The 121,896-nt window shown below is 46.8% G+C and overlaps 1 protein-coding gene and 1 long non-coding RNA gene across 2 annotated transcripts; one reads left to right on the forward strand and one right to left on the reverse strand.

Moving 5' to 3' along the window:
* Positions 1–28,485: 28,485 nt before the first annotated feature.
* Positions 28,486–104,277, reverse strand: MAP3K9 (mitogen-activated protein kinase kinase kinase 9). The gene is made up of 12 exons (XM_019451377.2): positions 103,521–104,277; positions 96,074–96,487; positions 56,088–56,268; positions 45,198–45,346; positions 44,148–44,323; positions 39,793–40,033; positions 37,962–38,084; positions 36,435–36,588; positions 34,375–34,443; positions 32,841–32,953; positions 31,054–31,857; positions 28,486–29,740 (listed from the first exon to the last, which is right to left on the reverse strand). The coding sequence occupies exons 1-12, from the start codon at positions 103,918–103,920 to the stop codon at positions 29,256–29,258; spliced, it is 3,309 nt and encodes a 1,102-aa protein (XP_019306922.1). The 5' UTR covers positions 103,921–104,277; the 3' UTR covers positions 28,486–29,255.
* A 271-nt stretch (positions 104,278–104,548) lies between these two features.
* On the forward strand, positions 104,549–116,712 carry LOC109268228 (uncharacterized). Its single transcript, XR_002080526.2, has 4 exons — positions 104,549–104,679; positions 105,604–105,659; positions 114,888–114,966; positions 116,394–116,712. It is a non-coding gene; the product is annotated as an uncharacterized LOC109268228 (long non-coding RNA).
* The last annotated feature ends 5,184 nt before the right edge of the window (positions 116,713–121,896 follow it).

Here is a 121,896-nt window from a genome sequence, read left to right on the forward strand (position 1 = left end):
TTTCCTTCCTCCTCTGGCATGTCAGAAATTCCCTCAGGGCATCTTTCAGGAGCCATGTGTCTGTCCTTACAACAATCCTAGACACTGGTCAAATTTTTTAATCCTCCCTGCAAACAGGAAATGGTGAAGGAAGCAAGACTGAAAAGACACGTCAGAATCTGTTGCTGTCACTGCAGGAGCTTGCCGGTTCTTGTCAAGGGGAGAAGCTGAGGAAACACAGATCTTTCCGCATTGCACTGGATAGGGGGAGCTTAGACCCACGGCTTAGAACTGGGCTTCAGAGGAAAACAGAGTACACCCGTAGAGAAAGGGGTTAGTAGGAAGGAAGGTGGAGAGAAGCAGAGGCAGACAGGGGCGGAGACTGCAGGGAAAAGAGAGGAAGAGGGTGAGATGGGTAAGGAAGCAGGAGACGGGGAGGGGAGGGTGTGGGGAGAGGGAAAGAGATGGGGAGAAATGGAATCATCCGTTGACTAGTCTGTCTTCACTTCTCCCTGACTCTTCCATTCTCTAGATACTCCCGGTCAACAAGTTCTTGCCCTGACACTTCAATTCTCTTCCCTTTGTTGGCCACCCTCCCCCCCATCCCAGCCCCTCAAGCCCTCCCTCTCATCTGGATCATGTCAGTGGTGTCCATTCGTCTCTTAGCTTCAGTTTCTCCCATCTCAGGTGTTCTCAGTTTTTCCAACTCTTTTTACCACTCTAGGTTTACATCCCCAAAACAATGTTTTCATGACATGCTTCATAAACCCCTCTTCAACCTCCCCTCCCCTCCCCGCCTCCCCAGTTTGGTGTAATGGAAGGAATGTGAGCCTTTGTAGAATAGACCTCTGGGGTTCTCAAACTCAGCACTATCAACATTTGAGGCAGATAATTCTTTATTTGGGGGGGGGGGGGACCTGTCCTGTGCGTTGTTGGATATTTAGCAGCATTCCTGCTACCCAGTGTCACATCCCTACCCGCCCTCCTCCACCACTTGTGACAATCAAACATTTCTGCAGCCAAATGTCTCCTGAGGGACAAAATTGCCTCTGGTTAAGAACCACTGACCCAGATTCAAATCCTGACTCTGTCACTTACTGTGTTCCCTTGGGTCAGTGATGTAGCTTCTCTGAAACTTAATTTCCTTGACATTTAAGAGAGGGCTAATAGGGGCCCTGGGTGGCTCAGTCGGTTAAACGTCTGACTTTGGCTCAGGTCATGATCTCACAGTTTGTGGGTTTGAGCCCCGCGTCGGGCTCTGTGCTATCGGTTCAGAGCCTGGAGCCTGCTTTGGATTCTGTGTCTCCTTCTCTCTACACCCTTCCCCACTCACACTCTGTCTCTCAAAAAATAAATAAACGATAAAAAAATGTAAGAGAAGGCCAATAATACTACCTTAAAGAGCCATTATAAGAATCAGAAAATAATTCTAACACAGAACGTATACTTAACACAATACCTAGTGCATGAAAAGCACTCAGCAAATATTTGCTCCTTTCACTAATCTCTATTTTTGCATCCAAGGGACTTTGGTAATTATCATTACATATAGTACAAACCGGAGGTGCCACCACCATTTAGCACTATCTTGTTTGCATTAGTTAGATTATCTGTTTGTCAGTATAAGAGATAAAATAACAGTGGGTTAAACAAGATGGGAACATCTCCCAAATAACAGGCCAAATAAAAGCGGCCCAGTGTTGAGGCAGTGGCCATGTGTTGTCGATGTCCAGGAGAGAAGGAAAGAAGGGTGACAGGGGAGACATGCCTTTTTCCTTACATGGGAACAACTGAAAGTCATCCACGTCACTTCCACTCACATTCTACTGGCCAGAACCTACCCACACGACCACACCTGGAGAGCGAAGGAAACATCTTTGGGCAGGTGGCCAAGTGGTCAGCTGAACCTGTTATTCCCCTGGATGAGAGAACAGACATCAGGACATACAGGAGTGCTGGTCTTTGCATGCCTCTCCATCTTCCATAATTCCACTCAAGTCACCCTGCCAATCCCAATCTTTAAGCTTTCAAAGCTGAGCTCAATCCCACCTCCTCCTCAAGACCTTTCCTGATTGCCTCCAGCCCAGAGCAACGTGCTTGCTTCTTCAACCTCATACAGTATTTATTAACAATCGAATTGCCCAACCCGGAGGGTTATACAGGCTAGAATGGCCAGTCACTAATCTACGTGCTTCTTTTTTTTTCCTAAAAAAAATTGCTAACTTCCTTGAGGGCCCTAGCCCATGTTGTTTGCTTTTTCAAATGCCTACCTAAAAGATAATGTAGCCCTACATTAGTTGCTAGGGATGCCATAAAGAAGAACCACAGAGTGGGTGGCTTACACACAAGAAATCTATTTTCCTATAATTCTGGAGGCTGGAAGTCTGCCAAGAAGGTGTCAGCAGGGTGGATTCCTCTGGAGGCCTCTCTCCTTGGTTTGTAGATGGCTGTCTTCCCCCCATGTCTCCATATAGTCTGCTCTCTGTGTGTCTCAATCTCCTCTTCCTTTTTTTTTTTAATGTTTATTTATTTCTGAGACAGAGAATAGATGGGGGAGGGGCAAAGAGAGAGGGAGAGAGAGAGAGAGCGCTAAGCAGTCTCCACACTGTCAGCATGCACCCCAATGTGGGCTCGAACACACAAATGGTGAGATCATCATCTGAGCCGAAACCAAGAGTCAGACGCTTAACCGACTGAGCCAGCCAGGCGCCCCTCAATCTCCTCTTCTTATAAGGGCACCAGTTATATTGGATTAGAGCCTATACTTATGATCTCATTTGAATTTAATTACCCCTTTAAATGCCCCATCTCCAAATACAGTCACATTCTGAGGTACTAGGGGTTAGGACTGTAACATGTCTTTTGGGGGGACACGATTCAGCCCACAGCAACCACACTGTAGATGCTCAGGAAGTTAACTCCTGTGCCTAGGACCTTTCTTTTTTTTTTTTTTTTTCAAACTTTTAAATTTTTTTTTTTTTCAACGTTTTTTATTTATTTTTGGGACAGAGAGAGACAGAGCATGAACGGGGGAGGGGCAGAGAGAGAGGGAAACACAGAATCGGAAACAGGCTCCAGGCTCCGAGCCATCAGCCCAGAGCCTGACGCGGGGCTCGAACTCACGCACCGCGAGATCATGACCTGGCTGAAGTCGGACGCTTAACCGACTGCGCCACCCAGGCACCCCAACCTAGGACCTTTCTGCAGTGTTTGACGATTGCTTTTCCTCGTGTCCCTCTTAGAAGTCAATACAGTTTTCTCCTCTTATCCGTGGTTTCACTTTCTAGGGTTTCAGTTATCTGAGATCAACTGTGGTCCAGACGCGATGATCCTCCTTCTGACCTGTCATCAGAAGGTCAGTAGTAGCCTAACACTGTGTCACAATGCCTACTGCCATTCACCTCACTTCATCTCATCACATAGGCTTCTTTTTAATTTTTGTTAACGTTCATTCATTTTTTGAGATACAGAGCACTGGCAGGGGAGGGGCAGAGAGAGAGGGAGACACAGAAGCAGGTTCCAGTCTCCAGGCTGTTAGCACAGAACCTGATGCGGGGCTTGAACCCATGAACCATGAGATCATGACCTGAGCCAAAGTAGGACACTCAACTGAGGGAGCCACCCAGGTGCCCCATATCACATAGGCTTTTTATCATCTCCCATCATCACAAGAAGAAGAATGAGTATAGCACAAAAAGATATTTTGATAGATCACATTTACATAACTTTTATTACAGTATATTATTATAATTGTTCTATAGTGTTATTGTTGTTAATCTCTTACTGTGCCCAATTTATAAATTACATTTTATCATAGATGTGTGTACATAGAAAACATAGTAGGGGCACCTGGGTGACTCGGTGGGTTAGGTGGCTGACTCTTGATTTTGACTCAGGTCGTGATCTCACAGTTTGTGGGTGTGAGCCCCGAGTTGGGCTTTGTGCTGATGGCACAGAGCCTGCTTGGGATTCTACCTCTTCCCTTCTCTCTGCCTCTCCCCCACTCAAGCTTGCCCTCTCTCTCTCTCTCAAAGTGAATACATAAACTTAAAAAAAATTTATATATAGGGTTCAGAACTATCCATGGTTTCAGGCATCCACTGGGGGTCTGGGAGCATATCTATCACACATAAGGGGGAACTTCTGTATTCTCTTTGGCTTCTATGACTGCACTCAATCAGTTCTCCTCCCTTTCAGGCTGCTCCTTCTCCACTCCTTAGTGAGTTCCTCTACCTCCACTACCCTTCAAAAAGTCTGTGTTTCCCAAAAAACAAATAATCCGGTGACAAAATGGGCAAAAGACATGAATAGACGTTTCTCCAAAGAAGACATCCAGATGGCTAAGAGCCATGTGAAAAGATGCTCAACATCACTCATCATCAGGGAAACACAAATCAAAACCACACTGAGATACCACTTCACAACAGTCAGAGTGGCTAAAATTAACTCAGGAAATAACAGATGTTGGCGAGGATGTGGAAAAGGAGGAACCCTCTTGCATTGTTGGTGGGGATGCAAATTGGTGCAGCCACTCTGGAAAAGAGCATGGAAGTTCCTCAACAAATTAAAAATAGGGCACCTGGATGGCTCAGTCAGGTAAGTGGCAGACTTCAGCTCAGGTCATGATCTCACAGTTTGTGAGTTTAAGTCCCGCATCAGGCTCTGTGCTGACTGCTCAGAGCCTGGAGCCTGCTTCAGATTCTCTGTTTCCCTCTCTCTCTGCCCCTCTCCTGCTCACAGTCTCTCTCTGTCTCCCCAAAAATGAATAAAAACGTTAAAAAAAGTAAAAAAAATTAAAAATAGAATTACCTTATGACCCAGCACTACTAGAAATTTATCCAGAGGATACAGGAGTGCTGACCCAAAGGGGCACATACACTCCAATGTTTATAGCAGCACTATCAACAATAGCCATAATATGGAAGGAACCCAAATATCCGTCAACAGATGAATGGATAAAGAAGATGCAGTATATATACACAACAGAATACTACTTAGTGATGAAAAAGAATGAAATCTTGCCATTTGCAACAACATGGATGGAACTGGAGGGTTATTATGCTAAGCGAAATAAGTCAGTCAGAGAAAGACAGATATCATGATTTCACTTATATGTGGAATTTGAGAAACTTAACAGATGACCATAGGAAAAGGGACGGAAACATAAAATACAAACAGACTGGGAGGCAAACCATAAGAGACTCTTAAATACAGAGAACAAACTGAGGGTTGATGGCGTTGGGGAATATGGGTGATGGGCATTGAGGAGGGCACTTGTTGGGATGAGCACTGGATGATGTATGTAAGTGATGAAGCGTGGGAATCTACTCCTGAAGCCAAGACTACACTGCGTGTTAGCTAACTGGACAATAAATTTTTTTAAAATAATAATCTGCTTCAGAATTAATTAATAAACTATAATGCTTAATCTTCTTCATTAAAGAAAAAAAAAAGTCTGTGTTTGTCAGCATTCTTTTCTCCTTGCTCCAAGCTCTTCCCATGGTGATCTCATGTGCTCCATTGCGGCCATCATCAATTGCATTCTGGTGGTTCTCAAATCTGTAGCTTCCACCAAGACCTCTTCTGGACAATTTATTCAAAGCACCAAGAATTCTATTTGGACATCCTACTGGGCCATCACCTCAATGTGCCCCAACTAGACTATCAATCCCCTCCATCTTTTTCATCATGGTACACTTTCCTCCCCTACACACACACACACACACACACACACACACACACACACACATTCTTCCTTCTCTAAAGATCTTTATCTCAGTGAACTATGTCACTATATCTCCAGGACTAAACTCTCTCTCCTCTATCCAACCCCTAAATCCCACCAGGATTTCCCTTCTTGAGAGTTTGTTTGGAGGTTCTAGCAGGGGAGCACAGCTACTCGTATACCCTTGACTGAAGAACGGTCCTCCTCTATCAGGGAAGGTCGTCCTTTGGGATGCACATGGAGTGGTGAGGGAAGAAGGGGACACCCGCCTAGCCAGCCAGATCAGCCGAATCAACCCTGGCGATCAATGGGGTGACTGATGTAGCCAGATCACCCTCACATGCCAGGATTTCCCTTCTTAATACTTCTTTCCTTCTGCCCTTCTACCAGTTGGCTTTGGGGCACTATAACCTCATGTAAACTACAGAAACAACTTTCTTTCTAATCCCCCTACCTTTAATGCACTCTCATCTCTTCAACCAAAGTGATTTTCTAAGACAGAGACAATGACGTCACCCCCCTGATTAAAACCTTTTAAGGCCTTAGACAAAATCCCAAATTCCTTCATCTAGCAAAAGGATTCTTCACACTCTGTGCTCTGCTGTATTCAGCTTCACCCGCCACCTGTCCTCCTATACACTATTATGTTACATTGCTTTATTCTATCATGTTACTTACAGTTTTCCAAGGAGTCCTACACTCTCTTTCAGTCTTTGGCTTTCATGCCTGTGTTTCACTCTGCCTAGACTCCTTTACTTCCTCCTCTTCTCCTGGCTAATTCTTATTCACATTTCAAGTCTCATTTTAGACATTACTTCCTCTGAGAAGCCTGATCTGCGTTTGAGATACAATTCCCCTGCACTTCCTTCCCAGGAACCAATTTCCTCCCCCAATCTACAAACACATTAACACTTTCTCTGGCAGAGATCATTTCCTATTTCCTAAACCCTGAACTCCTCTTGCACTTTGTTCATATCTTTACTAAAGCGTTTATCATGCTGTAACCTACTTTTGCACTCCTATTCACCCCCGACCCTACCCCCGCTAGTATGGAAGCTCCTTGAGGACTCAGGCTGTGTCTGATTTCTGTGCTAGAAATCTGTTTGTCCTCTGCCCTACTATGAGCCCCCAAGAGGCTGGGCCATCCCAACTACATCAGTGGAGTTCAATAGGGAGAAAAGAGGAAGGTCAAGGTGTTCATTCACAAGCTAGATGAGTTCCTCAACCAAAGGTCTGTGTGACCTTTGGCTCCTGCCAAATGGCCCTATCTACATGCTCTCTCCTGCATTCTGGGAATTTTCTCTCTTATCCTTGCAGCCTAGATCTGATCATCTCTTTCTGATGTTACCAGCTCCAGGGTACCACACTATCCCTCGTTTTCCTGTACTCTGTCCTCACTGTTGAAAACAGTCTCTTCACTAAGCTCTCCTCAAATTACCAATTACCCAATTTAAGTGTGCCACAACCTGACTAATTTACTCTTCGAATCCCTGGCAAACAGTCTAGCACCTAAATGTTGAATGACACGAGGAAAATGACCTAAGACATGGGCTAGTTCAGCTTACTCCATTTCACCTCCATTTCACAAGAAAGGGGAAAATCCCTAGTTCAGAAGTCAGAAGTGAAGTGAGGCAGTGTCAGGGTTGGCAAATAAGGGGATTGTGGGGATTCCTTTGCCAGGACATGTGATGGGGAATTGGAAGGGGCTGTTGGGCAGATGCCCTCTTACATAAGCAGCCCCCAAGCCCTTCTGCAGAGCTTCCAGAGAACTGAGCAGATGCCCCCTGTGATCATCCCCACAAGGGAAGTCCATTTACTACAGTGACTCTGTCCCTGGTTGGATGGGAAAGCTCTCAAATCTTTCTTTTCTTCCTCTTGGTCTTGACCCTAGAGAAGTACTTAGAAAAATAATTGGAAATGCTGCGTCTTCCATCCTCACACCCAAATCCAGCAGCCTGAAACTCAAGCTCAAGAGGTGTAGGAGGGGCAAGGCCCACAATTATCAAAGCTGGGTAGACTGCATTATTGAGCAGAATGAGGTCAAGGCCACAGCCTGGCAGCAGGATCCTGAGATGATTCATGTACCACACAACCCTGTGGGATCTTCCCACCGTCCAGGGCTGCTACAGCTGAGAGAGACCTCAGTGTCACCACAACAGTAGAAACTGGTCACCAGGAAGAAGGAGATCTTGGTCACCAAGATGACACAGTAAGTTAATGCAAAGGAGGTGCCAGAATGTATGTCCCCTAGTGAGCAAACCTACTGTCTCATTGTAAATACACCACATTGCCTTTTTTTTGTTTCACGTTTTTATTTAACTTCCAGGTAAACATACAGTGTAATATTAGTTCAGATATAGAATTTAGTGATTCATCACTTATATGTAACACCCAACGCTCATCACAAATGCCCTCCTTAATATCTATCCCTATTCAACCCATCCCCTGCCCACCTTTCTTCCAGCAACCCTCAGTATGTTCTCTATAGTATGGTTTGCCTCTCATTCCCCTCCCCCACGTTCATTTGTTTTGTTTCTTAAATTCCACATATGAGTGAAATCATATGGTCTTTGTCTTTCTCTGATTGACTTATTTCACTTAGTATTATACTCTCTAGCTCCATCAACATCATTGCAAATGGAAAGATTTCATTCTTTTTTATGGCTGAGTAATATTCCAATACACACACACACACACACACACACACACACACACACACACACACCATCTTTATCCAGTCATCAGTCAATGGACATTTGGGCTCTTTCCATAATTTGGCTATTGTTGATAATGCTGCTATCCTTTCAAATCAGTATTTTTGTATCCTTTGGGTAAATACCTTGTTGTGCAATTGCTGGGTCATAGAGTAGTTCTATTTTTAACTTTTTGAGGCACCTCCATACAGTTTTCCAGAGTGGCTGTACCAGTTTGCATTCTCACCAACAGTGTAAGAAGGCTCCTCTTTCTCCGTATCCTTGCCAACATCTGTTTCCTGTGTTGTTAATTTTAGCCATTCTGACAGGTATGAGGTGGTATCTCAATGTGGTTTTGATTTGTATTTCCCTGGTGATGAGTGATGTTGAGCATTTTTTCATGTGGCTGTTAGCCATTTGGATGTCTTCTTTGGAAAATATCTATTCATGTCTTCTGCCCATTTTTAAACTGGATTGTTTGTATTTTGGGTGTTGAGTTTAGTAAGTTCTTTATATATTTTGGATACTAACCCATTATCAGATATGTCATTTTCAAATATCTTCTCCCATTCCAAAGGCCGCCTTTTAGTTTTGTTGAGTGTTTCCTTCGCTGTACAGAGGCTTTTTATCTTGATGAGCTCATTTTTGCTTTTGTTTCCCTTGACTCAGGAGATGTATCTAGTAAGAAAATTGCATGGCCGATGTCAAAGAGGTTACTGCCTGTGTTCTCTCGGATTTTGATGATTTCCTATCTTACATTTAGATCTTTCATCCATTTTGAATTTATTTTTGTGTATGGTGTAAAAAAAGTGGTCCAGTTTCATTCTTCTGCATGTTGCTGTTCAGTTTTCCCAACACCATTTTTTTCCCATTGAATCTTCTTTCCTACTTTGCCAAAGTTTAGTTGGCAATATGGTTGTGGGTCCATTTCTGGGTTTTCTATTTTGTTCCATTGATCTATGTGTCTGTTTTTGTGCCAGCACCATACTGTCTTGATCATTACAGCTCTGATTATCTTGAAGTTTGGAATTTTGATGTCTCCAGGGTTGTTTTTCTTTTTCAAGATTGCTTTGGCTATTCAGGGTCTTTTGTGGTTCCATACAAATTTTAGGATCATTTGTTCTAGCTCTGCGAAAAGCACTGGTGGTATTTTGATAGGAATTGCATTAAGTGCATAGATTACTTTGGGTAATATAGATGTTTTAACAATATTTGTTTTTCCAATCCATGAACATGGAATGTTTTTCCATTTCTCTGTCTCATCTTCAATTTCTTTCATAAGTGTTCTATAGCTTTCAGAATGCAGATCTTTTACCTCCTTGGTTAGGTTTGTTTGTAGGTATCTTACGGTTTTTGGTGCAATTGTAAATGGGATTGATTCATTGATTTCTTTCTGCTGCTTCATTAGTGGTGTATAGAAATACCACAGATTTCTGTATGTCAATTTTGTATCCTGTGACTACTTAATTCATGCATCAGTTCTAGCAATTCTGGCGGGGGGGGGGTCTTTCAGGTTTTCTACATAGAGTATCATGTCATCTGCGAATAGTGAAAGTTTGACTTCCTCCTTGCTGGTTTGGATACCTTTTATTCCTTTTTATTGTCTGATTGCTGAGGCTAGGACTTCCAGTACTGTGTTAAATGGCAGTGCCACATTACCTTCTGAGAACAGGGGGGTTCTTCCAAGATGTTAGGCTTTAGTGGGAGGGGTAGATTCACACACACACACACACACACACACACGGGACAGACAGACTACAAGTGTCTCCCACTGAGTGATTTGGAGAAGAGAATTAACACTGGTTGAGCCATGGCTACATACCGGGCCCTGTGCACTATATTGGCAAGGTTAAGAGTCCTGGCTTGGGGCTCAGACAAATATGGACCAGAGTTTTATGTGACCCTGGATAGGTGACACAGCTCCTCCAAGCCTCAGGTTCCTCTTCTGTAAAATGAAGATAAACAGAATGCCTCACAGGCTTGGGGTGAAGATTAAATAAAATAATCCATGTACAGTAATAAGCATTTGGAACATTTGAAAACTGGCACTGAATAAGACACAATACATTTTTTTAAGTTTATTTATTTATTTTGAGAGAGAGAAAGAACGAGATGGCGAGAGGCAGAGAGAAAGAGGTACAAAGGATCCAAAGTGGGCTCTGTGCTGACAGCAGAGAGCCCGATGAGGGGCTTGAACTCAGGAACCATGAGATCATGACCTAAGCTGAAGTTGGATGTTTAACTGACTGAGCCACCCAGGCGCCCCTGTTGGCTGTTATTTTTATCTACAGCAATTGTCTTCTTTAATACTCACAACTTATTTTTAAGAGAGGGAGGACATAGGCTCAGAGAGGTAGGTTACTTGCTCGGATTCATGTATTCTTGCAAATGTGTTAAGCTCCCGTCAAGAACCAGACACTGTTCCAGACACTGGACATATTGCAGTGAACAAAGCAGATGAAAATCCCTGTCCTCATGGGGCTTCCATTGTAGCTGGGGAAGACAGACAATAAACTAAAGTCTAAGTGAACTGTATGCTATGCTGGGGGTGGGGGTGGGGGTGTTATAAGTGCCCTGGAGAAAAAAAGCAAGGAAGGAGATGGGGTGAGGGCACGGAGGATTGCAATTTTAGAGACTGGTCGTGGAAGGCCTTCACTTGATGACATTGACCAAAGGCTTGAAGAAGGCAGGGGTATAGGCATGTGGATCTCTGGTGGAAGAATTCCAGAGCAAGGGAAGCACACGTGCAAAGGCCCCGAGGCAGGCACCAAGTATTAGAGGGCCCACACGGGGTAGTGCTCAGAAACAGGGGTGCGGGGAGGAGCAGTAGGAGATGAAGTTAGAAAACGTTGTAAATCATGGTGCTGGAAGCTGGGATTTGAACCCAGAACTGATTTCCAAACCCATGCTCACACACACACCCTGCCTTGCTCAGCCGCATCATAGGCTCCCTAGATGATGGGCCGGTATGGTTAGGCAAGTAGCGGGGGGTTGATTCTGGTCTTTCCAGAGAGGGCTTTGTGTGGTTCAAAGTCAGACACCAGGAAGGGGGGTGAAGAATTCCATTAAGTGTAATGAAGAATTCCAAGTAAGTGTATTATTTCTATATTCAGAACCAAAAATCAGAATCTAAGTTTCAGTCCGTACATGAATTTATAAAGAAGGTCGTGATGAGGGAGCATAAGGCAAGCTGAGAGCAAAGCACAGACTAACACCCCCCATCCCCCAACCCAGGTAGGATATGTGTGACAATCCCCAGGCACTCCTGGGTGCCCAAGAACAAAGGAAAGGAAAGAAAACAAATGGTCAACTGATAGAGATCACAATCTTACAGGACATGAGTCTCCATCAGTTTACAAATACCTCAGTAAATTACAAGAAAAAGGCAATCTTATCAATAGCCTAATCTCCAGACACCTATAGTCTCAGTTTCCTGGAGCCCCAACATCACCCTCCCCTCCATAGTGATGTGGGGAACAAAGGCAAGAAGGAAATGGCAAGTAAAATTAAATTTCTTTATAACCAGCAGCCCATTGACAAATACTTGAAGTAAATATTGAGTATGGGAACCCCCTACAGTCTTAATGTTAATGCTCTACTAGAGAGAAAGCAACCTTAGCTTCACAATAGCACTGCCCCTGGCATCTTAGGAGTCTCCTTTAGCACATCAAAGTCCTTCTGGAAACCTCCCTTTTGCCTTTACCTCCCCCAACTCCATAGTATGTAACCGGGCACCTTTCACAATCCCAGCTGCAGCTCTTTCTGCCTTTGGGTCCCCTCCTGCGTTTTTGACGAAATCACCCCTTTTGCACCAGAGACATCTTCAAGAATTCTTCCTTGGCTCTCAGCTCCAAACCCCCTTCACTCCAAAAACAGAATATTTGAAATCAGGGCACCCAAGACATCCAGAATGTGGTCACCTTAAACAAACACAAATGCTCTTCAATCCCAAAGATCCTCAGCTGCTTTAGCTTTAGCCCCCTCCAGGCAGGAGCACTGGAGAGCGCCCCCTTCACTGGCCCTGGGAAAGGAGACCTGGGACTCCTTAAATGCCTCCATGTGCTATAGCAGCAGCAAGGTCCAAATGGACAGGCAGAAGGCAGGAGGGCAGCGGGGAGGCCTGGAGACCGGGTCCTGACTTCCAGGCACTCCCAGGAGTACCTTCCTCATCCTTCCATAGGAAGAGGACCTCCACCCACACCCCTCCCCCGCCCCCAGGGAATTGCTAAGAAAGATCAAAGAGAACCTCTTGAAAGGGCTGGCTCCCATTCTGAGTAATTGCCAGGTAAGCATACTGTGTCTTTACTTTGCCATGGGCCTGTGCTGGCAGAGCTGGATAGAGGAAATTGCTCACCTTGGGGAGGGGCAGGAACTCTTCTGGGCCATCATGGTCCACTGGGTAGGTTGCCTTGGTCAAGGTGAGATGGTTCCCCGTGACTGGAAGAGTGAACTATCTTCTACTCACAAAGCGTTTCAGTTATCTGACTGGTACATTCCTCTTCTTTCTCGTCAGACCTCTGAAGCAGTCACCACACCTCCGCGCAGACTGAGAAAACAGGAAGTGTGTCGGAGAGGGTGGGAATTCACGTGGCAGGAGACAAGATTGCTCTATGGTTACGGGAGGAGGCCGTAGGGCTACCTCCGGAGAGGATCCTGTGCTGGTTCCCATCCTGGTCATTCTCTGATAGCACCCACCAGCTGAGCAACCTTGAGCAAATCAGCTTTCCACTCTGGCCCTCAGATTTCTCGTATGTAAAACGAGAAGATAAGGGCTAAGTTCACGTTGGGCTCTAAAATTCTGTGATTTTAAGCCGAATAAGAGATTGCATGGGAGCACTTGTAACGAGTGGGATGGCTCATGATCGCACTGAGATGATCCACCTGTTTCAGATCCAGAAACCCCTCCAGCTGAACGTCGTTGCCACAGGCCAGACTGAGCCCTCCGATGGGAATGTTCTTAGGATGAGCAAAACCAAAACCAAAAAACAAAAACATTAAAGGGGCTCGTCCTTTTTGCTTGGAGCTTGGAGGCCCCAAGGAAAAACATGCAAATAGAGCTAAGGACACACACATACACACACAGCCCCTGAATTTTAGTATCACAAGATTGCTCTCAGAAGCTGCATCAACAACTTGGCCCCCCAGTTGGTGCCAGCTAAGCCCTCTCACTTAATTACACGCCTAGGGCACTGCAATTTACAATCCGGGCAACCACATTCTATGCAATTACAAATGGAAAAAACAGGTCCCTAATATTTTGTTAGAATTTGTCCCTGCCTTTCTCCCCCCTTCCCTGGTAATACTAATGTTCCTCACTTACAGTCCCCTGTTCCCAGTGCCTGTCCATGACTCTCCAATGTCAGCCAAGAGGCCCACTGTTGGGTGCCACTCACATCAACAGTTTTGCTCACTCCCAATCTGACCTTCCAGGTCACTGTGCTTCCATTTTTTTCCCAACTAAGAAACACAAGATTCCTGGACTGAGTGGGGACGCTGAGTGGATTTTGCACCATCATTGGCTTCGAAAGTGAGATTTCAGATTCCAGCCTGGATTCCTTTTCATTTATGAATCAGCTCTGCTTTTTCTGCCTTTCCGGGTTTCTGAGCAAAGCTTGGTGCCTAAGAGACACGACCAGCCAGAATCACAGGGGACAGGGAACCCTGAACCCAGTGCGTTCACTTTTGTACATCATCTCAACCAAACGTTACCCCAACTACACACTCTTATGAGAGATGTGAGCAGCTGTGTGGTCTGGCTTGAATGTTCCTCCCTCCCCTCCTGCCCCCCCCCACCCCCCCCCCCCCGCAAATGCTACCGCATCAGCAAGCCCAGCTTCCTTTGACAGTTGTGACCTTTCCATTCCTCCTGTCAATCCATTCTCCACTCCGCAGCCCGAACGATCTCTTCAAAGTTCAAAGTAGATTATGTCACCCATGATGGAAAACGTTGACTTCTTTCAACTTGGAATAAAATCCAAACTCTTCACTATGGTCTGAAAGTCCTCCAGTGCAGTCCTCTCTCGACAGGCTCTGCATCTTTTGGGTCTCAGCTTAAATCAATGGTTCTCAACAAGGAGAAATTTTGGCCCCCGAGGGACTTCTGACAATATCTAGAGACATTCCTGGCTGCCACAAATGGGAAGGAGGGTGCTGCTAGCATCCAGGAGGCAGAGCCAGGTGCGCTGCTCAACATTCTGCAACACACAGGGTAGTTACCACAACAAGGAACTGTCTGGCCCAAAACGTCAGTAGTGCCGAGGGTGAGAAATCTTGGCTCAAGTTTCCTTCTGCAGGGAGACCTTCTATGACTACCCATATCTAAAGTGGTTCCCTGAGCTCCTGGGTGGCTCAGTTGGTGAAGCATGTGACTTCTATTCAGGTCCTGATCTCACGGCTCAGGGGTTCGAGGCCCACATTGGGCTCTGTACGAAGGCACAGACCCTGCTTTGGATCCTCTGGCCCCTGTCTCTCTGCCCCTCTCCTGCTCATGCTTTCTCTCTCTCTCTCTCTCTCGAAAATAAATAAATACATTAAAAAATAAATAAAATGGCACCCATTCCCCTTGCCTTTCTCATCACTAACAACAATCTGTCAGTGTGTTCTTGTTGTTTACACACTTGTTGTGTGCTCCAGCAGGCTGGAGACCAAGTAGGTCTTGTTTAGCTTGGTGGCCTCGGTGCCTACCATATAGTAGGTGCTCAATAAATATTTGTGGCATGAAGGGCAGGAAGGAAAGGAAGATGGGAAGGGGAAGGGGCAATCGAGGTTAAATATAACTCTTTATTTTTCTGAGAAGTATAATGCCCACCTCCACCTTTATGTAGAAAACCTGCCATTCAGCTTGGCTGCCTGCACTGATAGTGTTTCTAGAGAATAAGCCGAGTGGACTTTGAAACGTTCTAAAAAGTCTGTGGCCGATGGTGGCACCAAGCTGTCAAGATATCCTTTGATATTGACTTTTTTTTCCCAACAAGTCCACCTGAGGGTAGGAACTGTGTCTAATTCAGTCTTTATTGTAGACCCAGCTCCTTGCATACTGCTTAGGACCCAGAGAGCAGATTAAACAATGCATACGTGAGTCAATGAATGAACGAATGAACGGCCAACAGAGGACACATGTAAATCGCCAGCCTAGAGGCGAAGAAGAGCTGATACCCCGTTTCACCCACTTCTCTAGCAGCTGATGAACCCAGTCAGAGAGCCAGCCCCCAATTTAGGCTCTAGCTCCTTTTGCTGGTGACCCTTAAAAGAGCATTGCCATGAAAAACGTCACCTCTGGATGAGACCTCTACCCTCTGTCAGCTGTTTCACACTGCCCTTGGAAGGAAAATAAATTTGGCTTCAAGTTTCCCCAATGCCCATTTATAGTTCCTCACACAAAGCCCAGACATTTATACTATTTGGTCACCAAAGGCCCGCTAAGTCTCTCAGAGGTGACCTTTTCTCCACCCCCGCCCCCAGCCCCCCAACTACCCCCTCAGGGCTTCCAAGAGCCAATGGGAAGGAGCTGCAGGCTGTGAGGTTTCCAGAATGCACTCCTTGCTGGAATGAATCTGCCTAAATTTCACTCTTAAACCCCAGAGATTAATGTTATCTTATTAGCAACACAAAATGGAAAAGACTGAGCTCTTTCAGTTTAATCTGCTTAGTTTCCCAGGGCTGCAGGGAGCTGCTCCAAGGAATGTGGCTTGGCTTTTGTTACAGGACGTTTTTAAAAAAAAAAAAAAAAGTCCAACATATTATTTGGCATAAATCTACCTATCTAATTTAAATTTTGAAAACCCACTGATTAAGTCCTGGGCCTTTCACTTTTTTTCCTATGGAGTCTACAAATATCATTGCTATTAGGAAATCTCATACTATGAAACTCGCTGCTGCAAATCTTGCTTTTATTCTCTCCCTCCCTCCCCACCCACCGCCCTTCCTCACGCTCTCAAATCTTCTCTATTCTCATTAGCACCATCTGGTGGTGATTCACATCTTCTACTACTTTTAGACCCCAAAGAATGTATGTGTATATATATGCGTTATCTCTACTATATTTATCTATCTTATTCGAAAATAAAAACCAAGAAAAAAGTTTTAATTTGTTGATTCATTTTAAAAGGAAAATAATCAGGGGCACCTGGGTAGCTCAGTTAAGCGTCTGACTCTTAATTTTGGCTCAGGTCATGATCTCATGGTTCTCGGGAGTGAGTTCAAGCCCGGCATGAGGCTCTGGGCTGGCAGTGCTGAGCCTGCTTGGGACTCTCTCTCCCTCTCTCCCTGCCCCTCTCTCACTTGCTCTCTCGCTCTCAAAAAGAAATAAACTTAAAATAAAAATAATAATCTTATTAAATGTTTCACATAAATAACGTTTTAATGAAAAAATAACCATATTTTCCAAAACGCAAAAATTTTACGAACAGAATGTCAATATTTCACATTTTTTGCACCGCTCTTTAATGTCTGGCTTAATAAAAGACGGCCAAATTCTATATCTGCTTCTGCATTCAACCTGTTGTAATATCTTGTTTTTGCTGAAACACATAAAGAAAATCTGGGGGCCCCCAGGTGTCTCAGTCGGTTAAGCGTCCGACTTCGGCTCAGGTCATGATCTTGCAGTCTGTGAGTTCGAGCCCCACGTCGGGCTCTGTACTGACAGCTCAGAGCCTGGAGCCTGCTTCAGATTCTGTGTCTCCCTCTCTCTCTGACCCTCCCCTGTTCATGCTCTGTCTCTCTCTGTCTCAAATAAATAAATAAATAAATAAACATTAAAAAAAAATTTAAAAAAAAAGACTTACATTTAAAAAAAAAGAAAGAAAGAAAATCTGGCCTCAGATAGACATGTAGTTGGAAAAAGGAGTGTTTTGATAACTTTTTCAGATAATTATGGGCATTCTTTTTTGACACTATACCAAACCTCAACAAGTTATGGCTTTTTAAAGCTTAGTTGGAATGTGGAATCTGAAATAATATCCATGGACTTTGTGTACTGTGCTGTATTCATATCCATTGGTCTATCTTGGACTTTGAATAGAGTTCTGATGCATGATTTTGTAACTTCATTCATTGTCATATGAAAAATGTTAGTTTATGAGTTATGGAGAACTTCTAAATGTTGGCACATTTCACGATATGACATCGAAAAAAATCACAGTCGTAAACATCGCTGCCAATCTCATCAGAAAAGGCGTTAAGTGTCAGGAAGCCGTCAAGCTCATGACAGACTTGAGTTTTTCCAAAATCCTAATTTTCACTTGAAAGCTTGAATTTTGTCATTGGGAACAAATAGTGTCAGCTGTCTGAAGTAACAGTCTCACTTCATTCATTTTTGGGAAAATATCTGCCAAGTCGTCAAGCCCGAATAACCACAGTCTGCCTGACAATCATTCTTTCGAGTAACAACAGTGTCGGATGAAGAAACGGCAGCTCGTGCAGCTGGCGACTCAGTCACACGCGTGTTTTCCCTCCGAACAGCCCTTGGATTTCCATTTGCCGCAGGAGGGCTTTGTGTGAACTTTGCCTTGCACCGCATGGAACGTTAAAAAGGTGTACTCACAAAACCAAGATGCAATTACATTAAGAACGCTACCTGTTTTGTCAAGGACATTCTTCAGCGAGACTGGCATTTCCGTTACCATGAGTGCGTGGCGGTGAAGGGTGCAAACGCTGTCCTGTTTGGTGTCGCTGCCACGACATGTGCCAAAGTGCCAGGAGTTTGCCGCACCACTCTTTTGCACCCCTGGTGCAGATACGAACACAGTGGAAAGGTAAACAATAGTTTAATGTCATTGGGAAAATAGCGTTGACCTTGACGACCTCCAGGGGTCTATGGAACAGACTTTGAAGGTCTTTCCTCTACCTCCCAACATGGGCTGCCAGGGGCTGTTATAGTCTGTCATCAATATCATTTGCTGAGAGAGGGGGTCAAGACAAAGATGCCCTGTGCCCCAAACCCTTCACTCCATATGTTACTTTCCGTTGCCTGCCCCTTTTTTGATTCTCTGGAGCAAGTCTCCTTAGAGACTCTTTAGAGACTCTCCCCCTCACTCCAGGGCAGACTAAATAGCGCAAGGGGGAACCCAGCTGGAAGTACCCACACCTCCTCCCACCTGTGCTAAAATTTATCTTTTCTTTTTCTCGCCCAGTTATCACCTAAGCCTAACACTTACATAAAGAAAAGGCTACAGGAATGAAGTGCCCTGTGAGGTGTGGATAAGATAAGCGATCTGGCAGGAGGATTAAAAAGCCCTAAGGGTGGCTCAAACAATCCTTGGAATCCAGAGACTACTTCAATCTTACTCATCTTTCAGGCCTCAACTTACATATCGCCTTCCACCTCTTCCCCGCCCCCCATGTTCCAGTGCCTTCCTTGTGGCCTTACCGGATTTTCCCCACTACACAGTAAATTCCTAAAAGGCTTTTTTGTCTTGTTCACTCTCAGGAAGTTTAAAACACAGAGGGGATGTGTTTATGCACTCCTTTTTTTTCCTTTTTAATGTTTATTTATTTTAAGAGAGAGAGAGAGGCGCAGAGAGGTGGGGTGGGAGAGAGAGAATCCCAAGCAGTTTCCACCCTGTCAGCGCAGAGCTTGGCTCGGGGCTTGATCTCACGAATCGTGAGATCATGACCTGAACTGAAATCAAGAGTCAGACACTTAACCGACGGAGTCACCCAGGTGCCCCCATATGCATTCTTTTTTTAAGTGGATGTCTTCAGATGGGGCAGGCCTCTCCATTCACCACCGCCCATTCCGCATCCTACTGTCTTAAGAATGCATCCCTCATTGCCTGTGCCCCAACAGAATTGGAATTTGCTGGTCACACTGAATCGCAGCCCAGAGTAGGCCCTCAATCAGTACTTATTAGAAGGATTCTTCTCTTTTCAGGTTGGGAGTCAGCGTCCTTTTAATTGGCTACTGTTCACGAACCATGGCCCCCGGGACTACCTTATGTCACAGGAGTCCCATTGTGCTTGGTAACCTGCTTCAGGGCACCCCCACATCTTCCATCTCACTAGAGAGTCTATGTCCTTCTAGAAGGCAGGGTCCAGTCTCTCTTCCTTTATTCTCCTTCCTTCCTTTCTTCTCTTGCCTAATTTTCCCTTGCCTCCTCCCACCCCAGATTCAAGCACTTGATTAGGTTACAGTCAGCTTAGACACCTGGGTAGGTAGTGGAGAGTCTGGTCATAAAGAAGATAATGCTCTCTCAGTCAGGTGGCCTCAGTTCCTGGAAGATGAAATCTTACCAGAAATAGGGGAGGGTAGTCTTAGGGTGGGGAAGAGCCGGGGGCAGGGAAATTGTGGTAGGAGTTTGCGAAGGTAGGCTGGGAGGAGGTCAGGAAGGGCCCTCAAGGCCATGCTAAAGAATGTGGATCTCTTCCTACCGACACTGGGGTGTAACATGACCAGACCTGTGTTCCAGGAGCATGTTTCCTAGGGCTGATCTTCTCCCCCAACCCTCCCCTTTTCCCTTGATCACAAAGAAGCGCCCAGTGCCTGCCGTTGAAACTGTGCAAGAGGCCCTCCTGATTGGGTGGATGCAGTGCGACCGGTGTCTGAGAGGAGGAGCAGGGCTGAGCAGCAGACAACTCTCCCTCCCCCCACCACCTAGGCCAAAACACGTTCTCCGACTTAAGCTGGTTGGACTAGATTGGGTGGGGACTGGAGGGATCAGAGGATTAGCACATCAGTCCCAGCCTTGAATGAAGCACATTCCACAGTCAAGTAAGCAGGGTGTGGTTGTACCCAACCCCAGCCCAGCTCCTGGCCGGAGGGCTGTGGGCATGTGTGTTCCAAACGTAAGGGCATGCTGTGTGCCTGCCCAGGACCTGACATTCCTAACCAGCTATGCCCTCTAGGAGACCTCCATGGTACTTCCTTCCAGAACTTTCCCTGTGTGTCCTCACTATGTTCCGCTTGCATTTTGCAGATGACTCACCGTTTCAGCACCATCTCTCAGTTGGGAGGAAGAAATGAGAAAGGATTGCATTAGGACCGGGAAGCTCGTCCCTGTCCTGTTTCTGGCCCGGAGTCACCTTGCTGTATTGGTTAGGGCAGGGGGCAGCCTTGAAGCAAGGGGCCTGGGCTTCTGGAACATCTGCGGGAGAAGCTGGTATCATGGGAAAGTACCCCAAACTACTATAGTCACCATTCTTTTGCTGACTGTAAAAGTAGCATATAATCACTGTAAGAAACAGTCTTAAAAATTTCAAAAGTAAGGAACACTTTTAGATCGTCTGTAACACCAACCCATAAAAAATGGTGATTATTGATCTTCTATCTTTTTCATATTATGCCTATCCAGTGCCTGTTTTTTTAAAGGATGAAAATGAAGTATATTTTCTGTATATAATTGGGATCATTGTTTTAAAGTCTTCTGTATCCTGCCTTTTCATTTATGAACATTTCCCTATTTCCTTATTCTTAAACTATCTAATTTTAATGGCTGCATAATACCACATATGGTTGTATCATAAAACCAGTGATAGGATCCTAGAGTGAGGTTATCACAAGGGGTCCGTTTCAAAAAAGAAAGAGACAGAAGCGTGCTGCTTAATAAGAGAGGGAGCCATGCCATGCCTTTGTGCCTTTGCACCCCTCCACCACCTTTGGACTCAACCCAAGCCTCATCCTCTCCATGAAGTCTGTGCAGCCCCAGCCTGAGCTCAGGCTAACACCAATCCATTGTGCTCCCCTAAGACCATCGTAGCACCGATCCCATTATATTAAACAGATGTCTTCGTATTTCAATCTTTCCCACCAGACCATAAGATCTTTATCAACTGGACTCTACCTGAGCAAGCCATGAAGCTCCAGTGTCCAGCTGGTACCTGGCATATAGAAGATAATAAATGCCTTTTAAAGAAGCAAAGTTTAAGCAATCCCCCCATTGTCAGATATATAGACTATTTCTAATTTGTAGAGATAGCCTTCACTTTCTCACTTCCCCATGTTCTCACTTCCAACATTCTATGTTGAGTGAGGAAGAGGGTGGAGGTAGACCAAAAAAATTATATCCGGGGCACAGGGGTGCAAGACCACCTGGCTGCTGTGGTCCCAAATAGACCAAGTTCATCTACTTGCCACTGACAATATCCAAAGGCAGACAAACGAGTGGTGGGAAACAAGAAATGAGATCAAGATGGGGAAGACAGAGGACTAGCGTCTCAAAGACCGTCTCCAAAGTGCTGAAAATATTTCCAGTTTTATGCAAGGGAAATGTGGGACAAAGCTCGGTGGGACGGTGGGTACATGCCGTTGCGCAGTGAAAGTCAAGTTGATTATTGTCTTGGGGTCAGTCACAGGGTCTTGCCGGCTCAGGGCAGCCCTTATTGTTTGAGGGGGTAGTTTCTGTTCCCTTCAGGGGATGCTTTGCCCATGGGGTCTTTTGCCTGAGTTAAGAGATAAATTGGAATGAAGAACGTGATCAGTTAGAAAGAACAGACTAAAATCAAAATGGAGGTGGTGGAAGTCCTCTCTCAAAATCTTGTTTGGGTCACTTGTTGTCATTTGAACCCTCCTGTAAATGATCTTGGGAGACTTATAAATAAATCTTTGTCTTCATCTGACTCATCTTGTGGTACAAAGTGCAGATGCCAGAATTGGAAAAATCCCAGCTCCACTATTTGATAGCTCTGTGGCCTTGAGCATGTTACTTGATTCTGACGCTCATTTGCCTCAATATACAATGGAGATAAGGGCACCTGGCTGGCTCAGTGAGTGAAGCGTGTGACTCTTGATCTCAGGGTTGTAAGTTTGAGCCCCATGTTGGGTGTAGAGATTACTTAAACACACACACACACACACACACACACACACACATACATATAAGATAAAATGGGGTCTACTCAAGGATGTCGAGATGTTGTAAACGAGATAATGTGGATCAAATCTTGACACAATGCTTGGCACATTGTAGCTAGTGTTTATTACTATACAGAATTTCTGGGTCCATATTATGGAATTCATGCCACATGGCCAAACTGCTTTCCAGAAACATGAGGAATTCACACACATACCTACAGCATATGGCACCTTCCATGGCATCTTCTCCAGTAAGAAGTTTGGTCATTTTTTCTCTTTGCTCAATGTGCCTTACAAGGATCACTTGGGTCCTGGTCAAACTCATCGTGAAGTTCAACCAAGGGTCATCTTTCTTCTCACAGTCTAAGCACCAGCGTGGAACCCCATCTCAGTCACCCCTTCTGGGCTGCAGAAGATGAGGCTAAGCTACATGGCATGAAATACAAGGTCACACCAGTAAAATATGAGGGTGTCAACACAGAAGTTTCAGAAGCTGTCTTCTGCATTCAGCTGAATGAAGAAATAGGGGACAAAGGCAGCAGAGGATAGCCCCCAACACGGTTCTTCCCGTCTGTTTTCACCCTCATCCCACCCAATATACAATCATGGAAAGTGAAAGCACAAAGGCTGCCTGGTGATCAACTTGCTCCAGAAGAGGCCCAGAGAGGTTAAGTGGCTTGCCCGAGGTTACACAGCTGGCAAGTGCCATTGAGAGTATCAAGATGACAAGGAATCCAAGATTTTCCTCACAGGCAGAAAATCTCGTGTATAACTCCGCTTGTTTGTCCTCTTAGCCCCATTTACAACTTCACCAGGAACATCAGGGTGGATGATGATAGGGGTGGGAGACAGCACATGCTTGCAGGGGCTCTGAAAGCCCAAACCCATTGCCTGTGCAGAAGTCAGTTGTGAGAAGAGACTGAATCATCTCAGCAGGTGCGGCTCAGCACCATGTGCCAGAAGGGCCTCTGTGGTCCAGCTGGGAGCTCCAGGGGCTTCAGGGAGGCTTTCCCCCCACTTCCTGTTTCCTGTGCCATAGCCATGGTTTTTATTTTTCCCTACATATGGAAATCCCCCCACAAGAGCCAGTTACTTGGATATCTTGTTTAATTAAAAAGTGGGGAAAGGATAAGCTTACAAAGCACCACGGCAAACCAGAAGTCATTGTTGTAACAGTTTTATTCAAGTCTGTGTGTGCTCTGGTGGTGGGACCAGGCTGAATCGGCATTACACTGTAATACGATAAGAGGTTTAGCCATTGAACCAAGCCTGCTTGGCATCCCTAGTTAACAATTTACAGTACCTTGAAAAAAAAAAAAAAGCCAAAGAAAAGAACCTGGTAAGTTTCCTTCAGGACTTTTCTATTTTTAAATATTGTTGACAAATTACAATAACTTAAATCCCAAAGCAAAATGGGAATTCAAGGACACAGGGTTAGGACATATGAACAAGACACTGAAACAGGGAAGGCCTAGGGATGAAAACTAGTAGCTAATTACAGAGAAACAAAACGAACACATATGTGAACTTTCACTTTACCTAGACTCAAAGGCTCTAACAGGAAGGAAAATCCCAAAGAAAGCTTTTCTGCGAACTAAGTAAAACCCATCTCCAACTTCTTTCCTTAATCCTCTAGAAGATAGTCTAAATCTGTATGTGAGCATGTGAATATGTGAGTGTGTGAATGTGTGCGCGTGTGTGTTTAGGATGGATAGTGAGGAAAATCAGAGGAGAAAGTTGACAAGTTCATCTCCCTTCTTTGCTACAGCTGGGTACCAAGGGCATGTAGCTCAACACAATGGCTCTTCTCAATTTCTAGCTGCAGTCGTGAGCTAACAACCCAAAGCAAGGCTACAGGCGGGGGATGCAGGGAACCACAGGCAGTTAAGAATCAGGAAGACCAGTCCTACTGGCTTCCAGGTTAAGGAAAGAGCCCGACCTTCAGAACAACAAATGACCGGGCTCCCTGAGTTGTCTAGGGAGGCCAGGGTGCTGCCAGTGCCCAAGACCGGAAATGAACAAAGCGGGAGGGCTGTCAATATCTCATCAGGACAAATGGGAAATCGTCAGCAGTCTGAGAAGATGATGAGAGGTTCACCTGACCTGCACAGCCAACCAGAAGCCCAGAGCTGGGTCAGGCTGGTTAGGCACCTAAATCCTATTAATTAGCCATAATTAGCCGGGACTCCGGTTTCTGCCTCCTGCCTTCAAACACCAGTGCCTGAGATGCCAAGGGTCCAGTGGCAAGGCCCGGAAGGTGCCAGGGACCGAGAACTCCCAGAAGCAGCAGTGGGTTCTCCTTTCTGATGTGGATTTTTACTAATTTGAATTCCTGATCTAAGAAAGCAATGATTTGTCTGAAAGAAGAGAGCATTTAGGAATGTGTTCCTAGGACTAAATGTAGCTTGACAAGAAGCCATCCTCAGGCCTGAAGCCAAGGAGAGAGGCAAGTGGCCTAGTAGGCTGAACCACAGGAAATTGCCAATATTCGGCTGGTTTTGACCTACAACCACCCCCCACCCCACCCAACCCCCACACTTTTCTCCACAAAGGGAAATAAACTAGCAAGGTGAGGCTTATCAGTGCTGGACCCTGGGTTCCAGGACCATACATTTTAAAGTTAAAGGGCTTCGTGCTTCAGGTAGGGAAGATAGCATCATCCTCAGTTCGTTGTTGGGCTCACAGGTCCACAGGGGGGAGGAGACACTTGCAACTTCGCACACTAGCATGTGGGCAGCTCAGGTCACCGTGTTCCTGCCGTTCTTGCCACCATGGTCATTTATGATCACAACACACTGCGGTGCGGGCTGTTCTCACCCCTGACCCAGGGCCAGTCTCTGGCAGAGCTTTCAGGAAAGGCCCAGCACTACAGCAAGGGCAACACCTGCCTCTTCCCCCAAATCCTCCAAGAGGCAATGGAGTGTTTCCAACCAGCTTGAAGGCGGGTGGGGCGGGGGGGGCTCACATACCTGAGTCAAAAGCACAGGCTTAATTAAACACATGAAGAAAAGATCAAGGCTCCCTGAAGTGTAACCATTCACAGCCATCCAGCCTTTCAGAACCCGTTGTTCTGTGCTTTTGTTAAAAGCAAGCTTGAAGAGTTAGCAATGCTCAGGAGGGGTCTCCCTCCTTGTGGGGGCCAGAGGGAGGAGGGGGCCTCCAATGTGGGGACTGAGGAATAGGAGTGTTGACAACAAGCCACACCTAGATGCCCTTGGGGTGTCCTGTTGTGTCCCTGAGCAACCCTGGTCTGAGGGGAAAGGGGCCTTGTAAAGAACCTCACACCAGGACATGCGTCCCAAGGGCCGGCAGACCTTATCGTGAAGATTCTTCCAGGAATTAAATTGGCCTCATTCCAGTCTCGAAAAAAACAAGACTCTGGGAATGACTCCTAAAAACTCCAAGACCCCAAACTGTCATTCTGATGCTGACTCCAGCCTCCCGGTCTCCTATTTTCCTCCTTCCTAAGACACTAATGCTGGGAAAGACCAGCCTGACAAGTTAAGGGGGGGGATCAGAAAGGAGGTCTGTAAACACCAGGTGCTGCATAACCGCAGAAGATGTGCCTGACCATGGCCCCTGTTAGTCATTCTAAGTCAGCTCCAAACCACTACTCTTCCAGAAACCAAAGTAAGAAACACTAGGCAAGTCCCTTAGAGGCAAAAGTGGTGAGGACCACACTGTTAAGGTCAGCAATTTGTCCTAATGGCCGGCTGGGAGCTGCATGCTTCGCCGACCTGCTCTGAAACATGTTCTCATTGCCCTTGACCGGGAAACAGGTAATGGTTGCTTTTACAGGAAGGAAATGCGAGAGTGGCTAAAAGGGGAGCCAGACAGCAAAACAGATGGTGGAAGACAGACACCTTGTTCAAGTCCTAGAGCTTGGTGCCCGACTCAGCGACCAGTCCAGGCAGCTTTCAAATTTCCCTTCCCTTGAATTCCTTCCTCTTTAAGCATTTTCTCTTCTCTACCAGCAAGTGTATCAGAAGGAAAATGATGCAATTTTGTAAAGGCCAGGAGGAAAGGTTAGCACTATTCTGAGTTGACAAATAGAAGACATCATCATCATCACCTTCATCATTACTACCAGACCCCTGGGATACTAAAGGATGTGAAGTGAAGAGAGAGTAACCACCAAGCCTCTTAGAAATACTATGAGGATAATGGAGACATCCACTCAGCCCCTGGCAGGGACCTGGATCCCCAAGGCGGGGGGGGGGGGGGGGGGGGGGGGTAAACAGAGGATAATCCTGTTTAGAATCAGTGGAAGGAGATGAGGGATCTGAGGAGAAAGGGCAGAGAGCAGTATCTGTTTCCAATCACCATTACTGGTGGCCCCTGATGCTGGGGGCCACTGGATCCCAATCATCCAATCACTTTTGGGTAATGAACACCTGCCAACAACAGAGGGAGAGTGTCTCTGAGGAAAGAAACGGAAAAAGGGATTCTGGCTACTGCCAACGCAGGGGCTTAATCCCAGCTTCAAGGCCTGCTCCTGACCGTGACCATAGAGACAAGGGAGCCTAAGTGGACAACTCAAATTCTATAGGATCCTTATCCTGCCACGCCTCACCCTACAGAGAGAGAATGTGGCAGGCAGGGGCCCATCAGAGACGGGATATGGAGGAGCTGAGAGAACGCCTCCGTCTTTGCGCCAGCTCACGAAGCAGCCTCAGACTAATCCTGCTTCTGCCTCCGACAGGTGCAATTCTACCAATAGCAGACCCAGTCTTTGTCTTTCCTCCAGCTGGAGGAGTAAGAAAGGGGTTCAGCCTCTTACTCAATGGCAAGTGGCCACCACTCCATGCCCATTACATCAGTTATACTACCACTTCCCCAAAAGATGGCTGCAACCTAACAAAACAACAAAAAGTAGAAAACGGTCAACTGCCTCACAGCACAGAGCACTGTCCAGAGCCAGCAAGGTGTGGATTATGCTGTGTGCTGCGCCCCGCCAAAGGGCCATTTAGTGGAGCCAAGGGCTTATAGACACGTTAGAGACTTAGGAACTGGGGCTATGGAGAGTCCAGGGAAGGGCCCAGAACACACCATCTGTGGCCCCCTCCCCAATCAAGAATGAAGAGGAGTCCCTGGGTTGGCTGGAACTGTTAATAGGATTCACATTCCACAACCCCTCCCCCCCACCCCAGCCAAGGGGTGAGGGGACGGAGGCAAAAAAGAAAAAAAAACACCCTACAGTCTTCACTGCAAAAAGAGGAGACAGATGAGACAACATGGGCAACAAAACTGAGTGCCTCCCACCCAAGATGAGGGGGGGGCCCTTGAACCAAAGTGCCAGTGAGCTCATAAAACAGGGAGCCATTCGAAAACCAAGGTCACCCCTTTCCTCATTCCCGGGTTGGGACTTGATCATAGTGACAGAGAGAGCGGTGACCAAACTCATCATCTGTGCCAGCTTCACTGCTTTCCTCCTTCTGGCAGGCGGGCAGCAAATGCAGGGAACCTGCAGGCGGTCCGCCAACGTCTCCAAGGAAATATTCCATGATAAGAGACAGGGAAGCCACATTTGGAGAGTCTGGAGGGGAGAGGAGCATGACCCAAGGCTCTGCTCCCAATCAAGTTTACGTGTGTGTCCTGCACAAAGGCAACCGCTCACACTTGACACGGGAGGCCCCAGGGGAAGTGGAAATGGTGCAGGCACACAGGAGGAAGCTCCACAAGCAGCTCAACATTCCAGTTAAGGAAACAGATTCCAGAAAAGTCAGGGTTGGCCTCTGCTCTCCTTCCTACCCAGCTCAGGGTCCAGAGCCCAGCATCAGGGGCCACCTGTGCCCAGAGGCACGAGCCCTCGGTCAGTCTGCAGTGCCTGGGGCTCAAAGGTTCCTGTATATCAGTGGCTCACTAAGCACCCCACGAACATCATCGCCTCACCATATCCGTGTGTGGAAGGTACCACTAATGGCTCCGTTTTACTTCAAGGGCATCCCGTAATGGATGGCGTGGCTGAGAAGAAATCCCCACAGTTCCAGCTCCCAGTGTCCGGGACCCTCCCACCCCCCCCCCCCCCCCCCAATATGCTATTTTGGTGCAGTGCACAGATATCTACCAGCCAAACACATAATCCACTGGCTCCAGGGATTGGAGGAAAGATCCAGAGAAGGGCATAACACATAACGACCAGAACAACATAACGGACCAACACAGGAACTTTGTCTCTGGCTTCAGAACTGGCACCAGTGAGTGAGTCTCCCAAGAAACTATCCCTGGGATGAGCATGTTTGTATCGGAAACTGGTCTGGCCACGTCCAGACCCCGGGTAGGAGATGGATGCCATCAACAGGTGCTGGTTTCTGCCTTTATTTGTGTGTTTCCGAAAGGAACAAGGGCAGACTCTGTTACCCTCTTTGCTGCCACTCGACTCTGTTTTTCCTAATTCCCTCTCCTCCCCCCAGGTCCCCTTACCCCTGTGGGGCTCAAATAAATAAGCGGGGCACCTGGAAGGGCAGGCGGGTAAGTACCAGGTCCCTCAACTCCTACGTCCCACACTGGGGCACCTTGCCTTCAGTCCTCCAGCGGGCACGTAAGGGCTTAGGGCACAGAAAAGCGTGTTATCTCACACCAGATGAGACTCTGATTCATGGGTGCTGGGGAAGAATGCGGAAGAGGAGCAAAATCAATCACAGATCATCCAATACTGGTGTTTGGGAAGGCTGAACTCAGGGCTAACAAGAGGACTCCGGGACAGGCTCCAGGCTTACCCAGGGGGCTGAGGAGAGGGGGCAGCAGACAGATTTGGCTGAGTGACCCTGCAGAGTCACCGTAAAGGCGAGGAAGACTGTGGAGGGTGGGGGACATGCACGCACCCCTCCCTCCCCTACACAGCCAGAGCTGATGGCCACAGCCCCTTCCAGTGGACATGGGTAGAAAGGCCCTACAGGGCAGGGGACCCTCTGAAGTGGCCCTGCTTCCATCCCTTCCACCTTCAAAGTGCATTATCAGTGCAAGAAGTAGGGCTGGATTTCAGGGGGTCCAACTCCGAGAAAGGGCTGTGCCAGCCAGCTCCCCCCATCTCCTCCTGCTTCCCCCTTGCCCGCCCCCAACCCTTTACGTGTTAAGACCAGAACTCTTGCTGAATCTCATAAGGGGCGGGCCTGTGTGTGTTCAGTTCGGCTCTGCACAGCGGCACGGTGCTGTCCTGACTCTGGCCCTCTGCGTCCAGGTCCAGAAGCGTCCGCTCAGCAGGGGGCAGCGGCCCCGCTTGGAACGGGAGCAGGGCCGGGAGTCCGGGCCGCTCATCCACAGTGCTGCTGCTGCTAGCGAAGCAGGAGTCCAGGTTGCTGGGTGTCTCCGTGCTGGAGCTGTTGGCTGGGGAGGCGCTACGGGCATGGCTGGGGGACACAAACCACCAAGGGTCCAGCCGTTGCCGGTTGGCAGAAGGACGTGGCCGAGGCAGAAACTCCAGGGTCTTGGGTCTCTCCAGGGTAGAATCCTGCTGTGTGTTCCAGCGCCTTGGGGTCGGGGGAAAGACCACATTGGGGTCAGGGAGACGGGGGAATTCACCTGGGTCTCGGCTGGGGCTGGGGGTTTTCAACATTCCTGGGCAAAGAGACAGAGGGAGAGGCATCAGGTGATGGCACACATTTCTAGACCAGATAGACACTGCTCCCTCCCCATACCTGCCACATCCCTATTCACCTGGAATAACACGAGCAACAAATATTTAAGCAGCACCTACTATGTGCAGCGGAGTGTGCTGGGAGGCACTGGGGATACAACAGTGAACGAGAAGGCCATGATCACTGTCTCCGATAATAAAATAAGAAGAGGACATACGGGGGTCACATCTGTAATGAAAAACCTACGATCCATGGGCCACCCTGTGGTCTGCAAAACAAGTTTTATTGTAACACAGCCGCACCTACAGCTTGTTCTCCCACGACAGCAGCAGTGTTGAGTAATTACAACGGAGACCGTACGACCCCAAAAGCTTAAAATATTTATTATCTGGCCTTTAACGAGAAAGTTTGCTGACCCCTGACGTAAGGAAGTGTCTGTTTATTTCCAGTTCATCCATTTAATAAACATGTGAGGCCAGAACAAATCTAGGTCTCAAAAATCTGAAGATGAGTCATAAGGTCTCTTCCCAAAGAGGACACATACCTGAGTACAACAAAAAATCTAAAGCCGAAAGGGAAAATACAATTGTCATTTACACTCAAAATCTCCCTGAAATCCCAGTCGCCATCTCCTCTCCTACTGGGTGAGAGGGGTTGCAAAGTCAGGTTTCGGTCTTCTAGGGAGCAAGTGACAGTGGCAGGAAAAGACAGGGATGTGGACACCCAGGTGGCTCAGCGTCAGACAGGGAAGGCGAGCTCATGCACAGGCACAGGAATGTACCTGGATTCGGAGTCAGGCACAAACAAGGGATGAGCGATACAGGCAGGATGCCTGGGAGGTAGCTTGCCCACGAGTAGGTCTGTACTAAGCTGTAATCACAGGCAAGAGCCCAGCTATGTGGCACAAATACCGCTCCTGTATGAGTGTAGCATTCCTTCTGGTAACTTTTGTCTCCACTTCAGGGAACGAGCACAGCGCGGCTCCTGCCCCTCCGATGCCCTGAAGGCACTACACTGTGCCCTCCAAGACCCAGGACCTGAACATCCTACAGGAGCCCTGGGTCCGATTCTTCCCAGAACCTGCGGTCTGCCTTCACTCTTCAGGGAAGCCCCCTGCCGAGGCACAGGACACAGAGAAATCAGTCGGCCTGGCCATCTCTCCAACCCCAGGGCAGCACGTCCTGGTGGGCCGAATCAGAGGAGGAACTGTCATTCTAATTTTGCCATTCACTCCAATCTTGCCACACCCGGGAGGCCCAAGAGCAGGAAAGAGAAAAGGAGGATGGGACTCACCTGTTCCTGGGCTGGGGCTCAACCCATTGCTGGAGGGGCTCCTGCTGGCTAGGAGAGCCGCTGGCTTGAGGGCCCCGTCAGAAGGAGTCCGCCGGTGACCACTGGGCTGCGTGGGGGCCGTAAGGGTGACATGGGTAGGAGTAAGGGATTGGTTAGGGTCTCGCTTGAAGCGTTCCACTCGGACGTTGACCAGGGGGTTGTGGGTGCAAGGGGTCAGGGGTGGGGCTTCAACCGGACTGATGGGCATCTCGTACACCACGATCTCGTCACTGTCGGAACGCAGCAGGGAGCGGGTGGAGTTGCACTCGGAGATGGAGGAGAGAGAAAGCAGCGTGAGGGAGGCAGAGGGGTCTCCTAGCAACAGCATGGGCTCCTCCTTCTTGAAGAGCTTCCGGGATGGGGGGCTGGTGCTCCGACGAGGACGGCTGGCCCTCTGGAAAAGACCCTCACGCCTCTTCTTCTCCTCGCGGGCTGGTGGCTCAGGCTCCTCTGGGGGAAGCAGCTGGCACTTGCCAGCTTCAAGCAGGTCAAAGCCCAGGCCTGTGGCCGCGAGAACAGCCCCACAGCCAAGCAGAGCCACCTCACAACGGCGGTGGTGGGTGCCACCCCGCTTGAGGCTGTTAGTTGGCGTCAGCTGAGGGGTACTGGTGGCTGAATTGACTGGGGTGGGCTCCTCGTGGACTCCATCACTGGAGGGGCCCTCCCCATCCTCTCCTCGAGGGAACGGGATACAGAGGTAGGACTGGTTGGGTGAATGCTGTAGACGACTCTCCCCACTCCTGGGGCCTTCGCTGTCCTCATCCTCTGGAGATGACAAAAATGGCAGGGTGTGGGGGACAGGAAATGGGAATGAGGCAGCAAGAGTAAGAATCTCATCCTTCTCCCCAACCCTGGGCCTCCTGGGCCTCCTGGATTTTCAGGAGTGCAAGGGTCAAACAGTCTCACAGGCAGGATAAGGACTGGGCATTGAACCCACAGGGCTTTACCCTTCCACACTCAACCGTGGCCAATATGAGGCAATCACTCTCCATTCCAGAGCCTATTTTCCTGTGTGCAGACAAATCTGCTCATTTCCTACTTCTTGCATTGGGATCCTAAACACAAGAGGTACAGTGTGTGAGTTTCCTAGAATAGTGGGTAGAACAGAAACATCCCTAATGTTTTTGCACCTTAAAACTGGAAGGGACCTTGAATTTCTACAACAATGGCCTAGAGGCCGGTCTCAAGACCAGTGTCTCGCAACGGACTGGATTCCTCTACATGGGTGAAGGCCCATCTACGCTGTAGACTGACCTACTAAGACTTGGAAATCTTCAGAGAAAAGAGGACATCCTATCTGAGAGAGAGAGGGAGCCTGGAGAAGACCTTACCCATTCAGCAATCACAGGCAACTGGAAAGCTTCCTTAGAGAAAGACCACAGTGTCTTCCACCACCATCTCCTGTCTTGCAGACTCCCCACGTTAAAATACAAAGAGACCCAAGCAGATGGAAGCACCTGATTCAAGTCCTCACCCTCTGCACTGCCCTAAGGAGACTACAACCGGCGCCCTGGGATAGGAGGCCAAGGGCAGGCTCCATGGCAGCAGTGGGAACAAACTGTGATTTGGGAAGGTTTGATGCAATGGGAGTAGAGCCAACGAAGAGGGAATGGGGTGAGGGCCCAGGAGTTGGGTCAAAGAGGAGATAATCCCCATGAGGTGGTACTAGGAGTCCTCAAACACTCCCAGAAGCTTGGCCAGAAGTGCCCTGAGGGAACAGGGACAGTCAGGACAAGGGCCATGCTTACCCATCTCCATAAGGCTGGTGAACCCTGGCAGGGCTGGGCTACTCCTCGGGCCCTTCCCCAGGTTGGGGGCACTGGACGACCACTGTTTATATCCATCTACCAGGGACTTGAGGCTAAATAGGAGGAAATGGGGGAACTGTTAGAACTGGTGACTTCCCTTACTCCACCCTCGCCTCCAGGGGCCCATGGAAACGTCTCTTTCTGTGTGCTTAATTCCACCAAAGCCCAAGAGCCTCGGGGTAACGAACATTACTGGGTCCCCTCGTGTCACAAACAGAAGTGCACATGCTCCAGGAAAAGAAAAGCAGGGCCATGAACCCACCCCTTCACATGCTGCTACGGAGCTGTGGAAAGATCTAGCAGGCAGGCCGGCCGGCAAGAAGACAGGAAGAATGAGGACTGCCCAGCACTGGCCAGGGTCTTGCCTGAGCCCACCTTAAGGCAGAGACGATCACTCCAGGACACTGTGTCCAGCACACTGCTGACATCAGAGACACTGCAATTCGAAGCCTTGTGATCCCAGGCGAGCCCTGGGCAGATGAGCTAGCAGGGATGGGCCATTTCTCAACTTCTCCTTCCAAGCTCACGGCATGCTTAGGCAACTTTCCAAGCCATCCACTTTTCAAAAACAAAAATCAGCCAACAAAGCTGCACCAAAGCAGTGCACTTTGGGACAGACCTATGTGGGTAGTACATAATGCTGCACTCGAGCCCCTGGTTTGTCTGGGAATGAAGAGGAAAAGGGCAGGAGCTTGCTTTCAAGTCCCTGTGATGAGCTCACACCTGCCAGCCAGTAACTCTGAGGATCCTGACTGGGCACTCCATCAACCCCCTTTACGATGGGGGGGGAATCAGAGGCCCAGAAGCACTGGTCTTTTCTCTAATGGACAACGAAGAGAGAAGGCTGAGGACTCCGTGGGTTATGGCTGCCTTGGACATACCAGGATTATAACCAGAGGTGGCTCTCATTTTAGGGCCAGGAAAAGCTGTTCAGCTAAAGCCCACTCTTCCCGGTCCATCTCGAGGGAGAGAGAGGGACCAACTTTTCCCCTCACTTCAGATCTCTATTTCAAGTGCTGTCAGAAACACCAGTGAATTCAAGTATATTCCGGCCACCATTGGTTTCAACCAAAATACACAGCCAGGGATAAGCATGCTAACCAAACCCACAGCCTGGGACTTTTAGCTGATGATCTTATAACATCACCTCCAGCTCTGAGTTCAAGGGGAATCCAGATTAGCAAAGTCAAAGCCAGTGCTAAAGTTCAAAGCATAAATAGTCATGTACTGCCCCCTAAAACTAAGGGTGCCAGGAGAATCCCCACAACGGGAGTGGTCAGAGAAGTGAGGAGAGGGAAAGTCAGACCGACACAGGAATTTCCCAGGGTGCACGATGGTACTGCTTTAAAGGAAAAAAAATCAGCATAGCCTTGGCAATAATGAGGTTTGATTCTACCGGATGTGCTGTGAGGACAAGGAAATGGACGGGGACTATTACGAACACATTTGATGAAAGGGTGAAGATTAGACTCACCCCAGGTGGAAATGTGGAGACTCTGATGGGGTACTTAAACCATTAGCTTTCTCACGTCTCTGAGGGGATCTTCAATGAATAAAGAAAATCAGTAGTAGGCGACAGTGGGTACATCCAATTCAGTATCTCCCACATGGGAGCCCTCAAGGCTTGACTCTAGCTACATTGGTAGCTGCCCTCCTCTGGCCCGGTAAGCAAAGCCCACGTGATGAAGGAATAATCCTAACAAGGAGACCCAGGACCTCCCAATCTGTGGGACAAAGGTCCTTGAGCAGCCACAGCATAACTGCAGAGGCCGTGTGAACCCACAGATACCCAAGCTATCTACAAGCAAGTGCATACGTTTCCTACAGATATGTACTCGTTTTTTAAAGGATGTATATTCACTTAACATTACTGAATTCAATATAGCTTTTTGTTGTTAGGGATTATTTTCTTCCGTTGATAGGGGCTAAAATTAGAAATATTATCACACAGAGGCTCCCAAAATTTCTGACGTTAAAGAAGCCTTTACTCGAGAATGAACAGAATATACTTTATTTCTTCAACAGGAATTGAGAATCATAAAAAATTCAAGTCATATTTTGGGGCGCCTGGGTGGCTCAGTCAGTTAAGCGTCCGACTCTTGATTTTGGCTCAGGTCATGATCTCACAGTTTTTGAGTTCGAGTCCCACACTGGGCTCTATGCTGACAGTGCAGAGCCTGCTTGGGATTCTGTCTCTCCTTCTCTCTGCCCCTCCCCTCCCCCACCTCTATGAACTGCTTCAATAGTTTTGAGGACAAATCTACGCAAGGAGGAAGAAAATTCAAAGTTAATATTTTGAAACATGAACCAAAGTTAATTTACTAAACAAGACGAAAAACATCTATAAATGAAGCAGAACCAGAGAAGCTACTGAAATGTCAGAAACATCCAGGGATTCAGCGTGACTGACTTTCAGACCCATCCTAACCCTACTCTACCCCAGGGCTCGAAGGAATCCAAACTGAGGGAGATCCTGCCTCTACAGGACCTAGCACAGCAGAGCAATTCACCATTCCTAGAGGACCATCATCGAGCCCTCACAGAGCTCAGGCAGTTCACCCTATGTACCTAAATTTTCTTTTCCAAGGTATTTGTGATTTCTAAAGCCTGGCTTCGGAGTCAATCCTTTTTGAATCAAATTGCTATTTTCGTTCTCAGCCCGGATCTGACATGAGAGAACAGATTTTGGACATGAAATCTTCTTAGTATTCGAAGGAATACCAAGGCCACTTACAGGTTCGGACACAAGTTCAGGAAAGTCTCTGAAAAGGGCAAAGGGGATTACTGCCTATTCTCACACTCAGAAAAGTCAAAAAACAGGATTCTAGCCTCTAACACCAAGAATAAGGTAGGAAATAGAAAATGCACCAGGAGCAGGGAAGAACCATCACAGCAGGTATTACAAATGCTTCCTATGAGCCAGCTAATCTTGTATGTGCTTCCCAAAATGGACTTATTTAATCCTCACATCAACCCCGGGAGATGGGTACTGGTATAACCTCCGACTTACAGATGAGGAAACACGAGGCCACACGGTGAGGCATGGCGGAGCCAGGATTCACGCCCAGGCAGCCTGGGGTCAGGGGTTATGCTCGCCACCACTACACCGCTACATGTAGCGACTGGCCTACGAAGAACCGGGACTTCAGGTGTTGGCAAACTACAACGAGGAGGCTAAATCCTGTCCACCACCCACCTTCGTAAAGTTTTACTGAATCAACATAGCCACGCTCATTCATTTACATAGTGCCCATGGTCTATGGCTGCCTTTGCACTACAACACAGGAGGTGAGTAATTGCAAAAGAGAGGATGTGACCCACAAAGCCTAAAATATTTATTATCTGACCCTTTACAGAAAACGTATGCTGAGCCCTGTCCTAGGAGGTTCAGGAAATGAGAACATTGGAAAACTGAAGCTTGTAATTTCTCAGAAAGCAATGAAACACAACAGAGAAGAAGGTATTTCATATCATAGTTTTAAAAGGGTATACCCATCTTTAAGTGGAAAGAATCTCTTACATTCTGGCTCTTACCCTTCGTCTCCCGAGGCAAGCTCCTTCTGACCAAGTGTACTTGGCCCCCACGTCCGTCCTTTCTTCTTGGGGGCCCTCTTCTCCTCCTCCTCCCCTTCTTCTTTGGGGACGACTGAGTTCCGGCCCCAGGTTTTGCTGCTTTCACCTGGTGTCACTGTGAAGAACAAAAGTTGGATGGGATCTGGAAAGAAAGATAGACACCCCCCCCCCCCCAAACTAGCCTCTACCTCACCGGACAGACACAGACACATGTGCACGTGGACACACACGCACGGAGTTACAGGGAAGAAGTCACACCTCCTCAAAAACTCTGTGCCCAAGTGGAGCCTTCAAGTCCTCAGCCACCAATCACTGAGCACTCGCAAAGTACCAAACATGGAAAAACTGCCCAGATTCTCGTAAGTCCAATGCAAAGCTGGAGCTCAGGCCAGCCAGACGGCAGAGTTCCAAACAGATCTGACTTAAAGAACTTGGTTTTGTTGGGTGGAACTGGGCGGGGAGGGGCAGTGGGTGAGGAGTTAGGAAGGAGAGAAAAAATATAAGGGGGTAAGGAAGACTTGGAAGTGCAGAAAGGAATTGTAGGTAAGAAAGAAAGATAATGAGGAACTCAAGACTATGGAGAAGTCAGGAGTAGGAGAAGGGGAGGGAACAGGCCTAGAGAAATATACTAGATAAGAGAGGAGGAACATTCTTCTGACATTGCTACCTTATAACAAGGGCTGAAACCCAAATGCTCCAGAGGCTTACATCATAAATGAGTGAATGATTCCAGACACCAAAAAATAGGGAGCTGAGGGGACTGAGGCAAAACACGGTGCATATGGACACTGCCATTGGTTCTAGCCAACTGTGGCCACGTGAAAAAGGGAATCCACTGATACGAATCGATTTTCAAGGATAGCCAGAAATCTAGGGCTTTTAAAAAAATGAAATCTCTATCTTTAAGTTAGGGGAACTACTTTGTTCATGTACACACACACACACACACACACACACACGTGTGTGTGTGTAAATTCTTTTCAGTAAACACGGTGGTGAAAATAAAATCAGTCCCAATTTGGCCTATCACAAAGTCTTTGGTGAGTTTTCTTAGGAACTACACTTTGAAAACACCCTTCCCTGGGAAGCATGAACAAAAGAAAAACAGTGACGCCCCAAACATGGCGGAGAGTGCACAAGGTCCCTAGGCCAGGGTACCAACCAACCCAGGCCAGGTACCAGGGTATCTATATCACACACCAGTTTCCAAATTGCTTTGTAGTTCACTAAGGATCCCGTCGATACCCACAACCCCCTTTGCTGGGATCTAAGAGTAAAAGGTAGAGGAGGCGGTAGTAGAGCTAATGGAGAGAGACAAGAAGGAGGGCTACGGGTTTGCGTACATATGTGCATGTATATACACATTGTCGAGGAGAGGTGGCAGAAGTTATGGATGGAGCAAGCCTGGGCCAGTCGGTGGCTGGACAGAGCAGGGGACGGGTGCCCCCGGTGTGTTCTGGCCCCAGCTAATTTGGGAAACAGTCTCACACTGGATGGCTCGAAGGCGAGGAATGATGGTGGGGCTCGCAGGAGGACTGGAGCGGCTGTTGGTGAGACTCTTCCTTTTATCCATGGTGGGGGAGGCCTGAACCGTGAACTTGTGCTGGAAATCTGCTTGGGGAAACACAGACATGTGTGTGCATTAGCATTTTTCCCATACTCTAGTTCCTATGAGAAAAGTGAATGCATCCCCGCTAGACGCATTTTCCCATAATCTAGTTCCTATGAGAAAAGTGACATGTCCTGGGCTTGAGGGACAGGCCCCAGTTTCCCAAGAAGCAACTTGTTCACCTAGGAAATGTTCTCTTTCTCCCCAAAGAAGGCAGGGCAGCAGGACCAACATATGAGGAGAAGGAAAATTCACTGTCTAAGCGAATCTTATATATACAGATTTACAATAGTTGTTTAAGACATGAGACTTGTTGCGTATTCTAGGAAATCTAACTTAAAATTCTTTTTCTTGGGGTGCCTGGGTGGCTCAGTCGATTAAGTGTCCCACTCTTGATTTCAGGCTCAAAATAAATAAAAACAATTCTCTCAAAATTCTCTCTCAAAATAAATAAAAACAATTCTGCTTCTTACAATCTATTAGTACATGCCCCCTTTTCTTAGGGACCAAGGCAGGGAGACTGATGTTTCTCATTAAGTGCAGGCAGGGCAGAGTAATTAGGACTAATCCTTGGTGGGAACCTAGGAAAGTGAGGGCAATGGGGCTAATGGTCCAGACTGTGACATCTTCCAGAGGCAGTTATGGCAGAGCATGAAGAACGTAAAACTCGCAGCTCTGGATTTCCAAGTTCCAGTGTCCTCATGTATCGAGAAGTGTGAACAGCTGAGTGTTCACACCTAGGTCTCCCCACTAGATGCAGTGTCCCGGAAGGTGGGAGCTACTGTTTTCCTATGAGCCTTCCCCAGCACACGGCAGCAGTGTGGCACCACACGCAACACGTTCGAGAGGGACTCAAAGACTCCCTGTTGCCTGGCCAGAAAAAATGTGCAACATGGACACCAGTAAACATGTCCCACAAACAAAGTCACGGAATTTCATTGAATGGATTCCCTTGTCTGTACTGAAGCCACCAGTGCTTACAATCATCGGCTATTGTTCCTATTCCGCCCTTTTCCCTTGGTTCCTTACACTTCTGTAAGTTTGCTTCCCAGACCTCATAAACTTAGACTACAACGAAGTTTTTTTCATCTACATAAACACACACTCACCTCCCTCCACAGGTACACTACACCCCACAAAGATTCTAATTCACAGATTCCTTTTACTTTGCATTTCCCCAAGCCTGGACGTACTCCAGATGTGCCTTTATTCACCCAATGTGCTTCTGAAAGGTTGTGCATAAATCAAATTCTTACACATTAATCCTGATCTCCACTGCTCGCACACAACTAATTATTTAAAGAAAGCCAGAGATAAGTTATTCTGCAGAGCACGACGTTCTCTCGTCTCTGGCATACGCATGCCCCGGAATCTGCCCCTGCAGCTCTGGGCCTCCTCACCAGGCTTGCCTCATGTGAGACGTGTCTATGTGAGCCACCACGCGACTGTCAGTCTGGACCGTGACGGCCTGTCAGGTCCACCAGCCACCAGTTGGTCTTCCTTCACACCCTGTGATCAGTCACCCTCAAAAACTCCCCTGGAGCCGGGTAGCTTTTCCGCAGGCCAGTCTTTCCGGTGAGCGGAACGGGCCACGTCCAACCTGCTCCGTTCTGAGCCCCAGAGCCCCGTCCCTGGCTGCCCCCCCAGGGTCCCCTGCAGCAGGCTGCCCTGCTCCCTACCCCCCCAACCACCCCCAGCCTGGCCGCTGACCGGAAGGAAGGCTGATGCGGTTCCCATCCTTGAGCTTCAGCCGGCTCTTCCTGAACTTGCCCTTGCGTTTCTTCACCCGGGGCTTCTCCTGGCACAGCTGGTGGATGATGATGTTGAGCTCCCGCTCTAGGATGTCGATCTCCCGCTCGGCCAGCTCCTGCTCGCGGCGCCGCAGCAGCTCCTCCTGCGTCTTCTGCTGGAGCGCGGCCCGCGTCAGCTCCTCCTCCCAGGTGCGGAGCTCCTGCAGCGGCAGACGCAGCGGGGAGAAGACGGGGCATTCAGTGCAGGGGTGGAGGCCGAGGGCCCCCGAGGGCCAGTGCTTCCCGGAAACCTGGACAGCGCTCCTGTGATGCCCATACCCCCAGTCCCAGGAGGAGATGCAGGCCTCACAGGTAGCTGGTAAATGGACACCTGACCACGCTGGACGCTGGGGACAGGCAGGCTGGGCACGGCCACACTGAGGACACGGCTACCGCAGCCCTGGAGACAGGGACTGGTAGTTCCCAGGTGCTCCTTGATTACTGATAAAAATTGCCTGTGATTGGAAAAAAATGGGGGGGGGGTTGGGTAGAAAATATAATCCTGTCCTTAAATTTTACAGACTTGGGGAGCACCTGGGTGGCTCCGTCGGTTAAGCGTCCGACCTCGGCTCAGGTCATGATCTCACAGTCGGTGAGTTCGAGCCCCGCATCAGGCTCTGTGCTGACAGCTTGGAGCCTGCTTCAGATTCTGTGTCTCCCTCTCTCTCTGCCCCTCCCTCCCCTGCTCATGCTCTCTCTCTCTCTGTCTCAAAAATAAATAAAAACATTTAAAAAAAATACACAGACTTGGTTCTATTTTAATTTTTTTCCCCATTATATAAGGGACGTTTCTTAAACCGGAGCCAACTAAATGTGATCTAGCTTAAAACGTGCCCCCCCTAGAAATGAATCACCCTCCAGGCATCACCTAACACTCAAATAAAAATGTATTTCCAGAGTGATTGTTCAAAAAAGGGAGTCTTCTAAACCTCTGTTCAGTTGGTGAGTGACTCTACTGAGGCATGTGGTTTGAACTCTCCCCTTATCTCAAAGGACAACCACTTGCTCTGGAAGGACCACGACAGCACAGCAAAGAGAAGAGAAAACATTTCCCAAAGTCTTTGCCAGGCGCTTGCTCTAGTACCACTGCCCTAGTAGATGGGCAAGCCCTCTTGCCTGCTTCCCCTTTTTCCTTCTGCATGAATTTATGAAGTTCCTGAGATGGGGGGGGAGGGGAGGGGAGGTGGTATTAGGTATTAGGAGAGGAAACAGGAATGAGAACAGAACATGTACATACAATTGTCAAATCTGGCATCTAAACTGTTAGCACTGGTTACCCAGGGCGTAAGACTGAAGTGAGGGGGCATGATGTAGTCAAACCTAAAAAAAAAATGGGCATTTCTTCAATAAAGTAGTCAGAGCAACACTTCTGTGGTCGAAAGCTACAATTTCTCCATGGAATGCTCCACTATAAGAAGTCATTCTGGACTGTAGAAAGGGAGTCTAGAGCTAGGAAAAAAGTTTGTGAACACATATTGGCAAAGCTGAGCAGTGGGTAGAGAACAAAGAGAGAACAGAGACCTGAGGGGAATAAAATATTCTGACATTTAGGAACTTTCACTCAACTTGCCCTCTACTCTCAAAAGAGTATCAAAATTGATAATAAATATTATAGAAAAGGCAGAAGTGAGAAAAGGATTGGCACCTTGAAAACTGTCTTGTACATGATAGGTGCTCAGTGTCAACGCGTGAATGAGAAAGGAGGGGGAGACAGAATTCAATTTTATAAATACACGCCTTTACGGGAACCCAGATTCATCCAAAGTGTCTGAGAGATGAGCCTGAACTTTTGGACTTCTCCTTCTTTAATGAAATAAGCACCTGTTGTATGCTCCCCCCAAAACCTTGGCTCTCCTTATCCCAGTACTTTGTTTTCACCATCAGGAGAACACACATACACGGAAGATTGAGAAAAATCATTCCTGGTTGGTTGATTTTGCTGCTAGATGGGAAAGTTAAAAAGTTCAAGCTGATTTCAGCTTTCCTAAGTCATCTTCTCCTGTGCCCTCTTGTCTAGGGGATGGTTTGTGTTGTAGCCCCCTCTTTTGTGGGAAGTCAGACCCCAGTCCGGAGACAAATCCATTGTCACTATATGTGGAAGCTGTCAAGTTGAGACACGCTGAGAATGAGCTGAATCATATGGGAAACCAGGACATTTGTGGAGTACTTGCCAAAGGCACCATATATCTGGAAGACTCAAACATGTGAGTCTCCTGCTTGTGAAACACCTATTTGGGGATCAGTCTCCTAGTATGCAAATCACATTATCTGCATACAATGATTTAGTAGGAATCTCTCCACAGAGAAAGCTCATTATCCATCTCGCCCTCACTTGCCCAACTACAAGCCTTATAATGGACAGGCATCATCATAGCAAGGGCTCTGGGGGCACCTGAGTGGCTCAGTCGGTTAAGCATCTGACTCTTGACTTGGGCTCCGGTCATGTTCTCACGGTTCTTAAGTTGGAGCCCCGCGTCGGGCTCTGCACTGACAGTGCGGAGCCTACTTGGGATTCTCTCTCCCCCTCTCTCTCTGCCCCTTCCCCACTTGTGGACATGCTCTCTCTTTCTCTCTCAAAATAAACTTAAAAAAGAAAAAGGAAAAAAGAGCAAGGACTCTGGAACAAACTGGCTGAATAGTGGCCTGGAGTGAATTACCATGGGCATCATATGCAATATGGAATTAACAGCACTGACAGCACATGGTATGTAAGACAATTATTATCTTATTGTGTAAGATTACATAAGAATTCATAATAATTACTTAGAGCATGGCACAGGGAACATGCTCTACGAATGTTAGCTGTTATGAGAATGGGTTTGGCTTTTCCTAGCAACTATTTACTGACAAAATCCAAGTTTCATTCTTCTTAGTGGCTAGTACCCTTATAATTTCATCAATCAAAAGAAAGAAAACCAAGAGTCAAATGATTCAACAGTCTAAAAAGAACCAGCAACTCTAGGTTTCTTCTAGTTGGAATAGCATTAGTAACAGGAACAAACTCGATTAATTACTCTGCTCCAAGGTCAGTGTCGGATTCCCCCCACCCCCCAGGTCACAAAAGATGTCATAGACTCACTCCATTCCCCTGCAGAATCCTCACTGACTTGCCAAATACTACCAGGTTTAGGACTGCTATATGGCATTAAAAAAAAAAAATTAAAAAAAAAAAAGAGTTTAATTTCTTCACATCAGCTCCAGAAATGATTTTTAAGTCATTTGTTTAGGGAAACAACAATGATATTGGAGAGAAAAAGTTTGGAATCAGAAGATCCAGGTTCAAGATTCTGCCTCTCACTATCCTGGCTGTGTGACTTTAGACAAGTCACTGACCCTCAGCCTTGAGATGAAAAAGATAATACCTGCCCTACATGCCGGGGCAAGGGCCATAACCCCCCCCCCCCCCAAGATAAAAATGATACAAGGTTCTTTTATCATCAGACATTTCAAGTGAAAGAACTTGAAAGACATACACAATTTTAGCTACTGTCATTATATTAAATTGCTTCCCAAATGCCCGTAATGGGGAATGAGAAGGGAAAACAGAAATTAACCAAGAGACACATGGACGCCGCTTATGCCCGCAGCTATAGCCCTTAGGTCCAGCCTGGCCCCTGTCGTAGAAGCAACATAGGTGCTGGTGTGAAGCTTCACCTCTGTGGATACTGGCTGCTAACCAGGCATGAAGGGCAAAGAGAGGAGCCACATAGGGAATGGACACCAAAACAAAAAGGTAGATCTTTAGTAAGCTAAGAATATCTGAACTCCTCAGTCAGTTTGGGCTTGAGCCCTTTTCATAAAAACACGCAGAATACCAAATAGTTTCAGAACCATAGTATTTTTAGCCCATCGCTATTTCTGATTCTGATACCTGTGCTCAGTGTTGAAGTATCCCTGTAACAAGTTAACCCCCCACCCCCAGAAGTCCACTACAGAACCAAGAAACATTTCTAGAACTTTCTCATACTTTCTGCTGGTACTTACCCAGTGGTGCTCTTCCTCTGGTTTGGACAATGAAATAGATACTCTGTAAGAAGAGCTTTGGATCATGACTCCCCTACTTGTTCCTGCCATATCCCAGAAAGAAAGAAAACGTCTATACTATTTCAGGGCATACCTAAGGCCTGGAGAACTCTCTCCATGTAAAGCCGGGAAGAAAAAAGCTGCTCTGTTACCACAGACCAAGCAGGAAGGTGGTTGTGTCGGAATTTGTCCAGAGGCCCCAGTGGGGAAGGTCCACTGATTCAATGCATGGCTTTTTCTTGTTTTATTTACCTTTTCTTTGGCCCTGAGTTGGTCAAACATCTCCTGAATCTCATGTTTCCAGTCATCCTGCAGGCAGTGGAAGGAGTCCTTGGGCATTTCAAAGAAACCAGACTCCTCTATGGTAGTTAGCTGGTCCAGGATATTTGTGAAAGATGGTCGTGAGTGAGGGTCGGGATTCCAGCAGTCTGCACGGAACACGTGAGCGGACAGAAAGCATGAATGGACAGAGACAAGCGTTAAGACTTAGAATATTACGGGACCTCACTTACCAGAAATAGTTTTCCCTCCAGAAACTGAAACACTGGGTAGGTAACCACAAATAGGGCTGGGGAAATAAAACAAGCTGCCCACCCTCAATATTATAAAGACTGAATGGGGAAATATAATGCGGCCGTCCCCATCTGACTCTGTTGAGTTAGCATAAGAAAAGCAAGTCCAGAGACTCTGCCTGCGTGAAGTTCAACAGCCATGACTTCTCATGTTCCTACACGATTCCAGTCTTGACAGTGGGTAATGAGACTCGGGGCCTCAATCTCCCACAAATAAATGAGCCAGCCTTGCCCACCTCTATGGGATGATGATAAGGCAAGGATAAAAGGCACCAGGCTGGGCAGCAGGAAAAGTGAACTCTACCTACTCTCAGCTCAGACACTAGCTAATGGAGTGCACCTTGCCTCTCTCAGCTTTGGGTTTCTCACTTAGGGACCAGATGACTTCTAGAGTTCCTTTCTTCTCCGATGTTCTTTGCTTCTATATGTGTAATACGCTCATTTTTTTATTAAGTAATAAAATGCTAAAGCCCTGGATAGCAGGCTTTAGTTACTGAGCCAAGCTCTACAGTCACTGTAGATGGACAGAAGGGACATCTGTGACATCAGCGAGGCAGGGTGTTGACATATCTTCAAGCAGGTCTTCCAACCACCCACAGGATTCCTCCGTGAGTGACCAATGCTTCACCTCCTTTTTCAGTAACCGACCCTGCAGGACTGTCCGCCACGTACCCAAGGGCTGCCGAAAGGTAAACTTTCTCCAGTTTTGTTCCAGCCAGGGGTCACTTACCTTCCATGAGTTTGGCAAAAGGTTCTGGGCACGTAGAAGGAATGGGAAGAGCGAGCTTGTTCATGGCCACTCCATAAGCTACGGCTAAGCCATCGATTCCTCGGAAGGGCACCTCGCCAGTCAGGAGCTCCCAAAGCAGCACCCCGTAGCTGAGCAGGGGAAGAAGACAGAAGCCACAAGGCAGTCTCACCGACAGGGCTCATGAGATCTTTCTGAGCTGCCCATACTCTTTCTGGGACGGAGGGACACCAACAAAGCAGATGCACCAATGGAATACAGACCGGAAGACCACGAGGCCGACCCACTAAAAGCAAGAGCTCTGGAGTCAGGCACAGTTGATTTCGAAGGCTTGTTCCTCAGATTCCTCATCTGTAAAGTGCAAACAACACGGCCAGTCTCACAAGGCTGCCGTGAGATTCACTGAGCCACTCTAAGGGTTTAAATCCGTGCCAGCCAGCCACAGCTATTCTGCTGTTATCCATAACGTAACACTCTAGAAGAAGAGGCAGCCTCCCAAGAATACATTTTTTTGTCTGTTTTAAGAAAACTTCAGCGTTAGCCACAGATATATTTCTTTGGCTTTAGAAAAGCAGAGACCTGACCACCTAGAACAGATTTTGCTCCTGTAACAGATTTCTTTAAATGCCCATTAGGTTGGATGGATTCCTGCCACTGATCACTTGACAGAGACTCTGTCTAATTCCAAGGGGAAAGTTGCACAAGCGTGGCCGACATGGGGACAACAGAGCAGTGTGTCAGCTGTGAGGACTTCAGTTTCCTCTCCACCTTTCAAAGCCACATGAAGAATTTCTTTTCACATGTCCTGTGAGTCAGAGAATGGGGAGCACAGAATTTAGCGGAATAATTATTCTATGAATTCAGTCAGAAAGAGGCAAAATCATGTAGGGTTCAATCCTTCCAGGAATAACAATCCTTTCAGGACAAGCACCATAAGGCCACGAACAGTAAAGAGTGGCTCTCCTCATATTTTTAACACAAGCCTCAAATTTTTAAAAAATACTCATCGGTAGTTTATAACCAACAAAGTCATGTTATTTTCAAACAAAACATAGCTCAGGTGGGAAAGTGTGTGACTCTTGATCTCGGAGTCGTGAGTTCGAGCCCCACGCTGGGCATAGAGATTAATTGGAAAACAGCCTAATATTTCATCATGGTACTTTGTATGCACAAGATGCTAAGACCTTTATAAACATCATCTTAAATCCTTACCATGAACCTGCAAGATAAATATTATCCCCATTTTGCAGATGAGGAAAGCGAGGTTCAGGTAAGTTTAGCAGCATATATTAAGGGCATATGTGGAATAAGTCATGGTGGGCCCTGGACCAACTCTCAATTTCTTCTCTCTAGAATCTCCTTGTACCATTTCTCTGCTTGGTGAACTATAATCGTCTTTCAAATTCAAATGCTCCACCCTTTATTCATTCGTTTTAAACATCTACTAAAGATTTATTGTGCATCAAGCAAACTGCAGGCCAATGGGATACAAGACACAGATCTTATCTACAAAGAGACTACCGACAGGAACAGAAAAGATGTCAATTAGCACACAGAGTGGGTCACAACAGACATATTATGAGTGCACAAAGAGACAATGATGGGCCCCTGGCCACCTAAACCAGACCAGAACGGGGCCAGGAGACAGCTAAGCCCGGACTGCTAGGTAAAAGAACACAGGGATCAGCATATACAAAGCCAAGGCTTGCCCTCAAAGAATCCCAGGTGACCTGGCATGGCTCCAAAGGAGAGCAATGTGCCAACCAATGCACCAGGGCATCCCAGAAGATCCCCGCAGACGGTCCTCCAGAGTGGCCTGGCCAGTCTCCTTGGACAACGGCGTTCCCCCAGTGCGCCCTCCAAATACATCACTTTCTTTATGTATCTCAACAACCACGAAAAGCCTGGTAGACAGTTACAGGTCTTGTCTTGACAGGGACTTGGCTTTTAGTCTGAGGTTGATGGCAACAATGGACACTTTAGGAAGCCTTCCCTGATGCTGCCAGTGTTACTTCACCCTTGTGTGGGCTGCCGTGGACTGTGGTTGTTTGTCTGCCAGCCAATGGGCCCTGCGAGAACAGGGATGGTCGTTTAACCTTTGCTTTCTCAGGGCCTCGTAAACAGTAGGCCTCATCTGGTGAGTGAGCTGGTGGGAAGCACTGTATGGATAGACAGTCCCGCAGGCTGCACTGGGCGCCCTGGAGTAAGCCCTGAATTCCCAGAATAGCACTGTTATTCTTCCTGCCAAATCTTTACTGTGACTCATCCAGACAGCAGTCGTGCTGGGCAGCTGCTACCAAGTGACCTCTAAGAACTGTCCGCACTGCGGACCAGACTCCTAGGCTACGGTGACCCTCAGCTTCAGTTGTCTGCTCCTGGCATCACTGCCAACCTCCACTCTGGGGAACAAAAACCCAAGGTCCCAAAGAACCCCTCTCCTGGTGTCTGAGCCCTAACTACCTGGAAAGACAGTAGAGGATTTCAAAGATCTAAACATGGGTCCTATTTGTGTCCTCACATCTACTCTGTGACGCTTTTAGTGCTGAGTCCTAGGTGACCCATGGAGATGCCTCGGGCCACCTCGAAGAGGGTGGAGCCAGGGACTCCGTCTCTCTCAGTTTCGACGAGGGCAGCCCTGCTCTCATCTGGCTTGTTTCTTTGTTCCACTGCCATTTTGTTCCACGTGAAATGCCCCACAACTAGGAGAAACGGGTCGAATGCTGCCCAAGGAAGATTCAGACAGACTTGAGTCAAATGTGTCTGCTTCACCACTTACAGTGGTGGGGCCGTGGGAAAGGAAGCTTACCTGTCCAAACCTCAGTTTCCTCACTTGTGCAACAAAGACAGCCAATTCCCACCGCACAGAGTAACTGCAAAGAATAAATAACAGTAACTACTGCTTCTCTGGAAGCTACCCTCTACAGCTAGTGAACACTGTGTGCTTCCCCTTGGGAAGGTCCTGAAACAAGAAAGCCTCTGGTGGGATTTAGGGAGAGACTGCAGTGTCGGCCGAGAGCCTTGCTGAGGGACGACAGCAATCAGGGAAGAAGCATTCCTGGGGACGACTGAACCAGTTAGTTCTCCTCTGCCAATGTTCCTCTTTATTTCTGTAACAGAAGGTGGTGATGTAAATGAAGACTTGGCATTCCTTTGGCAGGAATAGAGTCCAAGAAAGGAACTAAAGAATGACACATTAGATGTGTCTGAGCCCCCGGGAGAGGTGGGCAGGAGAAGCCCACATGGTTTACCTCAGGTTTGACCCACTCTGATGCCCTCTCAAGGTTGAGAGAAGGTCAACAGGCCCTTTCAAGACCTTGTACAAGCGGCCTGGAGGTACCAGCTCAGCTAAAACTCTGCCTCAGTCCCTCCCCCAACAGGGAGCCGCCCGTTCCCACAGTGCTCTCAGTGATTTCCCAGGCGTCCTTGCAAACCTTGGGGAATGCACCCTGTGTCAATGATTAACCACCTCCAGAGGTATGGTAATGCCTTCCACCATTTGGTGGGGTCACAGGTCAGGGAGGGGCGCTCTGTGTTCTCAAAGTGAGGAAAAGCATCAGAGTAGATAGCAACCCAACCAAAGGCACAGCAAATCCACACCTGAGCTGGACCAGGACTATTTTTCTTATTAACCTATGTTGTCTCTAAGACACACATCCTGAAAGGAGAGGGTGTCCCTTGAATGGGCTTCTGCACTTGGTAATTGGCTGTGACCCCACATTCCAGAAACCATGCTATTTAATAATTGTTGGTGAAGATAGTTGAACTACCACATATGAAAGCACTCTGTAAATTGTGAAGTAACACAAAATTGTTCTTGTTGTTGTTGTTAACCAGACCTCATTCAAAACGATGATCTATTTGTTACTATATATGTAATATATACATGAATACATTGACATGGTAAATATTTACTGATATGGTAATATGCGCATGCTATATTACATTATTTATTTTTTTTTAAGAGAGAGAGAGACAGACAAGCAGGAGAGGGGCAAAGAGAGAGAAGGAGACACAGAATCTGAAGCTGAGCTGTCAGCACAGAGCCCGATGCAGAACTCGAACCCACAAACTGTAAGACCATGACCCGAGCGGAAGTCAGACACCCAACAGAGGTGCCCCTGTATTATATTCAAAAGCAGCTTACAAAACAGAATGATCTCATTTTAAGGGACGAGTAGATGAGCACAGGAACAGAAATAAATGCACCAAAATATTAACAGAAGTTATCTTTAGAAGTGAGTAATGGGTGATTTCTTTTTCCCTTTTTTTTTGTTTACTCATATTTTCTAATTTTTTTTCCTACGGTGAACACATTTTACTTCTATAATTTTATTTTAATGTTTATTTATTTATTTATTTTGAGAGAGAGCCAGGTAGGGGCAGAGAGAGAGGGAGACAGAGAATCCCAAGCAGGCTCCATGCTGTCAGCACAGAGCCCGACGCAGGGCTCGAAACCACACACGATGAGATCGTGACCTGAGCTGAAACCAAGCATCAGACGCTTAACCCACTGAGCCACCCAGGCGCTGCAAGTTCTATAATTCTGAAAACTTAAAATGCCTCCACTCCATCCCCCCCACACCAGGCAAGAAGTCATTATAGGAGACCACTAACCACTGCACTCTGTGCACACACAACCAAAGGGAAAGGTTTTGTCAATTACTCCTCCTGAGGCGGTCTAATCCAAGCACATCAGGAAACACATGAAGTCGAGGATCTGGGCCGTGATCATCATACCCTCCATCACAGCATGTGGAAGAGACCCAGAGACCTACACTCGAAAAGCAGTAAGACAAACTCAGCTGGCCTTCGGCATACAGCAATAGAAGAGGCCCAGAGGCCCCAGACCTTGAGGAGTTCCAGGAGGGGTGGAGGACGGACACAGGCTCTGCCCAGTACCTGGCACACAGTAAAAATTCCACAAACATTTCCTGAATGAGTAAATGAGTTACAAGTCGATTTGTGAACAAACGTTGTCCAAGCTCCTGGGCATGTGTGGGCCCTCTCTGGGACATCCTGCTGAGCCCCAGGCCTAGTGGGCCAATCATCCCGGAAGAAGCTGCCCGAAATGCAGGCACAAGGGTATACAGATGGCAATATGGCTAAACCACAAAGTTTTCAGAGACACATATTTAGTTCCTTTTTTTTTTTTTTTAAACTAGGCTTCACACCCAGTGCAGAGCCCAGCATGGGGCTTGAACTCACAACCTTGAGATCAAGAGTTGGACACTTAACTGAGTCACCCAGGCACTGCTCTGATTCTAACCACAGCTTTGTCTCTACCACCTGGATGAACTTAGACAAATGACTTAAACCATCTAAGCCTCGGTTACCTTATCTGTCAAAATGGAAATAATATCCTCTACTTTTGGGGATTCTTGTGAGGAATAAAACGAGATAAAACAGAGGTATAGTGGGGTGCCTGGGTGGCTCAGTAGGTTGAACGTCCAACTTTGGTTCAGGTCATGATCTCATGGTTCGTGAGTTTGAGCCCCATGTCCGGCTCTACGCTGACAGCTCAGAGCCTGGAGCCTGCTTCGGATTCTGTGTCTCCCCTTCCCTCTGCCCCTCCCCTACTTGCACTCTGTCTTTCTCTCAAAGAAAGAATAAAACATTAAAAGTTTTTTTTAATGGGGTACAGTATTTAGCATAGAGCCTAGCTCATAAGCATTTGTGTGGGTAGCAAATACTGTCACCAGTGTATGCATATTGTACATACAGCAATGGGCACAAGTTTTCCTCGGACAAAGGTTTGAGATCATTTGGAGCCACTTAGGTAAGTAGCCTCAAGGAGTAAAGGCCCATCTAAGGGGTTCCAATACATTGTTCCTTGCAGGGAATACTGCAGCGCGGAAGCTAAGATAGCTGGAGGGAGCACAGTGAATTATGTCTTCAAACCACATTCCTCGACCGAGATGAGTCAGGAAGCTGAAGTCCTGGGAACAACTCTAAACTGAAGACCTAGTGGCAGAGCAGACCACATGACCATTTCCAAGCCACCTCATCCAAAGTGCTACTGATTTGGAGTTTACCTCCAAGCCATTCCCTTCAGAGAGCAGAATAACTTCATCAGATGATTCACCAAAGGCTCCTCAAGCCTGCTTTCAGGATCTGTGGTTGAAAGGCAAGACCTGGAGGTTAGCCTTAGAACAAGGACACTTTGGGTAAAAGATGAATGGTCCTGCCCTGTTCCTTCCATGATGGACAAACTCCTACAATGGCCTTGCTCTTCCTTGCCGGCCACTTCTGTCACCATGAAAAGACCTTACATTAGATATTGGGGCTTTCGCTTCCCACTAAGAATGTGCCTGCATACCTGCAGCAACTCTGTCCAAATCAGTATAGCGACAGAAACTTTTGGCGTCTGTGGCAATAAAATCTGTACAATTTCAGGGCCAGGCTGGAGAAGAAGCCTAGCAGGAATACAGGAAGTAGAAAACAGTAATGTTACTGAGAAGTCATGGTTTCCTAGGAAGAAAGGTAAGATCAAGTTGAGTGTGGCTAGTAGCTGATTGTCCCCCAAATCCACTCTCCCCTTCTTCCATCATAAGAGTTTTAGCTGGACACACAGTTACCCAGCTAGAGCCTACATCTGTCTCCCACTTTTGGAGCCGGGTGCGCGCATATAACAAAAGAGCAGGAGATGTACACAACTTCTGGGTTGTCTCCAAATTAAAGACAACCTGCTTGTCATGGATAAGCTCTCTTTCTCTGTTTCTGCAAAATACAACGTGGAAGCAACAGTCACTTAGATGTAACCATTTAGATAAGAACAATGCACTGAGGGACCCGGAAAGAACCTGGGTTTCTGAAGGATCTCACGGGGCGCAGCTACCCCACAGCCTGGACTGGCTGAACTACTCTTTGAGTACTACTTTATTTAAGCCACTGCATCTATAGGTCTCTTTGTAATAGTAGCTTAGCCTAATTAATATATTAGCTATTCTCATTTAGCCTATAGTCAAGTAATGAAAGCGTTAGATTGAAGCCTATGAAATGGCTGTTTTTATATGTCAAAAACATTGGAATATCACTACACAGTTCACACTGATGAAATCTGGCCATATATTTTAAGGGAAGAAAACGCTTTTCTGCATGATAGTCACTTCACCCTATAATTAATGCTTGGGGATATACGATGCAATATACAGAAGCTACAAAACATCACTCAAAGAAATTAGACAAGATCTACGTAAATAGGAATATATCTCATGTTCATGGATTGGAAGACTTAATGTTGTTAAGCTGACAACAGTTCCCAAAGTGACCTACAGGTTTAACACAATTCCCATCAAAATCTCAGCTGCCTATTTTGGAGAAATTGATAAAGTGCTCCTAAAATTCATTTGGAAACGCAAGGCACACAGAATGGCCAAAATAATCTTGAAGAACAGCAAAGCTGGAAGACTCACATGTCCTAATTTCAAAACTTAGTACAAAGCTACAGTAATTAAAACAGAATGGTACTGGGGTGCTTGGGTGGCTCAGTTGGTTAAGCATCCAACTTTGGCTCAGGTCATGAAATCATGGTTTGTAAGTTCAAGCCGTTCATTTGTCAGGCTCTGTGCTGACAGCTCAGAGCCTGCCTTGGATTCTGTCTCCTCCCCTGCCTCCCTCTGCTCGTCCCTGCTTATGTTGAAAGAAAGAAAGAAAGAAAGAAAGAAAGAAAGAAAGAAAGAAAGAAAGAAAGAAAGAAAGAAAGGAAGGGAGGGAGAGAGAAAGGAAGAAAGACTGATTAAAACAAAAGAGTCATACTGGCATAAGGATACGCACATAGACCAATGAAGTATAATTGACAGTCTAGAAATAAACCCTTCCATCTGTGATAAATTACTTTTTGACAAGGGTGACAATTAGGAAAGAACAGCCTTTTCAACAAATGGGGCTGGGTACAGTAGTCCCCCCTTTATCCATGGGAGACATGTTCCAAGACCCCCAGTGGATGCCTGAAATTGCAGGTGGTACAGAACCCTATAGATGTTTATTCCTATACACACATAAATATGATAAAGTTTAATTTATAAACTAAGCATAGTAAGAGATGAACAATAAAATGGAATAATTATAATATATTATAATAAAAGTTATACAAATATGCTCTTTCTTTCAAAATCTTATCATTCTATACTCACCCTTGTGACGATGTGAGATGATAAAAAGCCTATGTGATGAGATGAAGTGAGATGAATGATGTAGGCACTGTGACCCAGCGTTAGGTAATACTGACCTTCTGATGATAGGTCTGACCTTCCAGACTATGGTTGACCATGGGTAAATGAAACCATAAAAAAGCGAAACCACTGATAAGGAGGGACTACTGTAGTCACAGGCAAAAGAATGAAGTTAAACCCCTTACCTCACACCACATACAAAAATTAAGTCAAAATGGAACACAGACCTAAATGTAAAAGCTAAGAGTTTTATAACTCTTAGAACATGGGTATAGATATTCATAAAACTTGGGGATAGTTTCTTAACTATGACACCAAAAGCCTAAGCAAAAGCACTCAAAGCACAAGCAATCAAATAAAAAAATAGATAAATTGGACCTCATCAAAATTAAAAATGTTTCTGTTTCAAAGAATACCATCAAGAAAGTAAAAAGAGGGCAGCTGGGTAGCTCAGTCATTAAGCATCTGACTTCAACTCAGGTCATGATCCCATGGTTTGTCAGTTCGAATCCCACATTGGGTGAGCTCAAGTCCCGCTTCTGGTGAGCACGAGCCCCGCTTTGGGTGAGCATTGCCTCTCTCTCTCTCTCTCTACCTCTACTTCTGCCCCTCCTAGGATTCTCTCTCTCTCTTTGCCCCTCATTCAAAAAAAAAAAAAAAAGAAAGAAAAAGAAAAAAACAAGAAAAAAGAAACCCATAGAATGGGAGAAAATATTTGCAAATCATGTACCTGATAAAGGACTTATATTAAAAATATATAAAGAACTCTTTCAACTTAAAAATAAGACAGATAACCAACCCAGTTTCAAAACTAGCAAAGGATTTGAATAGGCATTTATCCAGAAAAGATATACAAATGGCCAATAAACACACGAAAAGATGCTCAACATCAGGAGTCATTAGAGAATAAAATCCAAATTACAATGAGATACCACTTCATATCTAACTGGATAGCAATAATTAAGAAGACATATAATAACAAGTATTGAGACAATGTAGAGAAATTGGAACCCTCCTACATTGCTAATGGAAATGGAAAACGGTGCAGCTATGGTAAAAAAAAAAATAGTTCGGTCGTTCCTCAAAAAATTAAACACAGAATAACCATATAACTTAGCAAATCCACTTCCAGGTATATACTTAGGGGAACTGAAAATCTATGTTAATCTATGTTCACACAAAAGCTTGCACAAAAATGTCCACAACAGTATTATTCACAACTGCCAAAAAGTGGAAACAACTCGAATGTTCATCAACTTATAAATAAATTTCCATAGGATGGAATATTATTCAGGTATAAAGAGGAATGAAGTTCTGACTCATGCATGCTACATGGATGAACCTTGAAAACATGATAAATGAAAGCAGCCAGTCAAAAAGACCACATGTTGTATTGATTCCATATATAAGAAATGCCTGGAATAGGCAAATCCATAGAGACAGAAAGTAAATTAGTAGCTGCTGGGGACAGGGGGAGGGAGGATTGGGGAATGACTACCAACAGGTATTGGGTTTCTTTTTGGGATGAGAAAAATAATTCTGGAAATAGATAGCAGTCGTAGTGGTTTGAATGGTAGCCCTAAAAAGATACATCCATGTCCTAATATCCAAAACCTTATGTGGAACAGAATCTCCCCCAAAGTCTCAGAGGGGGCATAGCCCTGTTAGTACTGATTTCAGACTTCTGGCCTCCACACTACAAAAGGTCTATTGTTTAAAGCCACCAAGCCTGCGGCAGTTTGTTACAGCAGCCTTAGCAAGCTGGTAACAATGCCGATTGGTACAAAGTTGGTAAATTTACCATAAACCATCGACTTCTACATTTTGAAGGGTGAACTTCGTAATACGTGTATATCTCAATAAAGCTGTTTTTTTTTTAAAACACACATTCGTCATATACACACACAAGCTCACTTTACAACTCACCAGGAAGAAACAACTTCATAGACTGAAGTCCGATGATAACCATGGCCCTTTCTTTTGGTGTACCAAGGTGATGCTACTTCTCACAGCCAGGAGGATGCACCCTCTGCACAAGCTCTTCCTCCCATCAGTGGGGATTAGATTTTTAGATCCATGTGCCTATGACCTCTTAGGCTGACATTTACTAGGGGAACGGCTAGTCTAATCTGTGACTCTGCAGTTCTCAGTACAGGCTTGAGACCCATCTTTTCCCATTTCTGTATCAATGTTCAACAGACAGTGCCCTGACTAAAAGGTTAACCATATAACTAGAAAGCATAATTTCCAACCCACCAAAACAACAGAGATAGCACAAAGAATACTCATCAGTGGAAGAGCTTAGAGTGAGAACAAGTCCAGCAATAACAGCCGCGGTTGCTAAGGAAGCCAGGGGGACCCCGTGGAAGGTCAGTCCCCAGGAATGCCTGGGTGCCCTCACCACCCTACAGTCAGAGATGGGAGTACACACTGCCCCTGGGATCTACTGGTCTTTCCTACGGAGCAATCACTAACACATAGAGGCGGTACCTGCCACAGCACTAAAGGAATTTTGGATAGATGAAGGCGTTAGAAACTGTCCCATGGCAACCTGGGAGTTACTACAGATTGCTGTGAAGGGGTCACTTAGACCTACTTGGGGTGTCTGGGAGTCTATGCATCCTCAGTTCTCCAAGTCCTGAAACACGTGTGCAGCCAAAATAGACCAGGGCGGCACTGCCCCTGACCCTTTGGACCTTACCTCCACACATCACTGCCTTTGGAAAACATGGAGGCACGGATGACTTCGGGTGCCATCCAAGCGTATGTCCCTGCTGCACTCATCTTTGTGGTTCGGTGCCATTCTCGAGCCAGGCCAAAATCAGTGATCTTCAGAATCTTGTTGCTCAGGTCTCCATTCTCCACCTTCTGGAGGATCAATACTGGGAAGAAAAGGAACATAGAAGAAACCAGAAAGTCTGCGTTAATCACAGGGAAACCACCACCTACAGAGCCCTCCTGCCAGATTCTTACCCTCTCCTCTAGGCTCCACTGTGCAGCTACCATGGACTGATGGTAGGAGCCATCATTTTTGGGAAGATGTACCTACGATGCATCCATTTTCGTGGCAAGTCCTTTATCGGCATTATCATTAACTCACAACAACCTTATGAGGTAGGTACCATTGCCATATCCTTTTTACAAGATGAGGAAACTGACATAAAAAATCAACTAATAAGCCAGGACTGACACAGGCAGCCTGACTCAAAAGCCTTCCCTCTTAACCTTCACAGCACACAGCCCATTCACGCCCTATGGAGGGACCCGTGATGTCACAGCTGACCCTTCTGAGGAGAGGCTCCTTGGGCTTCCTATCTGGCCAGGCACCCCTGGGCCATAACCACTCTCAAACCACAAGGAATGGGGTGCATTTTGGAGGTGCAAGGAATCGATTTTCAAGGTTCCAGACAGTGCCTGCACAGTTTCCATGAACCTCTCCCAAGTTAAGTTTGTAAGAAAGCTGTCTCTCGGGCATAGAGATTTTCCTTTGATCCAGGAATTCCCTCCCCCACCCCCAGCCACTGAGAACTGCCTGACAAATTGAAGAAGTCAGAGGATACATGTATGTTCACAACCATGAATCTCTGTGTGTATGACCCAGGAGGAAAGAACTAGTTCACTGAATCAGTAATACTCTGGGCCTGTCTCCCAAGTTCTAACACCAAAGCACCACAGTGTGGAGCCATCTGGGCTCTCCTAGGACAGCAGCTGAGGCGGCTACCTCACCTACATGACAGCTTCAGCTGTCTGCATCCCCTTGCAGGAGTCAATCTTCCTAAAAAGGGCAAACACGCTAAGGGGCACCTGGGTGGCTCAGGTGGGTAAGGGGCTCAGGTCACGATCTCGTGGTTCGTGAGTTCGAGCTCCCCATCGGGCTCTGTGCTGACAGCTGGGAGCCTGGAGCCTGGTTCCAATTCTGTGTGTCTCTCTCTCTGCCCCTCCCTCACTTGCAATTTCTCTCTCTGTCTCTCAAAAATAAATTAAAAAACAAAAAAAGAGCAAACACGCTAAGTGACTGAAGTGCTATATGCCAAGCCGAGAAGCTCTGAGCGGGCAGAGGGTACGTGCGAGCCAGGCCTCCATTTCCACAAGCAGGAAGGTTCTGAAGGCCTCATGAAAGCACAACCTCTCCCGGGCCGGGAGGTTCAGCCGGACGCTGAACACCTGGGATTCAGAGCTTTATACTCAGGACTTCAGAGAAGGTAGGAAGAGTCTCTCCCCATCCCTGCTCTTCAAGTCCAAATGGGAAGGGGAGGGAAAGGAATCCACTGAAGACAGAGTAACAAAAAAGTTGACTCGGTTCCTCCAACCACTCTGTCTAGGTAAACAATGAAAAAAATCAGTTCTGAGCCCTACTGTGCTGGGTCACACCCTCCCAGGGTTGACTTTCCAGTGACCCTCCTGAGGGCCTCTTCAGAAGGCTTTACCTTTACCTCTGAGAGGCAAACTCCTTCAATAAAGGGATGTGTGATGGTGGTACTCTGGGTACCATGGAGGGGTTTAGGGGTGCTTTTTAGGGCACAAGAGCCTTAGGCAGTTCCTTCAAGTCACACAGCTATACTTTTCTCATCCTGCCCCCAGCCTGCAAATGCCCACTGGATTGTTACCTACTGGAAGGATGGTTACCTATTGCTACCTATTGGAAGGACACAGATCTTTCTGTCCTAAGTGCTTCTCAGAAAATCAGCAGTGAAGAGGGGATTACAAGCAGCTATAGAGCTGGAAGCACAAAAGAAAACAGTGCTGGCCCCTCCCTAGATCTAATGGACTAGGTCTCCTTCCTCCACACCCTCTCCCGGACTCCCCTGACACACCCCTCCCCACTCTGAGCTGAATGGATCCAAGTCTCTAAATGCTTGGACAGATTTTAAAAAAACTTTCTCCATCTCCTCGAATAACAAACATCTTTCCAGATTCTTCTGTGCCCCTCTCCCTGCTGGCAGATAAAACAAATATGCCCTCAAATTGCTGGCCAGTGGCACTAAAGAAACCTACCATTCCCCGATTAGAGGCAGCCACCAGCTGCTGACCCTCTCTCTCTAAGCCACCCTTAAACCAAAGATTCAGAGCAAGCCCATCCCCTTACATAGCCAATGGGATTTAGTCTTATCACCCAAACCCCAGGTGCTGGGACAGGGTGAGTGGGAGGAGGGTAACAGTTTGATGATGCATCTAGAACCAGCTGACCTTCCGCAGATCCTAGGCTGGAAGGGGGAACAAAGAAGTTTAGGTTCTGTTACAGGACATGGGTTTAGAGAGAATGAATGGTACGGCAAAGATGTTTAAATACATTAGCCTGCCAGACGGCTGGAGAGGGATGGCAGAATGATGGAGATGGGGCGAGAATCCACCCAGGGAAGGTCTCCCTGAATACGAATGCCTTTAGACAGGGCAGGTCCAGCCTAGTTCCACCTAATCCCCACCACTCCCTGCTGACTTCTATCCGGCTGGCCTCAGACACAGATCCCCATAGATCGGACCCGTGAAGGCATCAGAGTTAGAAATCGCCGGCCATGGGGTCCTGACCTCAGCAAAGAAGAGACTGTCACCAGAAGCCAGCTAGTGATCCTGGCTACATCTATCTCTGCCTAGATCCAAAATATTTTTCATCACCTCCAAAAGGAAATCCATATTCATCAAGCAATCATTCCCCATTCTCCCCTCCACCCAACTCCTAGCAGCCACCAACCTGCGCTCTCTCTATGCATTTACCTATTGTGGATATGTTACATAAACGGAACCATGCGATATATGACACACTTAGCACAATGTCCTCAAAGTCCATCCATATTATACCTTGTATCTGCACTGTATTCCTTTTTATGGTTGAATAATATTCCACGGTATAGATGCCACCATTTGTTTATCTCCCCACAACAGACATTTCAGCCGTCTCAACCTTTTGATTATTGTGATTTAGTGCTGCTATACACACATATGTACATAAATATATTCATTTGAGGACTCGTTTTCAGTGGAATAATGGCTATAATGGTAATTCTATGTTTGCTGTTTCCCACACCAGCTGTGCCATTTTATTTTTCTTAAATTTTTTATTTTTAATTTTGGGGAGAGAGAGCGTGCATGAGCAGGGGAGAGTGGCAGAGGGATAAAGAAAGACAATCTGGGGCAGGATCCATGCTCAGCGTGGGGCCTGGTGCGGGGCTCAATCCCATGACCCTGAGATCATGACCTGGGCCTAAATCAAGAGTCAGACACTCAAACAACTGGGCCACCCAGGTGGCCCTTTCCAAAAAAATGTTTTAGTTGTGCCATTTTACACCCCCACCAGCAGTGTATGAGGGTTCCAATGTCTCCACATCCTCAACGCACTTATTTTCCTTTAATTTTTTTAGATAGCCATCCTAGTGGATGTAAAGTGGCAGCTCATTGTGGTTTTGACTTGCATTTCTCTAACGACTAATGATGCTGAGCATCTATTCACGTGCTTGTTTGCTGTCTGTATATCTTCTTTCAAGAAATGTCTTTTTGGGGCACCTGGGTGGCTCAGCTGGTTAAGTGTCCAACTCTTGATTTCAGCTCAGGCCATGATCTCATGGTTCGTGAGCTCGAGCCCCGTGTTGGGATGTGTGCTGACGGTGCAGAGCCTGCTTGGGATTTTCTCTCTCCCTCTCTCTCTGCCCCTCCCTGCTCTTGTGCTCACTCTCTTTCACTCACTCTTATTTAAAATAAATATATTTTTTAAAAGTAATGTCTTTTTGTTTTGAGTTATAAGACTTCTTGCTATATTCTGGATACTAAACCCTTACCAAATATATGATTTGCAAACATTTTCCCCCTTTCTGTAGGCTGTCTTTTTCCTTCCTTGACAATGTCCATGGATGCACAAAAGCTTTTACTTTAGATGAAGTCCACTTTATCTGTTTATTTTGTTGGTCATGCTTCTGGTGTAAGATGAATTCCATGGCCAAATCGAAGTTTATAAAGATTTACTTGTATGTTTTAAGAGTTTTTCAAGTTCAGCTCTTGTATTTAGGTCATTGATCCATTCTCAGTTCATTTTTGTATCTCATATAAGGGTGTCCAACTTCATTTGTTTGCATGTGGATACCCAACTGTCCCGTTTGTTAAAGAAAATGGCTTTACTTTTAAATTTTTTTTTTTTCAACGTTTTTTATTTATTTTTGGGACAGAGAGAGACAAAGCATGAACGGGGGAGGGGCAGAGAGAGAGGGAGACACAGAATCGGAAACAGGCTCCAGGCTCTGAGCCATCAGCCCAGAGCCTGACGCGGGGCTCGAACTCACGGACCGCGAGATCGTGACCTGGCTGAAGTCGGACGCTTAACCGACTGCGCCACCCAGGCGCCCCATACTTTTAAAAACAGAACAGAGTAGCTGTCTCCCAACACACTTTCCCCAGGGAGAAAAACGTTTAATCACAGCAACTCACTTATCTGTACCGCTGCAGTTAGACCATTCTGAGTTTCTACCACTGACAAACAGCCACAGAACTAACGAATGATTATGCTTTACTTCTTTAAAAACTTAAGAATGGTTTATCAAAATCTAATGAAGTCCATCCAAGCGTGTTGTGTGGCCCTCACCTCTCATGACTAGGGCAGTGGAACAAATCCTGAAATCAATAAGTCCAGGCCTAAGTCAGTGGAGGTGCCGGCCAGGGTAAGGGGAACAGGGGGAAAAGGTGCATCTGAACCAAAAACCTACTGACTAACCAGATACAGAGGCTTGATGGAGAAGGGGGGGGTTTCCCATCTTTCAGACATGCGGGACAAGTAGAATAGAGGTGTCGCAGACTGAAGTTGAGAGGCACAGCCCTTTCAGGAAGCCAAGTACAGTTTGGGAAACATCATGGGTATACGGTGACAGTAACAAGAGTCAGTGTGGATCAAACAAACTAACAAACCAACACCCAAAAAGCAGATGATTTAAATCCCAGGCTCGACACTCCACATAGGACCCTGCACAAATTTCATAAACTCTGCATTTCTATTCTCGTTTCTGTAAAATGGGGATAAAGATTAAAGGTGATATAGTAACAAATCACGTGGCAGAGGGTCTGACACATACACAGCCACTCAGGACACTATAGCTATCATGATTACTATCATGATTAAGTGTCTCATGCATAAGTGGAAGCCATGGGACTCGGCGTTAAAGGTACTGAGGACAGGGGCGCCTGGGTGGCTTGGTCGGTTAAGCGTCCGACTTCGGCTCAGGTCACGATCTCACGGTCCGTGAGTTTGAGCCCCGCGTCGGGCTCTGGGCTGATGGCTCAGAGCCTGGAGCCTGCTTCAGATTCTGTGTCTCCCTCTCTCTCTGCCCCTCCCCTGTTCATGCTCTGTCTCTCTGTCTCAAAAATAAATAAAAACGTTAAAAAATTAAAAAAAAAAAAAAAAAAAAAGGTACTGAGGACACTGGTGGGGAGCCCGGGAGTCCCTGACAGATGATAGCCATGCAATAAATTTTCACTGTATAAATAAATGGAATGGTTGATAAATTAATAATGATAGCTACCCATTATTGATCACTTGCTATGTAGAGGCATGATGCTCTTTACATAACGTATGTGAAGAGCTTTACATAAATCACCTTAGTTAATTCTTAAATCAACCCTGTGAGGTAGGTGCAAACATTCTCCCAATTCTACCCATGCTAAAGCAGATACAGCAAGGCTAAGTGACGGATGGAGATGGGACCAAAGCCACATCCCTCTTCATGTGCTGTGCCATCCAGAGGACAGTAAGGAATCCTATGTGTCTTTAAGGCTTATCTCAAGTTCTGCCTGATCCCTAAACTGTCACTGGTTAACTAGTCTTCACTGCTCTCCCTTTTCCTGAATTATTCCTTCGGCACCCAAAATCAGTATCACAATTGAACTTTATATACTTCTTTTAAATCCTTCCCAACTGCTGCACGTAGGTGTGTCTCATCATCCCTGGAATGTGATGGATAGGACTCCTTGAGGACAAAAACCCCATTCTCTTTCTTCTGGAATCCACACCATTCCGTCTCCAGGAACCAGAACAGAGCCAGACTCTGAAAGAACTGACCCTTCACTTATTTCACTGAAGAAGTATCTTGTACATCTTCTCAGGCAGTCCACTTCCCCACCCTATGGGCACCGGGGGTGACACCCTCCAGTGTCATCCGTCCTGAGGCACAAAGGGGAGCCGATAAGGACCAGGCAAGATAACGAGACTGAAGAAAGAGGAATGCTGCAGCCAAGGTTTACTGATGAATAACGCATCCACATCTGGCTGCTTCCAGGTCGGGTGGGGGTTTACAAGGAAAGAGAAGCTAGAGACTCTGCCCTTAAGGGCCTTCTACGTACTGAATGGAAAGATACAAGACAGGGGCACCTGGGTGGTTCCGTCGGTTAAGCATCCAACTCTTGATTTCGGCTCAGGTCATGATCTCATGGTTTGTGGGATCAAGCCCCGCATCGAGCTCTGCACTGACAGCACAGAGCCTGCTTGGGATTCTCTCTCTCCCTCTCTCTGTGCTCCTCCTATCCTTTCTCACATGCATGTGTGCGTACTCTCTAAAAATAAATAAACAAACAACAACAACAACAAAAAGAAAGATACAAGACAAAATTGACTATCAGGTCAAGACAAAGGGAACATCAATAATAAGGGCCTACATTTTGCTACAAGGATAAGCAGGAGAAGCAGTCTTCTGAACCTGAGTAACCCATGGACATTATTCTTGATTATTTCTAGATCAGGATACCACTTATATACCATTAACTTAATAGTTTTCTTTACAGTGACTTTTTAAAAATTACTAAAAGAAATTTTATATTGTTATAAATGAAAAACAAAAATATTCTCCTAATAGCAGTTAACCTGTACAAATAAAACAAACGAAAACAAAAATCACTGTTATTTTCAGTAGACCCTGTTACAGGTCAAACTCCTTTTTTAAGGCCTTCTATCTCCATTAGAAAGAAGTGATTAGAGGTGTTGGAGAGTGGGGTGCCCGGGTGGCTCAGTCATTTGGGTGTCCGACTCTTGATTTTGGCTCAGGTCATGAACCCAGAGTCATGGGATCAAGCCCTACACTGGGCTCCATGCTGTGCATGGAGACTGCTTGGGATTCTCTCTCTCTCTCTCTCTCTCTCTCTCTCTCTCTCTCTCCCTCTCCCCCCCCCCCGCCCCAACCCCGTTCCTCCCCTGCTTGTGTGCACACTCTCTCTTTTTCTCTAAAATTAAAAACAAACAAACAAAAGGTGTTGGAGAGGAATCAAGAAAGGTAACTATTGCCAAAGTGAATCTTAATCCTCCATGAATATAAAGAGCTTGAGTGACTTTCTATGGAGCTCAGTGGTATTTCAAACTGACCACCTAAAAGGCTAGCTCCGGTCAGGTTATCAGAGGGAGAAATGAGTCAGGCAGGGGAGGCCACAGAGGGCTCGGAGTCTGACCTAATATCCTTTAGCTGGAAGCCAGGCTCTCAAAACTTGGCACAACTGAGGAGACACTCCCATATGTCGTAATGGCAAATTTAGCTTTGGTGGATGATTTATCATTTTGAGATTTCTTATTTATTATTCATCGCCATTAGCACAAGGGGCTCTGACTTGCTAAATGGTCACCTTGGCGCCAAGGCTCCGTCCCCAGGCCTTCATTCGCTACGAATGATTCAGCACCAGATTAAGCAGCTGGTCTAACTCTGTTCTGAGTGTTGTTGTGTTTTGCTTGCTCTAGTCTTTTTTTTTTTCTCAATTTATTGTCAAATGTGTAGACACATAGGAGAGTGTACAGAACACGTATGTAGTTTAAAGAAAATGAGAGGACAACTCCTATATCCCCATCTAATCTCCTAGAAGCTCTGTGTGTCCCTCCTAGTCACATCCCTTTCCTAGCTTCTGTCATTCATTCTCTTACTTTTATTTTTTTAACATTATTTTTTTTTAATTTTAAAGAATTCTTTTACTTTTTTAAACTTTACTTTTTTTTTTTTTAAGTTTGTTCATTTTTGAGAGAGAGAGAGAGTCAAAGCACGAGCAGGGGAGAAGCAGAGAGAGGAGACACAGAATCTGAAGCAGGCTCCAGGCTCTGAGCTGTCAGCGCAGAGCCCGATGAGGGGCTTGAACTCACCAGCTGTGAGATTATGACCTGAGCTGAAGTTGGACGTTTAACCAACTGAGCCATCCAGGGACCCCTAATTTTTAAAAAAATGTTTATTTATTTTTGAGAGAGAGAGAGAAAAAGAGCGTGAGCGGGGAAGGGACAGAGAGAGAGGGGAGACACAGAACCGGAAGCAGGCTCCAGGCTCTGAGCTGTCAGCACAGAGCTCGACGCGGGGCTCGAACTCAAAAACCGCGAGATCATGACCTGAGCCGAAATCAAGAGTTGGGCCGCCGCTTAACCGACGGAGCCACCCAGGCGGCCCTCATTCCCCTACTTTTTATAACGTTACCGCCTGTGTATACACCCCTGCAGGAGATGTTTTGCAAAGGCGAGTGGCCGGCACAAATGCAGCTGTGTGCACTAGTTTCCCAGGGCTGCTGTAAAACGGTCACGACAAATTTGGTGGCTTAAAACAGTAGGAATTTTTTCTGAATTCTGGAGGCCAGAATTCAAGTCTAAAACCAAGGTGTCAGCAGGGCTATGCTCCCTCTGAAGACTCCAGGGAAGGAAGAGTGTCTCCCTGCCTCGTCGAGCTTCTGGTGACTGCTAGCAATTGTAGGTGCTCCGTGGCTTTGGGCAGCGGTAACTCCAGTGTCTTCATCTGGCTGTGTGCCCTGTGCGTGTGTCTGTGTCTTCCCACGGCCTTCTCGTCTCTGCGTGTCTCTATCCAAGTTTCCCTCTTCTTACAAAGACACCGGTCGCTGGATTAGAGCCAGACTTCATCCGTGTGGCCTCATCTTAACTTGATCACATCCGCAAAGACTCCACTTCCAAATAAGGTCACAGACACAGGTGTGAACTCCTCTGGGTTTTCTATTTCTAAATTCACTTTGACCTACCTCTGCTTCTCCGGTTGGGCAAAGAAAACACTTGTCTATCCGGTAAGCAGGGCAAGGAGGAGCACCCAGGAGCTTCATCGACACATGAGCAAGACAGCTGAGTGTAGATAAGACTCTGGACCAGGCTTCCCGCAGGCAGGCAGGCCTCAGGTTAAATCAATGTAACACCAGCAGCAGCCGAGTTGGCGATGACAGTCCCGACTCACACTGCAGGATGTCAACTGCCCAACCTCTAGGTCTGGGGCACAGCCGTTCTCCTGGGCTCTTTCTTCACAGTCTGCGGGGTTTTTCCTGCTGTGTTAATCCCTGGGTCCTGCAGGGACAGGACACTCTCTCTCTCTGCTGGTTTCTTCTCTGGCTTGAGTGGTGTGCATTCTCCAGTAGCTCCTTAGAAAGAATGCACGGAAGGTACTTTGTTGTTGTTGTTTGAAAATGTCTATATTCCATCCCCATACTTGGTATAAAATTGGAGATTTCCGTTCACAATTTTGAAGGCATTATGCACCATTTTCTTGCTTCCAAGACTGTTAAGAAGCCTCAGGCCATTGAGCCTCGTGATGCCTGTAAGTGATGTCTTTTTCCTTTGGGAAATTTCTCCTCTCTTCTTCGTCCCCTGTGGTCTGAAATCTTAGAGGGATGTGGCTTGAGGTGGGAACTTAGTACTTTGAAATCTGAGCACTCATGTCTTTCAGTTACAGAGAATTTGCTTGAAGTGTTTTACTGTTAATTTCCTTGCCTGTATTTCTGTTTTCCCACTCTAGAACCTCTATTATTCAGATATCGGGCTTTCTAGACTGGTCCTCCAGTTTCCTTTTCTCCTCTATTTTCCCCATCTGTTTTTTCTTTTTGCTCTTTAGGAAATGTCATCACTTTACCTTCGAACTCTTCTATTGGGTTTTTCATTTCCCTATCATGGTTTTAATTGCTAAAGGAGCTCTTTTTCCTTCTCTGATTTTTTTTTTTTTTTTTTTTTTTTTTTGGTGCTTGGCATCAGGTAGCTCTTTTTTTTTTTTAATACGGGCACAATATCTTTTCTTCTACCCCCGTGTATCACCAATGGTTCTTTTTTTTACTTCTTTGTTTTCTCCAGTGCCTTTTGCCTCAGCTGCTTTTCCTATCTGTGTTTTGGCCTCTAATGCACTTTCACTCAGAGTTATAGCAACCCTTGGTTGTCTGTTTGCGGTTAAGGGGCAACCGTTTGCAGGGGAGGGGCAGAGACAGAAGGAGACACAGCATCCGAAGCAGGCTCCAGGCTCTGAGCTGTCAGCACAGAGCCCGATGTGGGGCTTGAACTCACAAACTGTGAGATCGTGACCTGGGGCAAGGTCAGATGCTTAACCGACTGAGCCACCCAGGCGTCTGTGCTTAGGTTTTAATCCTGGGGCACCTAGCTAGCTCAGTTGGTGGAGCGTGCGACTCTGGATCTTGGGGTTGCGAGTTCCAGCCCCACGTTGGGTGTAAAGATTACTTAACAATAAAATCTTTAAAAATAAATAAAAGTAAAAAGTCCTCATATTTTGAAGGAAGTACTGAAATAGTTATTGAAAATATGAAATGATGCTACAGATTTCCTTCAAAATAATCAAGGCTGGGGAATGAGCGGGGTAACAAAGGAAGATTACCTTCGAGCTGGCCAGTGTTGAAACTGGTGAGTACATGGGTGTTTGTTATGCAATCTCCCTTACTTGTAAGTTTTCCATAGTAAGTAGGCAGGAAAAGGTGTGAGGAACCCTAAGCTGACTAGAACCTCTAAGCACATAGGAGGAATCTGTCAACTTTGAGCTTCACTGTGGGGAAATCCAGATAAGCCTAGAAAGGAATATCAGAGGTCACTCCTCTTGAGCTGGTCAGCTCTCAGGGAGCAGTTCTCTTCCAAATGGCTGGGAAAGGAAAGGCCTGGCTACCAAATGTGCTGGGAAGCCAGTCGTGAGGGCCAAGGGGGTCTCAGAATGCACACTGCAGTCTGTAAACGCTTACTTCGTCCCTCCTTTTTTTTAATGTTTATTTATTTTTGAGAGAGAGAGAGAGAAAGAGACAGAGCATGAGCGGAGGAGGGGCAGAGAGAGAGGGAAGCACAGAATCCGAAGCAGGCTCCAGGCTCTGAGCTGTCAGCACAGAGCCTGACATGGGGCTCAAACTCATGGACTGCAAGTTCACGACCTGAGCCGAAGTCGGATGCTTAACCGACTGAGCCACCCAGCTGCCCCATCCCTCCTTTTTTTTTTTTTTTAAATTTTTTTTTTTTCAACGTTTTTTATTTATTTTTGGGACAGAGAGAGACAGAGCATGAACGGGGGAGGGGCAGAGAGAGAGGGAGACACAGAATCAGAAACAGGCTCCAGGCTCCGAGCCATCAGCCCAGAGCCTGATGCGGGGCTTGAACTCACGGACCGCGAGATCGTGACCTGGCTGAAGTCGGACGCTTAACCGACTGCGCCACCCAGGCGCCCCTCCTTTTTTTAAATAAAACACCCATACCCTCCACTGTGCTTAGTCCCCCTGTCTAGAAACTGTTAACCTCTTCCAAATGGAAAGGCGGTCGGTGGAGGAGTGGAGGAGAAAGATCCATGGGACTCAAATGCATTGCACAGCACTGCTACCCAATCTTGCTCACTTTAGGACCTCACTTGGCCCCAGCTCCAGAGGCGCCTGGGGCTGCCAGTTGCTAGACTTTTTAGGAGTCTGTGATATAAACTGACTGGTTCTTTGCTTTCCTGTCAGTTTAAAACGATCTTTTTCAAATGTCCTACATCACCTAGTTACCATTCACCCCCTTGTTTTCCAGTTTCCAAAACTTGGTTGTTGCGGCCTCCTCTCCTGCCGGCCTTGTGAGTTCCTGCAGTTTTAGCTGGGTTTTAAGAGTGAGCACCAGGAGATGCAGTACGTGTACGTGTTCAATCTGCCATCCCAGCCCGGGATCCTGCCTTCAGTTTTGCCTGTTTTCTTGGTGTAGGGAGAAGGAGCTGGTATAGTCTGTACCCAAAGGTACCTGCAGGGGCTTCCCCTTCGCTTGGCTTAGTTCTTCCACCTCTCCAGTTACGGAGGTTCTCCTGCATCTTCCCGCCAAAGCCCAGACCTACGTCACAGCTTCCCCTCTCTCCCACCTTAGCAAAAACAACCTCTGAGCTGCAAAAAGGCAGAAAGAAAAAAAGGAACAGTTGAAGAGCCAGAACGTCTGGGTTCTGGCTCCACCACTGCCGATCTGCACCAGGCCCCCGTTCCCCCTGCTTCTGACATTCCGAGTCTGTAACTCCCTGAAAGCAGTGTCGGTCTTTCCTGGGGCCAGCCAGGCCCCACCACCCATCCGAGTGGAATAACAGCTAAACCAAAGGGCAAAGAGGAGTCAGGCAAGATGACTCTACCCCAGAGAAAAGTCCCATTCACTAGACGCAGCCAGGCCTTAGGGCACCTGAGTCAGTGTGTGAGACATTTGCTTCCTGCGGCCCGTTGTCTCCAGCGGAGGAAGGAAGAACTCGAGCTCTAGCCCCACCCAGCAGCCCAGAGTGCCAACAGGTCTGTGGCTAACATGGAGCCACCTCCCTGCCAGGCTAACTCAGCAAGAACCACGCGGAAAAGCTTGCCTCACGGACCACTACCGTGAATGCATCCCCTGGCCTCTCCCGGCCCCTGCTGACCCTCAGCCCACTCTGTCCCTCCAGGCAGGGCCAAGAGAGGCCAAACTCGCTTACTGAGGCAAATGATTCACCACCTAGACTCCCCGACTCTCCGCCTCAGCAGGTGCGGCGCTGCCTGGAGACGGCCAGGAGATGCAGCCTCGGAGGCCCCAGCCAGTTCAGCAAGGTCAGCAGAGCTCCGCTGGGTTCCACTGGCACGACCGGCAAAGCTGTGCTTCCCGGCAACACTCAGCGCGGGCAGCCGAAGGCCCCATCAGAAGTGCAGAGAGGTGAGAGAACCGGGTCCTCGAGAACTTAGGATCCGCCCTCTCTTGGTACAGAAGAGGCAACCGAAGGAAACAGAAGAGGAAGCCCGTGGATGTGTGAAAGCCCTGCTGGAGCAGCCAAAGAGCACTCAGCACAGTGACCTTTGCCTGTCCTAGAGCTACAGCAAAGCTGAACCACGATGGCTCCCTTTCTATGCCTGCAGCGTGAGGAGGCATAATAGGTGCTCAATAAGGACTTTTCTCGGTTGAATCAATAAATGGATACAGGGGCACCTGGGTGGCTCAGTCGGTTAACCATCCGACTCTTGATTTAAGCTCAGGTCACGACCTCCCGGTTTTCTGAGTTTGAGCCCCACGTCCGCTCTGCATGCTGACTGTGCAGAGCCTGCTTGGGATTCTCTCTCTCTCCCTCTCTCTCTGCCCCCCCCCCCAATAAATAAATACATTTTAAAAACTTAAATAAATATATAAATACATACATGCAAATCATCCCAAAAGGTTTCTGACTGAATCAGTTTACATGGTGGTCCCCAAACTTGTTTGAGGGCTGGCTACGTCAGAATCACCAAAGAAGCTACAGCAATGGCTCCCAACCTCTTGAAATATGTCCTTTCACCCTTGGAAAAAATGCTATTATGATGACAGATGTACCTTTAATGTTGATTAAGAAGAAAATACGACTCAGAGCTAATGTTCATGGGAGCTTCAGTGTGCCGTGCACTGGGCTAAGTGACTTACATCCATAATCTTACTTCGTTCTCCCAGTAATTCAGGAAGGCACTTTCAGATGTGGAGACTGAAATCCAGAGAGGCTAGTCCACAGGCGATAAGAGGCAGAGCCTGGACCTAACCCAGGTTTGAATGAAATCACATTCAGTGCCCCGACCACCCTGCCATATTAAAATATTCACTGAGAAAAACACTTTTAATCGAATTTGCATTCTATCAACACAACAGCACCTACACACATTTGAAAAACAGACATGAATGTTGACACTCTCTGCAAACACACTTAGATTCAAAAAGGCCTTGCAGTAGCCCCCTCCCCAGAGGGCTACAGCCCATCACTGGGAACCACTGATCTCAATGATGTCACTGGAAGCCCACCACGCACAAAACAGAAGGCTGCTGCCCTTGAGGAAAAGATCTACCTGCCAGCCACCAACTCATATCCAAGCAGGTGTCTCAAGGCCTCTGACTCCAGAGGAGGCGATGGGAGAGAAATCTCCAAGGAAGGGTTAAAACAGAAGGACAGAGTCAGCAGCGTTCCATGAGAAACAGAAAACAAACTGAAAACACAGCAGAAAAGAATTGCTACATTAGCAATCCTGGCAACTTATCATGGAAGGACTAACGAGGGATTAATGATAGGAACAGAGCCTGAAAGCTGTGACCCAGACTGCTAGTCGCCCTTCAATGGTTATTCTCCCCTCATCCCATAGTAACAGGACCCTCAAGTGCATGATGGGCACCCGGCCACATATAACATTAACTATGTTTCCCAGTCTCCCAGTTCGAAAGCATAGCCAGGTGGCTCGGAAGAATCATGTGGCTGCCTTCTGTAACTGGTCTTAAAGGTCGTCAGCTCAAGGCCTTTGGCTGTTCTTCATCCCTTCCCACATCGTGCTGCCTGGAACACAGACGTGATACCTGGAGATCTAGCCGCTACCTTGGACTCTGAGGATAAGATTCTGCCTGAAAGTTGGCAGAACTGTGAAATGGAAGGAGTCTAGCGCTTGTGGAACAGGCATGTCATGCTAACCGCGGGCCGTCTCCTGCCAGACTTTTACATTTAAGACAAAAAGATTTCTTAGTTCAGCCACTGTTACCTTGGGTGTCTGTCTCGCATCAGCTAACCTAATCTAACAGGTACGAAGTTCAATTCCACTGCTACAAAATCTCTTTTAGCAAATAGACACGTTAAAATCGAAAATCTAAACCCAAAGCAACAATTCCAGTCAATAAAATCTCTGTGCAATACAGCCAAAGACTTGGAAACCTCTCCAAGCTTCTATAAAATGAATCCACTTGACACGTTTCAGCTGCATGTTTTTTAAGTAGTATGTCATGTTCTATAATAAGTGTTGACTTAAATTTTTTTTTTAAAGAGCCCCCTGTAGGGAGAGCCCATATGTACTGTGCTAAGTACAATGTGTTCAACTATAAATTAAACTAGTACTTCCTCTCAAGATCACTAGCCAGGGGGAAGATTCAGGGAGTAAGAAAGGCTAGAGCAGGAGATCTTTGCTTCTTATTATTAACCCTGTGATACAATTTAGCTTTTTAATAGATACTGTATATGCACTTTAAAATACATGTAGAAAGGGGCGCTCGGGTGGCTCAGTGGGTTAAGTGTCTGACTTCAGCTCAGGTCACGATCTCATGGCTCATGGGTTTGGTTTGAGCCCCGCCTCGGGCTCTGTGCTGACAGCTCGGAGCCTGGAGCCTGCTTTGGATTCCGTGTCTCCCTCTCTCTCTCTGCCCCTCCCCAGGTCGTGCTCTGTCTTTCTCTCAAAAATAAATAAACATTAAAAAAATTTTTAAATACATACACAAAAAAGATGTAGCAAGCAATAATATATATGACTATACTTTCATAAATCATTAGTATACAAAAATACATGGTTTGATCAGATTTCTTTTTGTTAAGAATATGCTGTCTGGGGGCGCCTGGGTGGCTCGGTCGGTTAAGCGTCCGACTTCGGCTCAGGTCATGATCTCGCAGTCCGTGAGTTCGAGCCCCGCGTCGGGCTCTGTGCTGACAGCTCAGAGCCTGGAGCCTGTTTCAGATTCTGTGTCTCCCTCTCTCTCTGACTCTCCCCTGTTCATGCTCTGTGTCTCTCTGTCTCAAAAATAAATAAATGTTAAAAAAAAAAAATTAAAAAAAAAGAATATGCTGTCTGTTTACCAGACAGAAAAACACCTGAAGGATATATACCTAAATGTTAACCATAGTTACCTCTGGGTACCGGGTTTTGGGGCAATAAGTTTTTCTTATATTCATCTAAAAATTTTTTTTAATGTTTTATTTATTTTTGAGACAGAGACAGAGCATGAGCAGGGGAGGGGCAGAGAGAGAGGGAGATACAGAATCCAAAGCAGGCTCCAGGCTCTGAGCTGTCAGCACAGAGCCCGACGCGGGGCTCAAACTCACAAACCGCGAGATCATGACCTGAGCCAAAGTCGGACGCTCAACTGACCTCACCACCCAGGCGCCCCTCTTATATTCATCTTTATTATAAAAAAATTGTCTACATTAAACGGGTGTTCTTTGTTAATATTTTACAAATTAAGTCGTTAGGGGTGCCTGGGTAGCTCAGTTGGTTAAGCGTCCAACTCTTGATTTCAACTCAGGTCATGATCAGGTCATGGGTACAAGCCCCATGTTGGGCTCTGTGCTGACAGCTCGGAGCCTGGAGCCTGCTTCAGATTCTGTGTCCCCCTCTCTCTCCACCCCTCTCTTGCTTGCACTGGCTCTCTCTCTCTCTCTCAAAAATAAACATTAAAAGCCATTTTTTTTTAATTACAAAAAAAAAAAAGAGTGGTTTTCCCATAACACTGTCAAGTTGACGGCTATGTCTTAGTGGTAGGGAGGGACAAGGAGGAAAACCTGCATTTAGAACAGGAGAGAACTGGCAGAGAAGCCACCAAAGTAGGAGTCAAACCTAATTCTACCCGTGTGCACACTGCCCTTTTCACCAGAACTCCGGGGTCTCAGACTAAAGCCCAACCACCTGAGTAGTGCTCTGTATCCTTGTAGGGAAGGGAACCAGCTTTTTATGTTTAAATAAGAGTATATTAGAAATAAAGACTATATTTCCAGGAAGCTCACAGACACCCACACCAGGACAGCTTTGGCAAGGAGTGGTGGCAAAAGCCTGCTGGTAGGCAACATCTCACCAGGCATTATTTAGGGCAAACGTGTGCTAAAAGCACCACGGCTGAGACAGTACATCAGCTTGGGGGCACGGGGAAAGGTGTTGATGGGGGCAAGACAAGTAACTGTCCTACACCAGGTCTGAAACTGTTTTAGGAGTCGTGAGTCTTGCGGTGAGTGGTGCAGGCTGGACCCTGCAAACTCAGTAGCACTGGTCACCTTCCAGTCACACCCCCCAGATGGTAACTCAGTGAAGCCAGTGGGAGGGCTGACTTCACATTAAATGTTCAAACGTATGAGGATAGGAACTAACAAAGCAGGGGAATCCTGGGGCCTTAAGTCCTATTCTCTCCACTGGACCTTCACTCTCAAAATAGATATGTATTTGGTGCTGAGCAGTGGTAGGAAGGTCCAATACAGCTGTTCAGCGACACCCAACACAGAATGTTGTTGTTGTTTTTAATGCTTTATTTATTTATTTCTGAGGGGCAGGGGAGAGAGAGAGGGAGAGAGAGAGGATCCCAAGCAGGCTCCTGGCTGTCAGCACAGAGCCCAATGTGGGCCTCGAACTCACAAACCATGAGATCATGACCTGAGCTGAAGTTGGACACTCAACTGAGCCACCCAGGTGCCCCCCCCCCCCCCCAAAACACAGGATGTTCTTAACCCAGGATCTCTGCTTTGACTTACAGAATCCTCTCCCACTGACCCTGCAGACACTAGGCCGTAAGAGCTATGAAACACCCTTGACTGACGAGCCTCCAATGTCCCATCCAGCACCAGGGTCCTGTTAGTTGGTCCAGTGCCTAGGTCACTATCCCTTTCACAGTGGGACCTTCTGTTCCTGTCCCCACCCATGCCTCTCTTTTCCCTTTTTCTAAAATGTGTGTCCTACCAGGCTAGCATAAAAGGCCTCCAGAGAGGGGGAAAAGAGGTTGAGGTTATATATCAGAAGTGCAAAGAATATGGGTCAACTCCAAAAGCTCTGTACCTCAGCTCCCCTGTTCACCAACAGTCACAATCCACCATGGGAGAAACATTCATTGCTCACTGCTCATTCACCCCAGGAACGAACGACCATTCTCTACATCCCCAAATGGAGAAAGGTTATTTTAGAGAGGAAGATTCTCCTTGCTCCATCACAGTCCAGGGGCCAGAAAGTCTCCCCTGTAAGACTAGCCTGGTGTTATTATAAGTAGGCAAGGTATGGGGCGGAGTTTGGAAGCACAAGGGTCAGCCCTTCACTGGAGGGGCCCAGGCCCCAGCAGGTCAACTCTTAGGGTGCTGGGCGTGGCCCACAGACCATGAGGCCCCACCCTGCCTAAGTGCAGCACCCACCCTCCTCTCTGGGAAGAAGGCACCACACCATGGGTGAAAAGGGATTCGGGGTTAACTAAAGCCTCTACAATACAACCAACATCCAGGATCAGAGAAGACAGGATGTTACTCAAGAGAGCAAAACTCCTCCCTGGTAACCCTCCTGCCTAAGAATCTGTGGACTTTGGTTAAAGATACTAGCTGTGCTGCTTAGGCCGGCAGTCCCCTACACAGGGGAGAGGGGGAGAGAGGAACGAGGAAGAGTTGGTCCTATAAAGGAAAACAGGAATGGAACCTCCTTCCCCCTCCCATCCCCCCTCCCATTCGTTCTGGCCATAAGTCGCCCCTTATAAGCACGGCCATCAGCGCTGGGAGTATTTACGGAGCGCTAACTACATACCAGTCACCGTGCTAAGCAGCCTACATGCACTACCTCCATCAATCACCTCAGGAAACGGGTACTGTTTCATTTCTGTTTACAGGTGAAGACGCTGCGGCCGAGCGAAGTGAGCACATTCGTCAGTTACACAGCCAGGACGTGGTAAATCTGGGACGATTGGCTACCACTCCCACGCTCTTGATGATGACCTTAGTGTAGCCCACACGCCCATCTTGCTTTAAGCATCTACCGTGGAGAAACATAGACACAAGAGACGAGAGACGGAAAGAAAGCCCTCGGAAGGAGGTCACAGAACACACAGCCGCCGGGGCTCCTGGGTGGCCCAGTAGGTTAAATGTCTGACTTCGGCTCAGGTCATGATCTCACAGTTCATGAGTTCGAGCTCCGTATCAGGCTCGCTGCTATCGGCGCAGAGCCCGCTTCAGATCCTCTGTCCCCCTCCCTCTGCTCCTCCCCTGCTCACGCTCTCTCTCTCTCTCTCTCTCTCAAAAATAAAATAAACTGAAAAAAATTTTTTAAGAATACACAGCTGCTGAGCTGTGAAGAAAGGACAGGGCTTCATCCAAGGGAAAGAGGCAGGAGGCCACTCTCAGCAAGGGGAATAGTGTGGTTTCAGGCCAAAGGGAAGAAACCCTGACACATGTAGGGAAGAGGAAATAGTCCCCGGTAGCTGGAGCAGGACGCAGCGGCAGCGAAGGGCTGGGGCCGGACCGGAAGACTGCAGGCCACGCAGACACGCTGGGAATCTGTCCGGAGTGACAGGCAGTTTGTGAGCAGGGAAGTGGTGTGGTTGCAGCGAGACAAACAGAACTGAAAGAGCAAGAGACAGGCAGCGAGGACACAACAGTGACCTTTACAGTTACCCAGGGGAGGTGGCGAAGAAGGAACCACGGTACTGGGGATGGAGACGACGGGCCAGCGAGATGGAGCGATTAATCACACGAACAGGGAGAAGGAGCGGCCAGTGAGTCCTGGGAAATCTCTCCGGCTTCACAGCACCCACGTGCTCCGGCTGGGTACCTGTAGGTCATCGACCTTTTGGGAAGGTATGCGCATTCAGCGAGGACGGGGGCTTTGGGAGGTTTCACTGCCCCGACCTCTGTGCCAACACACGCCCACCATCTCACGGCTTCCGATAGAGACTGAAGCTTCCCATCCCCTCCCAGCTCTCCATAATCACCTGGGAACACGGTTCCTTCACTTCCAGGCACAGTCACAAACTCACACATTACGAACTGCCACGGTCTGGACCACATGCAGTTCCACGGCCCTGACATGCTGGGACCAGACACTATTTGCCAACGCAGCTCAGTCCCGCGTTCATCTGGGACAACGGGCAAGCCCCAGATACCAGTGCTCTGTGCTTCACGATGTCAGCCAAGGGCAGGCAGCAGAGAGCTCGGAGAATGGCACGGGCTGAGAATGAGGCCAGAATTGATAGATGGGCTTCCCGGGGCTGCCTGTTGAGAGCCAGTCCTCCGGCACCTGGGCCGTAAGCACAGTGTTCAGACAGGCTAGTTAACAGGACTGTGATACTGGGGCCTCGGTTCAAACCTGGAGGGCGTCCAGGGCTCCAGGCCACTCCCAACTCTGGCTGGTTTTCTCGCGAATACGTGCAAGGGGGACAAGGGAAAAGATGTATACGTGTAAGCCAGCACTTGAAAGACAACTCCAAGCACCAGCCTTCCTGACGTGCCCACATCTGTGCCTGCTACATGATTCAACAGCATGAGGGGTGGATTTCTGCTGCTTTGTAGGGCTGGAGGATAGAGGGGACATGAGAGAGAACTCATATATTTATAGACTAACAATGGCTGGTCTCAAGAGACACAGCACAATTCATCAGCCTTTTTCAAGCTATTTTTCAATGACCCCTTTAACCAGCCCCAGCTTTCCATGGGAACTTCACTTTTATCTCTTCTCTCGACGCAGTGGCCCCTTCCCACCTCTCTCACGCTGCCGAGTGAAGGTTCTCTCACAGCCAAGCTTCTTGTGATTAAAACACAAATGGCCGCCGCCACCTTGCTGGCCAAACTTCCCAGCGTGTGTTTGCAGGACACCTTGCCCCCTGCCACATCCTAAAATAGGACTATTTCAACTCGGGCACCTACAGCCATTGCCACCTTGTGCAAATTAAGCTCAGATAACACAGCTGGGACTCTAGCCCTGAGCTCGTCCAGACACAGATGTCACCAGCAGGAAACGGAAAGGCAGAGGCAGAGCTTCTATGCGCCACTTTCCTTATTAAAGAACATCTCCACAAACACCTGCCAGCTCTGACCATTCCCACCACGCCGTCTCACCCTGACCGTGAAGAGCTGCCAGGTCTCAGTCATGCCTCAGCTACAAACTGGATAAAAATGATCAAGAAAGAGGCAGCACATCAAACCTTTGATGATTCTGTCAACAAAAAGCCATTCTTCTTCCTTGGCATGTGGACATGGGGCGTTGCTCCCAGGCTCCCCACGAACCTGTGTCCCCAGGCTCCGCCACCAGAGTCCCCTTGGCAGGCAGGGCAGGTGGCATTTTCAAAATGGCACAACGTCTCCCACCTTCTATGCTTTTCTCCGATGTGATCTGGACACTCCTCCCGCAGACAGGCGGGTCTCTGTCCCCTCTGAATCGCAGCGGGCCTGAGACTCCCGTTAACCACCAGAACGCAGCGTAAGTGACACTGCATGACTTCTGAGCCAGATCAGGAAAGACGACACAGCTTCTGCCTTGTTCACTGCAACACTTGTGCTTGAAGCCTTGAGCCACCGTGTCAGAAGGCCACCAGCCCCGAGCCAGCCACACTCGGAGGGCTCACATGTGGGCACCATCACCAGCAGCCCCAGCCTTCGAGTCCTCTCAGCCCAGGCACCAGACATGTGTGAACAAGCCTTTCTGAAGAGTTCCGCCTCCAGCTGCGGCCTCAACCAGACCCTCCAAATTGTTCCAGTTGAGGTTCCAGACATGGAGAAGCAGGAACAAGCCATTCCTCCTGAGCCCTTTCTAAATTCCCAGCCTGGTTTTCATCAGATAATGAAATGATTCTTGTTTGGGGCGGTTTGTTCTGAAGCAACAGTAATGGAAACAGTTGGTGACACGCTTGTGAGTCTATTGTCATATTGGCTGCTACCAGAGAAGCAGCTGCTCTCAGAGACAGTATTCTTAAAAAAGAATGAAAAGCTCCCTTTTATTGTGCATTTACTTTGTGCCAAGCATTATTCTAAGGGCTTGTGTGCATAATTTCATGTAGCATTACAATGCTATGAGTAAATACTAGGATTATCCTCATTTTACAGAAGAGGAAATGGACTCAGAGGTTGAGGACCTTGCCCAAGCCCGATCTGCCTGACTCAGAGCCTAGAACACTGTATCATACTCTGCTCCCCAGCCGCTTTGAGACAGGAGTGGTTTCTATATGGGAGACTTAAGTACTTGGGGACATGGCTTCCCTGTTCAGTACTCCAGGTGTGGGAATTTACTAAAGAATCTAGTGACAGAGGCACAACATTGACCAACACTTGGCCATGGCTGAACTGGGGCAGCCCCCTCCTCTGGAAAGTCACTGCTGTGGCCCACCATCCTTTTATCAACACCCTCTCCGCCCCCCGAACTGCTTTAAGACCTAACTCCTCCATCAGTGCCTGCCAAAGAGTTCTCCCTTCTGTAGACACCATCTCATGTACCCTTGGCACACTATTCCATCCTGCATCATACTGTTCTGGTTGTCTGGGTGTGTTTATGCCATATGGCTCCTGAGGACGGAAAGAATGTGGTCGAAGTGACGTCTACATCGCATACATAATAAAGGGATGTGTCGTATTTCCTACAGCACCTATGCAATCACAGGCACGTCAGTTTCTCACGAGGACCTGCTGGTTGAGAATCATAACCCATGCAAAATGCAAACACCCCAGGCATCACCCAAGGCATCACAGAGGAGAAAAGATTTTATTGTGGAGGAAGAAACAGCACGACACACCACAGCTGCCCATCACCATCACCATCACCTTGTAGCCAAGGAAGCCCGACCGCAAAGGCGCAAAACAATGGGAGTCGCCATTTTGAACCACAAATCCTTAATAGTCCTGGAAAGCTAAGAAAACACAGTAAAATTTCCTATGAGTCATTTCCCAACTTCTCATCTAAGAGTAGGGAGAGGCCAACCTCAAGTAACACCTCAGGCTAAGACTAGCTTTGTTCTGACTCACTGTCTTCCTGTCTATGCTACGGATGCCTTTCTGAGTACCCACCTTCCACCTCCATGCCCACTGGGATGGGTGAGATGAGGTTTGTACCTGTACCTTCCTGGCCTATCTCCAAAGATGACTCTTGAAATCCAAGCGATAGAGTTGAGGATCTTACTATGGTTGTGTAAAATCACAACCACACAGGTTCTCAAGGTGGTACATCTCTGTTTCCAGAGGGAGACCAGTCTGTTGCTTCCTTCCCTGATACCTAGAAAGGTGGCCATAATGGGCATACCCTGAAATTGTCAGGAAAATGTTCAAATGTCTTCTTTCCTGCCCTCAGGGAACCTCCTAGTGAGGAAAGGTCATAGAATATGTCCCTTTTCCTGAGCAGGGACATTCTTACTCTTCCTATAAGGTCATTATCAGTGACCTTCTCATTCCCAGCCTCTCCTTCAGTGTACTACATATCAAATCAAACACCAAAAAACTTATGAGGAGCCTAAAATTGGCTGGATTCATGGTCCATATGACCTAGAAGGATGCACACGAAGCCAGCCTTATGGGGCATCTGGGTGGCTCAGTTGGTTAAGCATCTGACTTCAGCTCAGGTCATGATCTCGTGGTTCGTGAGTTTGAGCCCCGCGTCAGGCTCTGTGCTGACAGCTCAGAGCCTGGAGCCTGCTTTGAGTTCTGTGTCTCCCTCTCTCTCTGTCCCTCCCCCACTGGGGCTCTGTCTATCTCTGTCTCTGTGTGTGTCTCTCTCTCTCTGTCCCTCCCCCACTGGAGCTCTGTCTGTCTCTGTCTCTGTGTCTCTCTCTCAAAAATAAATAAACATTTAAAGAAAAATTAAAGCCAGCCTTACATGCAGTGATCACGGGTGGAAAGGTGTCCAATGGCAGGGGCGGGTGGGGTGGTGGTGGCAACATCCAAAAGTAAATCAAAATTACATAGACTTTCTACTTATTTTGCCAGGCATTAGAGGATTCATGTGCTCCACAGAAGCACTTCTGCAGATCCCCCTTTTTTCTCCTATTTGTTGTCCTCACATAAAGAAACTCATGAATTTCCTGCTTAAAATTCCTTTTTAAAAAGTGTTTCTAACATGGGGCAGCCTGGGTGGGTTCGTTGGTTAAGTGTCCGATTTTGGCTCACGTCATGCTCTCATGGTTCATGGGTTCGAGTCCCGCATCGGGCTCTCTGCACTGACAGTGCACAGCCTGCTTGGGATTCTGTCTCTCCCCCTCTCTCTCTGCCCTTCCCCCGCTCCAAAATAAATAAACTTTAAAAAAAAAAAAAAGTGTTTCTGTCAGGGTGAATTTGCTGGATTCCAGTCCTTGTCCCCTCTGCTTGCCTTCCATCACCATAGCTTAAAAATACCGGTGGGGGGGGGCGCCTGGGTGGCTCAGTCAGTTGAGCGTCTGACTTCGGCTCAGGTCACGATCTCGCGGTCCGTGAGTTCGAGCCCTGCGTCGGGCTCTGTGCTGACAGCTCAGAGCCTGGAGCCTGTTTCGGATTCTGTGTCTCCCTCTCTCTGACCCTTCCCCATTCATGCTCTGTCTCTCTCTGTCTCAAAAATAAATAAATGTTAAAAAAAAAAAAAAATTAAAAAAAAAAAATACCGGTGGCAACAAACTCAAAATTCTCTTGGTGAGGCAGGAGAAGGGAAGAGCTGGGAGGCTTCACTCATAGTGGTTGGGTGTTATTTCACCAGCAGTCAAGTCAACTCGGAGCATTAAGGAATGAAGGCTGGAAAGCCCAATTTCTCTTTCATGATATTAATCTATGAATGTAAGTCAGCACTACAAAGCCTGCCCACCCGTCCTCCATAGGGAATGGAACTGCCACATGGGCCCAACGCGATCCATCTGGTTACAAACTCAGTTTGCAGGGCGCTTGGGTGGCTCAGTCAGTTGAGCATCCGACTTCAGCTCAGATCATATCTCACAGCTCATGGGTTCAAGCCCTGCATGAGGCTCTGTGCTGACAGCAGGGAGCCTGCTTGATATTCGCAAGAGTCAAATGATGTGGAAGCTTCTGTTATGGTCCAACTTTTGGATAGCTTTATATAAGCATAACTTTGATTCACCCTGAACCCTAACAAGAAGCAAAGCTGAGGCTACAGAATGATGGCTAAGATTCATACTGTGCTCCTGGAGGGGCCCTGGGGAAAGGGCAAAGGAGAAAGTAGCCCTCCGCTCCTATGCACTTTAGGACCACCAGGTCTAGGGCTGTCAGGTCCCTGGGTTAGAACAGTGAAGGATCCCCTCCCTGCAATTCCAGATGTGGGGATGATCTGCCCCACAAGGACCCCAAGACCAGGTTTAAAGCCACAGCTAGCCCCAGCGCACCCAGAGTCTGGTGAGTCACAGGGTCAATCCTACAGAACAAGCTGCTAGTATGGGGTCTCCCACTGCAATCTGCTCCCAGAGGACAGAGAAGAAAGACCACCACACGAGTGCTGGAGGGCCCTGGACTCGAGTTCAGGCCCCACCATTCTCTAGCTATGTGTTCTTGGGCAACGCATTAAACCTCTCTGAGCCTCAGTTTCCTCTACTGCAAAATGGGGTTACCACCACCTCCGCCTTGAGCATCTGAGACAGATACTGCTCCAAATTAAATTCTATAGCACCAAATACAAAATATGATTATTCTTCATCTCATCTCTAGGAATACTGGGGGGCGAAATGGAGGGCATTTATCTCTGTCACCATAAATAATAAGCTAAGGAAAGAAAACAGATAATGTCACTAATAATCTTAAATCATCGGGCTTATGTGGGAAAGGCTTATGAGAGGCTTATGTGGGAAAAATTTAAGTTGCTTTTCTATTACCATCCATGGGACTGGATGGGCCACACTTCCTTGTCACCAGCTGCCATGCACTTGGAAAGGACAAGCTAATTTATGATGAATTTTATGATTTTGAGGGAGAGGGGAGAACTGGCAATTACAGAGAGATTGTTAATGACCCACCATGGGATTCCTATCCCTAAACACAGATAGCTAGGAGCTGACTACTTAAAAATGTTTTTCAATCTGATCAGAACATGGGCGGAGGCCCCTCTTTTCCAAAGAAGACAAACAAATGCCCAACAGATACATGAAAAGATGCTCAACATCACTAATCATCAGGAAGATGCAAATCAAAACCACAATGAGATATCATGTCACATCTGCTAGGATGCCTATTACCAAAAAGCAAGAGATAACAAGTATTGGGGAGGATGTTTAAAAAAAAAAAAAGGGAATCAAGGCGCCTGGGTGGCTCAGTCGGTTAAACGGCCGACTTCGGTTCAGGTCATGATTTCACGGTCCGTGAGTTCGAGCCCCGCGTCGGGCTCTGTGCTGACAGCTCAGAGCCTGGAGCCTGTTTCAGATTCTGTGTCTCCCTCTCTCTGACCCTCCCCCATTCATGCTCTGTCTCTCTCTGTCTCAAAAATAAATAAACGTTAAAAAAAAAAAATTTAAAAAAAAAAGGGAATCTCTGTGCACTGCTGGTAGAAATGTAAATTGCTGCAGGCACGGTGGGAAACAATATGGATACTCCTCAAAAAATTTAAAAGTAGAACCACCATATGATCCAGCAATTCTACTTCTGGGTATATATCCAAAGGAAATGAAATCATTATCTCCAAGAGATATCTGCACCCCCATGCTCACTGCAGCATTATAGCCATGGTATAGTAAGAATCAAGTGTCTATCCACAGACGAATGGATAAAGACGACGTGATGTACATACATATACGATCAAGTATTATTTGGTCCATAAAAAAAGAAAATTCTGCCATTTGTGACAATGCGGATGGACCATGAGGGCATTATGCAAAGTGAAATAAGTCAGACAGAGAAAGATACGTACTGACTCTAAAAAAGAGGCAAACTCAGAAACAAAGCAGAATGGTGTTTGCTAGGGGTTGAAGGGTAGAGGAAATGGAGACACGCCGGCCAGAGAGCGCAAACTTCCTGTTAGAGGATGAGTAAGTTCTGGGGGTCTAACATACAGCATGGTGACTATAGCTAACAATACCGTATTGGGGCGCCTGGCTGGCTCAGTCGGTAGACCATGCTACTCTTTGTCTCAGGGTTGTGCGCTCAAGCCCCGCGTTGAGTGTAGAGATTACTTAAAAATAAAATCTCTTAAAGAAAAACACAAAACCTATTATATATTTGAAAATTGCTAAGAAGAGTAAATCTTAAATGTTGTTACCACACCAAAAAATAATTATGTGAGGTGACAGATGTGTTAACTAAGCCTGCTGCGGTAACCATTTCGCAATATATATGCATATCAAAACATCACATTGTACACCTTAAACTTACGCAATGTTACCTGTCAATTATATCTCAATACAGCTGGCAGGGGTGGGGGGGGGGGGGAGAGGAGGAGTCTACTGTTTTTACTTCCTGAACACTAAAATACATGGCAGAGCTTGAACAGTGGTCTCTTTTATATAACCCAGTGAAGACATGATTGTTAGTGGGCAGGAAAGATGCAGACTTTGCTGCTCAGCTTTAAAAAAAAATTTTTTTTAACGTTTATTTATTTTTGAGACAGAGAGAGACAGAGGATGAATGGGGGAGGGTCAGAGAGAGGGAGACACAGAATCTGAAACAGGCTCCAGGCTCTGAGCTGTCAGCACAGAGCCCGACGCGGGGCTCAAACTCACGGACCGCGAGATCGTGACCTGAGCCGAAGTCGGCCGCTCAACCGACTGAGCCACCCAGGCGCCCCTGCTCAGCTTTGACCTCTGGGGCTATAAGCAAGGCATCCCTGATCCCTTGGATGGTGCAGATGCCTCAGATGCTGTCGCCCACGATACTTGGGACCTATCTGGGAAACATGGCAGAGTGACAGGCCCCACTGTCAGGGGCTGGGAGTGCCTGGAATAAAAGACCTGTCACTGGACCCAGGCAACCCAAAAGCCTGACTTTAGGCAAATTACTCAACGTCTTGTGGTCACAGCTCTAAGATTCCATTAAGCTCTAGTCTAATCCATAAACACAAAAGGGAGTTATGAATGACTGGAAACTGGAGACTATCACTGTTTCCCCCAACTACAGCTTTCACCTTCCTCTTGGATTCTGAAGGTTAACAGAATGCAGAAACAAACAAAAATAAAATGTATCCAGATGGCATGCACTCCACGGAGGGAAGTGGCAGGAGATGAGGTACACAGACAGGAATAGGCAAATCACACAGAAAGAAAACACAGTCGCATCTGCACTGTGCAATCTGGGATACCTCTTTTTCTTTTTTCAAGAATACCTTTTCCTGTTACCTTGCCTTATCGGGCATATCAAGTTGCAAGCAGTCACAAGGATCTGCAGAGAAAGGTCTGAGTTACTAGATCAGTCGCTGCCAGGGCCCCACGATCCACTGTGAAGGCTCAACCCCCAAGGTAGACAGATGGGTAGAGAGTCAGAGCCTCCACGGCTGGGCAATTCCAGAGACAAACATTCTAAGCTTTCTAAGCTCCAAGAAACACCCTCTTCTAGAGTCCTAAGCTCCTGAAAAGTTTATGAAACAGAAATGGACATACAAAAGCAAAGCTTGATGACCTCAATTCAGTTTGTTCAGTAGAGGAGTTTGAGTCCATCCAGAAAGGAACTAGGGGGTAGAAAAGGCAAGGCTATATGCAAAGTCCTATACTGGGGGTGATTTGTGGGAAAGGGGAGGTAGGGAGCAGGATAAAATGGAAGAAAGAAAAACATTACCTCTGCCATCAATAATTCTACTGGGATTCCTGTGTTTTCACAGAAAAAAATTATCGAAGGAGACAACAGCAACAACAAACCCCACACATTAATTACATTTGCTTCTAAGAAGTAAACTTAGCGTTTCGGGTAGGAATAAGATGGACTTTTCTTTGTACTTCAGTTTTGAACTATTCTTACCTTCTGTACGTATCACTGTGCCTATAACTATAAATATCTACACTGCAATTGGAGAACAGGACTAAAACACTTAACAGGCAAGTACAAGACAATTTATACTTAAAAGTAGAAGATCACAAATTACGGCTCTAAAGACTGAGGAAATAAACATAGCCTCTGGAATTACAATAATAATGATCGATATGTGGAGCACTTACCGTGTGCCAGACGGTGCTAAGCGCTTCATCTAGATTATTTCACTGAATCCTCACCTCTACCCTATAAAATGAGATGGGTGCAATTATCATTATTCCTATTTAACATTAACAAAAACTAAAGCACAAAGAGTTTATCATTTGTGCAAGGTCCCAGCTATCAAGTAATAGAGCCAAGGCACCAACCACACCTCACCCAGAGCTCACGTGAGCTCATCTCCAATGAAAGAGGGGGTTCACATCCTAAACGCGGACTCTAAAGGAGAGTGGGGGCATTGTTGAGATAATATCCTGGGCTGGAGGGAGACGTTAATGCATGGGAACAGGCACAGTGCTGGAATCTGTGATGACCAAACCCACAAACATTTCCTGAGGACCTACTAAGTGCTGGGCCCAGCCAGATGTGCAATAGCTATAGGCAATAAAGCTGCTGCACAGAGATGGGCAAGGGGCAGTGACGCGCCATCCTCCTACCAAAAGAAGACCGCAGCATTCAAAAGAAAATCTCTTCAGCCCGCCCTGAATATTCCAGTCTTAAAAAAGGCCGTGCAATAATCACGCTAAGTTGACTTGGGGAAGAAGCCAGGAAGAGGTGTGAAAATGGCCTTCCCTTTGACCTTGGCCGTGGACTGGTGCAGCAGAGGAGAGAGAGATATACTGCCTTCCTCCTGGGGCAAAATCATTTTAATTATCAACTGAGAGGCCAGCAGAGCCATAAAACCGGCCAGCTGTCCCATTCATTCAGGCCAAAGGCCGTAACAAGACAAGGCAGCATTTCTCAGGGGGGTAAGCACTGTGAGTTAAGATAGGTCTGGAGACAGTGAGAGAGACACCGCCTTCTCTACAAGAAGCCCAGACATGGCTGGAAGCGGCTGGGGGGGGGGGGGGGGGGGGGTGGGTACCGGTCCCCTTCTGCGGCTTCAGCTGAAATAAATCTGCCTTTTACAGTAAAACTACCCCTGGCCGACTTGGGAAAAGTCAGCTCAGGGCTGCCTAAAATCCTCAGGCTACTTTTTTGTTTTGTTTTAAGTAGCCTCCATGCTCAACGTGGAGCCCAGCGCAGGGCTTGAACTCACAACACTGAGATCAAGACCTGAGTTGAGATCAAGAGGTGGATGCTTAACCGACTGAACCCCCCAGGCCCCTGTCCTCATGCTACTTTAAAAAGGGAAAGTGAACTATATCCTGTGTACATCTAAAATAACAAGGAATAGAAAGAAGTTTCTCCTACTCCTTGGAAAGAGGAAAAGAGCACAGCTTCGTTACTGAATGTGGTCCCTATGGGGCACATGGCACACACTGTTTCATACCACCTCTTTTTTTTTTTTTTTTAAGTTTATTTTGAGAGAGAGAGAGAGAAAGTGAGAGTAGGGGAGGGGTAGAGAGCGATGAAGAGAGAGACAGAATCTGACAGCGCAGAGCCCTATGTGGGGCTCAAATCCATGAACCGCACAATCATGACCTGAGCCAAAGTCGGATGCTTAACCGACTGAGCCACCCAGGCGCCCGTTTCATACCATCTTAAAACAACACTGCTCTCTTCTGTAATGCCTACATTTTGCAGATAAGGATCCTGGCCCCAAGAAGCTACCCACATGTCCCATGTCAGGGCTCAAGAAGTAGCTTTAATCCAAGTCTCTCTGACTCCCAAGCCAGCATTCCTTCCATGTGTGGAAGGACCAATGGGATTCCCAAAACCAAGCATAGGGGGAAATGCTTTCTTCTCAGATCAAAACCTCCAAGTTTCCTACAGAGAGCAAAAATCCCGGGGACGAGCAACCCTCAGCTTTAATATGTCTCATTTCTAGACCTCTCTGTCATGCTCCAGCATCTGCATGAGCACAATCTTCCTGCAACTCTGTTGGGGAGGGGGACGGAGGCACACAAACACCTGAGTGGTCTTGAGCCCCATCTGTAAAAGCCTAACGTCAATTCAGAGAAGTGGGGATGGGAAGCTGATAGCAAAGTTCTGAGACACCAGGATGCCCCTCATTCAGTCCCAAGGACAGAAATGGCATTTGACGAACTGCGTCCTGCCTCCAGGATGAAGGCTGCCCTTGGTTTATTGTGAATCCCCATCATGATTCATGTGACCGGAGCATCTTCTCTCGGCAAGGCCATCTGTCACGCCCTGGGCAGCAAAGGGGCAGGGAGTTCCTGTGAGCTCCAGTCAACTGTGTTCTCGCTAAACCACTTGGAGAATATTCCCCACCAGGAGCTCTGGCCCCTGAAACAAAAAGCCAGAAAGCAGGGAACCCGGGCCTGTGGCAGACCACGTAATCACCACCTTCTCCCAAACACCCATTCACACTTTAAGTCACACGATGTCAGTCCTGGAAGGGACCTCAGGGACCATCTCGTCCAAACCTTTCATTTCACACTCGTGGAACCTGAGGCTCAAGAGAGCACAAGATGTGCCCAAAGGCAACCCAGCCAATCAGTGCCGAGGGTGGCACGTGGGTCTATGCTCCTCCACTGCACCCATTCATTCTTCCCTTACTCACAGGCCCAGTTTAAGAAGTTCGCTGTAACAGGGGCACATGGGTGGCTCAGTCGGTTAAGTGTTCGACTTCGGCTCAGGTCATGATCTCACGGTTTGTGAGTTCGAGCCCCGCGTCGGGCTCTGTGCTGACAGCTCGGAGCCTGGAGTCTACTTTGGATTCTCTGTCTCTTTCTCTCTCTGCACCGCCCCCCCCCCCCTCAAAAATAAACGTTAAAAAAAAAAAAAAAGAATAAGAAATCCTCTCTAACAGTGTTGATTCATAACCTTCTCAGAGTCTTGGATTAGTCAAAGTAGTACACCCCAAATGAACCTATACACAATTCTGCGTAGATTCCAAGGGATTCAAGAGTGCTGTGTTAACAACCTGTCCCTAATAAGAGCAACAAATATGGCTCTACAAGAAGCTGATGGGGGACTGAAGGGGATTCTAAGGTAAAGAGATGGGTGGCCCGGGGAAGAAGCTACATTTGTCTCTCGACTCAACAAGACCACGCACATCACACCTCGAGTCTCACTTTCTCTATCCATAAGTAACCCTGAGCTACCTCACAGAAATGAGGTAGAACACCGGGTCAGGAATGGAAATTCTTCCAAGAGGCGTGGAGGAAGGTGGAGCCAGGCAGGCTCTGGTCTCCTTAGAGCCCCTGAAGCACAAATCTTGACCCTGAGTGGTGACAGTGCCACAGACCAGCTCCAAAAGGTTCAGGTCACTACTTAGCTGTTACCCGGCTTGCCTGGGGAAAGGTGTAGGGAAGAGAAGACACAGTAATTTGGCTTTCAAGGCAACAGCAGCTCAAATCAGAGGAAACAGAGATAAAAGGGAAAACACTAAGGAATCTGGAAATCAGAGCCCGCACACGACTAGAAGCCCTGCTTGTCCTGCAACTGCACCCTCAGTGAGGCTGTTTCTCCAAGATAACAACTCAGGGTCCAGGATACCTACTAAGATCCTTCGCACAACACCATCTTCTGCTCCGACAGCAACGCAGGCTTTAGAGGTGCCTAAACATTGCCCAGGGCCCCACACTACCTCCTACACCACTGAGTAAGCTGCAGAGAAGCCCCAGAGCCACCAAAGGTGAAGGAAGGCACTCCAGAGCAAGCTTGGGGAAAGGGTGGCAAAGAGACCAGTTTCCCTCCTGATTCTTCTCAGCAGCCCCTCAGCCCCACCATCCACAGGAAAGGACCCAGGGGATGTCAAGGGCACTTGCCTCTTGTGGGGGGTGGGGGGGGGGCATGCTCTCACTGGACATTTGTGCCTGCTCGTCTCCTTGCCTGGACCGTCCTGGCCTTACCTACCCTCACTGCTTTGTCTCATGAACTCCTCCCTACTCCCTCGGGAGATTCTCAGGCATGTCCCTTTATTATCATTCTCATGGTACCAACATCTGCCCTGAACAGTATGCCCAGAGTCATGACTTTACATTTTAGGTCTTTCCCCCATGACTCCCCGGGGGGCTCTGTGAGGGCAGGGCAGGTGTCTGTTTTCGTTTACTGTTATATCCTCAACACCAAGCACTCCAGTTGACACACAAAGAAGAAGCGTCTTTGTGCGAAGACGGCCACGCCCAGGGGAAAATGGACAAGCAAGGTTCCCAGGCAAAGTTAAAGAACTGAGGTCTGCAACCCAGACCTTCTGGCCTCACCCGCTTCTTCTGCTGAGTCGTGTTCACCTGGCTGGTTGGTTGCTTCGTCTCAGCCTCATCCACGTATGTCTTCATTTTGACTCACAGAACATGTCTCTGTGTTCATCCAAAATGCTACCCATCAGCTGAACAGAATACTCTGGTACATGCCTGGTGGCTGCTAGCTAACCTTAGCTATTGCCTCCTACAACCAAAATGACCCAATTCATTAAGCACTGATATGCTTTTGCCAGGAAAAAAATCCTCAAAACATGTCCATCACCCTCCAATTCCAAAAGAAGGAGCTTGAGGAAAGAACCACAAAGAACAGAAATGGGAAGAAAAATGGAGAGAGAGCCAGCAGCACCCGAGCCAGGTACTGTTGAAGTATCTCACTGGGGATGCATTCCTGAGGCATAAAAAAAGGCATTTATGCACCTCTTATAAAGGACTGGGAACTGGGCTCTCTAGCCCATACTTTGCTGCCTCCCAGACCCATCCTGGGGATGTTTTATAGTTTATTTTATGCTCTTATAGGAAAAACTGCTATTATGGCCACTCTTCATCCTTTTCTAGGCAAGTCCTTCCTGCCACATTGCTCTTGGCCAGGATCCCTGTGCCCTACTTGCTTCTTCCATTCCTTCTTTCCTGCGCATAGGAATGCGCTCTACCTCAGCGTACAGGAGGAAGGGCACCAGAGAGTGGAATCCAGTGGGTCAGACCGTTCCACAAGCCTTGCAGCTGGCATGCTGTCAGTCTGGAGAAATCCTCCCCAGGAAACACAGTCGGGGCTGTGGCCAGTGTCCAGTCCAGGTGTAAACCAGGGCTTAGATGTTACAGCCTGCCTGAGATCAAGGGCAAGACGGAAGCTCTGTCCCCCTGACTCTTCCAAAGAAAGCAAGTCTTCGGCTTCCTTATCTTGTCAACTCCGGAGAGAAGGCTGAAGAAGGGCACCAAGTGCAACTGAGCAGAGACACCAGAGGGAGAGGTGCTACTCAGGCCTTGAGTCACAAGAGGAGCAGCCAATCAAACTCAACAAAACTAGAACTGAGACTGTAAGGAGCACAAAAGGGGATTCACACGTTGGGAACACAAGGATCGCTGAGGTTGGATGGAATGGACTGGCAGTGGATGCAGGCAGCACAGGGGTGGGGGGAGGGGGGGCGGCCTGCTCCAGCAGTATCCGGCAGCCCACAACTGGCTGCAGTGGAGACACTGGCCAGTGGATTATTCGGGGCTGGCATCCAGGAAGCGTGCAGGGAAAGAAGAGGGCAGAGGCACGGGAGGACGGCAACAAATACACGGCGAGAATACCACCCTCGGCACCGGAAACGATGGCGAACTCGGACATTAGGAAGGGGGTGAGGGCCTGGAGATCACACGGAGGATGAAAAGCGACATCTGTACCAGGGAGGCAGGAGGGACGTCCTTTGACAAGAGAAGCGGAAGCTTTACATTTTGAGATCCTGTAAGCAGGCCAGTTCAAGTGATACTGCGCTCGCTCATTTATTCACTCATTCATGTACCTGGGAAGCTAAAGACACAAAATCCGTTTGGAGGCAGAGCGGATGCTCCTGAAATCATCGCCAACATAAAGAGGCCAGGGGATGCAGGCTGGCAGCCGGCTACAGGCCAGCAGTGCTTTGTTCTATTTTTCAATGGCCCGCGCTGGATGCAGCACGCACTCCCTTCATCGTTCCCACCAAGCCCTATAGCTTCACACCAGCGGCTTCACAGACGTACTGACCCTGGAAGACATCTGAGCTTGCCACACTAATATCCTCTACGTGCTCTCAGGTAGCGTGTGTTCAGCACGAGGCGACTACTTAGCAATGACCACAGTGATGGACTGTCGGGAGGAAGCGGCCAGGTTTGCGCTGAGCACAGGAAAATGGGTAAGGTTTGGACCGGCAGAGACACGAGGCAAGGCCACCCCGGGAAGCAAGGTTATTCCCATGGCAAGGGTGTAATGAGGCCTCAGTGGCCCGGAAGCACAGAGTGTATTCCAGGGGAAAGAGGAAACCAGCTTGGCTTAAGGGGAAAGTGCCTTTAGAGGAAGAGAGAGATAAAGGCAGCAAAGACCTCATGAGAAGTTTCGGGTGACATCCAAACCAAAGAAGGCGGGTGTGGTTAGTCCCAACCAAATGCAGTCCACCACTCACCTCTGGTTTTCAGCTATGAAGCTAAGAGTAAATTGATCAGCTCTTAATGAAATGTGGCTGCTATGGCTCTATGAGTAGGACAGCAATAGCATTCCTAATTCTATAAAACCAAAGCACTATAGGGCCACGTGAAGCAATTCAGCGAGACGCCCCAGCCGCCCAAAAGCAGTGTGCCAGCAACAGCGTGGTGACTGGGAACACAAGCTGAGGGGTCAGGCCTGGGTACTAAGTCTGCTCTTAGGACTGGAGGTGAGATCCTAGAGAAATGGATGACTCCTTGGAGCCTCGGTTTCCTCATCTGTAAAATAAAGACATTCATAGTCTTTACTCTGCAGGGTTGCTGTAAGAGTTAAAACAGAATCTACATGAAATGCTCAGACAGTGCCTGACCTAAAGAGAGCACTCATTTTATATATAATATATATATATATATATATTTTTTTTTTTTTTTTTGAGAGAGAGAGAGCGAGTGCATGCACTTGTGGGGGAGGGACACAGAGAGACAGAATCCCAAGCACGCTCCACGCTGTCTGCACAGAACCCGGCAAGGGGCTCAAACTCACAAAACCATGAGATCATGACCTGAACCCAAATCAAGAGTCAGACACTTAACCAACTGAGCCACCCAGGTGCCCCAATCGCATCAGTTATATTATTATTGTTACTGTTATTATTAAGGGTTTGGTTTAGTTAATATAGCATATCTAAGTAGCAGAAGACTGTGCAACCTTTAAATACCTCGTGGTGGAAGAATATTTATTTACGTAACAAGTCACGACCCGCTGACAAGGAGGGCAGCATGAGAGCATGCTACACGGTTATTAGGATTTCCTGTGTATGATTCTGGGTAAAAAACACACATAAATGCAAAAACTGGAAAAACTGCTTTACCTCTATGTTTTTCTGTGTTTTCTAAGAGGAGAAAAGAAGTGATTTAATAATAAAAGTAATAACACAACCTTCACTTTGGGCAAGGCTTTTCAATGTCCAAAGCTTTTTCCTATGATCTCATTTTTACACTAATGTAAGCTTGAATGACCGCTATTAAACTGCTATTCTGCCAAATGCCTGTAAGCCAAAATCCAGAAATCCATCTCCTTACCCCCAAAAGGGCAATCTTTCCACTAAAAGACCATCTTTCACTGACACCTTTGCTAACCATCAAGTCTCTGGTTTTCCCCAGTGGATGGAGCAGAGACACAAATCCAATTATACAGCCAAGGTTTTCTGCAAGTAGTTTAAGAAGGGATGTTTAAGTTAATGATGCAACATGGTAAAGTAGTATAAACCATTAGTTAAATCGGGGGACTGAGCCACACGTCCCAAGGCCTGGCTAACCTTGTTTGGCTATATGATGCTTAATATCTGAAGTAATAGTTCTTCCCAATGCATGCCCCACATTAAGATGCCATGGTAAGACCGCCAGCTGCTTCCACCACCGGCCTCCCCTGGCAGCAGACCCTGATTACTAGCTGGGCTCGCTGCCACCCAGATTAAAGCCCTGCCTCTCCCAGCCTCCTCTGCGCCAGCCATGGCTATATGATTACATTCTGGCCAATTAATGCAAGCAGATGTGTCTTGCTGGACTTCTGGGAGGTTCATGGGAGCCAACTCAGTGTCAGGAGCACCTTTTTCTGTGCTTCTGCTTTTTGTCCCCCTTCAGGCCTGTTACTTGGACCAAATAACTGGCATTTCAGCAGCCATCTTAGACCATAAGGCAAGCCTAAGGATGCAACCCATGTACTGGGCTGCCGTGAAAAATAGGAGCCTGGGTCCCTGACGACACTGTGGTGTTCTTAACCCTGCAGACCTCTTTTCAAAGACAAATGAATGTATACTTTGTTTTAGCCACTGATATTTTGGTTTTTAGGTGATGCGCAGCCAACCCTAAACTTATTGAGGATTATGGACCAATATAGGATGCTACACATGTTCCATTGCCAGTTAACAGCACGTGACTTTTAAAAGTAGGTGACTAGGATAATAAAGCATTTTAATAAATCACCTTTTTCCTGAATCTTTTGTAACATATGTTTATCACCAACTACTTTCCTTTTTCCACAAAGACAGCCCCAATATATACATTCTCTTTTCTCTAGTGGTTCTAAGTCAACTAACACGTAGGATTCATAGCATTCTGCCCTCACATGACAGCGACCAAAATCCAACTCTCTGGAACCAAGAAAAAAACAGGCCAGTGTACCCAGGTCTGCAAAAACACTAAGTTCTGACTCTCCAACTGGCGGGTAAAAACTAGCACAACATTATTTTAAATGATTAAAATGATTTTCAAGTCACGCCCACAGAGCAATGGAGTAAAAACAACAACGCCATCGAGGCTCATATTGGATTTATACAGTCCCGGCAAACAGCCACCACAGACAAATTTCAAGAAGCTACCCCAGCTCCCATGAGAGATACACAGCAGACATCAATATCAGCACCAACCACACAGCCCAATGGACTATGCACGTTTCTGGGCATCTGTTACCGTGAGGAGGTCAAGGGTCATACTGCCCCATGTAAGTCCAACTCTCGTCACGACATAGTACACCTGAGGGCTCCACCTTGGCAATCCTAAAGCCCCCTAAAGACAAAGAAAGACCAGGTTTTTGTCTCTCAGATGACAGAATGGCATTGAGGTCTCTTGCCATCTCCTGCAACAAGTAAACTTTTCCTTCACAAGAACCTAGACTTCCATACATAATCTCACAAAAGGTAAATCCTCGTGTTTAGCTTAAATTACACCCAAGTTTGAAACTTCTTGGAGGAAATGATTGACTTTTACAGTTCCATCATCCTAGCCCAAGTTTTTAAGATTAGAGCACTTTGCCTACTTCTCCCAGCATGATAAGAAAAAATAAAGTTCACTTTCTACATTACATTTTCTACCAACTCATCTGCTTATTCTTACCCCATCATCCAAAGCAAAGTCTAGGCAGAAATGTGAAAAGGGTCACCAAAAGTTTTAGCTTATTTAAACATTTACAGAACAGAATTTGAGAGGAGGGATGAGAATAATCGTATTTTATTTTATGGAACTTAAATCCCTTACATGCATTATATCTAATGTTCCATGCTTTTGCAAGGATGAATTTTTCTATTGTTAAGGGTGAAGAAGGCTCAGGTAGAAGAGATAAGGGTAAGAAAGGCTATCTTAAAGTAAATTAGAAAATATATATTGGGGTGTGTGTGTATTTACTTTAAGGGTAAGAAAGTCTATTTTAAAGTAAATTGGAAAATATATATTTGTGTGTGTGTGTATTTACTTTAAAAACATTTAGAAGGATAGGTCAAATGTAATACTTATGCTTCCTGAAGGAAAACATTATGGGTTACCTTTCTCTCTCTCTCTCTCTCTTTTTTATCTACACTTACTAACTTTTGTACAACAAAAACATGCATTACTTATATAATTTTACTTATTATTTTAAAAAATTTAAAAAGTATTTAAAAAAAAATTTTTTTTTAACGTTTATTTATTTTTGAGACAGAGAGAGACAGAGCATGAATGGGGGAGGGGCAGAGAGAGAGGGAGACACAGAATCGGAAGCAGGCTCCAGGCTCTGAGCCATCAGCCCAGAGCCCGATGCGGGGCTTGAACTCACGGACCGCGAGATCGTGACCTGAACCGAAGTTGGACATTCAACCGACTGAGCCACCCAGGCGCCCCAAAAAGTATTTTTTAAAGTAAACAGATTCACAGTAGTATTAACAGAAAAATAAACCACATCTGGAACAGCTCAGAACAAAGTCTGAAGGATTTCTGGGCTCAATGCTGAAGAAGACAGAGAGCAAAGTTCCAGGGACCCACACCAGTCTCCAAAACCCTAACTCCTTCCTCTCTGGACAGGATGCTCAAAGTGATTTATATACCATTTAACAAATTTTATCCTCTACACCACACAGTTCAGGCAAGAGAGAGCACGAATCACCACACAAAAGCAGCATAGTCCCAGCACCTGCCGATTCTGCCAAGGAGACTGGTTTCTACCAACTTACCATGTAATTATGTCTAACACTTGCTTTACAATCCAGTTTATGGATTCTGGATGTTTAATAAACAGTTACTACTCAGTTCCCTGCTATTAAACACTAGGTAGTTACAACAATTAATTAATAATACCCGTAGGCTATCAGGAGTCCATAATACTACCAGCTGGTCATGCTCTCCCGGTTGACATTATCATCTGGATCGGCCTCGCAGCTCAAAGAACATGCTTCTTTTTCCTTATGGCCCCTTCCCTAGTGGGTACCTCAAATTGGGGTGCTCAGGCAGAATGCATGCAGGCAATATATATTTGCATTACCTGCTGTTCCTCCAAAGGGGAAAACCCCTTTTGTAATTACAGACACACTTCCCTCAAGTGGAAAAATAAAGCTATGTACATATGTGGATTTTTGCATAGCATATCAGGATTATACACTGCCAACCTTGCCTGCTAGTATGAGCTCAAAATTATCCCAACCCCCTGAGCTGCCTCATTCTTCTTTTCCTATACCAATTTTTCCTGGCACTCATTGTACCCCTACATCTCAACTTAAGGATGGGATGGTTTTAAGCAAGGAATTTCACTGCCCACTGAGATTCCATTAGGAATCCACTCCCACCAAGCCATGGACTGAGTATAAAAAGTGTTCTTGAGCCCTCCAGCCCCACCTCTTCATACTCACTGTTACTGGACTTAAGGTCGCGGTGGATGATGGGGACAATTGCCTCATCATGTAAGTAGTTCATCCCTCTGGCAATCTGCACAGCCCAGTTCACCAGGATGTCCGGGGGAATCCTTTTCCCAGATAACACTCTATTCAAAGGCCCTCCACGTGCAAACTCCATGACCAAGCAGAGGTTGGGTTCCTTCAGACACACACCCCTAAGGGCAATGATGTTGGGGTGCTTCAGCATGGCAAAGAGCTTGGCCTCCTGGCGAACATTCTCTATGGTTTGGCTGATGTCCTCATCGGGGTCGTGGCGAGCTGCTTTCACGGCAACCTCATCCCCTATCCAGAAAGCACGATAGACCTTCCCAAAGCCCCCGATGCCAATAATCTCTTCCAGGGTTAGCTCCGCAAAATCAATCTCTAACACTGAGAAAGAAAAGAAAAAAAGAAGTCAAAAACATTCTGAAAACACCCTTGAATCACCCATTTACCTGGAGGGTTAACATCAAGTTGTCTGTTCACTTGGCTTTTTTGTCTCCCCACTGTAAGGAAAACTCCAAAAGGGCAGGAAATGTTAACCTCTTGCATTATTCTTAATGACTAGCACATAGCAGGCATTCAACAAATATTCATGTAATAATTTCTATTTGGGACATCATACAGAATGTCATACCAAGACAAACCATTTTAACTAAAGGGAACACAGAAGGAGATCGTTTTACTGTGTACTAGATGAGGAGAAGCGTACAACCCAGTGACAAGGCAGCCACACAACAACCAAACCACGGTGTGAAAAGAACCTTTAGAGCAGTATAATCAGATCAGGAAAAACACCAACTCCCACTGCAGGACAAGGATTAAGAGGGTGAGTGGGAAGGATTCTCAGGGAAAGCAACATTGGGAATGCACCCTAAAGAATGAGTCTGCTAGAGGGGAGCACCTGGCTGGCTCTGTCAGTAGAACATGCAACTCGTGACCTCGGGGTTATGAGTTTGAGCCCCATACTGGGTGTAGAGATCACTTAAAAATAAAATCTTAGAAAATGAGTGGGAGGGATCCCATCAGGCAGTGAAGATCAGGGGTAGGAGAAGGACAATCCAAGCAAAGGGAAGGTCACGAGTAAGAACATGGGGCATGAGAGTATATGGCATATTAAGAACTGTAGGGAGTCCAGTATGGCTGCATTAGATGCATTAGGATACAAAATGAGGCTCAAAGTGTTGTTGGGGTCACCTAGGCTGTGAAATGTTTTAAAAGTCATTCTGAGAGGCTTGAACTTCACACTGTGAATGATAGGACTAGTGCATTTTTAAGTAGAGGAGTGCTTTTAGACTGGGACTTAGAAAGGACATCGACTCTGGCAGCCATGGGGACTATAACCTGGCGGATGGGGAGCCTACTGCAAAAAGGTACCACTAAGGAGGCCACTGAAGTAACCCAGGCATGCAAACACCAAGGTCTGAATAGCAGCAACAGTGAAGACAGAGAGTGTGCAGTAAACTGGGAGGATATTTTCAAAACGCGGTTCTACCAGGACCTGGTGACTAGGATATGTGGGAAAGGAGCCTCCCAGGAGACATCTTACTCCAGAAGTCACCTGCTCCACAGCTCTATCCTGATTCTCCCAGTACCACACCCAACCACTCATCTTCTTTCCAATGCAGAGTTTGAATCTAGGGTACCTGATTATATCTTCTGCTCTGTTTGGAAAGGCTTCCATGGATAGATAATAATAGCTATCAGTGATTATAAATCTTGAGCTAGATAAGGTGTTGCTATATGAGTAAAGTGCTATTTTATGTTTCTCTCATGAAAACCCTGTGCTGTGTCTTCTCAGTTTGTCTTTACCTGGCTGACTCATATTCAACCCTCAGGTCTCAGCTTAAACAAAATCTCCTAAGGGAACTTTTCCTAACCCTTGCCTCAATGAGGTCAGGCCCCCATCAAACATATCCATAACAGTCTCTGTTTGGCAAGACTCAGCAAGGTTTAATTACTTGTTCAGTGCCTGCTGTCCTGCTAGATTGTGAGATTCACAAGGGCAGATTCTGTCTGCTTTACTCACCACTGTACTCATCCTGCTGAACACTCAGCAGGTAAGTGATAGTCAAGTAAAATGGGGGCAAAATCTAACTCAGTAGGGACTAAACCAAACTCAGACAGACCTGAAAAGTTAAAAAAAAAAAAAATGCATTGGACCTCCTGAAACAGAGAAAATAAGGTTGCTAAAAAACAAAACAAAACAAAAAAAAAAAAAAAAGAAGAAAACAAAGATACATTCCTGAACTTTTGGCAAGATCAGAAGAGGAAATGCCCACTGCTGTTCTCTTCCTTCCTCAGCTAGCTCCAGGATGCCTCCATCTTCCACTCAGATGCTGGCAGTCCTCAAACCTCTATTCTCCCTGAATTAGAGTATTCCTAGCCTATCTAGGGCTAACATTCATTTGTAGTTTACAATGCAACTGGCAGTCTGCACAAAGGAATACAAAAAGTTATACAGAAGGTATAGCCCATCTTGAACCAAAAGTTTCAGCTGTTCAAGCTTTTCATCCCAATCTGGCACTCTTCTTGAAGAATCAATGGTGTGGCTGGTCCTGCAGACAAACAATCAACATCTACAATTCTCTACATGATCTTTCAGAGGCCCGAAAGTTAAGAACTACATTTCCCAGACTCCCTTACCGCTACTGTTCTGCTTCTGCCAATTAGATGCACAAGATAGGGAAGGTAGAAGTGAGATGGACACCATATTCTTGCTTTTCTCCTGGCAAGCATGGCTGTGGAGAAGTAGGATTTTCCTGCATGTCAGCCATTAGCTCTGGGCAGATGGAGAAAGGAATGTCGTAAGGTCAAGTGGTTGCCTAATCTCTGGACAGTAACTACAAGAGGGTGTTCCTAAGATTGACAGCTTCAATGTCACCCCCTGATTCTGTACGTTTCTAATTAGAGAAGTGGTGGCTTGCCGGGTGGGCCAGGTCTGCAATGTTCTGAGAGTTGTTCCCACAGATCCAGCTAAGAGCCCCTTCTCCCTGCCCTCCCAACATTTCTGTAAGCACTCATTTTCCTGTGCTAACTCACTTTCTGCTTAAAATAGCTTAAATGTTGCTGGGTCCTAAAATGAATCCTGATTACTAATTCTTGTCTTATCTCATTTATATGAATGAGAAAAACATGGGTATATTAAGGGGCTGTTAGAAACTCTCTTGGAAAGGAGCGCCTGGGTGGCTCTGTGGGTTGAGTGTCCGACTCTTGATTTCGGCTCAGGTCACGATCCTAGGGTCATGGGATTGAGCTCTGCACAGAGTTCTATGCTGAGCGTGGAGCCTGCTTAAGATTCTTTCCCCACCCCACCCCCGTGCACCTCTCCCTGACTTGTGTTCTCACTCATACACACACTCTCTTTCTCTCTCCATCTCAAATAAAAGAAAAAAAGAAAAAAGAAAAAGGAAACCCTCTTGGAGAAATATGTAAGTTATGTCAGGACTCTCCTTGGTCATGGAGGGAAGGAACATTCACTTTTCTTTTCTTTTTTTTTTTTTTTTTAAGATTTTATTCTTAAGTAATCTCTACGCCCAATGTGGGGCTTGAATTCATGACCCTGAGATTGAGTCGCAGGCTCTAATGAGCCAGCCAGGTACCTCAAACATTCACTTTTTCTAACAGCTTCTACACTGATGAAAAGATAGGTCTCTGCAACAAGTTGGCATTTACACATCTTATTTCCTCAACTGAATATCTGAATTTTCCTTAAGGGAATAAACTGTTCAGTATTTTGTTTTATACCCTCCCTTCTTTCCTCTGTTCTGAGGCATAGTTGTAAACACACAGGACGTGTTAAGTACTTATTTAAACGTACAAGGATTTAAAAGAAGGGATTCTGAATCAGGGTGCTGAAAGGACAGCTCCTCAAATGGCATTTCACAGAAGACGGAAAACCTCTGTGGGGAAGGGAAAGTGATAATGTCTCTCTGGTAGAACATAAACTCTCAGGTTCTTGCTAACTAGCTAAGGAAATAGTATGACCAGCCTTCAAGAAAAGTATAGAGCACAGCTTGCAAGCAGATAGAAGACAGAACAGTGAGGACTGGGGGGAGGGTACTTTCTTTTCTCCTCCCTGTGAAGATTCCTTTGGGTAGGAACTAGACCTTCACTGCAGCTGAGAGAATGTGGGGCTCTCCTTTCCCCCTCCAGTCAAGACCTGGTTTTAAGTAAAAATCAGGTCAAGTCACATTCAGTACATTTTTCAGTTTCTGTGGATGGATATTTTCAGGAATATCAAGAACAAAACCTTATTTCTTTCGTTTTTGCAGTCAAGATGTTATTCTCTCTCAATTGTATTCTTGGAAACTAAATGTATAGGCACATTCTGGTGGGTTTGGGCGAGTGAATGGTACACACGTGACTCATTTAAAAATCCCAAGTATGCCTGAAAATACGTTCTTATGTTTCTAGTAGATGTAAGAAAAAAATGTAAATTAGTAATAACCTTAATTTATACCCTGCTTGAAAACAGACACAATCCTCCTATAAAGAAACTGTTTGTTTTTTTTTTAAATAACCTAGGGCTATTTATCTCTCATGATGATAAATTTGGAACTGTACATTTTTCCTCTTTCGCTAAAAAAAAAAAAAGATGAATGAGTTCCTAGGTTATTTGTATTTGTCAGCTCCATGGAAAGCTAAACTTTCATATCTACATTGGTGGGGATAACTGCACTATGTAAATATTAGATGATTTCTAGTATCACTATTTTTTTAAAATTTGTCACAAGGTTTGGTAACTTCCCCTCTTTTGTTTTGAATGAAGTTTCAAACAAAATTTTCAGTTTGAAAAGCAATATTTGAAACTAAAACTGAACATTATTACTTAACTGAGTGTCTGCTGTTCTTAATCTAATGTCACAATTCATGCCTCAAAGGAGAAATTCAAAAGGGTAACTGGGGAAAAGCTGTCAGTGGCTCAATTTTATTCCAAGTCTTTGGAGACAAGGTTGCCAATCACCTTTATTTTCTGAGTGACACTAACTGAACTGGTGGACGCAGGAGACCCATCAGAGCACCTGTTAGCAACTTCCCATGTTCACTTTACCAAAGCACTGCACTGAAATGATGTATTTACATCACCAATCTCCCTCAGGCATGACTTACAAGCACCTCCTTATCTTATTATTTCTTTATCTCTTGGTATTTAACACAGTATCCATCTTTCACAAGGCACTCTAATTGGTTTTTGGATGAAATTAAACTTTCTGAATTATCAAGAATTAATCCCATTCAAGTTCAGAACTCGTGGTGAGACTAAATAAGTTACCAGGACCTTCAAAAATCATGTTCTTCAAGTCAGTTCTTTTAAGAAGCACAAAGTACTCCCTACTTTCTCATCATCTGAATTCTACATACAGGAATCTAGTCTACCCAAGGTAACTTTTGTTACATTAAAGATTAAGTCCTGGCTCTGTGCTGTCAGTTCAGAGCCTGGAGCTTGCTTAGGATTCTGTCTCTCTCTCTCTCTCTCTCTCTCTCTGCCCCTCCCCCACTCATGCTCTGTCTCTATCAAAAAATGAAGAAAGGATAAAAAAATTTTTTTTTAAGATTAAGTCCTGGGCACCTAATGGAGGAGCTGCTAATGTAGCACACTGTGGACACATCTGGTGTTCTGCAGATGAGTTCTTCCAGCCCAAGTCATATTCACTCTTGACTGCTCGATAGCTGGAAGTACAGACATTAAAGAAACTGAGTCCCTGCTCAGGAGCCTCACATAGCTCTCCTACTCTGACATTAGCTGTAAAAAAAAAAAAAAAAAAAAAAATCACAAGAAGTCCCCCACAAAGAAACTCACAATTTGACTTCTGTTTAAAACTACACTGTGTCTAATATGCCAGGCCGTTCTTCCAATATCTCTTCCAATATGTGACCATGTTCACCTTCAACACTATTTCAGACCCGTATGCTAGGACCCTTAGCCTACACCTTCCCAGTACTACAGGCAAAAAGATTTAACAGTCAGAAACAATTTAAAGTCATTTGTCCCCTCCAGGCTTTATATAGATCAAATTGTAGAAACACGAAGTTTTAAATTGAATGAGAGGGAGATAAAAACAAAGGGAACTAAGGATTTGAACATCAATTTGATAGTCAAAACACCAATAAAAAAGGAGAACAGAAAAATAAGGAAAGAGGTTGTGACTTTCATATTAAGTGATGTTATTTTATAAACATCTTAAATAAAGTAACACAATTCTTCAGGTGAAAATAAGTTATAGCACCAGAAAGATAAATGGTTTGTTTGTTTCAGAAAGATAAATGTTACGAATGAAATTTAAAAATTCGATGCCTGAAGTTGGCCCTTGGAATGATTTTTTTAATTGACTAAAATGCAAAGTATACAAAATCTGGAATAAACAATAATAAATATGTGTTAACAAAACCTGTATTAGCAAGAAAGAAATTATGAGAACCCTCAAATATAAAACAGTGTAAACTGCACAGAAGATATTTACATCTTTCTTCTAAAACCACCTAGCAGAACTGATTAAGGGATTCTAATGGCAATTTAAGTCCTTTAAAACAAAACAAAACAAAACAAAACAAAACAAAACAAAACAGGGAATTTTATTGCAGGGTGTGGAACAGGGGGCTCCTGGGAAACTGATGAAAACCAGGACACTGGAAGAAAGGCCCTGGGAGGGACCCGTGGGCATGGTCCGCTTGAGATTTGGCAAATACCAAATATAGGCAAGGATCTAGGATGAGAAGAAAGGAGAAACGTATTATGTGAACAGCCTGGGTGTCAAGAGACTGGGATTTAGCCACTCTCACGGGGGAAGATCTTTTTCCCTCTCTAATCATTTCTCACCCCATCACCTGCTTCTCCACACACTAGACCCTTCTCAGTGAGACTCCTAAAGGTACAACTTCTGAGATACATGATTGCGATCCAAGAAATAGGCAAGACGTTTCAAAGACACTTCCGACCCGAGTTCACACAGGCTTCCGGGACTTGAGAGCCGGCCCAGCCAGCCCTGCGGGAGACACCCCCATCTGCTCCCTAGCAAATGCCTTGAAGGGGCGGGGACAGGCGGCAGAAGAGGTCAGGAAGGTCCCTGATTTGGGGACTAAGGTTAGGACAGAAACTACCAGCTGGCCTGAAATCCTTCCACAGTTGGGGGGACCGGGGAGTGGGAAATGGGGAGATTCTCACGCTGGGGCTTCAGGATGTGGAAAGCAGACGCTGCCGCTGAGGTGGTCAGATGAAGGTTAAGGAGCCCGAGCGCCTGAGGTTCCAAGCAAGGCCTGCGGCATCTCTACCTTACCCATCGCACCCACCAAAGCCCCTACAGCGCGAGCGCGCGCGCACACACCCACCCGCGGGTCAATCATTCCCCACCCGTTACGAGACCACCCCTAGGCCTCCAGCCCCCCCTCCCCGCCCGGCCCCGCGGCCCCGCCTTCGCCTTACACTGAATGGGCGGGTAGCAACTGGGGTCCTCGCCGCCGTGCTGGCAACGACTGGAGAAGGCGCTGCGCGGGGTCACGTAGTTGCTGGGGAAGATGCCCACCCGCTGGTTCAGCTGCCCGGTCCACCAGCCCTCGTCGCCGGACACCTGCGAGTCCTTGGACAGCACCTCCACCACGTCGCCCAGCCGCAGGGTCAGCTCGTCCTCGCCTGCAGCCTCGTACTCGAACACCGCCGTCCAGTAGGGCAGCGGTGCTTCGGGACCCAGCTCCCCGGGGGCCGCCGCCGCCTCCTCCTCCTCTTCCTCCTCCTCCTCGGCCGCGGCCCCCGCTCCATCCTCCCCCGGCGGGGCGGCAGCGGCGGCGCTCGCCAGGCAGCCGAGAAGCGCTCTGGAGGGCTCCATGGAGCGGCCGATCCATAGGGTGCGGGGCTGCCGCCGCCCGCAGGAACCGCCGCCGCCTATTGTTCATGCGGCTCCGCAGAGCTGGGGGGACCCCCCTCCCCCGACGGCGGCCGCAGGTAGGGCCCGGGCTGGCGGGGCGGGGAGAGCCGGCTCGCTGGGGCTGGCGCGGAGCGGCGACAAGTGCGCCGAGCGCGAGTGCTCACCGCGGCATGGGGGCGCGGCGGGCCCGAGCCCCCGCCTTCGCGCTCGCCCCCCCGGGGCGGCCTGGCCACCTCCGCCGCGGGTACCTGCTCGCGCAGCCGGTGCCCGCCGCCGCCCGCTGGCCGCCGCTCCCCTTTCCGCGCCGCGCCCCGCCCCCAGCGCCGCCCGCACGCCCGGGACCACCTGACGCGGACCTGGCTCCGCCCCAGCCCTGCAGACCCGAAGGGGCGGGGCCGCCCGGCACCGGGCCCACCCCCCCCACGCCAGCCCGCCCTCCCATTGGCCGCGGCCGACCGTCCGCAGGTTCCTCCCGCCTGCCACCCGCCCGCCCCTCTCCACCCCCGGCGCCTACGTGTCCCTCCCCCGAGGCCCCGCCCCCTTTTGCGGGCTCTCATTCTCAACCCCAGGTCGACCCATTTCCCTCTCCCATTGGCCCGCGGCGGCTCCAACCATTGGTCCGCGCTACCTGTCCATTTCTTGCGAGAGTTCAACACCTCCTGGCTGGAGGAGGCTGCGGCCTCATTGGGTGCATGCGGAGGGATGGGTGGACCCAGAAAGGTAAGGCCGAGCCTCCATTCAGACCAAAAAGGCTGTAGGAGGCTGCGCCCTTTGTTTGCTGGCGTAGGGCAGGGGCCCCGTTGGCCAGCACCTGTGCTCTTGATCCTAAAGTGAGCTTTTGAGAGGGGGCAGAGGAAGAGGGCTGGGTTGTACCTCCCCGCCCAGAGCCCTTTCTTCTCTAGCTCCCTCCTGCAGTTGGGTTCTCCCCGCTCTTGGATGTGCGTCTGCCCCTGTCCAACCAGGTGGATCAGCTTCCGCTCCCAGCCCCACTCCCACCCAGGAAACCTTTAATCTCTACAAGGCCTTTAGGCCCATTGGAACGTTCTTTAGAAGCACTCTTAAAACTACAGTTCCCGCCCTTTTCACACAGTTCCCGCCTTTGTAAGAGATTCCAATCTTTTTAGAATTGGCACTTTTTAGAATTCAGAGAGAATGAATGAGAGACCACCTTACTGGGGCTTCAAACCGAGGCCGGAAAGCTCAGTTTGAAAACTATCCGTGAAGAGAGGGCTTGGCCTCTCTGAAGAGACTCGGTTTTTCTACTTTTACTCGAATGAATTGCACCTCAGATCATGCTGATCTCTAGAAATCAGATTAAGAACCAAAGTAGAATATACACACGGGCCAATGCTACAGTTCATGATCAAGGACCAACCTTTTCCTACATCTTTTTATTATCCTCCATTTCTCAAACATTAGGAAAGAGTGAGGTAAGTGGCCCCGAATACTTCCTCTTTGTTGTAATCCTATCATAGTAATGTAGATTTCCAAGGAGAAAGTTTTCTGACATTTCAAAACAAGTCAGCGCTAAAAGGTCCAGCTCAATCTCTACCAAACCGTGAACCCCTTTTCCCTGATCAGTGGCACGAGTAAATACAATTTGCTTGGCAAGAGTTGGTGCTTCACTGCGTATTTTCCGTTTAGTTTTAGCTGGAGGTTGATTGTTAGACGAGCTGGAGACAGTGGAACAATCTGTAAAGGTAATCAGGGCCGGCATCTTCAGCCCTGTCCCAACTAGCTGCATGATCGTGGGCAAGTACTTAACACTGTAGTTCAGCCTGCTCATCCTTTAAGTGAGGGGGACCAACTTGAAGATCTGTGTTCTTGTAGGCCCCACATTCTGTGGTTTTCATAAAAGTATGGCTACACTGTATACCTAGGCATCCCACACATTGGAAGTCTTGGAACTTCTGAAGAGCATCCAGGGTAGGTCTTGAGGAAGGACTTCTGAGGAAACACCATAAAACAATGTTCAGCTTCTTATCTGAACATCGGACTGGAAAAGATATGGATGAGTCCTTGAGTAAATTTGCTGGGTTTTGTTCAACCTCAAACAAACTATTCCACCTTCAAGCAGAAGAGCAGGAAAGTGGGGGCGGGGGGGGGGGGGGTAGATGTATTCGGTTTTAAAAAAAAAAGACCATAAGAAAAAAGATTTTTCTTGATAATCTTGGAGGGAAAATAAATTTTTCCTAGACACACACACACAGAGAAATAGAAACAGAAACAACTAGGAAGATAGAAAGCTGTCAGTGGTAGATCTCTTTCAAGTAGTAGGATTTTTTTTTAATTTTTTTTTAATGTTTATTCATTTTAGAGACAGAGAGAGACAGAGCATGAATGGGGGAAGGTCAGAGAGAGAGGGAGACACAGAATCCGAAATAGGCTCCAGGCTCCGAGCTGTCAGCACAGAGCCCGACGCGGGGCTCGACCGCGAGATCATGACCTGAGCCGAAGTCAGTCGCCCAACTGACTGAGCCACCCAGGTGCCCCTCAAGTAGTAGGATTTTTGACGTGGTTTTAGAGTGGTGGGCATCCGGAGCTGACGGCCAAGAAAGAATTCTTGAGACATCTTTGGTGCAAAAAGGTGATTTCATTAAAGCACGGGGACAGGACCCGTGGGCAGAAAGAGCTGCACTGGGGTTCTGATGGGTGACTGATTATATATCTTCAGGCTGGGAGGGGGTTAGGGATAGTGAAAGTCTAAGGAATTTTGGATGCAAGGTTTCCAGGACTTTGAGGGGGCTAGCTGTTGTTAGGAAAATGTTATTTATTATTGTCTAATAAAACTTTAGTCATGAGACCCTTAAGATATATATCAGTGAGGCATATGCTTGGAGGATGATTGCCAACATATATCTTGAGGGCGGCAGTAAAGATAAAGGAAGTTTCCAAAGGAATTTTTATATGTCAAAGTAGACTTACAGGATTCTGGGGGATCAGGATCACGTTAAGCTAAGATTCCCTTTTGCCTTTAGCAAAGTGTCATCGTCGAGGCAGCTGAGCTCCTAGAGGGAGATCACTCTGCCTGTCTCAAGGACTTGTCAATGGGCTGTAGGCCGTAAGGGAATTTGATTTTTCATTTGCCTGTTTCCTACATCATTATGAGTGATTGGGCAATTTTTATTGTCATTTTGTTGATTGGTAATTTTATATGTTTTACTGTAGCTTTTTTGATCTCCACTCTTCTCCCCCACCCCCACCCAGAGAAGAGGAAAAAAAAAGATCCTTGATCCCTCTCAGTAGGAAGAGTCTAACTCCTTATGTAATTTAAATCTTTAATACGTAGCATGTGTTTAGGACTTCATGAAGAGTCATTCATCAAACATTTCAAGAAGTCATTCAGTAAATATTTGTCCAATGGATAAGTGCTAGAAATTCAAATGAGGGAAGATCCTTTGGGTTAAAGTTGTGGAGCAGGGTTTCAAGGAAGACGTGGAACTAAAGCCAGTCCTGGAGGGGTAGAGGGTGGAGCAGGGAAGAACCCACACCCAGGAAAAACAGGAGAGTAAGGGCACAGCCACAGAGGCGGGAATGGAATGAGTAGGCTCGTCTGAATGGAATAAAGGATGAGAAGGAACTGAAAATAGGTTGAGACCAGATTCTAGAGAACCTTGTAATTGCTTGAATCATACTAATAATTATTTAGTTGATTATTTGTAATTATTTAATGTCCAGTTTGTTCACCATCAGGATAGAAACCCGTCTGTCTGGTTCTCTACAGTTCGCCCAGCACCTCAAGAGTGCCTAGCACATAACTGGCTCTCAGTACCTATTTGTGACTGAATGGCTACCTTGAATATCAAGCTAAGAAGCCTGGCTTCTGTTTAGCAATTAAAAGGCTATCACTGAAAGCTTTTGCACAGAGCTGTGAGGTGATGAAATGTCTCTGTCACCTAGGACCAAGAGATGAGGAATGCGTAAGGAGGTGCTTAAGGTGGGCACTGAAGGATGTATGCAGCTTGATAACGGAGACTAGAAAGCGTCGACGAGGAAATCAATGTAATAGACAGCAGTGGCACAAAATACCAGCCTGCAAAGAGGAGAGAGTGCAGAAAGGGAGTTGTGGGAAGTGAAATTGACCAACTAAAAAACGGGCAGATGGCAAAAGACTTTGAAAGCCGGGTGGAATTACCAAGATTTTACCATTGTTAAGTTCTTGAGGAGAGGTTGACAAATATCACCCAGAAAAGGACCATTTGCTCCACCATACTGAAAAGTATAGCATAAAGCGGGGAGAGAATAATAGCGATCAGCGATGCAAGTTGGCACCAGACTTCTGTCAGATCATGATTTATCCTGGCTCTGTTCATTAAAAACTGTGCAACTTTGCGCAAGGTGCCTGTCTGAGCCTCAGTTTCCTCATTGTTAAATAGGTATAACAATAGAAACTCCTTTTTCTAGAAGCTTATAGGATTAAATGAGACCAGTCATACAAAAGCTCTCAGCATGCTGCTTAGCGCCCACTAAATATTCAGCATGTTTACTTCCTTCTTTGCTCCACTCATCACCCTCAGAAACAGCCTTTCATCACACCCAAGGAAACTGCAGAGGCTTCCTTACTGGGAGTTCAACTATGGTTTTTCTGTCTAAAAAAGAGAAGGGAGGCAAAAGGAAGGAGAAGAGAGAAGGGAGGAAGGATGGGAGAAAAGAAGGAAGGGAGGACGGATGGAGGTAGGGAGTAAACAGAAGGGGAACAAAAGCAGACTGATGGTTAAGTCTGGGGCCTTGGACTCTGACAGAATCGGAATCCATACTCACTGTTTGCCATTAGGCAAGTTAATCTCCCAGTGTCGCAGATCCCTCTTTAGGAAAGTGGGGATGATAATACTTCTCTCGGGGCACCTGGGTGGCTCTATACATTGAGCGTCTGACTCTTGATTTCAGCTCAGGTCATGATTTCACAGTTTGTGGGACTGAGCCCCACAATCTGTGCTGTCTGTGGTGACAGCACAGAGCCTGCTTGGGATTCTCTCTCTTCCTCTCTCTTTCTGCCCCTCCACCCGCACTCTCTTCTCTCTCAAAAAAAAAAAAAAAAAAAAAAAAAAAAAAAAAAAATTTAAAAAATGTAAGATGTACTTATTTGCTGATCAAAGAACTATGTTATTATAAATGATTATGAAAACATTTAATGATGTGGAAATGTGCTTAATATAATGATAAATGAAAAATGAGTGAAAAAAAAAACCCTTTATACTGTTAAAAACATGACAGCAGACCCCAAATGGAGTCACTTATGCTAAGCCCTGTGTCACCAAGTTGAGACTTATTTACAGTTTCGGTCTCTCCCAGAAATGGAGTCTTAATCTGGTCAATGCGAATCACCCAGTCAGCACTCGTGAGGTCTTCTGCCTGATAGACACTGGCCATGCCCTAAAGGAAAGTGATTTTGCTATAACCAATCCACTTGTTGTCCAATTAACTTCCTTGTTTCTGCTTCTTCCACCTGTAAAAGTCTTCCATTTTGCACAGCTCCCGAGAGCTCCTTTCTGTCTGCGAGGTGGGATGCTACCCAATTCATGAATCATTGGATAAAGCCAATAAGATCTGTAAAACCTACTCGGGTTGAATTTTGTTTTTTAACAATACAACGTGATCACAAATGTGTGTGTGCACGTGCATTTGCATAGTATCAACATCTTTAGTTATTTCTGAGCTGCGTGGTGGGATGTGGGTAACTTGTATTGCCTTCACTTTGCTTTTCTTTATTTTCCAGGCAGCCAAAATAACCATGTAACACTTTTGTAATTAGAATAAAGACCCACAAAATCTTTTTTTTTTTTTTTTTTTTTTTTTTTTTTGTAATCTGAAGTAAATTTCAAGCCAAAAGCACTATTGTTAGTTGGAGAGAGGGTAGAGGAGGGGAAAAACTAGAACCCAAGGATGACTGTAATAATGATGTTAATAACAACAGTGACAATGGCTACTATGAATTTAGGGCTGACTGTGTGCCATGCACTGTTCACAATCTGTTTTATTTGTCAGAGTCTTTAACGGCTGTTTCAAGCAAACAAAAAGGTCCTAGAATATAAACAGTCCAGTACTTCCCTAGCCTTCCTACCTCCTGGAGGGAACATTCTTGGTTATGTGCAGACAGGTACGTGGCTACTTACTTTTAGAACTAATTTAGGATAGCTATGGCCTCACCTAACACTGGCATAGACTTCTTTTGTTTTACAGCTTTTCAGCTTGTTCTTTAAATCACACTGGTGACAAAGATTTAGCTGAAATTTCCACTCTCCGTTTTGCTTTTGAGATTTATGCCGTCTTATCTAAAAAAAAAATCCATTTAATGATTTCTGTTATTTGTTATTGAAACAAACCAGAGAGACGTGATGAATGAGCAGCTCTCACAATTGTCCATGAAAAATGTATTTTACGACAGGTGGGCTATTTAGTCACAGGCTTGGCACAGCAACACCCTCTTAGAGATGGTGGTAGACAACTGTGCCACCGTGTGGTATTGAGGGGTATGGAGGCAAATTTTTTCTTTTTCTTTTTTTTAATGACTTTAATACTTTTACACTTTAAGTGCGGAAAGTAACCTTACTGGCCACTGGGTGGAGCTCTCTCTATTTGTTGTGGAAACTAAGACCCAGACAAGTGTTCTCCACCTGGGCTTGAAGGCTTGAACCCAAATCTTCAGACCCTTTGTTGCCAAACAGCTACTTCCAGCTCTAGATGTTCACCCAAGGATGTCTTCATGTCAACTTCGGGGAAGTTCAGAGCCATCTAGTGCCGACTCAGTCTTACATCCAAGGAAACCGAAGCCTAGAGAGGCTAAATGACTTGCTAAAGGATCCACAGCTAATGTTGTGTCCCTTGTTTATTATTCCATTCGCTCATTTACTCACCAAATATTTAGACATGTGCCTACTATGTGTCAGGTGCTGTTCAAGGCACTGGAGATACAATAGTGAGCAAAATAGACAAAAATCCCTTCATACATCTTATCTTCTAACGGGGGAAACAGACAAACAAGATAAACAATCAAAATAATATGTAGTATTAAAGAGGAATCAATGCTAAGAAGAAGAAAAGGTGGGGTGGGGAGTGGGGGGAGAGGGGTCACATTTCAGAGTGACCAGACTAGGTCGCTTTCACAAGGTGCCTTTTGAAATAAAGATCTGAAGGAACTGAGAAAAACAGCCATACTGATATGGGAGGAGAACATTCAGGCAGAGGAAACAACCTAGCAGGAGGGAGAATTTCAGGCTAGGAGGAGGTAGGAGATAGAGGTCATGGGGGAGCCAGATCATGTGGGACTTTCAGGTCAAAGAAGGACCTGGGCTTTTACTTTGAGTGACATGGGAGCCACTTGGGGGTTTTCAGCAGAGGAGTGGTGTGGTCTGACTCAGGACAGAAGCACCAGGGCTTCCAGGCTCACAGTGGGCTGCAGAAAACAAGGGCGGAGACAGACAAGGAGGCTCTTCAGTGATCCTGGCAAGTGATTACGGCAGGTTGGGACAAGGGAGGTGACAGTGGTATGGTAAAAGGTGGCCCCACACTAACCAAAGAGGCAGCGTCCCCAACCCCTGACCCTCTCCTTTTCCTGCCACACGAGATTATTTTATTAAAAAGCTCAAAGGAGGGGTGCCTGGGTGGCTCAGTCGATTAAGCGTCCAACTTCGGCTCAGGTCGTGATCTCGCAGTTTGTGAGTTCAAGCCCCATGTCAGGCTCTGTGCTGACAGCTCGGACAGAGCCTGGAGCCTGCTTTCGATTCTGTGTCTCCCCCTCTCTCTGCCCTGCCCCAGCTCATTCTCTGTCTCTCTCTGTCTCTCAAAAATGAATAAATGTGGAAAAATTAAAAAAAAAAAACTCAAAGGAAATAAAAAAGAAGGTGGCCCCAATTTTAAAATCAATCTAGCTTTGCTGATGGGTCAGAACGGGTATGAAAGAGGAATCAAGGATGACACCAAGGGGTCTTTGGCCTGAGCAGATAGGAGCATAGCATTGTCATTACTGGAGATTGGGAGCAGCACCTCAGCAGTGTGCTGTTAGACCTACCGAGCGTGAGGTCACTCCTCCATACCCCAGGGGATAGGTCAGGTGGGCAGTCCATTACATATGTCTGGAGTTCAGCCAAGGATCATTAAATGGTAACAGTCACTCAATAAAAACATCACTTCCATAAGGTGACTAGGGAAAAAAAAAACAAAAAACGGGGCGCCTGGGTGGCTCAGTCGGTTAAATGTCTAACTCTTGATTTTGACTCATGTCATGATCTCAGGGTCTTGGGATCGAGCCCTATGTCAGGGCTCTGCACTGAGAATGCAGCCTGCTTGAGATTCTCTCTCCCTGTCTTTCTGCCCCTCTCCCTTGCATGCTAAATAAAATAGAATAGAATAGAATAAAATAATAAAACAAAACAAAATAAGGGTACCATAATGACTAGAAAACCTCCAGGCCCAAATTATACAATACTTCCTATTTTAGCATTGGGCTTTCCAGATCTCTACCCAAAGAAACTTCTTAAAATGGCTCTGCTTTGCGTAGTTGACAGCTGTTAACCTTTTGCTCACAGACATGAGACACGAGTCTCCTGACACCTGTTAGGCCTTTAGGAGGATGGTTGCGTGTTTCCTGGGTTAAGGGATGAAGCCTGCGTGAGGTCAGCAGGAGCCCCAGAGGGTGGCCCCGCCAGGCCTGTGAAACATGAGGAAAGCTATCCTGTGCTTCCTGTTTTACTAAAGGTAGAGGAGATCCCAGTGTCAGGACTTCCCTTCCTTTGCTTCCTTGGGTTTCATTGTGCACCGGTCAGGTGCGGTTGCTTGCAGCTGTGTGGTCTGTTTCTTTGCTATTGTATTACCTGCCCTTGACACGCCCACAATAGCTCTGTACATGGGAGGACTGACATTCCTTATTTTGCGTCGTCTCCTCTCTTGGAGACAAGGGCAAGGGTGGCAGAGTGACTGAGCGCTTCTTGAGTACCAGGCAGTAGTTTAGGAGCTGATCCACATGCCCTCACTTAGTATACAAAGACCAGATGTGCCACTGATTGTAATAACAACTGACCTTCAAACAGTGGTTTGCAGTTCCAAAGACACTTCTATGGAGGCACCTGGGTGGCTCAGTCGGTGAGCATCGGTCATGAGCTCATGGTTTGTGAGTTCGAGCCCCGCGTCAGGCTCTGTGCTGACAGCTCAGAGCCTGGAGCCTGCTTCAGATTTTGTCTCTCTCTCTCTCTGCCCTTCCCCCGCTTGTGCTCTGTCTGAATCCCACTTCTGCTATGACTCGCTGTGTGGTCTGGGACAATTTACTTAAATTCTCTGTTAAGCCTCTTTCTTCAACTGCAAAATGGGGATAAAAAAATCATACCTATTTCCTAAAGTGGTTTTTTTTTTTTAAAGTTTATTTATTTTGAGGGGAGGAGGGGCAGAGAGAGGGAGAGAAAGAATCTGAAGCAGGCTTTGCACTGTGAGCACAGAGCCTGACGTGGGGCTCGATTCCACAAACTGTGAGATCATAACCTGAGCCGAGATATAGGGTCGGATGCTTAACCAACTGAGCCACCCAGGTGCCCCCTTAAAGTGTTTTCTTAAGAGCTTCGCTGAGGTATAATCAATACAAAAAGAACTACACACATTCAATGTGTACAGTTTAAAAATTTTTTTTTAAATGTTTATTCATTTTTTGAGAGGCAGAGAGAGACAGAGCATGAGTGGGGGAGGAACAGAGACAGAGAGAGACACAGAATCCGAAGCAGGCTCCAGGCTCTGAACTGAGAGCACAGAGCCCGACGGGGGGCTCGAACTCACAAACCGTGAGATCACGACCTGAGCCGAAGTCGGACGCTCCACCGACTGAGCCACCCAGGTGCCCCTCAATGTGTACAGTTTTATGATTTCAGATACATGCAAACATCCGAGGCCTAAAGTGGTTTCAAGGATTAAGTGAGGTGATACACGGGTAGCACTAAAAACAATGCCTGGAACATAATGATCCCTCAATTAAGGCAGAAATGATTACATTACCTCTTTGGGCCCTCAAAAACTTCCTGTCAGTTGGAAAGTCTTTTTAGCCAAGGCTCAAGAGGCTCAGAGAGGCTATTCAATGTGATAATGCGGTAGTAAGGAGCAGCACTGGACCCCCTTCGATTCCCAGGCTTTTTCCCCACTCGGAATCGATTCCTCCAAGAGTGTTGGTTCTGTGTTACACAAACCAAACTTTCCCACCACATCTCCTGGTGTCCACCGGCTTTGTCCTTGTGAAAGGACACACGGGGGTTGCAGGGGGGTGATGGCAAAATGAACTCGGCTTCTCAGGCCCATCAGCCTGTCAGGCCTGTGCCAAGCACTTCTTGGGCATTTTCCGCTTCATCTTCACCAAAAAAACCATACCCTGCGTACTTTCAATAACCCCTTTGTATAAAAAGTGGGCCCCACAGCCATTAAGTGACAGGAGCGGTACCAGTTGGAGCAGAACCCAAGATCTGCCCAGGTTTACCCACAGGAAGCCTTCCATCAGGAGTTTATCTCTGTGCAAAATTCACTGCACTGGAGAGACTCCCTTTTAGGACTCAGAAGGGACTGGGGTGGGGAGGCAGATGGGACGTGCCCAACGTTGACCCCTGGGGCAGCCCACTCAGCCTTCATCGCTGCTTCTCTTTCTTCCTCCCAAACACAGAGGGCTGGGGCCAGGTTGACCACCTCCCCCCTCCACTTCAGAGGCAACGTAGCCTCTCCCTCAGAGAATTCCCAGTTCTGACCCAGTGTGGACTTAATCCCATGCCCTGTTACCATTTCTGACGGGGCACTTGCAGCCCTCTCTCCAGCCCCCCAGCCGCCTGCCTAAGGGTTAGGCGTCTGCAGTTACCTCTTGCCTCTTGACACGGAAGTTCCCATGCTCCACTTCTGGGCCTCTGGCATGTTATGAGTAGAAGTTTTCTCTCATGCTGAAATGGAACCATTTCCCCATTCATATGCAGGCTGGATGTGGAAGAATAGAAAACCTCTGAAGAGGACACCGGGGTGGTTCAGTCGGCGTCCCACTTGATCTCACGGTTGGTGAGTTTGAGCCCCGCATCGGGCTCTCTGCTGTCAGCACAAAGCCAGCTTCAGATCCTCTGTCCCCCTCTGTGTGCCCCTCCCCTGCTTGCACTTTCTCAAAAGACAACCTCTGAGGGCTTGGCCTGAGCTTTGGTTTTGACGTGAGGAGCCTGGTGTCTTTTTTTCCCTCCCTTTCTCCAGCCTCCCTTCCTTCCAACCTACTTACATTCCTCCCTCTCTCCCCTCCGTCCCCTCTTCCTTCCCTCTTCCCCGGCTCCCTCCCTTCCTCCCTTTAAAGAGAATGGTGCTCTCCAAGCTGGGCTGCAGGTGCGCCAGGGGCAGAATTGCAACAGACAGCTTGAGCAAGCACTGAAGATCTTGCTACTCCTACCTGAAGCAGCCTCCTTGCTAAACTGGGCGAGCTAGGTTCCCAAAGAGCACTTTGCACACTTCAGGTGTCTTTGGTTTAGGGCGTGGATTTGGCTAGGTGTGACTGGTCTGCTCCTAATTTAAGCCGCTGGTTGTAAATATAGGTCTTAGTGCCTATTAATAACCCACAGTCAGCACACTTGTCTCCTGTTACTCCAATTACTGCAACCGTGACCCCCTGTCTTCCCTGCCTCCCCCCTGCCCCACAGCTCAACATGCACAGGCTGAGCCATCCGGGTACCTCGTGAGCTGTAGCTGGGCCTGCCGTGTGGCCGTTCAGTATATCTCCCTTTCTCTCTTCGGAGCCATGACACTAAGTCACTAATAGGGGTAGGTGAGAAGGAAAGAGGAAAATAAAATAATATCGATTTATTCCAATAAATCTTGAAACCCTTAAACTTATACTCCTGGGCTCCTTCCCATCATTAGCTAGGGCAACAGTGGTCCTGGTTCTCAGAGCTCCCAAGGTCTGTGGTTTGGATAAGGAGCCTTTCCACTGGGTAGGATTGCCACAGGTGCTGAATCCACTAAAAGCCACGGAAGTTTCTCTTTTTGTCTGTGAAGTCTCCAGCGCCCCCATTCTGTTTGCTCCCTCCTGTCGGCTTCTTTCCTTTTTATAACTTGTTGCCAAAAAAGAACTTGAAACTTGAGGTATAAATAAATAGTTCCACAAGTATTACCTGAAATGGGGATTTGAAACTTAAGAGGAACCAAAAGAAGCATCTTGCTAGAGGAAAACAAGAACTCTAGGAGAGGGGCACCTGGGTGGCTCAGTCAGTTGAGTGTCCAGCTCTTGATTTCAGCTCAGGTCATGATCCCAGGGTTGTGGGATCGAGCCTTGCGTCGGGATCTGCGCTGCGCATGGAGCTTGCTTAAGATCCCCTCTCTTTCTCCCTCTGCCCTTTGCACTTGCCCTCTCTCCCTAAAAATAAAAAATAAAAATAAAAAAGAACTCTAGGAGAAACTGTCCTGGGTTCTATATCCTTAGTTACCAACTGGCCCTCTCTAGCCCACAGCTTCCTCTTCCATAAAACGGGGATGCCAATCCATACCTACCTTGGTGTAGAGGACGACACCAGATTGTTTCTCAAGATCTCTTCCAGCTCGGGAGAAACAGAGCTTAACAGATGAATGGCTGCTACCAGCAAGCTGGGGAAAAGGAATCTAGAGCCTGTGATTTCCAAGAGCCTTTGTGGTTGGTGCCCCTGAAACCAGACTGCCAAGTGTGGCCTGTGCAGCATGAATATGAGGCCCTGACAGTATCTGACAATACTAATATCATCCTCAGGCCCTTTTGTAATTCAATCACCTCATAATTAACCTGTTATAATTCCACTGCTTCCTGTAGACATCGCTTCCTCTGCCTAGAGAATTCCTTTAAGACCTAGCTCCAAAGCTCTGCACGCTGCGAACCCTTTCCTGACTATCCTAAAGACACACAGGTGGCTTCCTCTCTGGGAAGGACTGACCCGTAGGACTGACCCACACTCAGAGCCCCCAGCACTTTGCACTGCCATCTGCTCCCCATCCTGGATCATCAGGCCTTTGAGAGAAAGGACTTGGCCTCTTCATCTTTGTGGGCACAGTTCTTATATGTCTTCCTTGAAGGGAGAGAGATAATAGTGCTTATATAACTATCTCCTATCTATAAAGAGGTGGGACGATGGGCACAAAGGGGTGAAGTGACTTGCCCAGGTCAGTTGGATAATTGGCGTAACAGGAAGATCCAACCCAGTTCGGAGACCATAAAACCCTCGTAGGTATCCCTTACTGCTTCCTGTCATGTAGTAGAAAGCTTCCCAACATGGTACTGTCCTCCTCAGCTTCTTTCTCCTTTTTCTCCCATCAAGTTCAAGTTCAAATGTCAGACAGCTAAAATAGCTGAGTCAAGGGGCACCTGGGTGGCTCAGTCAGGTAAGCGACAGACTCTTGGTTTCCACTCAAATCATGATCTTATAGTTCATGAGATCAAGCCCCACACTGGGCTCTGTGCAGTGCGGAGCCTGCTTGGGATTCTCTCTCTCTCCCTCTCTCTCTCTGCCCTTCTTGTGTTCTTTCTCTCTCTTTCAAAATAAAGAAATAAACTTTAAAAATAAAATACAATAGCCGAGTCAAGTCCCAAGGAAATGATAGTTTTAATAACCTTCCTTCTTTTCTTGTTTGTCTACCTCCTCTGACAAAGACCCTTTCTGGAGAGCTGAGGCTGTTCTGGAGGCCTCTAACGTCAGAGTCTTGGCCCTTTGCCTTAAGGTATGATCTTTCTAAGCTGCTACATGACCCTCTTGCCCAGTTGGCAACCTAGTGTAAGCCACAGCATAACTGGGGACTCTTGAGGGCTCATCTGCATTATAATACTCTGCACCTCAATTTTCTTATCTGTAAAAATAGACATTCAACTGGTTGAGCATCAATTAGATGCCACCATGTATGGAGCCCAGAGCTAGGCATTACAGATATAGATGCAAAGATAAAGAGAATATGGTCTCTGCCTTCAATAAATATAAAGTCAAGTGGGAAAGGCAAGAATTGAAAAACAGATACCATGGCAGAGTCAAAAAAAGTAGATATGAAAGAAATACTCTTACCTGATTATGCCTACCTCATACAGTTAGGCAAAGAATTAAGTATTCTTCAAGTATTCTTAAAGCGCTCTAGAAATAATAAGCAAATATTACACTATTTGGCTTCTGTACGAGACACCAGTTGGGTTGTCTGCTCACATCCCCCTTCCTTTCCAAGAACTGCTCTCATAGCCAAATTCATCATGTAATGGTACTCCCTCCCCCCACCCCACCTCCACCAAGAATCATTGGCCATCTTGGTTGATTGAGTCAGGGGCAGACCCCTGGCCCAATCTGGGCCACGTAGAGTCAGTCCCTGCTCTGGGTTTGGAATGGAAATGAAAGTCACGTTTCTGTCACCCTGGGCTTTGAGAGGAAAAGATACAAATCCTGGAGGCATGGAGAGCTATTTACTGGCAAGGTAGACTGAAAATTAAAGAATGCCAAACTTCTGGAAGAGTGGAGCAGAGGCTTAGAGAGGAGGGAAGACAGGGCTGGAGGCTTCCTGATATTCAGGACTAGGTTCATCTCTGACCCTGCCTGCCCGAAATGATACCCCAGCAAGGACCATCTTTTGCTGAATATAACTCTGATGGGCTTTAGTCACTTGCAATGGAAAGATACATAATTAAGCAGTTTCTAAACGAATTCAACTCAGCTAATGTTGAATAGAAGTCCCCCCTTAGCCTGTGTAAGAGTTGTATCATTCATTTATTCAGTCAGTTAATGAATATGATTGAATGTCAAATATAACAAGCCTCATAATGAGAAGAAAGAGGGGCACCTGGGTGGCTCAGTTGGTTAAATGTCTGACTTCTGATTTCTGCTCAAGTCATGATCTCACAGTTCATTGAGTTCAAGCCCCACATCAGGCTCTGTGCTGACAATGTGGAGCCTGCTTTGGATTCTCTTTCGTTCCCTCTCTGCCCCTCCCCTGCTCTCTGTCTCTGTCTCTCTCTCTTTTTCTCTCAAAATAAATAAACTTTAACGAAGGAGAAGGAAGGGGGAGGGGGAGGAGGAGGAGAAGAGGAGGAAGAAGAAAGAGTTGGGTGTATCCTCTATGATATAAACTACCACTGGGTGTCAGCCAGCCCTCAGAGCTCCCGAAATTATCCAGTTGTGCCCTGGGAACATGTAGTGTTGCCTGAACTTGCTGTCACTTGCAGATATCCCTGAGTTTTGGAGCCTTGGACACTATGATGTTTGTCTGCCCCTCCCCTCCCCCTTCTGGTAGCATCCACTAGACCCCACTCCTACCACACAGTTGTTAATCACAGGACCCATCCCTTGATCATAGGGTAGACATAGGACCAAAGCTGGCAATCAGAATCCCTTCCCGGGAAATCTGAATTTTGAGCTGGGACAAATCCAGAGGGTCATTCACAGTGGTATTCCATAGGAAAGATCCCCAGGTGCCTTGCTGAGCTCAGTAAGCTCACTCCCTGAACTCAGTTGTTCAGTGTGTTCCTTTAAAGCTCTAGCCACTCCAGTATCCTTCACTCAGAACATATCTTTTGAACTAAATTAGCCAATCAGTTATTTATAACCAGAGTCTTGGCACATTTCCTTTTAAGATAAAAGCTCATGGATGAGTGAAGAAAAGACAAGGAAAGGGAAGGTGAGAGAGGAACGTTGCATTGTATCCCATACCCAAGGCTACAGCCCAAGCCTAGATCCTATTTTTAAGACCGTTTAATGAATCTATATTTACCATGAGGTTTTTTTTTATTTATGGAAATCTACACATGTCATTTGGCTGAAGGCTCAAGCTTATTTCAGGAAAGCAAGTCTGTCATTTCTCCAAAACCCCTGTTAGCTCCTTCCACACCTGTTTTCCATTCTGCCAAGCCTCCTAGTGCTCATTTCCAAAGCAAAGAATAAGGATCAGGACCCAGATTCCAGAGCAGGTTACCAGTGATGCTTGAAGAAACAGGCCTGTGTTTTTTGTCATAAATGTTCTTTTTTTTTTTTTAAGTTTGTTTATTTAGTTAATAATCTCCACACCCAATGTGAGGCTTGAATTCACGACCCCCAGATCAAGAGTCGCATGCTCTTTCCACTGAGCAAGCCAGGTGCCCTGTCGTAAATGTTCTTATTGGACATTCTGTATTCTCGTTAGTCAACATAGATCCCTCATGAAAATGCATTCCTTATCTCACAAAAGTTGTCTTCCAAAGTAAGACTCATAGAATCCCTAATTGACCATTAACCCAACTCCTTTATTTTACAGACTGGGAAACTCAGAAACAGGGAAAGTAAATGGCATGCTCCAATAACATGGTGCTAACCAACAGCAGATCTAAGAAAGAACTCAGGTCTTACAGAGTGGTACAGATCCTTTTCACTACTTGATGCCTCCTTCCATGGTACAATTCCTTTTCTTTAAGAATAAGTATTTTCTTAATCTCTCTATATAAATATTTCATTGGGCAATAAATAATTGACAAAGAATCTGGATACAGAAACCCTGAAGTGTTCGCCTCCACTACTATGTGAGACCTATAAATTATGCAAATTATGTCACTAAGGATATAGAATCCAAACAGCACGATCTGAACACGTCCAACTCTTAAGTATAATGTAAACAAAGTAAGTTACCTGGTATGTACGTATGTATGTATTTTAACTCCTCCAAGTGACTCAATTACACGGTAGACTTAGAACCAAGGACAGAGGGGGCACCTAGGTGGCTCAGTCGGTTAAGCATCTGACTTAGTCTCAGGTCATGACCTCATGGCTCATGAGTTCTAGCCCCGCATCAGGCTCTCAGCTGTCAGCGCAGAGCCTGCTTTAGATCCTCTGTCCCCCTCTCTCTCTGCCCCTTCCCTGCTCATTCACTCTCTCTCTCAAAAATAAATAAATAAATAAATAATTTTTAAAGAGAAAGAACTAAGGAAAGAAAACTACAAGCTTGATTTGGCCAGGAGGTGTTTGGGGGGACTGCTCAGAGGTGGTGAGTTCCCCATCACAAGAGGTCAAGCAGGGTCTGGGCAAACAACCGTTGGTCAGGGATAGAGCATCCCGACTATTTCATAAGCAACAGAACCTCCCCAGGGGGTTCTCAAAACAGACCTTGCTGGGCCCCACCGCAGAGTTTCCGATTCAGGAAGTCTGGGAGGGGGCTTGAAGCTTTGCATTTCTAACCGGTACCAGTTACTGCCAATCCCGCTCATCCAGGACCACGCTTTGAGACCCACTGTGGGAAATGGGAATTCAAAAGTCACCGACATGAGCCACTTCACTCCATTTAAGCTTCACAAAGCAAGGTCACATTTCTCTTGAATGTCCTATCAGACAGCTTGAGTCCAGTTTTGCCATGTGAGACTGGGGCTACCTTTGGTGATAGCCCTAAATCCTACGCAGGCTTCTCTGCACTCACCTTGAAGCTGGGACATAGCTGCAGAGCACCTCAAGTACCCCTAGTTCTTTAGGATCAGCTGCCAGAGATGCGGCATCAGACTCACTCCTGGGACACGATATCCAATGGGACAAGCTACGATAGTCTCAAGACAAAGCACCAGTTCTCACTCATTCCGAGTGCCTCAGGAGGGAAAGCCAGACAACCTGCCATGGCTGCCTACGTGACCACGATTGAAAAGGGACATCTTGCACAGCCCTGTGCCATCCTTGTCTCCACCTGTGAATGCACATAACCAACATTTATTGACCTTTCACCCTGTGTCAAGTATTGTTCGAAGCAAGTTACATGCATCTTCCGCGTAATCCTTGTAAGGACCCTCTAGGTAATATTGGTAGGACTGGGGCTTGAACCTGGAGACTTGAGCTCTGCACCCCACACTCTTCATCAGAGAGACAATAGTTGTCAGAGTATAAGGGATAGAGGAAGAGGTTGTCTCTTCTCGCACTGGTACACTAGGCCAGAGCTTTAACCTCTGGCTGTTGGCACGGTGTTGCCACACCTCTAAGGGCCCAGCCTCCTGAAGTTTCATCTGTGTGT

Source organism: Panthera pardus, unplaced genomic scaffold (genome assembly GCF_024362965.1).
Source record: "Panthera pardus isolate Hobbes unplaced genomic scaffold, ASM2436296v1 HiC_scaffold_24, whole genome shotgun sequence".
NCBI classification, from domain to species: Eukaryota; Metazoa; Chordata; class Mammalia; order Carnivora; family Felidae; genus Panthera; species Panthera pardus.

Excerpts from the sequence above, each read along its gene's own strand:
- MAP3K9 (XM_019451377.2), bottom strand. The coding sequence starts at position 103,920 with ATGGAGCCCTCCAGAGCGCTTCTCGGCTGCCTGGCGAGCGCCGCCGCT. Across the intron at positions 45,347-56,087 it reads AAAGGCAGTGATGTGTGGAG|CTACGGGGTGCTGCTTTGGG; the intron begins GTAAGGTCCAAA and ends TCCCCTGCTCAG. Across the intron at positions 29,741-31,053 it reads GAGCCCCAGCCCAGGAACAG|GAATGTTGAAAACCCCCAGC; the intron begins GTGAGTCCCATC and ends CTCTTTGCCCAG.